This window comes from Taudactylus pleione, unplaced genomic scaffold (genome assembly GCF_031769625.1).
Source record: "Taudactylus pleione unplaced genomic scaffold, aTauple2 ptg000537l, whole genome shotgun sequence".
NCBI lineage: Eukaryota > Metazoa > Chordata > Amphibia > Anura > Myobatrachidae > Taudactylus > Taudactylus pleione.
In genome coordinates, this window is record NW_028284939.1 from 7,923,573 (window position 1) to 8,067,751 (window position 144,179).

The following is a 144,179-nucleotide window of genomic DNA, read 5'->3' on the forward strand; positions in this document are numbered from 1 at the left end:
ACTGGTTTGCGCATGCGTATTATAAACTGTACGCATGTGCAGAAGTGCGAACATCGCTCGGAACGAGCGTACTGCCGCTTACGAGCGGCTCTGAATCAGGCCCATTGTCCTGCATTAAGTTCCGTAGTGTCCCGTGTGTGTGTTGGGAGGAATGGGTTGGGAGGCCCCCTCTCACCAGCGGTGAATAGATGATGTGCTAATGCATGCAGCGTCTATTCCCTAGAGAAAGGGCTTGGAAGCATGCCCAGCGACTCCAGGAGTGCCGGACATGCCCCAATGCGTACCAAAAATGGGGGTGTGGCTTGTGTGGCCAGCATTTGTGGGACCATATTCCCTGGTCATGAGGCTACGCCCCTTTTCCGGACACAGGCAGGGTCCCAATTGCCACTTGGGAGTTATGAGATATGTGTTAGGCGTTGTAGCTAGCATTAATATGATAGAAGTTTCACTTGAAGTGCATTATTTGACTGGCTGTATACCAGTGTAACCTATAGCTCTCCAGCTATTTTGGAACTACAAGTTCCAGCTTGCCCTCTAGCAGGACATGCTGGGATGTGTAATTCCACAAAACATAAGAGCTATAATCACTGATAAAACAGCATATCTGTAGCTTCAGAGGAGCAGCGCTGGGGAGCGGAGCCCATCTACCTGAGAAGCTTTGCCTGACTATGTAAAGTAAATATGTATATACGGAACTGCAGTCTGATCATTTTCAATGGCTCTTATAATATTAACAAAAGGCCTGATTCAGAGACTGTCTCAATGCCGATATTTTCACAGAAGAAAGCGATTGTTTGCTATTGCGCACGTGCAGCGATTGTTTTGCAAATATGTTCGTACAGAGGAACCATTCTCAAAGTGAGTGACAAGTAGTTAGCGTTTGGGGGTGGTTAGAAGAGCGCAGGAGTGTCTGACCATTTAAATACCGATATATATGCGTGCATAAATTAGTCATTACGATCGCCTTCGCAGCATGAGAGCTCACTTTGTTCCGGAGAGCCACAGTGTTTGTGGCTGGTCAGACTCGACTTACAAGCTGCACGACTGCCCGATGTGCAACTTATGCTGTTGCAAGTCCTCATATCCGTATGACAAGGCAGCAGTGGTCGGCTGTATAAAGCATTCGCGCACAGCGATGCACACGCATGCGCAGTACGCAACAATCGGCCGACTGCGTTCGCTTTTGCACTAGCGATCCTTGCTGAGTCCGGCCCACAGTAGAAAACATGGCACTCACCCAGCTGCTTTCTTTCTTTTATAGAGAGTAATGCTGGTGATCTAGCGAAGAATCCCGCCATGAAGACTACTTGGACACTCATTGGGCTTTGGACACTTGTGCTGGTGCTGACGGCCCCCAGTGTGCACAGCACAGGAGAAAATGAAGAGGGTAAGGTCCATACATTTGTGCTGGGGTAGAAACAAAGGGTATACAATCGGGAAGCCGGCTGCCCTAATACCGGCAGCCGGCTTCCCGACTGCCATATCCCGGCGAGGGTGAAATGCCGGGCGTCTAGATGTAGACGCCTGACATTTCCCCGATGCCGGGAGACCGGCGCCCAGCATCCCGACCGAAGGGATGCCGGGCGCCGCGAGCGGGCAGCCGCGAGGGGGAGGGTTAGGTTTAAGGCACCTGGGCCTTAGGCACCCCACCGGGAGGGTTAGGCTAGGGGGAGGGAGGGTTAGGCACCCCCCCGGAGGACTTAGGTTTAGGCAGCGGGGAAGGGGGGGTTAGGCACTTAGAGGGGGGATTAGGGTTAGGCACTTGGGGGGGAGGTTAGGGTTAGGCACCCCTAAGGAGGGTTAGGGGGTTAGGTTAGTATATACTTACCTATCGACGATCTGGATTTCCAGCGCTGTCGGGCTTCCGCTGCTAGGAACTCTGCTTTGGTCGGCCAGGCGCTGCCGGGAATCGAACCATGCGGTCGGCGGTATTTCATACCGATTACTAACAAAGCTGTATTTTACAAATAGGTGAAGTATTGAGGTACCAACATGAACTGACCTGAGTGGCACATTGTAAATAGATAAACAACAATTACTGTACATTATATAAATATAAGGAAACAATCAGAATATACCAGGGTTAGAAAATACAGATAACCAAATAACCTGTTTTTTAAATTGGGTTATTTGCATTAATCTTTTAACGGAAAAAAAAATGAATCCTGCTCAAATTAATACTATGAAACATTGCTATGTATTAATGAGCCATTATCAACCATGTTTGAATGCTTTCTAACATTAACAATCCAAAATGATTAAGATGTTTTATCTCATCAAAAGAGAGCCAGATTAAGGGCCTGATTCAGATTGGGGAATAGAGTAAGACAGAGCAAGTAACTCTGTACCTGAACAAACCATGGGCCCAGTAACTATATCGCCAGTCGAGCCTGCATGCATGTCAGCGACATAGTGGGTACACACTAGGCGTGTCCGATATGTCGCTCCGGTCCGCCGGATTGGACGACATATGGTCTAGTGTGTACCCGGTTTTAGTTGTAGTTTTCTCCTGTCCTATAAGATTATTAGGGGAGGAGTTTGTGGAGTCTTAGCTGATGTTAGGCAGATTTAGTAACTCTCTGATCTGGTTCAAGCACTCTATTTCTCTGTTGGGTGTGTTGTATTGGTATTGCATACTCAAATGAAGACCAGAAGCAACAAGAATGTGGGTTAATACCAGGAGGATTCCCTAATAATAGGCTTAAAAAATCATGGCACTGTGCATAATAAAAAGTGTTTAAAAAATTGGTTTAAACTGGCCAACGCTGGAATAAACTAACTAGGAAGTCACATATTTCAATAACTCACACTGGAATACTCATGCCATAATGTTTCATATTTTAATCTCCATAGTGAATTCCTTCCTAGCCTTGGTCCATATGATTCCTGAAGTCAGGGGCTCAGTACACTGGGAATGGGCAGATTTCCAGCATTTCATGTGAGTTTAGAACTAGTAACCCTAACATGCAAGTGTCCTAATGGGAAAGAAGTAGTTGTACTATGGCCCTGATTCAGAGCCGCTCGCTAGATGCGATCGCTCGCATCCAGCGTATGCAAATTGTGACGACATGGTAAGCGATCGCTCGCCAAGGCATAAGCACGCCCACTTTGGCTTTGTGAGCGATCGCTCTGTGTATGCAGACACACATAAGCGTTTGTTGAGACGCCCACTAGCGCACGTCATCTCCAGGAAGTGTATTAAAACATTGTATTGATTCCTATTAGTCGCTATTTAACGCTGCAAGTCGCTTAAGAAAGAATTGCTTTCCAGCCCGATCTTGTGGTTCCAAAGCACAAAAAGTTATTTAGGTAAACAGGGAAAGATTTAACAATTAGAATAAAAAGCAATGAAAATAGTAACAGCCGATACATACGCATGCGCTACTGGTCCCAGTATGCAGTCCTTCAATCCTGAATCCTGCGGTCACCCAAAATGGAGAATGACTGAACACTGAGACCAGCACACAGCATATATATGGTACAGGTTACAAGGATAACAAAGGGACAAGTTGGCATGTTTTCATTGGTTCTTGCATCTGGTCAATCTGGTCATTGGTCAGGTCATACGGTGTCATCAGAGGTATGGCTCAGCTTTCCAACAGCTTCTTTGTGTAGCTTCCCGCCGAAGAACTAGTTAAACTGGCTACAGACACTGCATACAAGTAATAGCATTCTGACCAATAAACTCCCTATAATCCATAACTAGCGAACGCAAGATGCGAATCCTTCACCGATAGAAACGGATGTCTGCAAATAAACAGGGATTTAGTATGATACCAAACATGACATGTCCACTTATATCTGAACCTTAGATCTCTTTTAAGTACATATTACATTATAATTATTAGCTAACAAATACCTTTAATAACTCTGGTTATTAACTATAATTTGTGGGAACCATCTTATATGTATGCGTTCGCATATGTGCATCTGTGTGTTGAAATAGCAAATAGTATGTGACTATATACATGTGTAAGTATGTGAATACGCATATGAGCGTTTCTATGTTATGTATATATGTATATATACATTTATATGTGTGTGCGTTATGTGCATCAGCGTATGTGTGTTGTGTATACGCATTTTAGCGCATCGGGTTGCACCGACGCAAAGTAGCGTCCTAGTAATACATCATCAGACCATAAATGACTATATTGTCAGATAATTGTACAATGATCATAACCAATTATTTGACTTTGACAATTGGTACATCGAGCACCATCGGTAGCGAACGCAGCGCTTGTGGTTGCCTTACCCTGCCGCAAGCACTGCGAGGACTTCAGTGTAAAAAACAGGCATGTGACGTGTACTATGACGCTACCTGTAATTTATGCACACCTTAAAAACGTTGTTGAAACACTCAGGCACGCCTGCGTTCGCACCTCCACACCCCCGTTATTAGTGTCCTGCCCGTTACCACCCACAAACGGCCTCTCCTGTCACTCATTTCACTGGGCTGTCTTTGCTGGGCCAGCGAGCGGGCTGCGATCGTACAGAGTAGTTTGCAAATGCACAGAACGAAGCGTGCGCATGCACATATGCGCAAACCATCGGGCCGCTTGCGAGTGCACAGCGCTAGCGAGTGGGTCTGAATGAAGTCCTATGTGTTTATACTGGATGTTACAGTAAGGTGTAGAACTAGAGATGATCCAGAGAGGATGGTAAAACGCGTACCACCAGTTTTCAGGAACAGCTGCAAGTTTTAAAGGCGTTTCAAAATTCATCATCAGGAAAGTATGATTTATTTACCTTGTATATAAGATTCAGGGCCTGATTCAGACCCGTTCACTAGGTGTGATTGCTCGCATCCAGCGTATGCATTTACCGTATGCCATACGCCATGGGAAGCGAGCGCTCACTAAGGCATAAGCACACCCACTTTAGCTGTGCGAGCGATCGCTCTGTGTATGCAGACACCCACTAGCGCATGTAGAGATGCCCACTAGCGCACGTCATCTCCAGGAAGTGTATGAAAACATTGGTACATCGAGGACCATCGGTAGCGAACGCAGCACTTGTGGTTGCCTTACCCTTCCGCAAGCACTGCAAGGACTTCAGTGTAAAAAACAGGCATGTGACGTGTACTATGACGCTGCCTGTTAATTATGCACGATGAAACACTCAGGCACGCTGGCGTTCGCACCTCCACTCCCCCGTTATTAGTGTCCTGCCCCTGTTATCACCCACAAACGGGCTCCCCTGTCACTCATTGCACTGGGCTGTCTTTGCTAAGCAAGCGAGCGGCCTGCGATCGCACAGAGTAGTTCGCGCACGTGCAGAACGAAGCATGAATATGCGAATTCACAAAGCATCGGGCCGCTCGCGAGCACACAGCGATAGCGAACGGGTCTGAATCAGGCCCTCAGTTCTCTGTTTTCTTCCCCTCTAAGGGGCATATTTATCAATTTACGCAATTTCAAGTCTTTAAAAGTCATCTCTTAGATTATAGATGAAGCTTCATGGCAAATTACCAAGAACTCCCGGCTGAGACATTACGTCTGAAAAGATGCTGCCCTGGCGAAGGCATAAAAGTATAGTGATGGCTTCCACGCTCACTATGATGCCATATTTGGACCCGGCTGTCGGTATATTGATGGCTTTCACATTCACTACAATGGCGTATTTGGACGCGGTCGGGTGTATAGTGATGGCTTCCACGTTCACTATAATGCCATATTTGGACCCAGTCAGGTGTATAGTGATAGCTTCCACGTTCACTATAATGCCATATTTGGACCCGGTCGGGTGTATAGTGATGGCTTCCACGTTCACTATGATGCCATATTTGAACTAGGGATGTGCGCCGGACCATTTTTGCCGGATTTGGATTTGGATTTGGTTCTAATTCGTCGTCCGGCTTTGGATTTGGATTTGGATTTGCCAAACTGCGGTGACTGGATTTGGATTTGGATTTGGATTTGGATTTTTTTACAATAATTGACAAAAAAAGCTAAAATCACATAAATTGGTCTTTTTTTTCTTCCTAGAGTATTATTAACCTCAATAACATTAATTTCCAGTCAATTTAGACCATATCACAGCTTATAATATTGTTTTCAACATTATTGGCCAAAGGTTGCAGTGAGCCGACTGGTTACACTAAGCGACAAAGCAGCGGCACAACGACACAGACACCACAGTATAAAGCACATCTATGACACATTGCCACACAGCAGTGGCAGAAATGAAAAGTAGTGCACCCACCCAGTGGGGTACGGCCAGCAGAGTCACAGTACTTGTTTACAAAGTGGGCTACGGCCCTAGGAGTCACAGTGCACAATCTTATTCGCATTACACCGCACATAGGGCCTGATTCACATTACACCATAAAGTAGTGTCTCTTATTTATGTTACGACACACAGTAGTGCCCCTTTTACACAATGCCCACAGTAGTGACCCTTTTACACAATGCCCACAGTAGCGGTGTCCCTTACACAATGTCCCCCAGCAGTGGTGCCCCCTATGCAGTCCCTTTAGTAGTAGGGTCCACTATGCAGTGCCCCCAGTAGAATGCCCCCCAGTAGTATGCCCCCCAGTAGCAGGCCCCCCCAGTAGTATGCCCCCCATTAGCATGCCACCCAGTAGTATGCCCCCCATTAGCAGGCCCCCCCAGTAGTATGCCCCCCATTATCATGCCACCCAGTAGTATGCCCCCCAGTAGTATGGCCCCCCCAGTAGTATGGCCCCCCCAGTAGTAGGCTGCCCCAGTAGCAGGCCCCCCCCAGTAGTAGGCTGCCCCTGTAGTAGCCCCCCCTGTAGTATGGGCCCCCCCTGTATTATGGCCCCCCCTGTAGTAGGCTGCCCCAGTAGCAGGCCCCCCCCAGTAGTATGGCCCCCGCCAGTAGCAGGCCCCTCAGTAGTATGGCCCCCCCAGTAGCAGACCCCCCAGTAGTATAGCCCCCCCCAGTAGCAGGCCCCTCCAGTAGTATAGCCCCCCCCAGTAGCAGACCCCCCCCCAGTAGCGCCCCCGGCCCTTGCACAAATTAAAAAATAAAAACTTACCTGTATCCCCGCTCCCGCGCCGTCCGCTCTGTCACACGCTGAGGAGGGAGCCGGAAGATGGAGCTCATGTGTGAGCTCCAGCCGGCTCCCTCCGTGCAGCAGCCAATGAGAGTCTGTGTGACTCTCATTGGCTGCTGTAACAAACACACAGCTGCCGCTGGCGGCTGTGTGTCTGTGTCTGTGTAGGGCAGAGCGCTATCACTGCGCTCTGCCCTACACGCGAGGAGACCTGATGTCGGATTCTCTAGTGAGAATCCGACATCAGGCGGCCGCCGTTCGGCCCCGAACGGGGATCCGAGTCAGGCGGTGAACACCCGAACAGGGTTCGGGTGGACTCGGATCCCCAATGTTCGGAGCGGTTCGGATTCCACAGAATCCGAACCGCTCATCTCTAATTTGAACCCGGCTGCGCGTATAATGATGGTTTCCACATTCACTGTAATGCAGTATTAGGACCAAGCTGCTCGTATAGTGATAGCTTCCAGGTTCACTATAATTTTGTAATTGGATCCAGTCGGGTGTATAGTGATGGCTTGTCACGACTCTAGGGAAATTGGCCTCCTGTGATGGAACAGGTTTTGCTGTCTGTGATACCAGCAGCACAAACTGAGGAGGTCTGAGGTATGTTTTCATCATAGGACGGCACAGAGCTAGAACTGGTTATAGGAACAATAGGCGAAGGCAGACTGTATAGAAGCTGGAACTTTATACGAGAATGATTACAATGAAGTACAGAACTTTAATAATGACAAAATGATTGGAGATACTAGAGGTTAGTGGTATTAGCAGAGTACTTAGTCCTGGTGTTAGAACTGAACTCAGGGGAGAACAGCAGGGATCCATAGTCAGAGGTACTGAGAGTATTCCACTAGATAGATGCAGGAGACCTTGATCTGTGAATGATACCAGAGCCTGAAGACTGTACGCTGGAACACTGGGTTGAGCCCAGGTAAAAGGCAGAGTCCTTATTGAGTCAAACGTGGATCCGGCAGGAGCCAAAAGGAAACCTTTAGGAGACGTTGAACAGACACTGGCTGAGTGTTCAGAAAGAGCTTATATACCCAGTGCCTGCTGCTGGTTGGGCAATTACTCTCAGCTGACCCAAGAGCTGAATAAGATTGGTAGATGTGGAACCAGGTGATCAATCCAAGATGGCTGCGCCCATGGTCAGGAGAATTCAGCGTGGATACCTTGGAGAAGCAGGTAAGTGGAATGGGAACCAATGCTGGTAGCAGAGCTAAGCTCTAACCTTCCTGGCAGCGCTAGAATGTTCCATGCGGTAGACGCCGCTTACAGCTGCAGGGAGAGCGGGCATGTAGGGCGGTGCGCCAGAACCTGGTCAGGTGGAGCTCGGCTGTCCAGGGACTCTGCTCCAATCCGGCAGCCCGGGTCCTGACATGGCTTCCACGTTCACTATAGTGCCACATTTGGACCCGGCCAGTTGTATAGTGATAGCTTCCACGTTCACTATAGTGCCATATTTGGACTTAGCCAATTGTATAGTTATGGCCTCCCCGTTCACTATAATGCCGTATTTGGACACAGTCAGGGGTATAGTGATGGCTTCCACGTTCACTATAATGTCATATTTGGTCCCGGCTGCGTGTAAAGTGATAGCTTCCATGTTCACTATAATGTCATTGGGATCCGGGCAGGTGTATAGTGATAGTTTCCACGTTTGCACTATAATGTCGTATTTGGACCCGGCCAAGCCATCCAAAGATCCCTCTCTGGTCGGGTTTTTTCCACAGGGGTAAGCGAACTATGGGGTCAGCTGCTTGTACTTCATAGATCATCACCTGCCTACAATGGGAGGTGGGCGACATTGGGGGCATAGGCACATGGGCATATCTATAACAGGTGAAAGGGGTGCCCACGTTGCATGACCTGCACCCATAAAGTATACTCAGTGTCGGACTGGAGCATGAAGGGCCCACCAGGGGAATGTAGTGGTAGAGGCCCATGCTTTGGGGTATGGTCAGTTACCACAGGGGATGAGGCCAGTCTCCACAGAAGCTTGGGCAGACATTAGAGACCATGCAACTGACCCCTCTAATAGTGTAACAATGTATAATTTGAGTGCACAGTCTGGAATCTGACATTAGAGCAAGTGGTGGGGCCCTCAGCCACTGAAGCCCACCGGGGATTTCCCCTGTACCCATGTGGGACAGTCCAACCCTGACTATATTTACCTCTCTGCCAGAGGGTGTGAAAATCACAGGGAAAAAGGCGCCAACACCATTTTCCCGGTGGTCTGCACATGTGCAGTAGAGAAATCACTGGGGAAATGGTGCCGGCGCCATTTTTCCGTGATCTGCGCAGACTCTACTTGGAGCATGTGTCTGCAAGAGAAGGGGATATACACGTGCCGCTGCCCCTGCTTAAGCACACATAATATTTGGGGGAATGGGATTTTTTTCAAAGAGTTAAAGGGGCGGGGAGGGTGCACTTGGAGCGGTGCTCTGTAGGAGGGTACACTACTTTTTCTCTACGCAATAAGGACTTTATTTCTAGGGCGCCTTTGTGATGATTATGGCTCGTCCTATGTTAGTGCTTTATAAATAGAACTACTTATGTCTCCAGACCCCCATAGTAAAATTTGGGCAATGCCCCCCCGGGCCCTCTGCTCTGCGCTCAATATAGTAGATTTGGGGGCTTCCATACTTGCTCACACAAGACCTCTGCTCAGGGGTCTCCGATGTGGGCTCAGAGTGGCGGTCTATCCTTAAAGGCAGGGTTCCATAGAAGTCACACCCACCACCATAGTAACAAAACATCTGCTCTCTACCATTTTCCAATGATGTGCTCTTTCCTTCATCTTCTCTTTCATCATGTTTCCAGTACCCGAGATATTCAAGCATTTGGAAAAGCTACAGAGATCTGGTGCTGACTGGAGCCAGAATCAGAATGATCTAAGGTTGGTGTACAGCCATGTACTATGGGTTTGGGATAGGACTTTTGGCCTTTATGAGTTCTCATTTAAAGAGGGGAGTTCAATCAACCATGTTAACCGGCTGTTTTAAGCATACACACTCCCACAACCCTTGCCATCCACTTAGTAAAAGCAAATCCTGCAAACCTGAGTGAAGACCTCATTTTCATCGGCTCCCTTTTTATTATAATAGATTATTTTGTAGGAGCCTGTTAATGAAGACGTCCCTAAAAATACCTATAGCCGTGCATTTTCGGGGAAATTTAACAATGATCAGACTCAGAAAACCCTTTGTCCTATGCCCCCCTGTGTGTTTTTGTTTATTTATATGCTTGCAGTCCAACTGTCTCTGGGTATTCACTGAGTTGAGCAGCCATAAAAAAAGACATTCAATTTATATGTATACTAACATTTTAATTTTAGTTGAATGTTGACTGAGTATTTTGTATTTCTGTATATATGATTCATACTTGCCCCCATGCTCTTGAGACTTCTACACAGGCCATCAGACCTCCTCACATGCCATCAGATCACCCCACATGCCCCTTAAATGAATATCACATCCCCCACATGCCATTAGACAACCCCAATGCACCTGATTTAAATAGCTAGTTTTATTGGGGCAGCACGTACAGTGGCAAACGTAGGATTTCTAGAGGAAGGGGGGGGGGGTTTCCAAATACTTGATTTTAGACCGAGTATGGCGAGTCCATGAAGAGGATATAATTAGCACCAGCTGTAATATGCGTCATACAAAGTGTATTCTGTGTCATAATTCCAGCATATACAGGACCAGTGATCACAGTAAGCCATTAGATGCAGACTAGGCCATCCTGCCCGAGCTGGATGTTTTTATTTTAGATGTGGGCACCATTCCAGACTATTGGAGCAAGTCCAGGAGCCTGGAGGAACAGCAGAAGAACCTAGCACTGCCCTGGACATATATGTACATATTGGTTTCTCTAGCAGGGCATCCCTAACAGTGCATGTTTTAAAGATCTCCTAGTTGGTGCACAGGTTATTTATCACTGGCTGATACATGTTAAAAGATCCACAGATGGTGCTAATTATTTCATTTGTGATACTGAGAAGAACATGCAGCACTAGTAACATTCTATTATAATACTAATTCTGGTCATGGTGTGGGCTGGGGAGGGGAGTCTCCAGGCAGCCGGAAACCCCCCATGCATTTGCCTTTGATGTATGGTGTAATGGTTAGCATTACTGCCTCACAGCACTGAGGTCCTGGGTTCAATTCCCACCTCAGCCCTAAATGTGTGGAGTTTGTATATTTTCCCCAGCAGTAGCGCACACAGGGATGGTTTCTGAGTACCCAGAACCCCCCCCCCTCTTTAAACTGAGCTGTCTGCAGCAGTCCACAATTAAGCCCCTCCCTTTGTGGCATTGTACTTCCTGATCTCTGCTACTGTTGCTGCCTCTGACACCAGGATATACAAGACAAGTAACGTGTATGTGTATCTGTGTGTGTGTGTATATATATATATGTGTATGTGTATATATATTGTAATATGATCTGGGCAGGAGGTCCCTCTCCTGCGGCAGATGGACACCTCCAAACACACAGCAGCCAGGACACAGCACACCTGTCCAGGGTTTTCGTGCAAGCTAGCCGTAGCTAGTTTTATTGTGCAGTATAAAATAGAAAACATAAAAATAAATCCTAGCCTGTCTGGGCACTAACTAAACAATAGATTCCCCTCTCTCAAAGTGGTAGTCCCTGATGCTCCCACCATAAACATAGGCATATGCACAGCACTTAATTAGTACATCACAGTGTCTCTGAACAAGCCTGTTGCCTGTTCTCCCCAGGTAGTGAGACCCTGAGCCAAACCCTGAAACAGCTTTTATCAGCCTCTTACAGGTGCAGGCACTAATTAGCCTGCTATCAGCCTGAAGGACTGTAGACCCGAAATGGGCCTTGTGGATGGAGCCCTCCCTTCTCTCTCACCCCCACACCTCCCAGGACCCATTATGTGGCTTTTACTAAAAGCCCAAACACCAATCAAGTCTTTTTAGCAGAAACAGATATTTCCTGGGGGTTTAAAATACATGGGCCAGAAATCTGGGACAAACATATCTCCTATTTATCACATTACCAGTGATTCAGTGATTCTCTCACAATATATAAAGGTGGGATCTGTCTATTCTGAGGCAGCTATATAGCTTGCTCTGACTATACATAATGTAATGGCTACAACACTTACTACTATGACAAGAATTACTATATCCAAGGGTGAAATATTTCCTCAACACTTTCACATAGAAGAAGAGCAGTTATAGGGGGAGATGTATCAAACTGTTGAGAGAGATAAAGTGGAGAAGTTGCCCAAATGAACCAATCAGCTTCTAGCTATCATTTATCTAGCACTGTCTATCAAATAACAGAAGCTGAATGGCTGCTTTGAGTAACTTCTCCACTTTCTTTCCAATCCTTGAAACATCTCCCCCATAGTGGGGACCCTCCCTCCATGTCTCACGCTACCTCTCCTGTGCAGGGGCTGTAGTCTCATCCAGCCTCTCTCTCTCCCGTCATAACCATCTGTTTCTCCCTTGCTCTGCACTATGCTGGGATACGTGAAAAGCAGTTATTGTACTAACTATGGGGGCGATTCAATTTGGTACACAATTAATAGCAACAGAAGGGAGCTCCCGGAGCTATTCAATTCAGCGCGCTGTTAGGACAACTAAAGGATTTCTCGCATCCTCAGGGGACTAAAGTGCCAGCCGCGTGGTTGTTTTCCGGCTTAGCGCGGTGCTAGCCTCGCAGCCGGCACTTTAGTCAGAGAATGCCAGTTCTTGCGACTAAACACACTGCTTAATTCGCGAAAACCGGCATTCTGCGACTTAGGCCCATATTCAATTAGACGAGAAAAGCCGAGATCCGAGCCAAGAAGCCAAGAGGGCTTTTCGCATGGAGGAAACTTATCGTCTAATCCAATTCCAGCCGGTTTTCGCCTACGAAATGTACTTTATTTTGGGGTGCAAAGGTGGGAAAACACTCAGAACCCTTGGAACAGCCCCCCAAAAGACAACTGCGTAAAAAAAAACAAGGAAAACTTAAGAACACCCCAAAAAGTACTTTTATTTTGGGGGCAAAAAAGTACAACGTGGGGGGACTATCCTGCTTTATACCATTCTTCACCACTTTTACAAAGACGCTAATAGCAGCCAATTTATTTGTTCTCATCTATATTGATTCCCTATGTTAGTGCATCTTTTTGGGGGGCTCAGGCTGATTTCCATAATTTTGACAGCATTTTCAGCCTGTTCCGCATTCGCTGTGTGCCGTTTTTCGTCTGGTTTGGAATTGAATATGGCGAATAGTGTGGGCGCACCCGATACGTTTTCACATGTAAAACATGTGATGTCGGCGGAAAGTCTGATAGGCGAAACTATTTTTGCGGCGGTGAAACTAATTGCATACCACCCTTAGATGCTTCTAGTCGGACTTCACATCACGGTGAATCTCTCCCAGTGCTATTCAACTGCTGCAGAATTGAATCGTCCCTAGTGAAACAGTCCGCAGTGCCATTGTATCCCCATATGCTCTACCCTTTTCTGCTGTCCCATCAGATCGTTAATCGAATTTTTGCGCTGGTCGGATCCTGTGCGGAGTACTAGGGGCGGGCGGGAGAGCACACTCTCCATAGCGTACCCCTCGTCCTCTGCTGTGGAGCATAAGATTGATTGACTGTGCAGGACAACGCTGCTGATTGTCCAGAGTGCGTCCTGCGAGACACGTTTTTTGAGTCCCCGCCATCACTTCTCGCTTAAGACGCACTATAGCATTCTCCGCGCTTTGCTTCTTTCTTTTCTGGTGAGCAGTATTTTTAAATTTGACAAGTGGCCATCAGAGCTTGTAGCCGCATTGGGGCTTCCGGTAAATGTTTTGGCGAGTGTACATTGTGTCAAATAAGAAGGTGATCTAATTAGGTGCCAGTTGGCTTGTGCAAGCCATTTTAAGGGCCTCCATGTCGGTCGTTAGAGCTGTGGGTGTTAACCCACAGCCTAACGACCGCTAAGGGTGATGGTCGCGATGGTCAAGACCATCGCGACCATCGGGGCTTATGACGAGACCCTAAGGTAGGGTCTCGTCAACCTTAAGCCCCAGGGAGCTTCCTGCTCTGTTTGAGCAGGAAGCTCCCCACTGACATCACTGCTGATGTCAGTGGGGCCGCCCCCAAACGGCAAGCGTTCCGACAGGAACGCCTCCGTTTGCCCCGGCACGCCCCCGGCCCGCCCAGCAAACGGAGTGAGCTGTCACTCAACATCGACAGGTCGCCCTGTCTGCTACGAGACCCCTAACGACAGATCACCCGTCATTAGCCGGGTCTCGTGCATGCGCACTGGAGCAACATCGACCCGGTTGCGAGCTCGTAGAGCTAACGACCGGGTCTGAATAAGCTCCACAGTGCATAACCCCTTAGACAGCCCCCCTAATGACTAATTAGGTATTTAGAAGTTTTCAGTTAGCCTAATTGGCCTAATAATTACATGTAATTTTTGAGTGTTTAAAAAAATGGGCTCAAATTACCACAAATCAATTTTTTTTCGTTAATTTAGTCACCCCAACATTTAATTTCAGTATTTTTTTATTGAAAAATTATTGCAATTTATCATTTAAAAATACAAACAAAAAAAACAAACATTTAAGTGGCCTCCAATTACCACAAAATCACTTTTTCCTTTTTTTTTCATTTTTCATTTAATTCGTTTAAGATTAAATGAAGTTTGCTTTTAGAATTTTGTTTTTTGTTTTTTTTAAAAAAAGCCCAAATCAGCCACCTGACACCTTCTAAAAACCTTCATATGCCAACTGACAGCCTTCTATATGGTCCTGCTAATGAAATTATCAATTTTTTGGGGTCCAGGATGGTCTCCCCACTTTTTCAAACACTTCTCCCAAGTCGCATGATATAGGGAAAATCCTCACTGTGAGTAGTGCACATTGGCACTTCTAATTGGTGATTATCGGCAGTGAACATTCGTGCCAAGTGAGTTCCATGAGACACACTTGCAATCTTGCTCCCAATTGGATTGCCCCCTAATAATTAAGCACGTACTTAGGGACAATGAAACAATAAAATTGAATAGTGTAAAAGAATAAAACAATCTATCAATATTAAGAAAAATAATAATAATAACAACAACGTTGTTTCTTTAAAGATTTGGAAACCAGAACTTACAATCATGGAATGAAGCGTCACAGCAAAGAAATAATGCGAGAATAAAACAGGTTGGTCCAGAACTGTATTAATATCTTGTCTGCTGCAAATCACATACTGCACGATCCCCTCGCCGTGCAAGCTGGCCCAGCCTGCTCCTGCCAAGCGTAACCTGGAGGTGACTGTGGAAGTGATTGAGCCCAGTGGCGGATCTAGACTTTACATTTGGGGGGGGGGGGGGGGCGGTTTAAGAACTAATACCGACTCCTCCCCTCTCTATACATTACAAATGCTCCTCCCAGCCCATCATGTGCACCCGACCCTCCCCCCCAACCCCACTGATATACCTCACAAAGTCAGACTGACATCACTCTTCTGAAAAAGTGACAGGCAGGACCAGACCCCCCCCCCCAAATAATAATTTACCACACAAAGGCTCACCCCAGCCCCACATGTGCACCCGACCCCCCCCCCACTGATATGCTCCACAAAGACATACTCATACTGGATCCACCGGTGATTGAGACGTATACTTTCTCCTCCCCACTTCTCGCAACTATTTCCTACCTCACCTGCCATGACTGTGCTGTCTCACACTACAGAAACAAGACTACAATGCACTAGGCATCACTACTAGCCTCCGCAGATCCACTCCTCAATCCTGGCATTCCAAATACACCAGATACCTGCAAAAGTGTTTTTGAACCACTGCGTGGCCAGGGCCGGATTAAGGGTGGGGGGCGACAGGGGCGGACATCCCTGGGGCCCCACACACAGAGGGCACCCACACAGGGTCGATGTGACCCTGCCGAGAATAGGTGCCGACCTGTTCCCGGGAGGAGGGCGCTCTGCAGCTGCATGCAGCAGCACAGTCAGTGCTGCTGCATCAGCTTGGGGCAGGGCGGTAGTGCGGACGGCAAATAAGTGCCCGGCCGCACTACACAGCACAAACACACAGCCGCCGGCGCCCTTTGTCTCCCGTTCCAATAAGCTCCTGAACTTATATACACGGGGCCTGATTCAGCAGATGCAATCGCTGATGGATCGCAGTTGCTAAAATGGGTTGGGTACAGGATGCCAGCGCTCGGGATCCCGACAGTCAATATCCAGATGATGACATCCTGGCAGGGTTAAGATACCGACACCTGCCGGTAGGTATGCTAACCCTCCCCCTCTCCCTCCCTCCCCAATGCCTACCCTTGCACCACATAACCGTCACCAAGTCTCTGTCCCTCCTGCCTCATGTCATCTGTCTGTTTCTCCTCTCCCCTAGATTGTAAGCTCCTAGGAGCAGGGTCCTCCTCTCCACTGTATCACAGCCTTCTTCTCTAGCACTTCTATGACAGCCTTCACCTTCCCAGCTGTATTGTGTATGGAGAATTGTGTTGCTAATTGTTACTTGTGCTGTTTATAAGTTGGTTACTGTATTGTAATATAATGTTCTGTGTACCCTTTACTGTATGTACGGTGCTGCGGACCTCTTGTGGCACCTTATAAATAAAATGTAATAATAATAAACCTAAGCCACCCTCCCTGCACCCTAAACCTATCCTCCCCTTCCCCGTACCCTAAACTTAACCCTCCCCCTTAGTGCCTATCCCTCCCCCTAACCCCGCTAACTACCTTCGGGATGCCGGTGGTTGGGATGCCAGCACCGGGAATCTGGCAGGTGTTGTGATTCCGGCACCGGTATTCTAAGCGCCAGCGTCCTCTTTGCCGGGATATTGACTGGATCCCACTAAAATATTCTGTCTGCCGAAGCACAGCCGGCATAAAGACTCTCACAGCTGCCTTCTCATATCCAGCCAATGTCGCACTCCTGCATAAACATTGGTACAATGGACACACAGCTACCAGTCATGCATCATGTATGGCAGGTCTGACCAGCCGCAAACACTGCAGCTCTCCTCACGTGCAGAGAGGTCTCATGCTGCAAATGCAATCACTGTGGCTAATTTATGCACGCCCCTTAGGCGTTGAAACGGTCAGACATGCCTGCGTTTCCTTAACCACCCCCGTTACCTCCACAAACACTGACCTCGACACTCACTTTGCGAATGGATCCTCTGTGTATAGGTAATCGCAATGCAATCGGGATGCATACACAGCGTGACTTACACGCATGCGCAATGATAAATAAACGCTCAATCTGCGTAAAAATCGGTATTGCGTCCGCTGTTGAATAAGGCCCATAGATTTATACCAACTCATATGTTAAGGGGCACACCCACTAGCAGACTGTGAAACGACTGCACGATTACGACGAGTCTGTGCTGTGCCTACACTGAACGATATGATCGGTCAGTGTAGGCACCCTGCATCATCTGCTAACATGGGCAATCAGTCGTTATCGGCAGATTGACCAGCATGTTCAAAAGATGATTGATGTCAGCGGGAGCGCGCATCGCTGGTCGTTTCCGACATTTTCTTGCACGATTTGCGGCCGATTTACTGAACGATTGCGATGACGTAATTGTGCAATCGCACGGTGTAATCGGCTAGTGGATACGCGGCATAAGGTTTATGAGTCCTTTAATGACTTATGCAGACACATTAGGTCTTCCACAAACTTTTGTCACACGAGGATTGAGTTCTTGAGGAGACGAACCCGGGTTGGATTCAGGAGAGTTTATAGGAGCAGACGTCTGATATTGAAAGGACGCTGGTCTGAGATGTGTGTTGCTCATGGATGTCCCACTGATGAATAGGTGCTGGTGACGAGATACACCCAGAGCGGACTGCGGATACACACAACAGGTAACTGGGACGTCCAGGAGGGTCACAGACAGTCAGGATAGCTAAAGCAGGGCTCCCTCTGGGGGTGGTAGTAAGGAGTAGCACCGCTGGGAGGCTGGAACCTGGAGCAATATATATGTGAGTCTCAGCAGGAATAAGGAATAGCAAGGAGCTCAGAGAACTAACACCCAGCTAGGCTGGGAACAACGTTGCACTGCCAATGACAGGACTGCAGATCTGCCCTTAAATACCCGGAGGAAGTGCAGGATTGGTTGCTAGGGGCTCCCAGGAATGCTTTGACTGGTTTTTCTGAAAGGAGTCACCTGACCACATCCAAGATGGTGGCGCCCATGTCGTGCTGCAGTGCTACCAAGGTGTGCAATACTCACCCTAGCAGTCAGGACACTATGCCTCCAGACCTCTGTAGCATGCATCGCGGACCTCCATGTGCCTGCACCCCCGCCAGAAGGACCCCGCCAGAGCGTCCGGACAGGTAACTGCCACTGACCCCGACCCTCACAGCCCTGGTCGTGACAGTACCCCCTCCTTTACGAATGACCTCTGGGCACTTCTTGGGTTTTTCTGGGTTTTCGGAATGAAACTTAGCCACTATACGGGACGCATTGACATCCTCACTCTTCACCCATTATCTCTCTTCTGGACCTTAACCCTTCCAATCCAGGAGATACTGGAGTTGACCATAACGGACTCGAGAATCCAGAATTTGTTTTATCTCGAATTCTTCCACTCTTTCAGTATGGACTTCCGGAGGTGATGGCAAAACTTGAAGGAATTGGTTAAGGATCAACGGTTTGAGCAAGGAGATATGGAAGGAATTTGGGATCTTAAGGTAAGTGGGTAGCTTAAATTTTTAGGCCACTGGTTTGATTATCTCTGTAATGGCAAAAGGCCCGATGAAGCGAGGAGCAAACTTCATCGAGGGTACCCAAAGTTGTAAGTTACGAGTAGAGAGCCAAACTTGATCCCCTATTTTCATGCTGGGAACAGACCTTCTTTTCTTGTCTGCCCCTAACTTGTAGTGACTGGATGTCTTCATTAAAGAGGAGTGGACTTGGGACCAGATTCGGGAAAATTGTCGTAACAAAAAATTGACTGCTGGGACATCGAAGACTGGAAGACTTTGGAATCCAGGGACTCTGGGATGACGTCCATAGACCACGAGAAATGGGGTTTGTGCGCTGGAGGAATGATATGAACTGTTATGTGCGAATTCCACCCAGGGTAAAGAATCTGCACAATTATCCAGGGAAGAGGACATATAAATTCTTAAGAATGTCACTAAGTCCTGGTTCACTCTGTCCGTGCACCCGTTGGTTTGGGGGTGATAGGCCGTGGAGAACTTTAGGTTGACCTGTATTGCTGAACACAAGGCTCTCCAGAATTTTGGTTGGTAACCCATGCAGACGGAATATGTGAGAAATGAAGAGTTGAGCCAGGTCAGGAGCGGAGGGTAGTTTTTTGAGTGGTATACAGTGCACCATCTTGGAAAAGCGGTCGATCACCACCCAGATGGTAGTGCACCCATTAGAGACAGGGAGGTCGGTTACGAAATCCATGGATAGATGAGTCCAGGGACGGGTTGGTATGGGTAGCGGTTGAAGTTCACAGGAGGAGCTTGACGGAATGTCTTGTGCTGTGCACATTGGGTGCAAGAGGAAATAAATTCAGATATCTCGGACTTCATGGCAGGCCACCAATAGGACCTTTGGAGAAATTCTAAGGTTTTGCAAACCCCCGTGTGACCGGAAAAGCGAGATTTATGGGCCCATGTTAACAGCTGCTTTCTGAGTTCGGGAACCATGAAGACTTTCCCCGGGGGAGGTTGAACGTTGATGGTGGCAAAAACTTTAGGTTCCAGAACTGGAGACACTGCAGATTCCTCTATAGTGTTCTCGGAGGAGAGGGATCGGCATTGGCTTTCAGGTTTTGTGATCCTGGGCGGAATGTTAGAGAGAAATTAAACCGGGAGAAAAAGATTGCCCACTGAGCCAATCGAGGACTGATGCAGTGGATGTTCTTTAAGAAGAGTAGGTTTCGATTGTTTGTGAAAACTGAGATGGGATGTTTAGCCCCTTCGAGGAAATATCGCCACTCCTCAAAAGCGAGTCTGAGTGCTAGCAGTTCTTGATGTCCTATGGGGTAATTTCTTTCTGCCGGTAGGAATTTTTTGAGAAGTATCCACAAGGATGGATTCGTTTGTCCTCGAACCTCTGGGACAGTACTGCTCCAACCGCCTTGGAGGAAGCGTCCACCTCCAAGAAGAAGGGTCTCTCAACGTCAGGTTGTCTCAGGATGGGAGCGGAGATAAATGCTTGTTTCAGCAACTGGAATGCTGACTCAGCTTCGGGGGGCCATCGAGCGGGAATTGCTCCTTTCCGAGTCAGAGCGGATATGGGTGCCACTAGGGTAGAGAATCCCTTAATGAAACGTCTGTAATAACAGGCGAATCCTAGGAACCTCTGGACTGCTTTCAAGGAAGTGGGACAGGACCAGTCAAGAGCGGCTTGCACCTTCTTAGGATCCATTTCCAGCCTGGATCCGGATATTATATATCCCAAAAAGGAAATGGAAGGAACCTCAAAAACACATTTCTCAATTTTGCAAAACAAATGGTTTTAATGGTTCTAATGAGGGAGAGAAAACCAGGATGCCATCGAGGTATACTACCACTGATGAATAGAGCAAGTCTCTGAAAATCTCATTTATGAAGCTTTGAAAAACCGCTAGAGCATTGCATAAACTGAAAGGCATTACTAAATAAAATGAAATGTCCGTCCTGAGTATTAAAAGCGGTATTCCACTCATCAGCAGGTCGTATTCGAATGAGGTTGTATGCTCCTCATAGGTCTAATTTTGAAAAAATTGTAGATACCTTGACCCTATCAAATAACTCAGTGATGAGAGGTAAAGGGTAACGATTTTTCACTGTAATATCGTTCAATCCGCGATAGTCGATACAAGGACGGAGGCCCCCGTCTTTCTTGGATACGAAGAAGCCTGCACCGGCTGGGGAGGTAGAAGGTCTGATGAAGCCCTTTTGCAGGTTCTCCTGAATGTACTCAGACATGGCCTTGGTCTCTGGCAGGGACAAAGGGTAGGTGCGGCCACGTGGTGGGGTTTTCCCTGGTAACAACTCAATGGGGCAGTTCCAGTCTCGGTGCGGCGGTAAGGAATCCGCCCCGGCTTTAAGAATGATACAGACATGGAAGTTGTGAATATTCTGACAACTGAATCTTTTTGACAGGTCTGATACAAGGTAGACAAGACTCATGACACGCCTCCCCCCAGGACAGAATTTGCATAGTGTTCCAGTCGATCTTGGGATTGTGTTTACTCAACCAAAGATAGCCTAGGATAACCCCGTGAGAGGCCATAAAACGAATAATCTCAGTATGGAGAGCCCTATCCGGACTCGTACTGGTTGAGTCAATGAAGACACAGGGCCTGATTCAGAGCCGGACGCTCTTTCAGAGCGCTCGTTCTGAATCAGGGTGGCATTCTTTTTTTCAGAGCCGGCCTCCTGGCCGTTCGCTAAGCTGTGGGTGACCACCCACAGCTTTTGCGAGTGGCCAGGTGGTCACGATGGTTGCGACCATCAGGCTTGCGACGAGACCCTTGTGGTAGGGTCTCGTCCATCGCAAGCCCCAGTGAGCTTCCGGCTCTAATAGAGCCGGAAGCTCACTACTGAGGCCGCCCCCAAACGGCAGGCGTTTCTTCGGGAACGCCTCCGTTTGGCCAGCCACCCACTCTGCCCGCCTCCAAAACGGGGCGAGCTGTCAATCACAATCAATAGCCGCCCCTTTTTAGGTGCGAGACCCGTCGCGACGGAGCGCCTGTCGCTGGCCGGGTCTAGCGCATGCGCACCCCAGAGCCGGCTCCGGGGTGCACATGCGCAGTTGGGTACCATCGACCCGCTTGCGAGCGCTGTGCACTCACGAGCAGGTCTGAATCAAGCCCACAGTCCCGTTAAGGATACGGCTGCCATCCACTGCATATAAGGTGATGTTGCGTTCAAGTGTAGTGCCAGGATTTGAGAGCTCCTGGAGAAGTTCGGTGGTGATAAAGCTCTCTGCTGCTCCTGAATCAAGGAGAGAAAGCACTAATTTAGAATTTTGCTCAAATTCCAGAGAAAGAGACAAGGTAGACTTTTTTTTAGACAGAGACTGACACAACTCCTAACCTGGTGTACCCGATGCCAGTTTCCCAGACGAATAGGGCAGGATGCCTCCAGGTGGCCAGACCCTCTGCAATAAAGGCAGAAATTGTTTTGGCTGCGTCTTTGCCATTCTTCAGTAGATAAGCGAGCTCTATTGAGTTGCATCGGCTCCTCATTGGATGGCTCAGGAACTGGAGTATTAGGAAGAATGGCCAGGCGGAACCAATAACGGTCTCCCTTAGTCTTCTCAGCTTGGCGTTCTCGTTGTCTAAGGTCCACTTGTTGCAAAGCGAGATGACCTCATTCAGTGAGGAAGGAAGATCCCTAGTGGCAAGATCGTCCTTTACTCGGTCAGAAAGGCCACTCCAGAATGCAGTGATCAAGGCTTTCTCATTCCACTTCAGCTCTGAAGCCAATGTCTGGAACTGGACTACATACTGACTCACGAGGCGGTTGCCTTGGTGTAGTCGCAGAATCTCAGTGGCAGCTGACGTCGTTCTTCCTGGCTCATCAAAGATTCTCCTAAAGGAGGCCAGAAAGTCAGGATAATTGTCCAGCAGAGGATCGGATCTTTCCCACAGTGACTAAACCCAGTCCTGGGCGGATCCAGAAAGGAGGGACACGATGCAAGCCACTTTAGCTTTGGGAGAGGGAAAGTTTGCTGGCTGAAGTGTGAAATGTACTTCACACTGGTTGGGAAAACCCCAACATTACTTGGGGTTCCCGTCGAACTTATTATGCGTCAAACTTATTAGGTGTCGGCAGATGCAGATTGGATGGAGCAGTAGGAGCAGGGACAACTGGTACGCGCTGTGGATTAGGAACATTCGGTAAATTCCCAGTGACCAGAGAAGCCTGAAGGTTATCCTGGCAACGAGACATCTCCAGAAGAAACTGGACCAGTTGTTGCTGCGTCACTTCCAAACCCTCCAGGCAGTGGGCAATGCCTTGGAGAAGGTCTGTCCTAGGGTCCTGACTACCGGACGAATCCATTTGGCCTGTGCAAACTGTCACACGAGGATTGAGTTCTTGAGGAGACGAACCCGGGGTGGATTCAGGAGAGTTTATAGGGGCAGAGGTCTGATATTGAAAGAACGCTGGTCTGAGATGTGTGTTGCTCATGGATGGCCCACTGATGAGGAATAGGTACTGGTGACGAGATACAGCCGGAGCGGACTGCGGATACACACAACAGGTAACTGGGACATCCGGGAGGGTCATAGACAGTCAGGATAGCTAAAGCAGGGCTCCCTCTGGGGGTGGTAGTAGGGAGTAGCACCACTGGTATGCAGAGTGTCTGGGAGCCTGGAGCAATATATATATATATATATATATATATATGTGAGACTCAACAGGAACAAGGAATAACAAGGAGCTCAGAGAACTAACACCCAGCTAGGCTGGGAACAACGTTGCACTGGCAGTGTAGGCACCCTGCATCATCTGCTAATATGGGCAATCAGTTGTTATCGGCAGATTGACCAGCATGTTCAAAAGATGATTGATGTCAGCGGGAGCGCGCATCGCTGGTCATTTCCGGCATTTTCTTGCACGATTTGCGGACGATTTACTGAACGATTGCGATGTCGTAATTGTGCAATCGCACAGTGTAATCGGCTAGTGGATATACTGCATAAGGTTTATGAGTCATTTAATGACTTATGCAGACACATTAGGTCTTCCTCAAACTTTTGTCACACAAGGATTGAGTTCTTGAGGAGACGAACCCGGGTTGGATTCAGGAGAGTTTATAGGAGCAGACGTCTGATATTGAAAGGACGCTGGTCTGAGATGTGTGTTGCTCATGGATGTCCCACTGATGAAGAATAGGTGCTGGTTACGAGATACACCCGGAGCGGATTGCGGATACACACAACAGGTAACTGGGACATCCGGGAGGGTCACAGACAGTCAGGATAGCTAAAGCAGGGCTCCCTCTGGGGGTGGTAGTAGGGAGTATGCAGAGTGTCTGGGAGCCTGGAGCAATATATATATATGTGAGACTCAACAGGAACAAGGAATAACAAGGAGCTCAGAGAACTAACACCCAGCTAGGCTGGGAACAACGTTGCACTGGCAGTTTAGGCACCCTGCATCATCTGCTAACATGGGCAATCAGTCGTTATCGCAGATTGACCAGCATGTTCAAAAGATGATTGATGTCAGCAGGAGCGCGCATCGCTGGTCATTTCCGGCATTTTCTTGCACAATTTGCGGACGATTTACTGAACGATTGCGATGTCGTAATTGTGCAATCGCACAGTGTAATCGGCTAGTGGATATACTGCATAAGGTTTATGAGTCATTTAATGACTTATGCAGACACATTAGGTCTTCCACAAACTTTTGTCACACGAGGATTGAGTTCTTGAGGAGACGAACCCGGGTTGGATTCAGGAGAGTTTATAGGAGCAGACGTCTGATATTGAAAGGACGCTGGTCTGAGATGTGTGTTGCTCATGGATGTCCCACTGATGAAGAATAGGTGCTGGTTACGGGATACACCCGGAGCGGATTGCGGATACACACAACAGGTAACTGGGACATCCAGGAGGGTCACAGACAGTCAGGATAGCTAAAGCAGGGCTCCCTCTGGGGGTGGTAGTAGGGAGTAGCACCGCTGGGAGGCTGGAACCTGGAGTAATATATATATATTAGTCTCAGCAGGAACAAGGAATAGCAAGGAGCTCAGAGAACTAACACCCAACTAGGCTGGGAACAACGTTGCACTGACAATTAAAGAACTGCAGATCAGCCCTTAAATACCTGTAGGAAGTGCAGGATTGGTTGCTAGGGGCTCCCAGGAATGCTCTGACTGGATTGGCGAAAAGGAGCCACCTGACCACATCCAAGATGGCGGCACCCATGTCGTGCTGCAGTGCTGCCAAGGTGTGCAATACTCACACTAGCAGCCAGGACACTATGCCTCCAGACCCCTGTAGAATGCAGCGTGGACCTCCATGTGCCTGCACCCCCGCCAGAAGGACCCCGCCAGAGTGTCCGGACAGGTAAGTGCCACTGACCCAACCCCTCACAGTCCTGGTCGTGACAACTTTATTTTGCTAGTGAAGATTAAATATATTTTTCTTTTATATGAGAAATGTGTAGGAAGAGTTAAATACTCAAACTGCATTTGGGAACTTATTGACATTCTGCTTAATCATAAAATAAGTTTTAAAAAAACAAAACAACTGCTCCTGCTTTACCAGGCTAACCCTAACAATAAATGTTATTCACAGGTAGCTTTCAATGTCGTGGAAAGAGCGAATGAGGAGACAAGGGAGATGGCAGAAATGGATGCTATAGACCACGAAATGATACTCCAGATTGGTTCAGACGGGACGGTCCAAAACGCTGCGGATTCCTTGATCAACAAGAGAACAACCTGGGATCGGTCAAAAAGTTTGCTGCAGTGGGATGAGCAATTGGGACAGTTCAAAATATTAAAATGGAAAGGGAACAATGCCATTGAGATAACAAAAAATACCAAGCTCACTGTGGTAGGACATGGAGGGCAGAGAGAAGGCAAAGTGTCAGTGGGTGGAAAAACAGCTGCTCAATTGTCCGAAGTCCTATTAAAGCTACAGGGAAGCTCCTCCCCCCTTCACTGGTCATCGGATGTACATAGGCTTGAAGAGATTAGTATTGTTTCTTGCGATATTGGAGCGGGAAAACAAGGTGAAACATTTGCCAAGGAACTTTTGTTGGGGCTGAGAGATGGACAACTCACTGTCGGATCAGTCGCCGTTCGCACAACAAAGACCATAGTGCAGGAAGATGGAGGCAAAGAAACAGTTGATTTAGATGATCCTGAGCTGTGGAGCAAACATAACGCGGCTCACAAGCGGAAATTCTACTTGGGCGAGGACAGCAATCTCAGAGAGGTGAGCGATTCCAGAGGCAGAAGCCCAGAGTGGATAGAGAACCAGAGAATTAACATGGAGTATAACCCACTAGCCCCATGGATGTACTATGAGCCTCTATATTACAAAGAAAATGGGGTCATCTACAAAATTCCAGGAGATCACATGGCACAGCTTATGAAGGAGAGGATGACAGAAATGTTTAATCGAGAAATTAATACAGAGCTGAACATACATATGCAGAAATTGAATGTATACTATGAAAGAGGTAACACAGAACCTATAGAACTTGACGTTCGAACTGTAAGAGGTCTAAATGATTTACTGGACAATATTAAGGATATCATACAAACTTCTAATAATATCAGACGAGAAGGTCTAGAAATAGAGAGGGAGACGTTACAGAAAAACGGAATAACAATAGACCAGAACACTGATTTGGTAGAAACATGGAAAGAAATCATAGATAAAAAGAATGCAGATGGTCGCAATTATGATCTGAGAAAGAGTTATAAAGAGATTGAGGTGAAGCTGATGAATTCAGTGAAGTATTACCGCTTCAAAGATTACATCTACAGCCTAAACATGAAGGACTTTTACGTGAGGCCACATGGCGCAACGGATATACGTCTATTAGATGATGTTTTTGCAAACCTTCAAATGGAAGAGAATAGTCATATTGCATATAGTGAGATGAAAAAAATGAACAATGGGGACTCTTTTGTGGAAATGGCAAACAAGTGGGTCAGTGGTGAGCATGGGGAGATAGGTGAGATTAATCCTTATGACGGGTTGGCTGTTATTGCCACTCATATTTCTGAGGCTGTTAGAAACCCAGAAATGTTCATCACAAACCGCCTGATGTGGGATCTTGTCTCTTCATGGCATTCATTTCTTAAAATGCACCCGATGACAAGAGGTAAAACGTGGACGGGGAACAATGCGGCCATGGGGATGCGCTATGAGACTGTTAATGAGCAACAGATGACAAAAGTTCCACAAATGACAGTCTCCGTGATGAAGAAGTGGATAACTCGAAAATTCAGGGATTACTATTATGACACCGAACCTTTAGCTTCAGAGCAATCAAACATAATGTTAGAAAATGAGGCTAGAGAAAGAATGAAATCCATAAGTGAAAATCTTCCCCTTAAAGATCTGAACATTGATATACACTGCAAATTGCCAGGGATGTTATCTGAAGATGTTCAAGATGAACTTCAAACTCTGGAAGAGATAGGTAGGGGAAAGAGTCTAGAGACAGCGCTTCAGTTAAAGATGATGGAAGACCGACGAGAATTTGTGGAAAAAGTAAACAATAAATTAAAAGAACAATCTCCTGACGACCTCGCCAAATATCAGAAAGTAAAGTCACTAGAGAGATCTGAAGGTGGTGCCAAGATAATATTAGAGAATAAACTGAATCCCGCTGAGACTAAGGAGATTTTACTGCCGGATGAAAAAAGTTCACTGAAGTCGGAGGAGCTCTTACATTCCTATTTTAATGATGCCCCCGCAGTTTCCAGCAAGATCAACCAGGGTCTGGGAATCTATGGGACTCTAATGGGTTTTCAGGCTGCAAATCACATGTTTGCTGAAGGGAGAAACTGGGAGGGAGGGGTCATGCTGGCTCAGGGGGTTCACGGTGTAACCGAGCTGACTGGTGTTAATGCAGCAGTTAATAATTTTGTTAGCGTGACTGCTAGGAATGTCATCTCCGAGATCTCTGTACACGGGTTTGAGGAAGCTGCAAAGAAGCAATTCACTGGCACTCTGGCTAAAATTGGTGAAGTAGCTGAGATGATCCCTCTGATTTCAGCAGGATTCACTATATTTAACATCTACGAAGATCTGCATCAAAACACCCCTATTGGAATAGCAGATGCAGCTCTCGATGGACTAATATTTCTCACAGCTCTGGGGGGTCCTGAATTGCTTCCAGTCACTGTAGCTTTGAGTATAGTCCGTCTATTACTTGATCCCCTGTATAGTGAAATCAAACATGAGCTGGACACTCTACCTCCTGATGCCAACACAGGGGATAGATTTTTGGCTGTCATTAAAGGGATTGGCTTAGCCCTGAGAGATGTCTTCAACAGCTTTGTAGAAATATATTATCAGATAAATGTATTTGAAATTTTTAATAATATAAACAGACTTGAGGAGGAACACAGGCAGAGCATGGACACATTACACCAATTGCAAACAGCTGAGAACTACTTCAAGATCAAGGATGAGCAGCATGACGGTAAATGCCACAAACTAATAGACTTCACTAAAGGGGAAGATTCCGCCTATGGAGGAAACTTGCGTATTGAGCTGACAGATCACGGTTCAATGCTCATCACACTGAGTGATCCCATCACATCCAACAGAAACACAAAAGAAATATACTTTGAAAAGGACTGTGAATGGGTGGATCTAGTTATGGGGATTGGAGAAGCAGTGAATATTCATATGGAGCAGAAATCAGCCACCATCCTCTTCTTAATTCCTATAAGAAAGGAGAGCGTCATTTCTTCCATCACTCAGAATGACACAACATTGCATGGCACTTACGTGGGCAATGCCAAACCCAACCGCTTCTACGCTGTGCAACAAAACATAATCAAAGGTCTTTCATACACCCTGGATAAATATCATTACGAGCTGTATGGTAAAGACGGCAATGACATTTTTTTCTTAGGGCCACAGAACACTTTTGTCCATGGTGGGAATGGCCAAGATGTCTATTATATCCCACAAGATGGGGGGATAACGGAAATCTGCAATCAAGCGGCTGATAAAGCCGTGGACCTTTTATTATATAACATTACCTTTCAACAATTACAGGCACGTAAAATTGGCAACAACCTTAAGCTTTTCAACAATAACTTGCATCAAGTCCTGATTAAAAGCTGGTTCCTTGGAGAAGAATACAGGCATATGAAATTTAAGACCTCGGAAGGGATTTTGTTTGATGTTGGACAAGTTACGGGGAAAGGAAATGTTGATTTATGTCCTATTGTTTTGGATTTCTCAAATAAAGATACTAAGATAGAAGTAAACCTGCAAAATCCAACATGGAAGACAGTAGTCACAGTGGTAGGATCGGACTATGATGACATTATAAATGGAAACCAGCTGAATAATGTCATTCAGGGTCGGGGTGGTATCAACAGCCTCTCTGGACATGAAGGCAAAGACATGTATGTAATGCAGGAGAAAGGGGGCTGTGACACCATCGATAACTTTGCAGATGATGGCCTAATTGACATGGTAGAGCTGCCTGTGGAGTACGACACTCTGAAGGTTGATTTTGCTCCACCACAGTCTCTAAAAATATGGGATTCCAATGAGAAAACATGTGTTATCATCAAGGACTGGAAGAGAGGGTGGCAATGGCAGCACATTGTATTCAAAACCAAAGACTTTGTGATGTTCCAGGTCTCCAACACATCAGCAGAGCCACAAATCAGCCCACTGATATTAGACTACAGTGACTCAAAGAAAGGTATAAGTATTGATTTACGGTCCATTCCAGGAAATGAGCATATAATGACTGTGATCGGCTCCCCATATTATGATCGAATAATAGGAAATAAGAAATCAAACTTCATTCAAGTAGGAAGAGGTGGAGGCAGGGTAACAGGAGGAGATGGAAGTGACACATATGTTATAGAGTGTCACAGAAGTACCTTTTTCGACATAAATAACTTTGCAGAAGATGGTGCCATGGATGTACTTTATGTTAAAATTAAATACAGCGCTTTGCGTTTTATCATGTTTCATGCAGTTTTACCTGACCTCCTTATCATAAGTAAATCATTTTGTCATATTCATCTATCCAATTGGTTCACCTCAGAAAGTTTCAGACATTTACAAATACAAACAGAGGATGGAATAACCTTCAGTTTTCCCAACGGAGCGGAGCCTGTTATATATGCTGTAGACAACTCCAGAGACACGCTACCTATAAATGTAATTGAAACTAGGTCCGGTATCTATGCCGGGGCAACCAACATAATGGGTCCTCCGAGAATGATTGAACTAATTGGGAATGCAAAAGACAATTACATTGACCCAGGAACAAACGGAGCATCAATGACTGGTGGAGAGGGCAGGGACACCTACATATTGAGGAAACATTATGAAGGTAGCTATGAAATTAACAATTTTGCAACTGACCTCAAAGTGGATTATCTCAAACTTGAGGTCGACTTTAAAGCTATACAATACAAAAAAATATATGAAATATATTGGGATATAGATAGAGATGTTCAGCATTTTCTGCTGACTGCTCCATCAGTTGCCAAATGGCGTTGCCAACTTTCAAATTACGGAAAAAATACCAATTATAGACATTTGATAGTGCAGACCAACGACGTGTTCTTCACTTTCTCAGAGGACAAGTTTGAGATCCAACCATTGTTTATAGACATGAGATTTTTCGCAAATGAATTACATCTTGATTTAACATCTCCGATTTTCCGTTCTTTACCCATAGTGTATGGGTCTCTCCATAAAAGAAACTTTGTCACTGGGAATACGCTGAATAACACAATTATAGGTGGTAAGAACACTGATGTTTTGATTGGCCTAGAAGGAAATGATATTCTCCAAGGGTCTGATGGCAAAGATTACCTTTCAGGAGGACCTGGAGATGATCAAATCCACGGAGGTAAAGGAAATGACCTAATCTTGGGTGAAGAAGGGGATGACGTTATTTATGCAGGCCAGGGAGCTGACACAATTTATGGGGGAACAGGATCAGATACCTTACTGTTTGTTGGAGACTTCAGCAATAAAACTGGAGTATTCATAAATTTGGATATTGGCTACGGAGCTGGTGGGGATGCTGAAGGCGACCTCTACTTTGGAATGGAAAATGTACTGGGTACCAGTTATGATGACATCATGATAGGCAATGATGACAACAACTACTTAAGTGGTGGGGGAGGCAATGATCTTATTCAGCCAATGGGTGGTTATGATGTTCTTCATGGAGGAGAGGGAGAAGATTTGTATAATCTTATAGGCGCTACCGGTATGAAAAGGATTGATAATTTTGCTAATGACGGAAAAAATGATCAGATTTATATTGAATATTGTAGTGACATATTGGAAATGAACCAAAAGAAATCAAATAATGACCTTGAAATAAGCTTGAAGTACACAACTGAATCTGATGAAGGGCTTGAAATTATTGTGAAAAACTGGTTCATCTCAGAAAAACACAGACATCTTGATTTTAAAATTCATAAGAAGCTTATAAAATGATTAGTTCGTAATGAAATATTATGAACTAAAACCAGGAAGAGAGAAACTTGATGATTACATACTAGTAAAACAAGATTAAAGGGACCTTACACTGGATCTTCAATGGATGAGCAACTGAGACATTTGAGGAAGACATCGCAGAGCCATCCCGGAGAATGAGCATAGCACATTTTTCAACATGGCATTTGAGAATTTAATGACTGCTTCCATTTAAGAACTAATTTTCAATTCTATCAATAAATAACATGAAAGTTTCCTATATTTGCGGTTACAGGTCCAAGGTCTTATCATCTCAATATGCTAAATTTTGCTTTGAATTAAAGAATAAAATATTAGCACTCAATAATACTTTGTCTAAACTTGACACAGAACTACAATTTTTATCTATACATTCAGTGTAGAATGTACTGGGATACCCAGTATAACTGATACCCCTTTCACACGTGAGCACGCAGCAACCCGGGTTACTGTGCAGTGTGAAAGGGCCAGGTTGAAATAAGCCGAGGTCGAACGACCCAGCATTTCAACCCTGGTAACGAGCAGGGTTGAACACGTTGCGGTGCAGTGTGAACGGGTAACCCAGGTTGATGCGCCCTGGATCCCGTTCACTGTATAAGAGCCGGCACTTGGAGATGATCTCATCTCCAATCGCCGGCTCGGCATGTAATGGTGGTGACGCCATCGACCCGGCAATAAGCCGGGTTCCGGTCACCAGTTTGAAATGGGTCTCAGCCAAGTTGCACCCGGGATGGATGCATGAACAAAATCCTGGGTGTGACTCTGAATAGCGATATGAAAGGGGTATCAGATGGAGTGCTGTTTCAATATACTGTAATAATAATATTTAATAATATATTTAATAATATTCACATTTTATACTAAGGGTAATGATGCCATTTACTAACTTATTGAGTTATGATTGCTTTATGATGTCTTTCTATATAAGATGGCATTAGGAACGGATTTTTTTCTTTTTAACACTGTTAAAGGCGGGTATCCACTACCAGATTACACTGAGCGATTGCACGATTAGGACATCATAATCGTGCAATCGCTCAGTAATCGTGCAGAAATCGGGCACACATTGGGGATGAAAATGTCGGACACGACCAACGATGCGCGCTCCCGCTGGTCGTTTCCGACATCAATCATCGCCCGAACATGCTGGTCAATCTGCCAATAATGACAGATTGGCCATGTTCGGGGATGATTGATGTGCCTACACTGAACGATCAATCGTTCAGTGTAGGCACTGCACCCCCTAGGGGAACGACGGTACGATTACAATGTTGTAATCGTACCGTCTTTCCCTGATCTTCTAGTGGATGGGCACCTTTAGCTATATTGTAATCTCAATAATCACAGTAAACGTCTCTCCATTCATTATAACTTTTGCGGCCGTTGTTAATCCTTCTTTTGTTCCAATACTCATTAAAGCATTCATCTGAAACAGTTACCAAAGAGTGACCCACATTTGCTATAAGGAGCCACTCTATCTTGGGCTGTGCATAAACTTCTTAGATGATTCTTTTTCATGGCGCTTTATGGAGACGCCCCTGCAAAAAAGGAAACGCGTCTAGGTTTGCGTAGGGCTGGAAAAATCTTCAGAGGTGCACCGCGCAATACGACAAAGACTGCATCAAAGACCAATCTCAATCTCATACAACTTTATAGCCACCTCTATCGTTCAATAAAATGTTCCCGAGCATCCTACATAACATCTCCCTATATTATCCTGGAAGCAGTTTGGATAATTGCGCACACATTTGCCGTGGACAAGCGATGTCCCCCTGCCAAAAGCTTCAGAACCAGTGGCTAGCGCACACAACACCCACTTACCATTTTGATATCTCCACTCACCATAGAGACGTACATACTACCTGGAATCAGAACAAACATGCCCAGTACCGGGACAGTCCCTTCAAGCTAGTCCTATTGGGAGGTATTATGTAGCTACAGTATTTGCATGCTTAAAAATGGATACATCTTTTACATCACATCAACAAAAATTGCTTTCGGTGATACTAGCATTATACATGGAAAAGGCTTGTTGAGAAAATCAAAATTTAGATTTTAAAAAATGTCACATTTTTTATTTTTATTGAAACATACTGCTATGTTATATATCACATGAAAGCCCATAAAAAGAGATTCAAAAATGAAACCTTGCCCAACTCTCTAGCTCAATTAGGTGAGCTGCAAAAGCAATATAAAAAACTGTTAAAAGCTATTTTTTCGTTAAAAAAATGGCAGCTTTAAAGGCATATAACTTCAAAACCAGCGTACATATCAGCCTAAGAATTTGAATTTATCTTCACACCCAAGGCATCAATTAATACACCAAATTTCATTACAATCTGAGATGGTCATTTTGAAACCGTTGATTTGGTGTGGAATGGCCCTTTATAGAATGCGTTGCCATCAATGCACACTCAAGGCCCTATCCCTTGGGCAAAAGATACGTTTGAAAACAGGTATAATTACGCATACGCCCAAGTCTGCCTAGTCTGCAACTCCGTCCACACACCCTCAATGAGTCTACACTACGTGAGAACACCCCGTTGCCACAGAGTTAAGTAACAAATGGAGATAGGACTGAGGTGTGTAGGACTCTACAAAGGCTGTACTAGGGTACGGCCCACTTCTGTAACATGAGCATTGCGAAAGCGCGCAAAATAAATTGTGCTCAACTACGTATTAGGGACGGACATTGGAAAACGATGGCTAGCAAATTGCGGGTATTTGATGGTTGTCTGCCATTGGATGCTGCTTTCCGATGCCCCTCCGATGGCTGACAGCTTGTAAGCAGCTCCCGACTCCCGGAAGTGGTGTCTGCAGCTCAGCTTATGTGCCCAAAGCTCCGACTGCTTCTGCGCATGTGCACATAGTAACCATCAATTGGTTTTGATGCGGTGACTAGAAGCCATCGCACCACTTGATTTGATGTCGGAAGCCCAGCTTCCCATGTCCATCCCTATTATGTATCGGCCCCTTTGAGAGTATAAGTAAGATCCCACCATGACTAAATGCATTGTCATTCAGAGATACTATATTAATAAACCTTACATACAGAGAAATGGACTACTGGGTGCCATATAGAGTAGGTATATGGAAACATCCTGGTTATAAGTAAAATAAATTCAGATGATATCAACTGACAAAGGTACAAATATCCAAGAATCCATAAGAATCACTCCCAATCATAATACAGACAGCCATACAAAACTCCATTGCTACCATGGTGACATTCAATGTGGTGAGTAGAGAGAAGGCAGGAGGCGTCCTATAGTAAACATAAAACAAGAGACACAAACCACGTATCAAATTATATCAAGCAGTTAAAAAAAATGGAGAAGTGGACCAGTGGAGAAGTTGCCCATAGCAACCAATCAGCTTTGAGGTAGCATTTATCAAGTACATTCTATAAAATGATAGGTAATAGATGATTGGCTGCTATGGGCAATGTCTCCACTCTTTTCACTGCTTGATACATCTCCCCCCAAGATACTCAATACCTGCTTATCAAATAACCTGATGTAAATCGATCTTCCCAAACAAATTATTCCCTAGGTCTCCGTCCCTAATTTGTTCCATGAACTTGGCCTGCAGGTCAATCTCTGGGTATAAAATAACCAGTTCCAAATGCTGGAGTACCTACCGTTGCCTGGGTTTACATTTTCTAGTTATTACATTTTAATACGTGATGTCGTCTAAATCTATCCAGTGGATGGCCCAGAACAGGCGCCCTTGGTCAAAGTCCTATCCGGCACACTCTGCCGTGAGGCCCGATCGTGACCTCAACCACTCCTATGGGCATCCCAGACCAATTGCCACCCCTCTGAAGTTTTCATCCAAATCCATCCAGTGAAAGGCCCAGAAGAGGCTTCCCAGGTCAAAGTTCTGCCCAGAGTACACCAACGGGATGTCCGACTGTGACCCTAACCCCCCTAAAACCTGGTCAGGATCCAACTGGACCACCCTACGTTGGTTTCATCCCAATCAGTGCAGGGGTGAATCTTCAAGTTATTAAGTTTTATTATGTGATGTTGTCCAAATCCATCCATTTCAAGGCCCAAAACAGGCTCCTCAGGTCAAGGTTCTGCCCAACATACACCAACGGGAGGTCCGACTGGATCATTATAAATGGCAAAGGCCCTTTACACATGGCACAAGCCCATTACACATGGCACAGGATCATTACATATGGCACAGAATCATTACACATGGCACAGGCCCATTACACAGGATCATTACACATGGCACAGGCCCATTACACATGGCACAGGCACATTACACATGGCACAAGCCCATTACACATGGCACAGGCTCATTATACATGGCAGAAGCCCATTACACATGGCACAGGCCCATTACACATGTTCCAGGTGCTGGAATAGGGTGCTGACCACCTTAGATAACTATTTTGGGTGCCAGAATGGGGCACAGACCTCCTTAGATATCGATTCTGGGTGCTAGAACGGGGTGCAGGCCACCTTAGATAACCATTATGTGTGCCAAATAGCTGTTTCAGGTACCAGCCCAGGGAGCAGGCCACCTGAGATTGTTGCAATGGGGCGCAGACAACCTTAAATAGCCATTCTGGGTGAAAGAACAGGGAGCTGGTCAACTAAGCTTGCTGTTCAGGAAGGGGAAGCTGACCATCTTAAATTGCTGGAATAGGGCACTGATTACCTTAACTAGCTGATCCGGGTGCCAAAACGGGGCGCAGGCCACCTAAGATAGCCTTTCCAGGTGCCAGAACAGGACACAGGCCACCTAAGAAAGTTGCAACAGAGCGCAGACCACCTTAAACATTCTGGGTGCCAGAACGGGGACCACCATAGATAGCCATTTCGGGTACCGGAACGGGGCACAGGCCACCTTAGATAACTGTTCCAGGTGCCAGAATAGGGAGCTGACCACCTTAGATAGCCATTTTGGGTGCTGGAACGAGGAGCTGACCACCTTAGATAGCCATTCCGGATATTTGAATGGGGCGCTAACCACCTTAGATAGTCGTTCCGGTGCCAGAACAGGGAGATGACCACCTAAAATAGCTATTCTGGGTGCCAGAACATGGCGCTAGCCACCTTAGATAGCCATTCCAGGTGCTGTAATGGGTAGATTACCAAGTAAAATAGCCTGCTGAAATGGGGATCTGACCACCTGAGATAGCTATTCCCTGTCCCAGACGGGGTGCAGACCACCTTAGATAGCGATTTGGGTGCCGGAATGGGGCACTGACCACCTAAGATAACTGTTCCAGGTGTTGGAATAGGGCGCAGACCACCTTAGATAGCCTCTCCGGGTGCCAGAATGGGGAGCAGGCTACCTTAGATAGCTGTTCTAGGTGCCGGAACTAAGAGTAGGCAACCTTAAAAAGCCGATCCGGGTGCCAGTACGGGCACAGACCACCTAAGATAGCCATTCTGGGTACTGGAAAAGGGGTGCAGTCCACCCATTTCGGGTGCCAGAGCGGGTCGCAGGCCACCTTAGATAGGTGATCCGGGTGCCGGTACAGGGCGAAGGCCACCTAAGATAGCAGTTCCGGGTTCCGTAACAGGGAGCTGACCACCTTAGAAAGCTGTTCCGGGTTCTGGAACGAGAAGTAGGCTACCTTAGATAGCCGATCCAGGTGTCAGAACGGGGTACAGATCACCTTAGATAGCCGTTCTGGATTCTGGAATGGGGCGCAGACCACCTTACAAAACCGTTCTCGGTGCTGGAATGGGGCGCTGACCACCTTAGATAGCCTTTCCGAGTGCCAGAACGGGGCGCTGAACATCTTAGATAGCCTTTCCGGGTGCTGGAATGGAGCGCAGACTAATTTAGATAGCCATTCTGGCTGCCGACACAGAGAGATAACCACCTTAGACAGGCGATCCGCGTGCCGAATGGGTCACAGACAGCCTTAGATAGCCGTTCCGGGTGCAGGAATAGAGCGCAGGCCACCTAAGATAGCCTTTCCAGGTGAAGGTCTCCTTAGATAGCCAGAACGTGTGCCGGAACGGGGCACATGCCACCTTAGATAGCCAAAACGGGCCACAAACCACCTTAGATGGCCGCTATGCAGGGCTGGCTCTAGGGTTGTTCGACCTGAGCGGTCGCACAGGGGCGCCACCCACAGAGGGCGCACCCTTCCCCAGCATCCCGATTTCAGCGGGACAGTAGTGTCCCGCTGTTCCACCCGTGGGCCGAAGTGGCCTGCGGGTGGTCAAATCAGGGGGGTTGGAGACCCCCACCACCGCAGCTGTGCGGCGGTGCCAGGATCCCGGTGTCTAAATGGATGCTGCGCTCATGCGCGCGGCATCCATTCTGTGCCGTGAGTGGCTGGGGGAAGCCCAGCTAGTGAGTCTCCCCCCAGCCTGACGTTATTTGGAGGCGTGCCATGCGGGCACGCCCCTCAGATAACGTCATGAAAGGAGTCGTGGCCTATGGTAATTAGGCCACGCCCCCAATTTTGATAAGGAACGCATAGCACTCGGCCGGCACAGGGAGTTATTAGCCCTGAAGCCGGCTCTGCCGCTATGGAAACCGGAATGGGGAGCTGACCATGTTTTAAAGCAATTCTGGGTACCGGAACGGGGCGCAGATCACCTAAGATAGCCGTTCTGTGTGCCATGATGGGTTACAGACCAACTCAACCGTTCAGGGTGCCTGAACAGGGTGCAGACTACCATAGCCAGCCGTTCTCTGAATCAGGCACTAAATAAACAAATACAGCCTCTCATATATTAAACCACTTTGTTTATGTGTAATAATAATGTAATCTGCTATACAGCATTTAAATATCTAAAACCTCTTTAATACAAAAGAAACACATCCTGTCTTGTGGGCCTGATTCAGTGGTGGATGGAAATTGCAGAGCCACACACAAGCGGATTTGCAGATGGAGGGCTGTGCATACGCAGTCCTCTAACAATCGGAGATGTGCACTAACCATGACATACTCAGTCAGAGGCACAATCGGAGATGTGCACTAACCATGATATACTCAGACAGAGGCACAATCGGAGATGTTCACTAACCATGACATACGCAGACAGAGGCACAATAGGAGATGTGCACTAACCATGATATACTCAGACAGAGGCACAATCGGAGATGTGCACTAACCATGACATACTCAGACAGATGCACAATCGGAGATGTGCACTAACCATGACATACTCAGTCAGAGGCACAATCGGAGATGTGCACTAACCATGATATACTCAGACAGAGGCACAATCGGAGATGTTCACTAACCATGACATACGCAGACAGAGGCACAATAGGAGATGTGCACTAACCATGATATACTCAGACAGAGGCACAATCGGAGATGTGCACTAACCATGACATACTCAGACAGATGCACAATCGGAGATGTGCACTAACCATGACATACTCAGAAAGAGACACAATAGGAGATATGCATTAACCATGACATACTCAGACAGAGACAGAATAGGAGATATGCACTAACCATGACATACTCAGACAGAGGCACAATCAGAGATGTGCACTAACCATGACATACTCAGACAGATGCACAATCGGAGATGTGCACTAACCATGACATACTCAGAAAGAGGCACAATCGGAAATGTGCACTAACCATGACATACTCAGACAGACGCACAATCGGAAATGTGCACTAACCATGATATACTCAGACAGAAGCACAATCGGAGATGTGCACTAACCAAGATATACTCAGACAGAGGCACAATCGGAGATGTGCACTAACCATGACATACTCAGACAGAGGCACAATCGGAGATGTGCACTAACCATGACATACTCAGACAGAGGGGGTCATTCAGACCCATTCGCGAGCAAAGGATGCTCGCAAACAGGTCAATATTCCCCCACTGCGCATGCGCATGACGGAGGGAGCTCCGTCGTTGTGCGCATGCGCGAGACCCGGACTGCGACAGCCAAGCTGCCGCTCCGGGTCTCGCACCAAAGGGGGCATGCTGTCGATGTTGATTGACAGCACGCCCCCTTTCGTGGGAGTGCCGGGGGCGTGCCTGCCAGACGGAGGTGTTCCCATGGGAACGCCTACCGTCTGGAGCCGGCCCCACTGACATCACTAGTGATGTCAGTGGGAGTGATTTTGGTTCTGATAGAGTCAAAATCACTCCAGGGCTTGCGGCAGCGAGACGCTACCGCGGGGTCTCCATCGCAAGCCCGATGGTCGCGATGGTCAAGACCATCGCGACCATCATCATGGACGATCGCATATGCTGTGGGTGGTCACCCACAGCTATGCGAGCGTCCAAGAGGACGCTCCATTTTCATGGAGGAGGGCCCGGATTCAGAGCAAGCGCTCTGGTCAGAGCGTTCGGCTCTGAATCAGGCCCAGAGGCCCAATCGGAGATGTGCACTAACCATGACATACACAGATAGAGGCACAATCGGAGATGTGCACTAACCATCAGGTTAGTGTACATTTCTGAATCAGGCCCTGTGTACATTAAGAAAACCCTGAAAATGTAATTGCTTAAATACGCTCTCAAAAGCATACTTTGTGCCCAAACAGTGAACAAATCATCAATTGCTGTCAGTTGAGCGTTTGCAACAGCCAATCACAGTAGTGTTCACGCTAGGTCCGGCAACGGGCAAGGCGTCAGACCTAGAAAGGGGCACACCTGTGAGCACCCGAAAAGGCGGTGTGGTCACAAGAAAATGGTGTGTCTTTAAGACGCACCCCTTTTCCCCTTTTTCATCACTCTTGGGGGCGTGCCTGGCACTCACGGACATGCCGGGCTGCCCCAAGCTCTCCTATCTCTGGGTCCGATTCAGACCCAGTCACAGGCTGCGTTCGCACGCAGCCGTCTGCATTCAAAGTATGCAAATCCCGCGATCACAAGCAAGACATTAGCACGCCCACTATATATTGCCGTGCGATCGCTGTATGAAATTAGACACCCACCAGTCTGATACAAGACGCCCACTTTCCCTTAGTGACATACGTCATCTCCAGGAAGCGAATTAAACAATCGGTAACATCGACTGACATCGGCCCCATACGCACCACTTGTGGTTTACCATACCCTACCGCGAGTGCTGCTGTTTATTTTAGCCATGTGACGTGTACGCTGACGATGCATCTTAATTATGTACGCCCCTGAAATGGTGTTCGCACCACCACACCCCCGTTATCATCGGCCTCCCCCTGTCACTACCCACAAACGGCACATTTTGTCACTCATGCTAGCATCTGTGTACTGGCTGCGACCACTTCTCGATCGCAGCGACTGGTTCGTGCATGCGCACTGCTTCTTATACATATGCGTAGATTGCGAACATCGGCCGGCTGCGTGCGAACGCAACCTTGCGACCGGGTCTGAATCGGGCCCTCTGTAAATAGATGCTGGGTGCATCTATTCACAGAGACACCTGCAGTGATCGCTGCACTGCAATTTTTCCCACCTGCGGGACACTGCAGCCCACGGGTGGGGACGGCACCCACCATGTTGTTTTAGCAGGGCGCCGCCAAAAAGCGAAGGGGGCATTCTGCCCTTTTGAAATCGGGCAGGACACAGTGCCCCTCTAAAACAGCCTAGCGGTAACGCTAAGTAGTTTAAGCCCTGTCTCCATAATGGAGTATTTGCAATTATCATGAATGCCCACAAATGATACAGCTTTTCCAAGTCTACTGCGCTGCCTAAGAGGAGGGCGTACGCACACGAGCGCTCTTCTCTTTTAAACCGATGGTCGCAATGGTTGATTCTTTTTTCAGGCTGCAGGAGCTTCCCACAGCCTGACCAGGTGCTGATCACGTAAGAGGCCAAGAATCTGCGTCTGCCGATTCCTGGTCTGCTGAAAATGGGGACGACACCCCCGCGCAGTCTCTGGCCTCATCCCTCCCGGAAAACAGGGGCACACGCTCCCGTTTACGTGAACGCTGCCAGGGAATGCTCCGCCTCCCAAACGCCGCAGCTTGTCAATCAGGCTGCGTCTTGGAGACACTGCAAGAGGACTCACATATGGAGGGCTGCACATGCGCAGTCCTCCCACCATCGGAGATGTGCGCTAACCATTGGGTTAGCGTACTGTACATCTCTGAACTAGGCCCTAATGCCTTTCCTCCAGCCTGGGGCGACCAGTTTGGGGCTGGTTGCTGTTCTGGCAGGGGGACCCCATGCTGTGTGTCCTCCTACTACAGCATCAGCCCCTCGGCTGGTACAGCCTGGTGCTGGTTATTGGAAAATAGGGGATTTTGATCAGAAAGGTCAAAACCGCAGCACAAACCGACCAGAAATTGACATCGGGTTTCAATTGAAAGTGAAACCTGACGGGCAGTAAATACACATTTTTTACACACAAACACGCTGTCTATACCTGTTCATTTGCATCTGTTTTGGAAACAATCGAAAACCGATGGTTAGTAAATTAGCCCTTTATCTTGAGACAGAGGCGGTTTAAAAGAGGAGAGGGCCCACGTGTGTACCGCCGCCTCCTTGGCAGCGCAGTAGCCTGGCTTTGTGCAGGCTTAATGTACACACGGCCTGATTCAGAGATGTACACTAACCTGATGGTTAATGCACATCTCCGATTGTGACTCCGTCTGAGCATGTTATGGTTGGTGCACATCTCGTTGTCATTGTTAGAAGACTGCACATGCACAGGATGTGTACAGCGCATGTGCAGCCCTCCATCTGCGAGTCTGCTCACAGTGCCCCCCAGCCTTGATTGGCAGGCTGCGGCATTTGGGAGGTGGAGCTTGTGCAGTGTTCCCGGAAAAGGGGGGCGTGTCGCCCATGTTTTTCTAGAGGGATGAGGCCATGGTCTGCATTAGTGTTTACAGAATTCCTGGCCTCGCAAGCTGCAAGAACCCAGCTAGGCTGCAGTTAGCTTCCGCTACTGCAGTCTGGCCAAAGGGGCAACCATCGCAACCGGTGATCCCAGGCTGCGACCTAGGATCACAGATACAGCAAGGAGGTGTCTGTTTCCTACAGAGGGATATAGTTTAAATCCCGGTGCCAGCACCTAGAAGGTCAGTATTGGGGTTAGGCAGAAGGTTACGCACTAGGGGAAAGATTAGGGTTAGGCTGTGGGGGGGAAGGGTTAGGGTTAGGCTGCAGGGTGAGAGGTAGGTTTAGGCTACGGGGGAGTTAGGATTAGGCAGTGGTAATAGAGGGTTAGAGTTAGGATACTTACCGTCAGGTGTCAGTATCCTAACCCTGTCGGGATGCCTGCTTTGGGATTCTGACTGCCTGTATCCCGAGCGCCAGCATCCTGTACCCAGCCCCCCACTGACAACTCCTGCTGCGTTAGCGTTTTAATTGGACGGAATTGCACAGACGCTTGTGTGCGGATCTGCAATTTCCATCCACCACTGAATCAGGCCCACAAGACGGGGTGTTTCTGTGGTATTACCGAGGTTTAGATATTGAAATGCTGTATAGCAAATGCAATTATTATTACACATAAAGAAAGTGGTTTAATATACGTGAAGCTGTATTTGTTTATTTAGGGCCTGAATCAGAGATGGGGCCATATTCAATTAGAGGCGAAAAGTCAGAGGTCGGACTTTTCGCCATCATCGCCGGTTTTCCTGGGGATAAAGTATAGGGCGCGTGCCCGCGTATCCCCGTATTCAATTAGGAATCGTCGAAAACGGGACCCAGTGGAAAGGTAAGTATCGAAAAGTCCTGTCACTCTTGGGGAAATCAGCCTGTCACCCCCCAAAAGATGGTCTGACATGGGGGATCACTATGGGTACCCCTGAATTGGCCTGCAAAAGGTATTTGGGGTTTTTAAACAGCCGCGGCAAGTGTTTTTATGCATCTGTAAAGAAATGGTGTAGGATAGCATTTAGTTTCTTTTTTTGGAAAACAACAAGTCCCATCTGGGACACGGCATGGCTATCTCAAGTGGTCAGCTCCCCATTTCAACAGCCAGAATGGCTATTTTAGGTGGCCATCTCCCCTTTCCGACACCCGGAACGGCTATCTAAGTTGGTCATCTCCCTGTTCTGGCATCCAGAATGGCTAAGGTGGACAGCACCCCATTCCAGCATCCGGAATGGCTATCTAAGGTGGTCAGCTGCTTGTTCCGGCACCCGGAACGGCTATTTAAGGTGGTCAGTTCCTGGTTACAGCACACAAAATGGCGAAGGTAGTCAGCACTCTATTCTGGCATCTGGAACAGCTATTTAAGGTGCCTGCGCCCCATTCCGGCATCGGCTATCTACGGTGGTCCCCATTCTGGCACCGAGAATGACTAATGTGGTCTGCGCCCCATTTATTTGTATGTTTCACTTATAGTGAATTGTGAAGTACAAATAACACGTCATCCTATTGAAGAAATTACTTCCTAAACGGTTTATAATCACACTAATTGGAAAGGCGTTTTTTCCGTGAGGATAAATAGAGCGCTCACAAATCTGTTGTCAGTCTTGAAAAAGTCTCTGTGATTCAGAGACGAAACGCGTTGACGTCATCAGCTGTTAAATCCTCCTGCACCGCCGGCCACGGTACCGGCCCGCCCTAGTTAGCCACTGTAGCGCCGACCGCAATGAGGGCGGTCAGCGCTACACATTTACACAGGACCGGCGCTAGACTTCCAGCGCCGGTCCTGTGCTGCACGCCTGAGCCCGTTCCCTCCCCCTGAGCGCTTGCCCAATAGCGCCAGGAGGCGGGCTCAGGCTGTGCATAACACACGGATCGCCGCCAGCGCTGGCGGCGATGCGTGTGTTAAACAGCAGCCAATGAGAGTCAGATAGACTCTCATTGACTGCTGCAGCACCCACTGCAAGAGCCGGACTTCCGTCATGACGTCTGTCCCATAATGCTGAGCGCGCCAGCCCGGGCGGGAGCGGCGTCGCGAGCAGGACCAGGACTAGGAGCAGAGATTCAGGTAAGTATATTTATATATATATATATATATATTTTTTAAACCTATCTGCACAACGGGGGAGGGGGGTGGCTACTACTGGGGGCGCCATTGGGAGGACCTACTCTACTGGGGACTACTACTTGGGGGGAACTACCACTGGGGGCATTATAAAAGGGGCCTACTACAAGAGGCACTGCACTCGGGGGACCACTACTGGGGGCAATAATAGGAAGGGCCACTACAGGGGGCACTGGATAGGGGGGATCACTACAGGGTGCCTGCATAAGGGGACCACTACTGGGAAAACTGCATGGGGGGGCTACTGCTGGGGGCACTATATAAAGGGCACTGCATAGGGGGGGAGACTACTACTGGGGGCACCATATAAAGGGCACTGCATAAGGGGATACCGCTACTGGGCGCACTGCACTGTGGGGACTGCTACTGGGGGCACTGCATAAGGGGGAACACTACGTGGGGCACTGCATTTGGGGGGGCCACTACTGGGGGTACTGAGTAAGGGGAACTAATTGGGGGCTGTATAAGGGGGACCACTACTGGGGATACTGTATAAGGGGCACTACTATGGGCCTGCATAAGAGGGACCACAACTGCATACTGGGGGTACTGTATAAGGGGCACTACTGGGGTTAAGGTGCACATGGATAGGAATGTTCAGCGTGAAAATAAAGGGGTGTGTCATGTTGACACGCCCCATTTTTAAGTGACCATGCCCATTTTTTTTTCATGTGCGCCTTCGGCACGCGCACATCTCGGGATGTTTGGGGGGGGGAGGGGGCTCCCTTTTCAAATTTGCCCTGGGCTCCAAATACCCTAGTTACGCCACTGGGTGTAATGCTTTGGACCTGGAGCCCCGCTGACTGGGTCTCCGGGCTGTGGCATTACACCCCGGTCGGTTGGGTCTGGTGCTGGTCTTAAATATAGGGGGTACCCCATGTCGTTTTTGCCCCCTATATTTAAAACCAGCACTAGTCCCTGCAGCCTGGTGTTGGTTTCTAAAATACGGTGGAACCCTACACATTTTGTTCCCCGTATTTTTAGAAACCACCACTGGCTGCAAGCCTGGGGCTGGTTTGGCTTTTGGGGGGGGGGCCTTATGTCATTTTTTTTCCTTATTTTTACAAATTTTTTTTACAGGATAACAAAAACGGGAATTTTCGGGAAATATTCTAGGGACCCACCTAATGATGTCTAGACATGGGGGATCACTATGGGTACCCCTATTTTTAACTCCAGAAGGAAGTCGGGGTTTCTAATAGCCGCGGCAAGTGCATAAATGCGACTTTGAAGAAAGTGGTGCAGAAGAGTATTTAGATTTTTTTTGGGGGAAAAATAACTATGCCCAGCAAATTTGGGGTACTTGAAAATGGGGGTCAGCATATTTTAAAGTTGCTAAAGAGACTTGAAAAAATCGTGAAAAACCCACTTGCGCAAGGAGCTGCAATGAAAAAAACGCCTGGGGCATACTTGGGGACCCCCCCAAAGTCAAGTTCGCTATTTTTTAACTTTGTTCCCCAACATTTTTTTTTTTGGCCCCCAAATTCAAAGTGCTTTTTTTGGGGTGTCCCGATTTTTTTTTTTTTTTTTGACACAGATCGTTTCAAGGGGTCATTCTGAAGGGTGCAGGCTATTTTTTTTAAACCTGCACCCCTAAACTCCAATTCTGCACTTTTTTTCGCCACCTATTCAGTGGTGAAAAGTTATCCCCGTTTTTTTTCAAAGACTTTTTGAACCTGCGAAAAGTCTATGAAATTGAATACGGTGTAAAAGCAAAACCTGCGATAATGACGTCATAGGTGCGAAAACATCGCAAAAACTATGTTTTCGCTCCCATATTGAATACCCCTGTTGGTATTTTATACTAAGAACTAAATACACCCAGCTACATTTAATATAAACAGCAACAGTGTATTCATATTTTATGCCAGAACTGAATACATCCAGCTATTTTTTCCAAATAGTAATATTGTATTCTCAATTTTACTGCTCAGATGTTTCAACTGTGAATCCCTGTGACGTAAATTTGATTGTTTTCTATGTACAATTTGTCTGTTTATTTTTAAAGTCAAATTATTTATTCATACCAAACTAGCAGTGTATGGACACATTTTTTCTACATATGGATTTATTGGTTAGCCATGACTATAGCGCACTATACATTTTGCATTTTCTGCGCCCCATGGCAACTATCTCAGGTGGCCTGCAACCTGTTCTGGCACCTGGAACAAGGTGGTCTAAGGTGATCAGCTCTCCATTCTGACACGTGTAATGGCTCTCTAAGGTGGTCAGTGTCCTATTGTCGCAACTGGATCAGCTATCTAAGGTGGTCAGTGCCCTATTTCGGCACCTAGAACAGCTATCTCAGGTGGTCAGCTCCCTGTTCCAGCACCCAGAATGGCTATTTTAGTTGGTAATCTACCCGTTACGTCACCTGGAATGGTTATTCACGGTGGCTAGCACCCCATTCTGGCACCCAGAATGGCTATTTTAGGTGGTCATCTCCCTGTTCCGGCACCCAGAACGGCTATCTAAGGTGGTTATCTCCTTGTTTTGGCACCCGGAACGGCTATCTAACTTGGTCTGCGCTCCATTCCGGCACTCCAAGGTTGTCAGTGCCCCATTCTGGCATCTGGAACTGCCATCTAAGGAGATCTGCTTGTCGTTCCGACATCCAGAATGCTATTTTACAGAGCTAGATATCTATGGTGGTCAGTGCCCCATTCCAGCACCCAGAATGACTATCTAACTTGGTCTGCGTCCCACTCCGCCAGCTAGCATTCCCGCTAGGCTGTTTTAGCGGGGTACCGTGTCCTGCCCTATTGCTAAAGGGCAAAAAGCACCATGCCCTCCAGCGCGGCTGAAACACCCTGCGGGTGGGGAAAACTGCGGTGTAACTGTCACCGCATCCATTCACACTGACAGCAGCGACTGGGGGCAGCCTGGCATGTCCGTCAGTGCCGGGCACACCCCCAAGGGCGACTAAAAGGGGATGCATCTTAAAAACATGCCCCCTTTTCAGGTGCGCTTATGTGCCCTTTCTCTAGGCCCGGCGCCAGACCTAGAGTGAACACTAGCCACCCGAACCGGCTATCTTAGGTGGTCTGCCTCCTGTTCCAGCACCTTGAATAGCTATCTATGTTGGCCTGCGCCCCATTCCGCAGAGCCTGAACAACTATGGTGTTCTATGCCCCCTTTTCGGGCAGGCTGTATAAGGTGGTCTGTGCCACACTCCGTCTACCAGAATTTTTTATTTTAAACATTAGACTGGCATTGGCATTCCTAATCACTCATCTTAGCGCTACACCCTTTAACCTCAGTCCCACCATTAACATTTATTAATTATATCTAATACAGTCCGGGGGCAGCAGAAGCCATAACCGTGCCCTCTCCTCTATCTGGTGGTAGGTAGGATGAGGCTGTACGGTGTCCCCCCGGGTGACAGAGCAGCGCACAGACACCGCTGACAGTCCGGGATCAGCAGCAGCTGGGTGCGGGGAGCCGGCTGTAATCTCTCCCTCCCTGGCTCCCCGGTAACAGGCTGTCACTGGCACACCCCCCCGGACCGGCAGCGCGTTACACCGCTCCTAAGCAGCAGAGATCGCTGCGGGGAGCTGGTCCGGTCCGGCGTTCCGGCATCTGGTTCGGCTGGGAGCCACTGGGTGACAGCCATATGGTGTAACATAACATACATGAGAGATAGGTGACCGGAGACTGTGAGAGCCAGTGATCGCCCGGCGCGGTCAGTCCCAGGATCCTCCGCGGCGCAGAACGAGTAATTATGCATTATGGTGCCGCCCGGCCCCCGTAGCCGGTCTCTATGGAGACGCGGACTCCGGAAATACAGGGCAGCAACAGCCAGTGTGAGGGTCGGTTACCGGCTCTAATGATGGAGTCCAGTGAGGAAATAGTGTGGGAGAGTGAGAGACTATCTCAGGTCATCAGGATTTACACACATACAGAATACATATATTTCTACATCCAGTGCTTAACCCAGTGTCATGTACTCCCAGTGCCTTTCTCGGCATCATGTATTGCCAGTGCCATTTACAGTATGTTGTGTGTATTCAAAGTACTTTCCCAGTATTATGTGTACTCCCAGTGCCTTTCCCAGTATTATGTGTACTTCCAGTGCCTTTCCCAGTATCATGTGTACTCCCAGTGCCTTTCCCAGTATCATGTGTAGTACCAGTGCCTTTCCCAGTATCGTGTACTCCCGGTGCCTTTCCCAGTATTATGTGTACTCCCGGTGCCTTTCCCAGTATCATGTGTACTCCCGGTGCCTTTCCCAGTATTATGTGTACTCCCGGTGCTTTTCCCAGTATTGTGTATTCCCAGTGCCTTTCCCAGTATCATGTGTACTCCCGGTGCCTTTCCCAGTATCATGTGTATTCCCAGTGCCTTTCCCAGTATCATGTGTATTCCCAGTGCCTTTCCCAGTATCATGTGTACTCCCAGTGCCTTTCCCAGTATTATGTGTACTCCCAGTGCCTTTCCCAGTATCATGTGTGTACTCCTGGTGCCTTTCCCAGTATCATTGTACTCCCGGTGTCTTTCCCAGTATTGTGTATTCTCAGTATTATGTGTAGTCCCAGTGCCTTTCCTAGTATTATGTGTACTCCCAGTGCCTTTCCCAGTATTATGTGCACTCTCAGTGCCTTTCCCATTATTATGTGCACTCCCAGTGCCTTTCCCAGTATCATGTGTATTCCCAGTGCCTTTCCCAGTATCATGTGTATTCCCAGTGCCTTTCCCAGTATCATGTGTACTCCCAGTGCCTTTCCCAGTATTATGTGTACTCCCAGTGCCTTTCCCAGTATCATGTGTGTACTCCCGGTGCCTTTCCCAGTATCATTGTACTCCCGGTGTCTTTCCCAGTATTGTGTATTCTCAGTATTATGTGTAGTCCCAGTGCCTTTCCTAGTATTATGTGTACTCCCAGTGCCTTTCCCAGTATTATGTGCACTCTCAGTGCCTTTCCCATTATTATGTGCACTCCCAGTGCCTTTCCCAGTATTATGTGTATTCCCAGTGCCTTTCCCAGTATCATGTGTATTCCCAGTTCCTTTTCCAGTATTATGTGTATTCCCAGTTCCTTTTCCAGTATTATGTGTACTCCCAGTGCCTTTCCCAGTATCATGTGTGTACTCCCGGTGCCTTTCCCAGTATCATGTGTACTCCCAGTGCCTTTCCCAGTATTGTGTACTCCCAGTGCCTTTCCCAGGATCATGTGTACTCCCAGTGCCTTTCCCAGGATCATGTGTACTCCCAGTGCTTTTCCCAGTATCATGTGTACTCCCAGTGCCTTTCCCAGTATTGTGTATTCCCAGTGCCTTTCCCAGGATCATGTGTACTCCCAGTGCCTTTCCCAGTATCATGTGTACTCCCAGTGCTTTTCCCAGGATCATGTGTATTCCCAGTGCCTTTCCCAGTATTATGTGTACTCCCAGTGCCTTTCTCAGTATTGTGTGTACTCCCAGTGCCTTTCCCAGGATCATGTGTACTCCCAGTGCCTTTCCCAGGATCGTGTGTATTCCCAGTGCCTTTCCCAGGATCGTGTGTATTCCCAGTGCCTTTCCCAGTATTATGTGTACTCCCAGTGCCTTTCCCAGTATCATGTGTACTCCCAGTGCCTTTCCCAGTATTGTGTATTCCCAGTGCCTTTCCCAGGATCATGTGTACTCCCAGTGCCTTTCCCACGATCATGTGTACTCCCAGTGCCTTTCCCAGTATCATGTGTACTCCCAGTGCCTTTCCCAGTATTGTGTATTCCCAGTGCCTTTCCCAGGATCATGTGTACTCCCAGTGCCTTTCCCAGTATCATGTGTACTCCCGGTGCCTTTCCCAGTATCATGTGTATTCCCGGTGCCTTTCCCAGTATCATGTGTATTCCCAGTGCCTTTCCCAGTATCATGTGTACTCCCAGTGCCTTTCCCAGTATTATGTGTACTCCCAGTGCCTTTCCCAGTATCATGTGTGTACTCCCGGTGCCTTTCCCAGTATCATTGTACTCCCGGTGTCTTTCCCAGTATTGTGTATTCTCAGTATTATGTGTAGTCCCAGTGCCTTTCCTAGTATTATGTGTACTCCCAGTGCCTTTCCCAGTATTATGTGCACTCTCAGTGCCTTTCCCAGTATTATGTGTACTTCCAGTGCCTTTCCCAGTATCATGTGTACTCCCAGTGCCTTTCCCAGTATCATGTGTAGTACCAGTGCCTTTCCCAGTATCGTGTACTCCCGGTGCCTTTCCCAGTATTATGTGTACTCCCGGTGCCTTTCCCAGTATCATGTGTACTCCCGGTGCCTTTCCCAGTATTATGTGTACTCCCGGTGCTTTTCCCAGTATTGTGTATTCCCGGTGCCTTTCCCAGTATCATGTGTACTCCCGGTGCCTTTCCCAGTATCATGTGTATTCCCAGTGCCTTTCCCAGTATCATGTGTATTCCCAGTGCCTTTCCCAGTATCATGTGTACTCCCAGTGCCTTTCCCAGTATTATGTGTACTCCCAGTGCCTTTCCCAGTATCATGTGTGTACTCCCGGTGCCTTTCCCAGTATCATTGTACTCCCGGTGTCTTTCCCAGTATTGTGTATTCTCAGTATTATGTGTAGTCCCAGTGCCTTTCCTAGTATTATGTGTACTCCCAGTGCCTTTCCCAGTATTATGTGCACTCTCAGTGCCTTTCCCATTATTATGTGCACTCCCAGTGCCTTTCCCAGTATTATGTGTATTCCCAGTGCCTTTCCCAGTATCATGTGTATTCCCAGTTCCTTTTCCAGTATTATGTGTATTCCCAGTTCCTTTTCCAGTATTATGTGTACTCCCAGTGCCTTTCCCAGTATCATGTGTGTACTCCCGGTGCCTTTCCCAGTATCATGTGTACTCCCAGTGCCTTTCCCAGTATTGTGTACTCCCAGTGCCTTTCCCAGGATCATGTGTACTCCCAGTGCCTTTCCCAGGATCATGTGTACTCCCAGTGCTTTTCCCAGTATCATGTGTACTCCCAGTGCCTTTCCCAGTATTGTGTATTCCCAGTGCCTTTCCCAGGATCATGTGTACTCCCAGTGCCTTTCCCAGTATCATGTGTACTCCCAGTGCTTTTCCCAGGATCATGTGTATTCCCAGTGCCTTTCCCAGTATTATGTGTACTCCCAGTGCCTTTCTCAGTATTGTGTGTACTCCCAGTGCCTTTCCCAGGATCATGTGTACTCCCAGTGCCTTTCCCAGGATCGTGTGTATTCCCAGTGCCTTTCCCAGGATCGTGTGTATTCCCAGTGCCTTTCCCAGTATTATGTGTACTCCCAGTGCCTTTCCCAGTATCATGTGTACTCCCAGTGCCTTTCCCAGTATTGTGTATTCCCAGTGCCTTTCCCAGGATCATGTGTACTCCCAGTGCCTTTCCCACGATCATGTGTACTCCCAGTGCCTTTCCCAGTATCATGTGTACTCCCAGTGCCTTTCCCAGTATTGTGTATTCCCAGTGCCTTTCCCAGGATCATGTGTACTCCCAGTGCCTTTCCCAGTATCATGTGTACTCCCGGTGCCTTTCCCAGTATCATGTGTATTCCCAGTGCCTTTCCCAGTATCATGTGTATTCCCAGTGCCTTTCCCAGTATCATGTGTACTCCCAGTGCCTTTCCCAGTATTATGTGTACTCCCAGTGCCTTTCCCAGTATCATGTGTGTACTCCCGGTGCCTTTCCCAGTATCATTGTACTCCCGGTGTCTTTCCCAGTATTGTGTATTCTCAGTATTATGTGTAGTCCCAGTGCCTTTCCTAGTATTATGTGTACTCCCAGTGCCTTTCCCAGTATTATGTGCACTCTCAGTGCCTTTCCCATTATTATGTGCACTCCCAGTGCCTTTCCCAGTATTATGTGTATTCCCAGTGCCTTTCCCAGTATCATGTGTATTCCCAGTTCCTTTTCCAGTATTATGTGTATTCCCAGTTCCTTTTCCAGTATTATGTGTACTCCCAGTGCCTTTCCCAGTATCATGTGTGTACTCCCGGTGCCTTTCCCAGTATCATGTGTACTCCCAGTGCCTTTCCCAGTATTGTGTACTCCCAGTGCCTTTCCCAGGATCATGTGTACTCCCAGTGCCTTTCCCAGGATCATGTGTACTCCCAGTGCTTTTCCCAGTATCATGTGTACTCCCAGTGCCTTTCCCAGTATTGTGTATTCCCAGTGCCTTTCCCAGGATCATGTGTACTCCCAGTGCCTTTCCCAGTATCATGTGTACTCCCAGTGCTTTTCCCAGGATCATGTGTATTCCCAGTGCCTTTCCCAGTATTATGTGTACTCCCAGTGCCTTTCTCAGTATTGTGTGTACTCCCAGTGCCTTTCCCAGGATCATGTGTACTCCCAGTGCCTTTCCCAGGATCGTGTGTATTCCCAGTGCCTTTCCCAGGATCGTGTGTATTCCCAGTGCCTTTCCCAGTATTATGTGTACTCCCAGTGCCTTTCCCAGTATCATGTGTACTCCCAGTGCCTTTCCCAGTATTGTGTATTCCCAGTGCCTTTCCCAGGATCATGTGTACTCCCAGTGCCTTTCCCACGATCATGTGTACTCCCAGTGCCTTTCCCAGTATCATGTGTACTCCCAGTGCCTTTCCCAGTATTGTGTATTCCCAGTGCCTTTCCCAGGATCATGTGTACTCCCAGTGCCTTTCCCACGATCATGTGTACTCCCAGTGCCTTTCCCAGTATCATGTGTACTCCCAGTGCCTTTCCCAGTATTGTGTATTCCCAATGCCTTTCCCAGGATCATGTGTACTCCCAGTGCCTTTCCCAGGATCATGTGTACTCCCAGTGCTTTCCCAGTGTCATGTGTACTCCCAGTATCACGTGTACCCCTAGCGCGTTTACCGGTATCATGTCATGTGTGTACTCCCAGTACATTTAAAGTATCACGTGTACTCCCAGTGCAACTCCCAGTATATTGTGTATATCTTAGTTTAATTTCCAGTGTGTTGTGTAATCTCCCAGTATCATATGTGTACACACAGTGCTATCCACAGTATATTATTTGTACCTTCAGTACAGTAGTGTTACAGGATGTATGATCTCCAGAACTTTATTATTATTATCTTTGCTGTAACTTGTCTGTCTTCCATTCCACAGGTCCCATTTAGAGTTTTAAAGGGTCACAGAAGTCCTGTGACTTCCTGCCATCTCTGCTTTGATGATACAAAACTTCTAACCTGCTCACACGACCGAACGGCCAAACTCTGGGTAGGTGCTTGCAGGTTCCTCTTATCTCAGTGATGTCACATAACGCTGCATTCTTGTGATTATGGGCTGCTACCCTGAGTGCTACTGTACTGATTCTAGTCACTTGTAAATTGATGGGCTGCACTCTAATAAGCATTGTTCCTCGCACAAAATGGCTGCCCCACTCCATATAGGCGAAGGGAGCATTTTAAGGTTAAACTTTTTTTCTCTTCTAATTTTATCCATTTCAGGATGTGTTTGCAATAAGTGTTATTGGCGATAGAGTTTTATAGTTGTACTGCGCCCAGCACCTAGACGAATTATCGGGTAACAGTGGCACAGAGTGGCATTATGAGAACTGACATAACAAAAATAAACACTTAAATGAATCTGTATGTTATATATCCAGTGTTCTGCTTTATTTTCCCTTTATCTAACAGTACAGTGTCTTTTATAGGATTTTCCTACGTTTGCCCTAATCCGCGAGTTCGGAGATGAGCACACGGCCCCTGTTTCTGAGTGCAATCCAACATCGGATAACACAAGGTGATATCATTATTTCTCAACAACTGTGACTAGATGAGCAGGACAGTAAGAACATGTATCTGTCTTATTGGTGCAGCAACAGCTATAGGCTAAGTATGACTTGAGAAGGTAAACTGGTGGGACAGTAGGGGGCGCTGTGACTTTAGCTATCAATGTGCGGTCATTGGACAATAGAAGGGTTGGCATAGATGCATGTATGATACCTGCGTATCCATGACATGCTGTCATCATCAGAATTGCATCAATATTTTGGAACATGCACAGGGGAGATCCACTTCTATCTTTGCAAAATGCAGCAGAAGTAGTAATGTGAGCCCGCCACTGAGGTACTTCTGCGGTGGGGTTACCAGCCTCCGATTAGTCAGCCTGTGTGGCTCTACGGCATGCCGGAGTGGGACCTTATATTATTACGCCGTTACTAGCTTGGCTCAGCTTGGGTAACTGTCTAATCACTGCTTTAATGCACAGCGCCGAATGGGTTATCCACAGGGATTATTAAACCTCTCACCACGTGCCTGGAACATGTATTTACACTTGTAAGTAACCCAAAAGAGCGATTCCAGACCCCATACTTCTGCATCTAGAAAGGATTAAAGATAAAATGACAGGTAAAACCTTTAAAAAAAAAATGTTATATATATATTTTTCGTTAATTTAATAAACCATTAAAATCTGCTTCTTCGTAAGGTGCCACATTATAACCACGCACCTGTCCTTCAGAATAACATACGAAAACTCTCCGCACCCATTAATATTGTGCCATTAATATGCCAGGAGATTATGAGCAAAATAGAGGGATTACAGATTAGGAAATTGTACTCTATGAACTACGAAAAGTAACGACTGCTATGTTTGGTTTGTATATTGATTGTCTGTTGTAAAATAGGGATCACTGGTCCCTATACTTTGCCTACTGTCTCATATTCCAGTGTAACTATATTTATCTCCTGGCTTTGTAACTCTGTCTTCAGAATGGTGACATCATCGTATGACAAAACCGTCAAGCTTTGGGACTTGGAGACCGGAAAAGTTCTTGTACGTAGTATTATTTTAGAATTGTGTTCACATCTTATTATTCCTTGCAAAATATAGATTTATATCCAGCGCCGTATCTTCAAGCTACGGCGCCCAGTGCAGGCCACGCCCCCCTCTGCGCATGACAATATGACGTCATACCATGGGGAGGGGCCCAAACGACTGGAACAACAGTGCTGTGCTCTGTGTCGGCATCGGTCGCCCAGAGCTAGTTAGGGCACTGTTCGTATTTACTACTGATAGCTAGATTTAAAGGGAAATACAACCTTGGTTGTGAGTAGGTTCTTCCTTTTTACTAAATTATATTGCCCACATGCTGTATATATGGGGGCATGCACTCACTCTCGTCATTCTCAACGTCGTCAGCAAACGGTCGACATGGTTAAATGTCTATATTATTAATGCTGACATCAGAATTGTCGACAATTTCATAGGGTTGGGGTTACCGTTAGAGTTGGCATTAAAGTTACCGTTAGGGACAGAAGGAGAAGAAAACCTGCATGTCGGCATTGTAGCAATGTCCACATGTTGAATTTCAAGATGGTCACTTTCGACGTGTACCTTATGACTGTCTAACTAATATACCGATCCCTATGTGGGATAATGGGGGTGATTCAGCTTCAGATGGAATTGCAAAGATGCACACAAGCTTTGCAATTCCGTCCTTGCTAATATGTGAATTCAGCAGGAGGTGTATGACCCCCCCCTGCTGTGTATGACTCCCCCTGCTGTGTATGACCCCCCCTGCTGTGTATGATCCCCCCCTGCTGTGTATGACCCCCCCCTGCTGTGTATGACCCCCCCCTGCTGTGTATGCTCCCCCCTGCTGTGTATGCCCCCCCTTGCTGTGTGTGACGCCCCCCCCTGCTGTGTGTGACGCCCCCCCCTGCTGTGTGTGACGCCCCCCCTGCTGTGTGTGATGCCCCCCCCTGCTGTGTGTGACGCCCCCCCCTGCTGTGTGTGACGCCCCCCCCTGCTGTGTGTGACGCCCCCCCCTGCTGTGTGTGACGCCCCCCCTGCTGTGTGTGACGCCCCCCCCTGCTGTGTGTGACGCCCCCCCCTGCTGTGTGTGACGCCCCCCCCTGCTGTGTGTGACGCCCCCCCCTGCTGTGTGTGACGCCCCCCCCTGCTGTGTGTGACGCCCCCCCCTGCTGTGTGGGACGCCCCCTCCCCCTGCTGTGTGGGACTCCCCCTGCTGTGTGTGACGCCCCCTGCTGTGTGTGACGCCCCCTCCCCCTGCTGTGTGGGACGCCCCCTCCCCCTGCATTTGTGATCCCAGCACTGCAACCGAGGCTTACGGCTTGCGAGGCCAGGAAACTGCGTCCGTAGACACAGTCCCTGGTCTTGCCACTCCCGGGAAACTGGGCCGACATGTCAATCAGGCAGAGGCTTAGAAGGGTCGGCGTGCAATCACGGAGAACCCGTTCTACACATTCGCAGAACGGGTCCTACGCACGCGCAGATTCTCGATAATCGGGAATCTGCATTCAGCATTGCACTTACGTGCGCTGCTGTATCAGTATTGTACATCATGGCGATCTTCAAAGTCACAGGGGATTTCACTGACAATATAAAAGCTTTTATAGAGCACATGGAATTGTTAGGTGATGGCAAATATTTATAATAATTTACATTAAGGGATACGTCTCAATTGTGTATAATATATACAGTTTTATGTGTGTGTGTTGTTTTATGGGAGATCAGATATGATGAATGCACAGACTGAGGGCTTCATTCAGAGCCGCTCGTAAGCGGCCGCTCGTTCGTTCCGAGCGATGTTCGCACATCTGCGCATGCGTACAGATTGTAATACGCATGCGCGAACCAGTCAGTGCGGCCGAAAATCGTGTGCTCGCTAAATAGCGAATGCCTGCTATTTTGAGTGACAGGAGGAGGCGTATGTGGGTGGTAACAGGGGAAGGTGCTTGAAAACGGGGAGTGGAGATCAGAACGCAGGCGTGCTTAAAGGTCAAAACGGGCGTTTTATGGGTGTGCATAATTAATACAGCAGCATCATTGACCACGTCACTTGGTTGTTTTATAGTCAGAACTGCTCGCAAGATTGCGATAGGAAAAACCAACCACAAGAATAGCGAGCAGTTCATACGCCGTTCGATGTACTCGATTAATCTAATAAATAGCGGACATGACATATGATGCGAGCGGCCAGGGGGCGTTTTTTTCAAAATTACGACCTCAAGTTTTGTTCGCTCGTTCAGACATAAAGGCGTCAACAGACCGCAAAGAGCGAACGGTTAATTTGAATAGCCACCCCCTTTTTCAGAACGAGCGAGCATAAATAGCGTCCGGCTCTGAATCAGACCCTGACTCCCCCCCCCACCCCCCCACATGCACCATACTAAGGTACTGGGGGTTGGGCCCAAATTAAGGAGGTGTGGCCACACCCCCTCCAAAATAAAATACAATGGAAATAATACTTTTGACATTTGCCCCGCTCAGAAGCTGACCAGTAGCCCTCCAACAAGCCCAGCCCGGGTAATCCGTACCCATCCCTCCCCCCTCTCGGACACTCAAAACATATAATAGTCACATTCTGATGTCAGACAGCGCCAATTATTCAATAGAAGGTATCCCTTATAATATTCATCAATGGAAAGTGTCCAGTGACGCGTATTATAAGGGATACCTCTCATACACTGGCCATAGGAATATAGGAATTTGATGTAGGGGTTCTACGGCTTATAATAAAACATACGAGAAAATCTAAAGGAAGATAGTTTTACACTACTAGCCCCACAGTTACATTTGGTCATAACTGACTGGTGCTAAAGACACTCAACGCAATCAAATATCTTTTCTCTGATAAATCAGTGTGTAATCTGTACCTCTGGTGAAAATACATCTATTTATCTATCTGCAAATCTTCTCCATCAGTGGTCAGTAAGCCTGGACGGTCTTGTGACGTCGTGTAACGTGTCTGGCGATGGGAAGCAAGTGGTGTGTGGCGTGGATGTGGAGAACGCAGTCTGTATCATTGATAGCGCAACCGCCTCCAAAGTGGTAAATATTAAAGGTTAGCATTCCTATTTACAGTATATCCCATAATTGTGTACAGAAGTACATTCCTCTCATTTTACCTCTTTACTAGAGCTTACCCTACTCCCTTCTGTACTGCCCACACTAATACACCCTTATGCCACTTTACTCCAACCTACACTACCCACACTAATACAGTCACACCTACCCTACTCACACCTATACTACCCACACTAATACATACACAGCTCCCCTACACCTGTACTACTCACACTAATGCACCCTTATGCCACTTAACTCCAACCTACACTACCCACACCTACCCTACTCACACCTATACTACCCACACTAATACATACACAGCTCCCCTACATCTGTACTATTCACACTAATGCACCCTTATGCCACTTTACTCCAACCTACACTACCCACACTAATACAGTCATACCTATACTACCTACACTAATACATGCACAGCTCCCCTACACCTGTACTACTCACACTAATGCACCCTTATGCCACTTTACTCCAACCTACACTACCCACACTAATAGTCACACCTACCCTACTCACACCTATACTACCTACACTAATACATGCACAGCTCCCCTACACCTGTACTACTCACACTAATACACCCTTATGCCACTTTACTCCAACCTACACTACCCACACTAATAGTCATACCTACCCTACTCACACTATACTACCCACACTAATACACACACAGCTCCCCTACACCTGTACTACTCACTCTAATGCACCCTTATGCCATTATACTCCAACCTAAAGTACCCACACTAATACAGTCATACCTACCCTACTCACACTATACTACCCACACTAATACACACACAGCTCCCCTACACCTGTACTACTCACACTAATGCACCCTTATGCCACTTTACTCCAACCTACACTACCCACACTAATAGTCACACCTACCCTACTCACACCTATACTACCCACACTAATACATACACAGCTCCCCTACACCTGTACTACTCACACTAATGCACCCTTATGCCACTTTACTCCAACCTACACTACCCACACTAATACAGTCACACCTACCCTACTCACACCTATACTACACACACTAGCACACACACAGCTCCCCTACACCTGTACTACTCACACTAATGCACCCTTATGCCACTTTACTCCAACCTACACTACCCACACTAATAAAGTCACACCTACCCTACTCACACCTATACTACCCACACTAAAACACACACAGCTCCCCTACACCTGTACTACTCACACTAATGCACCCTCACACCTACACTACCCACACTAATACATACACAGCTCCCCTAAACCTGTACTACTCACACTAAGGCACCCTTATGCCACTTTACTCCAACCTACACTACCCACACTAATACACCCTCATGCCACTCTACTCCCACCTACATTACCCACACTAATACACTCACAGCTCCCCTACTCCCACCTATACTACCCACACTAATGCACCCTCACACCTACCCTACTCCCACCTATACTACTTACACTAATGCATCCTCATACCTACCCTACTCCCACTTCTACTACTCACACTAATGAACCCTCACACCTTCCCTACTCCCACCTATACTACTCACACTAATGCACCCTCACACCTATACTACCCACACTAATGCACCCTTACACCTACCCTACTCCCACCTATACTACCCACACTAATGCACCCTCACACCTACCCTACTCCCACCTATACTACTCAAACTAATGCACCCTCACACCTTCCCTACTCCCACCTATACTACCCACACTAATGCACCCTCACACCTACCCTACTCCCACCTATACTACCCACACTAATGCACCCTCACACCTACCCTACTCCCACCTATACTGCACACAATAATGCACCCTCACACCTACCCTACTCCCACCTATACTACCCACACTAATGCACCCTCACACCTACCCTACTCCCACCTAAACTACCCACACTAATGCACCCTCACACCTACCCTACTCCCACCTAAACTACCCACACTAATGCACCCTCACACCTACCCTACTCCCACCTATACTACCCACACTAATGCACCCTCACACCTACCCTACTCCCACCTATACTACCCACACTAATGCACCCTCACACCTACCCTACTCCCACCTATACTACCCACACTAATGCACCCTCACACCTACCCTACTCACACTAATACACCCTCAAACCTACCCTACTCCCACCTATACTACTCCCACTAATACACCGTCACATCTACCCTACTCCCACCTATACTACCCACACTAATGCACCGTCACATCTACCCTACTCCCACCTATACTACCCACACTAATGCACCCTCACACCTACCCTACTTCCACCTATACTACCCAAACTAATGCACCCTCACACCTACCCTACTCCCACCTATAAAACTCACACTAATGCACCCTCACACCTACCCTACTCCAACCTATACTACTCACACTAATGCACCCTCACACCTTCCCTACTCCCACCTATACTACTCACACTAATACACCCTCACACCTACCCTACTCCTACCTGTACTACTCACACTAATACACCCTCACACCTACCCTACTCCCACCTATACTACTCACACTAATGCACCCTCACACCTTCCCTACTCCCACCTATACTACTCACACTAATACACCTATACTACTCCCACCCTACTCCCACCTATACTACCCACACTAATACACCCTCACACCTACCCTACTCCCACCTATACTACCCACACTAATGCACCCTCACACCTACCCTACTCCCACCTATACTACTCACACTAATACACCTATACTACTCCCACCCTACTCCCACCTATACTACTCACACTAATACACCCTCACACCTACCCTACTCCCACCTATACTACCCACACTAATGCACCCTCACACCTACCCTACTCCCACCTATACTACTCGCACTAATACACCCTCCCACCTATACTACTCGCACTAATACACCCTCCCACCTACCCTATTCCCACCTATACTACTCACACTAGTACACCCTCACACCTTCCCTACTCCCACCTATACTACCCACACTAATGCACCCTCACACCTACCCTAGTCCCACCTATACTACTCACACTAATACACCTTCACACCTACCATACTCCTACCTATACTACCCACACTAATATACCCTCCCACCTATACTACTCGCACTAATACACCCTCCCACCTACCCTATTCCCACCTATACTACTCACACTAGTACACCCTCACACCTTCCCTACTCCCACCTATACTACCCACACTAATGCGCCCTCACACCTACCCTAGTCCCACCTATACTACTCACACTAATACACCTTCACACCTACCATACTCCTACCTATACTACCCACACTAATACACCCTCCCACCTATACTACTCGCACTAATACACCCTCCCACCTATACTACCCACACTAATACACCCTCACACCTTCCTTACTCCCAACTATTCTACCCACACTAATACACCCTCACACCTCCCCTACTCTCACCTATACTACTCACACTAATGCACCCTCACACCTATACTACTCCCACACATACTACTCACACTAATACACCCTCACACCTTCCCTACTCTCACCTATACTACCCACATTAATACACCCTCACACCTACCCTACTCCCACCTATACTACCCACACTAATACACCCTCACACCTACCCTACTCCCACCTATACTACCCACACTAATACATCCTCACACCTACCATACTCCTACCTATACTACCCACACTAATACACCCTCACACCTTCCCTACTCTCACCTATACTACCCACACTAATGCACCTTCACACCTACCATACTCCCACCTATACTACCCACACTAATACACCCTCACACCTACCCTACTCCCACCTATACTACCCACACTAATACATCCTCACACCTACCCTACTCTCACCTATACTACCCACACTAATACATCCTCACACCTACCCTACTCTCACCTATACTACCCACACTAATACATCCTCACACCTACCATACTCCTACCTATAATACCCACACTAATACACCCTCACACCTACCCTACTCTCACCTATACTACCCACACTAATACATCCTCACACCTACCCTACTCTCACCTATACTACCCACACTAATACACCCTCACACCTACCCTACTCCTACCTATACTACCCACACTAATACATCCTCACACCTACCCTACTCTCACCTATACTACCCACACTAATACATCCTCACACCTACCCTACTCTCACCTATACTACTCACACTAATACACCCTCACACCTACCCTACTCTCACCTATACAACTCACACTAATACACCCTCACACCTACCCTACTCTCACCTATACTACCCACACTAATACATCCTCACACCTACCCTACTCTCACCTGTACTACTCCCACCTATCCTGCTGTCTGAGCTGTGAGGAGGTTGTGTGGAGGAGAGCTCTAGCTGCTGCAGGTGTGTCCCGTGTCTGCAGGGAGACTCCCTGCTGGCTTCCCCAGGGGGATGGATCCTCCTGGGGGAGAGTGCTCCCGACGTTCTGCCCGTGGCTCGGGCTCTAAAGCAAAAGCCAAAGCAAAGACTCCTGGTGTCCGGATAACTAGTGCGGCAGGCCAGTCCGGATCATCAGGAAGCAGCATGAGTGACAGTGGAGGCAATATCATCAGCCCGGCTTCTGTGCAGTTGGAACCACAGCTTGTTCCCCCTATATCTGAGGGTGCTCCCCTATGTGATGGAACAAAGGGTCGAGCAGTGCTGGAAGCTACCTACCCTGTCGGTGTGGGCCCAGTGAAGAAACTGGAGCCACAGTCGGATTCCCACAAACTCTCCCTGGGTGCTCCCCTGTGTGATGTAACACAGGGTGGAGTGACAGCAGCTACTGTCTGCCCAGGGGGTAGTGAAGTATGTGGGGAGGTGAAGCCCCTTGATGCCTTGGAGAATGTTCCTGGATCCCCTGGTGATACTGGGGATGAAGAGGAAGATGAGGAGGAGGAGGAATCATTTGATAGCTTCTCTATTGAGGAATTACAAAGAGAGCCAAAGCGTATACAGACCAGAATTAATGATAAGAAGAAAAAAAGAAATACCTGCTATAAATGGGAGAAACCAGTGTTAAAAGAAGTGATTGAAACCCTTTCTGTAACTCTGGGAAGGGTTAAAAGTAAATTGCAAGAAAAGCGCTTGGAAAAAAAGGAAAAGCAGATGCAAGCAGCAGTGAAAGGGTTACCAGTTCATGCAAAGGTCCAATCAAGGCCGACACCCATGGAGACAGGTGTTATCAGTGTACCTGTTGATTGCAGCAGCACCCCACAGCCTGTTTCTGCAACTGAAAGTGAAACAAACCTACCAGCTGATGTCCAGGCAGAGTGTATGCAGCTGGAGGCAGCAGCAGTAACGGAGTCTAATACAGCTGAAGATGCAGTAAATATGGAGGATAAAGTTATGTCAGAGGTGTCTGGTGCTGTGATTGCTGATTCCCAGGAGAAGTTCGTTGCAGGGGACACAGTGGAGATGTCTTGCGAGGTGGAGGATGTTGCGGAAAAGGGCGCTTTTGGTGAGCCGGCTGTCCTGCAGGTGAGTAACAGTGTGCCGGGTGCTGGGGGTAAGGCAGGTAAGAAGTGGCCGGTGACGGCTGAGCCTGACAGTGCCCGGCATGAACTATTTCCACCTGTAGTGATGGCAGATGGCGGAGCCAGGAACACAGAGGGCGCGGTGTTCCAGGCTCAAATGGAGGTTATGTCGGAATTAAGGCTTGAGGAAGCTTTACAGAAAAGTGGCACTGAGGAGGGATCTCCAGGTGAATCTGCAGTGGCAGGTGAATTACCTGTTGCTGGGGAGGCTCTGGGCATTGTACCCGGAGACGTGCAGGGCGAGAAGGTTATAGGTACAAGGAGGTTGCCGCATGGTACTGGTTTAGGAGGGCGCATAAAGGAAAGACAATTTGCACAAGGAATGCTTGCATTAGAAAAGACTGGGCTGCCGGAGGAGCAGATTAAAGTAATAGAAACTGTTTATGGAGATAAGATGCTTGTACCAGCCAGGGCTGCAGAGGCTGCCAAAATTATTTGTGATGATGTAAGAAGGAGAGAGGGTGGGGGGAGTGTGGTAACAAACGTATCGGACAAACAGACTGTTCCTGGAAGTATATCGTATGCTAAAATGGTGACAAGATCTAATGCTTTCAATATGAATGTGAATAATGCTGGTCCACAAATGCCGGGTGCAGCATGCCAGGTTGGAAAAAGGAGAAATTTAATCCAGTTCCGATGGGCAGGAGAGGGGGAAGTTCCAACAAAGGAGACTTTCTTAAAGATGATTTTTGGTCTGGGGTTTAAACCCTCAGATTTATATGCTTGCATACACCTGGTCAAATCTGCAGAATTTGATTTGAGTTTTTTATCCGACCAGGGACTACAAGTGTTCTGGACAAAATGGCAGGCATGTCAAATGTCAAAACCATATGATATGTACAGAGTAAATTTGGTTACAAAGCATGATAAAGTGAAGGTGCATATTCTAGTGAGGAATGAGTCCATTCCTGTCCAAGATATTGCGTACTGGTTGTCCAGATATTGTGATATACAGTCTGACCTAAGCAAATCTGGATATACAATGGGGGTATGTGGGGGAGCTTGGGAGGCCCTGGTAAAGCTGCGTCATTCTGACAGAGGATTCATCCATGTACCATCCGCTGCATACATTGGCAGGGATCGAGTACAATGTACTATGTAAGGCGCTGCGGAACACTTGTGGCGCCATATAAATAAAGGATAATAATAATAATAATAATAATAATGCTTCTACCAGGGTCAACCAAGAACCTGCTTTAAGTGCGGGGATTTCAGGCATCTGAGCAGCGAATGTAATGTGATAAAATGTTCATTGTGTAATAAGATTGGTCATGTATCCAGAGAATGTGGGTTGGTCAAATGTAATTTATGCGGGGAAGAAGGCCACCCGTATAGCAGGTGTCCTCGGGCCAGCCATAATAGTGGGCAGGAGGTTAGGCCAGAACCAAGAAGGGAGGAGGAGGTGGTGAGACAAAAAGAACCACTAGGTGTAGATGAACATGTAAAGCAGGTGCAAGGGAAACAGGTAGAGGAGGCACCTTTTCAGGAGGTAAGGAGAGGAAATAAGAAAAAGAGGAAAGGTGAAGATGTGCAAGTTGTGCTAAGCAACAAATTTGATGTATTTTCCTCTGATGAGGAGGAAGTAATGAGGAGTGGGGGTGAATTGATTTTGGTAACAGGGAAGGATAAGAAGCAAGCAAGGACAGTGACAAAGAAAGTTAATAAAATTAAAGGGGGGGAGGAAAGGAATAAAAGGAGGAGAAAGAGATCAGATCAGGAGGAAGGTGATGGGGAGGGATTAGAGTGTGACCCTTCTGAAACTCAGCTGGAAGAGGAAAATATGTGCAGTTTATGGAGTGTGGTGGAGGAAGTGACTGTGATAGAGGAGACCCAGGGTATGGAGGAGGATAGGGTGGCTCAAGGTGTGTCCCAAGGCTCCTGTGTAGGGCCGAGTCAGGTACAGGTACCTGGTACTGAGCATCAGGTTATCAAGTTTGTACCCAAACCTCCTGATCCTGGGCCTCATCGTACGGGGGAGAAGGTCCCTGTAGATTGTCAGGGAGTAAGGGAGGAACGGGTAGTGACAGTTGTCGCTATGGAAGAGAAGGCTGGCCCAAGTAGGGTTAGCTTGTAGTTTTGTGGTGGATTTGGTGCTGGGAATTGTGCAAGGTAAAAGTAAGCAAGGTCTTGCATTTAATAATCTATACATCATGGATCCCCAACCCATACGATGTGCCACGATTAATGTGGCTTCCGTAGTTTCTGAACGTGCTCGTATAATGGCCTTTGATTTTTTCAACACGGTTGAGGTTGATTTTTTGTTTTTGCAGGAGACTAGGATTAGTAAGTTGGATCTCCTCCACAAAGCGAAGCGTGAGTGGAGGAGGGGTCCTTCTTACTGGTCTCTTGCGGCCGAGCCGTACGGTGGGGTGGCAGTGCTTTTTACTGACATGGTAACTGTGTACCAGGTTATAGAGTTGCAAGCAGGTAGATGTATGATTTTGGATATCAACATGAAGGGACAGGACCTTAGGTTAATTAATATTTATGGTCCTCAATCACAGTGGGATAGGAAATGTCTCTTCATGGAGATAAAACCTTTTCTTTTTACGGCCCAGCAAGTTATCTTTGGTGGTGATTTTAATACCATAATTAGGCCAAAAGATAGGGGAGGCTCAAAGAAAACTCTGGGCTATGACTCCAATTTTTTAGTTAGCATGATTAGACAGGCGGGTCTGGTAGATGTGCATATTCGGCATTTCCCAGACCTCACAGGTTTCACCTTTTTTAGTGGTAGTCATAGATCTAGAATAGATAGGTTTTTTGTTAAGGAATCTTCAAAGACCTCATCTTTAGGGGTGAGGTTAGTGGAGTTTTCCGATCACGCTTTTCTCTCAGTGACTTTGAATGCCTCAGAAACCCCTCAGAAAGGGCGGGGCCTGTGGCGATTGAACTCAGAGCTTCTAAAAGAAGAGAGCGTTAGACAATCCTTTAGGGTCTTCTTTCAATCTCAGGAGACACTTTTGGAGGCGGGTTGGAGTAGATCTGAGTGGTGGGAGGTGATTAAAAAGAGAATCCGGAAGTTTTTCCGTGGGTCTATTGCTAAAAAAAACTTGTTAAGACGTAACATCTACCATAGGCTGAGAAAGAAATTGGATCTCTTGATCTCTGAGGAGGGAGATAGTGGGGAAATCTCCCGGGTGAAGGCTCGGATGAAGGAGTTTCAGTACAACCGACTGGCATCCTTAGTTCTGGAGAGGGATTATGGAACATACCACTCGCCAGATCCCTACCAGAGCTGTAGGAGGTCAGTTGATGCCAAAGAGATCAGGGGACTGAAGGATGGACAGGGTGTTCTTCATATTGATAAGAAGGGCATTCTGGAAGTGATTGAGTCCTATTATTCAGATCTTTTATCTGAGCATTCACTCATCAGGGAGAGGATGGAGGAATTTCTGAGGAGGACACCAGGTTTGGGTTCTCAGGTTGTTTCTTCTGAATCTTTGGAGAGTGATATAATGGCAGAGGAAGTTAAGATAGCGATAGAGGGGTTAAACTCCCAAAAATCTCCAGGACCGGATGGTTTAACATCTGAATTCTATAAGACCTTTTCAGACCTCTTAATTCCTCGCCTTGTGGAAGTATTTAATGAGAGCCTGGATGAGGGAGTCCTCCCTCCTTCCATGAGGTTATCTGCCCTTATACTACTGTCTAAAGGAAAGGATCCGTCCCTTATTGAGAACTGGCGCCCCATAGCCCTTCTTAATACAGACAGGAAGATTTTGGCAAAGGTACTGTTCAATAGGCTATCGGAATTTTCTGAGCTGTTGCTTTCCCCCTCTCAGCACTGTACGGTGAAGGGCCGTAGCACCTTTAGTGCTGTCCTAGGTGTCCGGGAGGTCATTGAGCGGTGCAGGGCTGAGAAGTGTGGAAAGTATTTACTGGCATTGGATCAATCTAAGGCTTTTGATCGGGTAAACCATGAGTACCTTTGGGCCCTACTGAAAAGGTATGGTCTTCCAGAGCGGGTGGTGAATTGGCTGCAGGCTATTTATCGTCAGGCCGAGAGCTTCCCACTTGTAAATGGTTGGGTGGGTCCCACTTTTGGGGTAGGCTCTGGTGTTCGTCAGGGATGCCCCCTGAGCCCCCTCCTATATGTTTTTGCGATTGACCCCTTCGTCAGAAGGGTAGAGAGCGGAACTGTGGGTGGGGTGCAGCTGAGCCCAGAGTTTCCGCTAAAGGTGGTGGCCTACGCCGATGATGTCACGGTGGTTCTCTCCTCACGGATAGAGGCCCGTGATGTGGAACATCTTATCTGTGAATACTCTGAAGCCTCGTGCTCCAGGGTAAACCGTGAAAAGTGTGAAGTTTTCTGGATGGGGGAGGAGGGTGATGAATTTTGCCTTCCGGACAGCTTCCCTCAGGCCAGTCAGCAGATTAAAATTCTAGGCATAACATTTGACCATGGTGACTATGCCTCCCTAAATTGGGATAAGAAGCTGGAAGATGCTACCAAGAAGGTAGAGAGCTGGAAGAGATGGAAGTTTTCTCTGAGGGAAAGGGTTGACTTGTGTAAGACTTACTTGATTCCGATTTTATTATATGTCAGTTATGTGTGTTTTTTGCCTCAATCTATGTGGTCCAGATTGAATTCCTTGTTTTTCCTTCTTTTGTGGGGAAACGGGGTCAATATTGTCAGGAGAAACATCACCTACAGACCGAGGAAAGACGGGGGTTTAAATATGGTAAATCCCGTTGTTTTTTTTTGTAACAGCCTTTTTAAAATTTAATCTTGGGAGTTTGATTTTAGATGCTCCCCCTCGGTGGGTAGAGGGATTTAGATTCTGGATGTTCCCCTTCCTCAGGTTGTGGCTAGAGGATGGCCAGGTGAAAAGCTTTCGGATTCGGTGTGGTTACCTCCCGATCTACGTCATCCAGAGTTTGAAGGTGATGAGGCGTTTTGGCATGGTGGTGAGTGAAGTCAAAAACTTCTCTAGAAGGGAGTTGGAGAGAAGAATTTTGCAGACTCACTTCCATGACCAGCTGTGCCTGAGGGACTGTCCGAGTGATGTCGCTTCGGCCGGGTTAGCTCTGTTAAATTCACAGAGGATACCGCAGAAGTTTAGAGACATTGCTTGGCTCTCTTTTCACGGAAGACTTTATGTTGGGGAGAATCTCAGGTGGAAGAGTGTCAATGATCGTGGTTGCCCACGGGAGGAGTGTCCAGGGGTGGTGGAGACGATGGACCACTTTCTGCTTGAGTGTCCCTTTAATGTAAAGGTTTATGAGGAGGTGTCAAAAGCCATTGGCATTCCGTGCCTTTCGGGGCTTAGTTACCCTGAGTGGGTTTATGGGGTAGTCAGAAGATACGGTGGATTTAATTTAGTCACGATTTATTTAGTTAGTTTAGCAGTTAGATTTCACACGTGGAGCGCACGGTGTCAGGTGTCCATAAGGAAAAAGGTCCTCCCCTATAGAAATGTGGTGGGTTTGATTCTTCAAGAGGTGAGAAGGATGATGGATCTGGATAGGGAGGGGTTGGATGCTGTCAGCTGGTCTCATCGGTGGGGCCAGTTGAAACCCCCTTGAGTGGGTGGCAAACAGTCTCTCTGAATTCCAGCTTTGGGTTTTCTTTTCTCTTTTTTCACTCCCTTGTAGATGGTTTTTTGAAGTATTTTGTTTTATTTATGGAAAGGTTTGCATACATCTGCATGTAGGTGTTGGTGATGGGTAATATAGTTTAGGGTTTGATGTATGATTTAGATAGTTTCCTTTTACTTGAGGTGGTTTCTAAATCCTTGCTTAGTTTTCCCTTGCAGGTGGTGGATTGTATATAGGTAGTAGGGTAGATAAGTGTTTGTATTAGTATAGGAAAGTATAATATGAAGTAATATTATGTATTTTTTTTGCCTTTTTTATTAAGTTTTTGATTTTATGTAATTATTTATTTACATTTTATGTATTTATTATTATTATACTTGTTGCAAGTTTTAATAAAACAAAGCATGACCTATACTACCCACACTAATACACCTATACTACTCCCACCCTACTCCCACCTATACTACCCACACTAATACATCCTCACACCTACCCTACTCCCACCTATACTACCCACACTAATACATCCTCACACCTACCCTACTCCCACCTATACTACCCACACTAATACATCCTCACACCTACCCTACTCCCACCAATACTACCCTCACTAATGCACCCTCACACCTACCCTACTCTCACCTATACTACCCACACTAATACACCTATACTACTCCCACCCTACTCCCACCTATACTACCCACACTAATGCACCCTCACACCTACCCTACTCTCACCTATACTACCCACACTAATACACCCTCACACCTACCCTACTCTCACCTATACTACCCACACTAATACATCCTCACACCTACCATACTCCTACCTATACTACCCACACTAATACACCCTCACACCTACCCTACTTCCACCTATACTACTCACACTAATACACCCTCACACCTTCCCTACTCTCACCTATACTACTCACACTAATACACCCTCACACCTACCCTACTCTCACCTATACTACCCACACTAATACACCTATACTACTCCCACCCTACTCCCACCTATACTACCCACACTAATACATCCTCACACCTACCCTACTTCCACCTATACTACCCACACTAATACATCCTCACACCTACCCTACTCCCACCTATACTACCCACACTAATGCACCCTCACACCTACCCTACTTTCACCTATACTACCCACACTAATACACCTATACTACTCCCACCTATACTACCCACACTAATGCACCCTCACACCTACCCTACTCTCACCTATACTACCCACACTAATACATCCTCACACCTACCATACTCCTACCTATACTACCCACACTAATACACCCTCACACCTACCCTACTTCCACCTATACTACTCACACTAATACACCCTCACACCTTCCCTACTCTCACCTATACTACTCACACTAATACACCCTCACACCTACCCTACTGTCACCCATACTACCCACACTAATACACCTCTACTACTCCCACCCTACTCCCACCTATACTACCCACACTAATGCACCCTCACACCTACCCTACTCTCACCTATACTACCCACACTAATACATCCTCACACCTACCATACTCCTACCTATACTACCCACACTAATACACCCTCACACCTACCCTACCACCTATACTACTCACACTAATACACCCTCACACCTACCCTACTCTCACCTATACTACCCACACTAATACACCTATACTACTCCCACCCTACTCCCACCTATACTACCCACACTAATGCACCCTCACACCTACCCTACTCTCACCTATACTTCCCACACTAATACACCCTCACACCTACCCTACTCTCACCTATACTACCCACACTAATACACCTATACTACTCCCACCCTACTCCCACCTATACTACCCACACTAATGCACCCTCACACCTACCCTACTCTCACCTATACTTCCCACACTAATACACCCTCACACCTACCCTACTCTCACCTATACTACCCACACTAATACACCTATACTACTCCCACCCTACTCCCACCTATACTACCCACACTAATGCACCCTCACACCTACCCTACTCTCGCCTATACTACCCACACTAATACACCCTCACACCTACCCTACTCTCACCTATACTACCCACACTAATACACCTATACTACTCCCACCCTACTCCCACCTATACTACCCACACTAATACATCCTCACACCTACCCTACTCCCACCTATACTACCCACACTAATACATCCTCACACCTACCCTACTCCCACCTATACTACCCACACTAATGCACCCTCACACCTACCCTACTCTCACCTATACTACCCACACTAATACATCTATACTACTCCCACCTATACTACCCACACTAATGCACCCTCACACCTACCCTACTCTCACCTATACTACCCACACTAATACATCCTCACACCTACCATACTCCTACCTATACTACCCACACTAATACACCCTCACACCTACCCTACTTCCACCTATACTACTCACACTAATACACCCTCACACCTTCCCTACTCTCACCTATACTACTCACACTAATACACCCTCACACCTACCCTACTCTCACCTATACTACCCACACTAATACACCTATACTACTCCCACCTATACTACCCACACTAATGCACCCTCTCACCTATACTACCCACACTAATACATCCTCACACCTACCATACTCCTACCTATACTACCCACACTAATACACCCTCACACCTACCCTACTTCCACCTATACTACTCACACTAATACACCCTCACACCTTCCCTACTCTCACCTATACTACTCACACTAATACACCCTCACACCTACCCTACTCTCACCTATACTACCCACACTAATACACCTATACTACTCCCACCCTACTCCCACCTATACTACCCACACTAGTGCACCCTCACACCTACCCTACTCTCACCTATACTACCCACACTAATACACCCTCACACCTACCCTACTCTCACCTATACTACCCACACTAATACACCTATACTACTCCCACCCTACTCCCACCTATACTACCCACACTAATGCACCCTCACACCTACCCTACTCTCACCTATACTACCCACACTAATACACCCTCACACCTACCCTACTCTCACCTATACTACCCACACTAATACACCTATACTACTCCCACCCTACTCCCACCTATACTACCCACACTAATACACCCTCACACCTACCCTACTCCCACCTATCCTGGGGGCGGAGACTCTGCATTGTGTGCTGTCTGAGCTGTGAGGAGGTTGTGTGGAGGAGAGCTCTAGCTGCTGCAGGTGTGTCCCGTGTCTGCAGGGAGACTCCCTGCTGGCTTCCCCAGGGGGATGGATCCTCCTGGGGGAGAGTGCTCCCGACGTTCAGCCCGTGGCTCGGGCTCTAAAGCAAAAGCCAAAGCAAAGACTCCTGGTGTCCGGATAACTAGTGCGGCAGGCCAGTCCGGATCATCAGGAAGCAGCATGAGTGACAGTGGAGGCAATATCATCAGCCCGGCTTCTGTGCAGTTGGAACCACAGCTTGTTCCCCCTATATCTGAGGGTGCTCCCCTATGTGATGGAACAAAGGGTCGAGCAGTGCTGGAAGCTACCTACCCTGTCGGTGTGGGCCCAGTGAAGAAACTGGAGCCACAGTCGGATTCCCACAAACTCTCCCTGGGTGCTCCCCTGTGTGATGTAACACAGGGTGGAGTGACAGCAGCTACTGTCTGCCCAGGGGGTAGTGAAGTATGTGGGGAGGTGAAGCCCCTTGATGCCTTGGAGAATGTTCCTGGATCCCCTGGTGATACTGGGGATGAAGAGGAAGATGAGGAGGAGGAGGAATCATTTGATAGCTTCTCTATTGAGGAATTAAAAAGAGAGGCAAAGCGTATACAGACCAGAATTAATGATAAGAATAAAAAAAGAAATACCTGCTATAAATGGGAGAAACCAGTGTTAAAAGAAGTGATTGAAACCCTTTCTGTAACTCTGGGAAGGGTTAAAAGTAAATTGCAAGAAAAGCGCTTGGAAAAAAAGGAAAAGCAGATGCAAGCAGCAGTGAAAGGGTTACCAGTTCATGCAAAGGTCCAATCAAGGCCGACACCCATGGAGACAGGTGTTATCAGTGTACCTGTTGATTGCAGCAGCACCCCACAGCCTGTTTCTGCAACTGAAAGTGAAACAAACCTACCAGCTGATGTCCAGGCAGAGTGTATGCAGCTGGAGGCAGCAGCAGTAACGGAGTCTAATACAGCTGAAGATGCAGTAAATATGGAGGATAAAGTTATGTCAGAGGTGTCTGGTGCTGTGATTGCTGATTCCCAGGAGAAGTTCGTTGCAGGGGACACAGTGGAGATGTCTTGCGAGGTGGAGGATGTTGCGGAAAAGGGCGCTTTTGGTGAGCCGGCTGTCCTGCAGGTGAGTAACAGTGTGCCGGGTGCTGGGGGTAAGGCAGGTAAGAAGTGGCCGGTGACGGCTGAGCCTGACAGTGCCCGGCATGAACTATTTCCACCTGTAGTGATGGCAGATGGCGGAGCCAGGAACACAGAGGGCGCGGTGTTCCAGGCTCAAATGGAGGTTATGTCGGAATTAAGGCTTGAGGAAGCTTTACAGAAAAGTGGCACTGAGGAGGGATCTCCAGGTGAATCTGCAGTGGCAGGTGAATTACCTGTTGCTGGGGAGGCTCTGGGCATTGTACCCGGAGACGTGCAGGGCGAGAAGGTTATAGGTACAAGGAGGTTGCCGCATGGTACTGGTTTAGGAGGGCGCATAAAGGAAAGACAATTTGCACAAGGAATGCTTGCATTAGAAAAGACTGGGCTGCCGGAGGAGCAGATTAAAGTAATAGAAACTGTTTATGGAGATAAGATGCTTGTACCAGCCAGGGCTGCAGAGGCTGCCAAAATTATTTGTGATGATGTAAGAAGGAGAGAGGGTGGGGGGAGTGTGGTAACAAACGTATCGGACAAACAGACTGTTCCTGGAAGTATATCGTATGCTAAAATGGTGACAAGATCTAATGCTTTCAATATGAATGTGAATAATGCTGGTCCACAAATGCCGGGTGCAGCATGCCAGGTTGGAAAAAGGAGAAATTTAATCCAGTTCCGATGGGCAGGAGAGGGGGAAGTTCCTACAAAGGAGACTTTCTTAAAGATGATTTTTGGTCTGGGGTTTAAACCCTCAGATTTATATGCTTGCATACACCTGGTCAAATCTGCAGAATTTGATTTGAGTTTTTTATCCTACCAGGGACTACAAGTGTTCTGGACAAAATGGCAGGCATGTAAAATGTCAAAATCATATGATATGTACAGAGTAAATTTGGTTACAAAGCATGATAAAGTGAAGGTGCATATTCTAGTGAGGAATGAGTCCATTCCTGTCCAAGATATTGCGTACTGGTTGTCCAGATATTGTGATATACAGTCTGACCTAAGCAAATCTGGATATACAATGGGGGTATGTGGGGGAGCTTGGGAGGCCCTGGTAAAGCTGCGTCATTCTGACAGAGGATTCATCCATGTACCATCCGCTGCATACATTGGCAGGGATCGAGTACAATGCTTCTACCAGGGTCAACCAAGAACCTGCTTTAAGTGCGGGGATTTCAGGCATCTGAGCAGCGAATGTAATGTGATAAAATGTTCATTGTGTAATAAGATTGGTCATGTATCCAGAGAATGTGGGTTGGTCAAATGTAATTTATGCGGGGAAGAAGGCCACCCGTATAGCAGGTGTCCTCGGGCCAGCCATAATAGTGGGCAGGAGGTTAGGCCAGAACCAAGAAGGGAGGAGGAGGTGGTGAGACAAAAAGAACCACTAGGTGTAGATGAACATGTAAAGCAGGTGCAAGGGAAACAGGTAGAGGAGGCACCTTTTCAGGAGGTAAGGAGAGGAAATAAGAAAAAGAGGAAAGGTGAAGATGTGCAAGTTGTGCTAAGCAACAAATTTGATGTATTTTCCTCTGGTGAGGAGGAAGTAATGAGGAGTGGGGGTGAATTGAGTTTGGTAACAGGGAAGGATAAGAAGCAAGCAAGGAAAGTGACAAAGAAAGTTAAAATTGAAGGGGGGGAGGAAAGGAATAAAAGGAGGAGAAAGAGATCAGATCAGGAGGAAGGTGATGGTGAGGGATTAGAGTGTGACCCTGCTGGAACTCAGCTGGAAGAGGAAAATATGTGCAGTTTAGGGAGTGTGGTGGAGGAAGTGACGGTGATAGAGGAGACCCAGGGTATGGAGGAGGATAGGGTGGCTCAAGGTGTGTCCCAAGGCTCCTGTGTAGGGCCGAGTCAGGTACAGGTACCTGGTACTGAGCATCAGGTTATCAAGTTTGTACCCAAACCTCCTGATCCTGGGCCTTCTCGTGCGGGGGAGAAGGTCCCTGTAGATTGTCAGGGAGTAAGGGAGGAACGGGTAGTGACAGTTGTCGCTATGGAAGAGAAGGCTGGCCCGAGTAGGGTTAGCTTGTAGTTTTGTGGTGGATTTGGTGCTGGGAATTGTGCAAGGTAAAAGTAAGCAAGGTCTTGCATTTAATAATCTATACATCATGGATCCCCAACCTATACGATGTGCCACGATTAATGTGGCTTCCGTAGTTTCTGAACGTGCTCGTGTTATGGCCTTCGATTTTTTCAACACGGTTGAGGTTGATTTTTTTTTTTGCAGGAGACTAGGATTAGTAAGTTGGATCTCCTCCACAAAGCGAAGCGTGAGTGGAGGAGGGGTCCTTCTTACTGGTCTCTTGCGGCCGAGCCGTACGGTGGGGTGGCAGTGCTTTTTACTGACATGGTAACTGTGTACCAGGTTATAGAGTTGCAAGCAGGTAGATGTATGATTTTGGATATCAACATGAAGGGACAGGACCTTAGGTTAATCAATATTTATGGTCCTCAGTCACAGTGGGATAGGAAATGTCTCTTCATGGAGATAAAACCTTTTCTTTTTACGGCCCAGCAAGTTATCTTTGGTGGTGATTTTAATACCATAATTAGGCCAAAAGATAGGGGAGGCTCAAAGAAAACTCTGGGCTATGACTCCAATTTTTTAGTTAGCATGATTAGACAGGCGGGTCTGGTAGATGTGCATATTCGGCATTTCCCAGACCTCACAGGTTTCACCTTTTTTAGTGGTAGTCATAGATCTAGAATAGATAGGTTTTTTGTTAAGGAATCTTCAAAGACCTCATCTTTAGGGGTGAGGTTAGTGAAGTTTTCCGATCACGCTTTTCTCTCAGTGACTTTGAATGCCTCAGAAACCCCTCAGAAAGGGCGGGGCCTGTGGCGATTGAACTCAGAGCTTCTGGAAGAAGAGAGCGTTAGACAATCCTTTAGGCTCTTCTTTCAATCTCAGGAGACACTTTTGGAGGCGGGTTGGAGTAGATCTGAGTGGTGGGAGGTGATTAAAAAGAGAATCCGGAAGTTTTTCCGTGGGTCTATTGCCAAAAAACTTGTTAAGACGTAACATCTACCATAGCCTGAGAAAGAAATTGGATCTCTTGATCTCTGAGGAGGGAGATAGTGGGGAAATCTCCCGGGTGAAGGCTCGGATGAAGGAGTTTCAGTACAACCGACTGGCATCCTTAGTTCTGGAGAGGGATTATGGAACATACCACTCGCCAGATCCCTACCAGAGCTGTAGGAGGTCAGTTGATGCCAAAGAGATCAGGGGACTGAAGGATGGACAGGGTGTTCTTCATATTGATAAGAAGGGCATTCTGGAAGTGATTGAGTCCTATTATTCAGATCTTTTATCTGAGCATTCACTCATCAGGGAGAGGATGGAGGAATTTGTGAGGAGGACACCAGGTTTGGGTTCTCAGGTTGTTTTTTCTGAATCTTTGGAGAGTGATATAACGGCAGAGGAAGTTAAGATAGCGATAGAGGGGTTAAACTCCCAAAAATCTCCAGGACCGGATGGTTTAACATCTGAATTCTATAAGACCTTTTCAGACCTCTTAATTCCTCGCCTTGTGGAAGTATTTAATGAGAGCCTGGATGAGGGAGTCCTCCCTCCTTCCATGAGGTTATCTGCCCTTATACTACTGTCTAAAGGAAAGGATCCATCCCGTATTGAGAACTGGCGCCCCATAGCCCTTCTTAATACAGACAGGAAGATTTTGGCAAAGGTACTGTTCAATAGGCTATCGGAATTTTCTGAGCTGTTGCTTTCCCTCTCTCAGCACTGTACGGTGAAGGGCCGTAGCACCTTTAGTGCTGTCCTAGGTGTCCGGGAGGTCATTGAGCGGTGCAGGGCTGAGAAGTGTGGAAAGTATTTACTGGCATTGGATCAATCTAAGGCTTTTGATCGGGTAAACCATGAGTACCTTTGGGCCCTACTGAAAAGGTATGGTCTTCCAGAGCGGGTGGTGAATTGGCTGCAGGCTATTTATCGTCAGGCCGAGAGCTTCCCACTTGTAAATGGTTGGGTGGGTCCCACTTTTGGGGTAGGCTCTGGTGTTCGTCAGGGATGCCCCCTGAGCCCCCTCCTATATGTTTTTGCGATTGACCCCTTCGTCAGAAGGGTAGAGAGCGGAACTGTGGGTGGGGTGCAGCTGAGCCCAGAGTTTCCGCTAAAGGTGGTGGCCTACACAGATGATGTCACGGTGGTTCTCTCCTCACGGATAGAGGCCCGTGATGTGGAACATCTTATCTGTGAATACTCTGAAGCGATGGACCACTTTCTGCTTGAGTGTCCCTTTAATGTAAAGGTTTATGAGGAGGTGTCAAAAGCCATTGGTATTCCATGCCCTTCGGGGCTTAGTTACCCTGAGTGGGTTTATGGGATAGTCAGAAGATACGGTGGATTTAATTTAGTCACGATTTATTTAGTTAGTTTAGCAGTTAGATTTCACACGTGGAGCGCACGGTGTCAGGTGTCCATAAGGAAAAAGGTCCTCCCCTATAGGAATGTGGTGGGTTTGATTCTTCAAGAGGTGAGAAGGATGATGGATCTGGATAGGGAGGGGTTGGATGCTGTCGGCTGGTCTCGTCGGTGGGGCCAGTTGAAAACCCCTTGAGTGGGTGGCAAACAGTCTCTCTGAATTCCAGCTTTGGGTTTTCTTTTCTCTTTTTTCACTCCCTTGTAGATGTTTTTTTGAAGTATTTTGTTTTATTTATGGAAAGGTTTGCATACATCTGCCTGTAGGTGTTGGTGATGGGTAATATAGTTTAGGGTTTGATGTATGATTTAGATAGTTTCCTTTTACTTGAGGTGGTTTCTAAATCCTTGCTTAGTTTTCCCTTGCAGGTGGTGGATTGTATATAGGTAGTAGGGTAGATAAGTGTTTGTATTAGTATAGGAAAAGTATAATATGAAGTAATATTATGTATTTTTTTTGCTTTTTTTATTAAGTTTTTGATTTTATGTAATTATTTATTTACATTTTATGTATTTATTATTATTATACTTGTTGCAAGTTTTAATAAAACGAAGCATGACCTATACTACCCACACTAATACACCTATACTACTCCCACCCTACTCCCACCTATACTACCCACACTAATGCACCCTCACACCTACCCTACTCTCACCTATACTACCCACACTAATACACCTACCCTACTCCCACCCATACTTCTCACACTTGTACATCCACATATGTCTACATCAAAACTCTGAACTCTTATGAGCAGGTCCCACCTTACACTTTGTTTTCATGTCTATATTTTTTCTATGTATGTCCTCTTTCATGTATTGTATTGTATTGTATTGTATTGTATTGTAAGGCAGAGCACTTTGGTGCTTATTGGTGTTCTTCAGTTTCCTATTATACATATACAATATACCGATGCATTTGACAAATTGACACATTTGTGCAGAATGTAATGCAGCGCAGGGGAGTGTGAGATTAATTAAATGATCCAGTATCCAAATAAGCTTTGCGGCAGAGAAGTGCGATAGTAGTGATCATGTGTGAAAATACATAGATGGAGGAAGTCCCATCACTGGAGTACCGCCAAGTGCTAATGACCGTCCTAAACGCTAGTTTATAGGACATAACGTCATAATGAGATTGCAGCCTTGTTTCTGAGGAAAGTGTCTCCCAATGATGGCTTTACCCTTATTATACCATACACTACTTTTCTCTGTTTCAGCCCATCACACATCCACCGTAATGAGATGCTGCTTCGACCCTGAGAGCCAGAGAATTTGTTCCGTATCATCTGACAGATCGGTGAAATTGTGGGACATAATTGCTCAACGTACAACTATCAAAATAGATCGGTAAGGCGGAACGCATGAAGCGTGCAGGAACCCGCCATCATAGCCAGGGTGGTTTGTCCTGTTGGAAAAAGGAATTGAATTAATGACCATTTGAAATGCACTTTATTTATAATATTTTGTAGTTATATTTTCCTATATACAGTAAATTTAGTGATAGTGACATCACTCAATATTAGACATAAAAATGACTTCATCCGCTGTAGTTAAAGAAGCGCAGAAATGCCCCCAAAATGGTTTGCCCCAATCCCTTTTGAAGACAAAATGTATTCATGAAAGTCCTTGCCTCCCCAATGTATGCCTCACAGTGCCTTGGTGAGGTATCTGGTTTCTAGTGAATAGATAGTGACATCACTGACAGTGCAGCCTATCTTCTAGTGACTGGAGAGTCTGCTTTCTCAGTGATGTCACTGGCTCCTAGTGAATGGATAGGCTGTAGTCTCAGTGATGTCACTGGCTCCTAGTGAATGGGTAGGCTGCATTCTCAGTGATGTCACTGTTTCCTAGTGAATGGATAGGCTGCATTCTCAGTGATGTCACTGGTTCCTAATGGATAGGCTGCATTCTCAGTGATGTCACTGTTTCCTAGTGAATGGTTAGGCTGTAGTCTCAGTGATGTCACTGGCTCCTAGTGAGTGGATAGGCTGCATTCTCAGTGATGTCACTGTTTCCTAGTGAATGGATAGGATGCATTTTCAGTGATGTCACTGGTTCCTAGTGAATGGACAGGCTGCATTCTCAGTGATGTCACTGGTTCCTAGTGAATGGACAGGCTGCATTCTCAGTGATGTCACTGGTTCCTAGTGAATGGACAGGCTGCATTCTCATTGATGTCACTGGTTCCTAGTGAATGGATAGGCTGCATTCTAAGTGATGTCACTGGTTCCTAGTGAATGGACAGGCTGCATTCTCAGTGATGTCACTGTTAACAAATGAACATATTCCCATAAACACTGTTGTAATCCACAATATGGATGCCTCCTTTGTGTTTAAGTGACATATTCACTTTAATAAATTCATATTTTTGATTGACACAGTTGAATACGTTTCTTTGCAGAGCACACAGCAATGTCATTTCAGACTGTGGCTTCAGTTCTAATGGCCGCTTATTGTGCACGGCATCATGGGATAAGAGTATTAAACTTTGGGACATAAACACTGGAGCGTTCCACCATCGGGGACCAGATAGTCTCCTCCATGCACACAGCGGATCGGTCAGCTCCTGCACATTTTCCAAGGATGGTGAGCTAATCACTAACGTTATGTTTTCTGAACCTGGATATATCATTTGAGCCACTATTTAAGGGCATCTGGAGTAATGCAGAAACTTTTATATAATTTTCCCCATCATCCAAAAAAAGCTTATGAGGCCCCAAAATGCATCTAATTCTAATTTTGTCATGCACATAAAGTAACCGTACACGCCCCATGCAACATGTTACTTAATCTTATTAAATGTAGAGTAAGCCAGGACACATTATCCAGGAAATACTGTACCCCACAGTCTCCCGGGAAACTCCACCAGTTGTTATTCCGGTATGCAGCCGGGAAGCCGGCGGACCTAATCCCGACAGCTGGCTTTCCTACTGTCATATCCCAGCAAGGGTCTAAAGACAGGCGTCGATATGCCGACACCTGTCATTAGACGTACGCCGGGTGTCCGACGCCCGGCATCCCGATCGAAGGGGTGCCAAACGGGGATGGCCGCGCGGGGAGAGGGGGGGGGGGGGGTTAGGTTTAGGGTTCCCGGGGGGGACTTAGGGATAGGCACCCCCCCAGGAGGTTAGGTTTAGGCTATGGGAAGGGGAGGTTAGCGTTAGGCACCCCCGGGGGGGAATTAGGGTTAGGAACCCAGCAGGGGACTTAGGTTTAGGCGGCGGGGAAAGGGGGGGTTAGGTTTAGGCACTTGGAGGGGGGATTAGGGCTAGGTACTGGGGGGGTTAGGGTTAGGCACCCCTAAGGGAGGGTTAGGGGGTAAATTAGGTTAGAGAATACTTACCTTGGACGATCGGGATTTCCTCCTCTGCCGGGATGCCGCTGTCGGGCATCAAATTTAATAAAAGGCTCTTAATAATATTGTGTAAATCTTCTGTTCTTGGCCAGCGTCCGTCCTTGTATCCGGAGGATATGACCGAACAATCGTCCTCTGGGATGTCAGCTCTGCGTGCAAGAAGCTTGTGTTAAAGGTATTGTGCCCAACTATTGAACTTTTAAACCCCTCAAGAATGGTAAGACTGATCTCTATGAAACCTTACATAGGGCTCTGGCTAAAGCTGGGTACACACTAGAACAATTTTCCTATCGATCTGATGAACGGCTGGATCTTTCTGTCATTGAAAGCTCCCGATATCGGCACTACACACTAAGCAAAGGAAGTAGGGTCAGATGTTATAAATACCCACACACTACACAACGATCAGATAATCGGAGCAAGGCATTTCTGTGATGTTTTATCAGATTTCGGAAAAACTATCATGCATACACTCCTCAGAAAAATCGGCCTGATATTCCGATAATTGGCTGATGGGCCTGATAATTGTATAGGGTGCACCTAGCTTTAGTAACGCTGCTTACAATCCTATTTCTGTTACGCTACCTTTGAAAGGCTAATTCTCTTATGAAACTACTGATCTGCTGCTCAGTCTGTCCCCATTTGTAGCATGTGGCTGGAATTACTGAGATCCTACTATACAGTAACAAACAATCAAGATGAAATAAAAACTTAGAGAAATCAGGAACGATATATAATACAGTTGAATGGGTAACACATCAGGCTAGGGGCCCCTGTTCTGAATAACTTATATACAGATAACTAATGGAGGGTAATAATGTGCTTTTGTGCTGTAATCTATAGTTCACAATCAGCAATTTGCTTTCATTGACTCAGTGGAAATTCAGGCCATGAAAGGATAACAGATTGGTTGCTGTAGTTTGTTGTACGTTCATACATTGCTAGTAAATAAAGCTGGGTACACACTAACGCTGGGTACACACTGAGACGATGTCAGCATGGTATGTAGTTTCCGGCCAAATCGGGCCGACATAGCCGCATCGCACAGTGTGCATGGCCGATATGCGCGCTGCGGCGGACGTTTGCTATGTCGTCCAGTCGGCTGAGTTGCACGTCCAACTGGACAATATCACAAGCGGCCCTGTTGCAGGTAATGAACTACGGAACAAGGTGTCATTTCAACGTTCATTACCTCGTACCGATATGTACCCAGGGCCGAAATATCAGCCGGGTACACATCGCTCAGTGTGTACCCTGCTTAACACTTACTTAAGATGTGAGGAGACATCAGATATAATGTGTACAAACTATACAATTGTTACTTCTTATCCTTAATGTGTTTATCTGTCCTAATGATTGGAAGTATTGGAGATTTACATATGCATACCCACAAATATCGGAAGGTCTGTTGGCAAGTCGGCCGCCAGACTATGCACACTGTAAAATATGCACAATACCGAGAACCAAATTTATCACATCTTTTAATCATCCTTGAGGATCCCATGAAACGATGAGACCCGATTTATCTGTGGAGATGGTAAGTGCTTACACATTATACAATTCTATGGCCGATCATACAATCCTCAGCTGATCGGCCAGATAATTGTATAGTGTGTACCCAACTTATCCCATACTGGTAGATGTAATCCATTTCTGACCATTGCCAGCAACATTGCAGGTTTCAAGGCGATCCCTGTTTGTGCATCTATTCAGTTCCCATTATGAGACAAACATCTGCTGTAAGCCCTGATGATGACACATGTAATTTATTCCTGGCTTGCCAGTGACCAAGCTGTATCTGTTTCTGGTCACTCCGTAGGGTCATGCGGATTGGGTGCTGGATGTCGCACTGAGTGCCAGTAAGAAGTGGCTTATTTCTTCTTCAAAGGTGAATAAACTCCATTAATTTCTCCAGCCAGTCATTACAGCACTTATGATTTGTGGTGTATAGCGATAACTGTGCAGCTGCTTCCGATATATTATTCACTTATGATGCGACTGGTAACTAGCTGCAGAAACGGTACACACAGCGTTTATAGCGAGTGCATTATCCCAGTGTCACGGCCAGGGTTTCTCGGCATGGTAGTCACCGGATATTACCTGTGAGGACGTTATGGTGGGGGGTCTCTGGCAGCGGTGCTGGTGTTTGGCGAGGGGCATTGGCTGCGCGTGGTTCTGTGTGGGCACATTGTCACTAGGCCCGGGGAGCTCTGGCGGTGTTCCCGTTCCGTTGGCATGGGTGCCGCCATCTTGCCTGCAGCCATGTGATTCTGGCTGTCCAATCCCGGTAGGTCATGTGCTCATTCCAGCCAGTCACAGCACGGCACTGAGTATTTAATAAGGTCCAGAGCCTTCCTTCTTTGCCAGTGCAACGTGTTTCCCAGCTGCGGCTGAGAGAGAGTACCTGTGCCTTACCTGTCTGCTTGTATACGCTCCTAGCCTGAACCTTGACTACTCCAACCTGCTGGACTTACCCTGCACCCTCCATATACCTTCTTACCTGCCTGAGTACCTGAACCTGCTGTTTCCCTGCACCTTGCTTCATTTCACTCCCAGCTGGACTTCACTACTACTGCCTGCATCAGTTACAGCTCATCAATCCTGCATTCAGTTACAGCTCATCATACCTGCATTCAGTTACAGCTCATCATACCTGTATTCACTTACAGCTCATCATACCTGCATTCTGTTTCAGCTCACCATACTTGTATACTGGACTGTTCCTGCCTGTCACTATCTGGACATTTTCTCATTAATCCCCACTACAGTTATCAAGTGCACTTTAGTGCTATACCTGGACTTTTCATTTGCCATTCCCATGTCTTCTAAGTCACCTATTAAAAACCCCACAGTCTGCTTCTGTGTCTGCTCCTATCACCACCCCGGGTCCACAACAAACTCAGAATCTCACACCCAGCTTTCCATGGTTAGTGCTGGTCTAGTCCCATTTCAGGAATGTGAGCAGATACCGACCAGCAGTCTGTAGACTCTGTATCCATAATTACCTTATATATGGCTCCTATGTTACACATATAACCTAGAAGCGACTCTGATTTGGCCCTATCCTGATCAGCAGCGCTAATAATTATTTGGGGCTGATTTTCCTCCTATTTATCATGTTTTTATTTGGGGTAAAAAAAGCAAAGCACCCCCTGTGCAGGGCAAAGTCAGCGTTGGTTCCTCTGACCTCTAGATTTCTGCCAAAGTGCATAGCAAGGTGCCAGCGTGGAGGAGGATTACCCAGGCCAAGAGGAGGACCCTGGTGGGGTTGGAGGGTTCCTTGCCTAATACAGACTGTGATTAATGATGTGAGATAAAGGTGTAACCTTTCCGATATTTTGTCCCTGCAAAATGACATATTTTGCACCAGCGCAGAGCTGTCCGTGTTACATTCTCTTCCTACACTGTACTGGAATCCATTATGAGCCCCTAAAGATGCACTTCTGTGGATAAGCACATTCCCTCTAACATTGTAATAAAAAGCTTCACACAGACAAAAGTGCCACGGTATTTAGAAGTGCTTTGTGCGGCTATTACTTTTGGTGTAGTTGTAGCGGCGGTAATATGCAAATATATGCAAATGATAGTTTCAGCCTGCCCCTTGTGTTTTAGCGTACACTGAAGTGCAAGCCCTGAGATGCCTACTTTCCAGCCTGTGGACATTAAGGGCCTGATTCAGAGCCGTTCGCTATTTGTGGTCGTTCGTTCAAAAACAAGGGGTGGCTATTCAAATGATCCGTTCGCAAATTGCAGTCTGTTCCCACCTCTAAGTCTGAACGAGCGAGCAAAACATACGCTCGTTTATTTGATAAAAACGCCCCCTGGCTGCACGCACCATACGTCATGTCCGCTATTTATTAGATTAATCGAGTACATCGTACAGCGTATGAACTGCTCGCTATTCTTGTGGTTGGTGTTTTCAACCGCTATTTTGCGAGCAGTTCTGAGTTAAAAAAAACCAAGTGACGTGGTCAATGACGCTGCTGTATTAATTATGCACTCCCTTAAAACGCCCGTTTTGACCTTTAAGCACGCCTGCGTTCGGATCTCCACTCCCCGTTTTCAAGCACCTTCCCCTGTTACCACCCACATACGCCTCATTCTGTCACTCAAAATAGCAGGCCCTCGCTATATTGCGTACCAACGATTTTCGGCCGCACTGACTGGTTCGCGCATGCGTACTAAAAACCGTACGCATGCGCAGATGTGCGAACATCGCTCGGAACGAGCGTACTGCCGCTAGCGAGTGGCTCTGAATGAGGGCCTAAGTCTGCTGGTGGATCTGAGCGCTCTATAATCGGTGCCCTATTGAGTTCATCATCGCCATTTGCACCAGCCCATGGCAGACGCAGTTTCTTCTTCTGAACTCCGGCTAAACATGGCGTCTGCTGCTCCGCGTCTGAGAACATAGCCCCATGCACTGACACGCCCCCAAGTGATGTTATTTGCAGGCACGCCTCCAAATAACGTCAGGTTGGGGGTAAGCCCGGCACTCTGTCACTAGCTGGGCTTCCCCCAGCCCTCTCCCGGCACTGAATGGATGCCGCGTGCATGCGCGCAGCATCCATTCAGCTACTCTGGGGTCCGGCACCGATTTGACCACCCGCTGGCCCCGGGTAGAACAGCGGGACAGTACTGAAACCGGGATGTTGGGGAGGGGTGCGCCCTCTATGGGGTGGTGCCCCTGTTCAACCGCACTGGTCGAACACCCCAAGAGCCGTCCCTGATTTTACCAGTTCTAATGCCAGCGATCCTGTACGCAACTGCGGATCTCTGCGTCCACTCAGTGGTAGACATGCGCTGTCTGGTTTTTCATGATGCATGCGCAATATGATCGCTCAACTACGCAAATACCAGCATTGCGTCCACCTCTCAGTCAGGCTGCACCTAGCATGGGACAGGTGCAAGTTGCAATAGTGCAACTGATGATGCTTCTAAAGATGCACCAAGCTGTATTACAGCGTCTATAGATGCTCAAAGTGGGCGCTGAAGCCCTTGCGCAGTCAGACGCGCGGCTGTACACCAGGGAAGGGCTTGTAGCGCCATTTGCATAAAGTCACAGAAGCGATACCGGTAAAAGATGTAGACACGAATGCTGCAGCTTCCAAATCAAAATCAGGGCCAAAGACTCTCCTGATCCCACCAATGTAAACCATTCGTGAGGCTAAACTGAGCAGTATGGTTGTCCTTTAATCTAAGGGGCGGTTGTAAATTGATGGGAGACTGGACTTTGATGCGGCACTTACACTTTTGCGCAGTGCATTCATCTCCTGAGATTTTTTTCTCCTCTCCACAAACCAGGGCAGATATGGGCAAAGCCACCCATAGGCACCAGCTTAAACCTGAAACATTTTGCAAAGCTCCATTGAGTGTGCTTTATATATGAGGCCTATTAACTAAACCTATTTAGTAGCAGGTAAATGAAGACTGACATTCTTTCTAATGAAACCAAGGCTTCGTGCTCAAAGTCATAGCCCCGTAGCACTCATATCTAAGGGTATTACCGCAATCACATATTTAGCAAACACTGGTCAGCTTGGCTTACTGCTGCTGTATCTGTAGATGGCGTAGGCGGTACAGTCACCATTGCCGGCAGTAAGGAGCCAGCACAGCCTTTCCCGCGGCCCGTAATATGGCGGCTGTTGTGCATGCACATTTGTCAGTTACTCATTGGCGGGAGTGATAAGCTGCCAGCAGCACATCAGGAGACGCCGCGAATGAGGGGGACACAGATCGACCTCGCCGGACAGCTAAGTGGTATTATATACCGGCAGCTTATTCATAAATAGCAGTGATTGTAAACGAAGTATGCCGCTGGCTATTAGTACTGGCCTTAAATGGAGCCCTTAAGGTGCGAACACACTGTACGATATCTACGAACGATAACGAGTTTGTTCATATCGTTCATTTTATGCAGTGAACGACCAACGATGGGCGTTCCCGCATGAACGATAACGATATTTATGATCGTCCATACATGCAGGCCAACTTGGACGATATCGTCAACTCTGCCTGGGCAGAGATGTGGCAGGATGACTCCACTGAAAGATATCTTTCAAGTCGTTGGTCGTACAGATTGTACCGTGGCTGTGATTCAGAGCCGGTCGCTCTGACAGAGCGCTCGCTCTGAATCAGGGCCGGTCTTTTTTTTTTTTTAGAACAACCTCCTGGCCGCTCGCATAGCTGTGGGTGACCACCCACAGCTATAGCGAGCGGCCATGATGATGGCCGCGATGGTCAAGACCATCGCGACCATCAGCTTTGCGACTAGACCCTTGTGGTAGGGTCTCGTTGCCGCAAGCCCCAGAGAGATTTTGGCTCTAACAGAGCCGGAATCTCTCCACTGACATCACATGTGATGTCAGTGGGGCCGGCCCCAAACGGTAGGCGTTCTCATGGGAACACCTCCATTTGGGCAGCCACCTCCCCCCCATCCCGCCCACCAACATCGACAGCACGCCCCCTTCTGTGTGAGACCCAGATTGCCTGTCGCTATCCGGGTCTCACGCATGCACACAACGGAGCCGGCTCCGTCGTGCGCATGTGCTCTGGGCCACCATCGACCCGGTTGCGAGTGCTCAGCGCTTTCGACTGGGTCTGAATCAGGCCCTGTGTGTATGCAGCTTAAGTCATTTTGTCTAATTTTGCCCACATTTGTACAACAAAATAAAATGTACGTAAATGTAAGTATTTTTTTTTTTAAATAACTTTTCAGTAGTATATTGCAAAAGTGTAATATAAGTCTGACATCATTTCCCTTTTTTAACAAATGGGGTCCTGAAGGGCGCACAGATGGTGTTTATGGCAAATGAGGTGTTTGTTTCTTAAGATATATAGGAAATGGCAAACTATTAAATTTGAACTTATTTAATATGTAAATATTGTGTATATATATATATATATAAAAATGATAGCATGAATGAACAAATAATCTTTAGACGTACATGGGTATAGAATAAAATTGGCAGCAATTTAACAGATGTGAATGTATCACAATAAAGAAAAAGAAAACATTGTTGAAACACTGATAAATTGGTTTGCAAAAATGAAATAAAGTGAAATAAGATAAAATAAAATAAAATTCAATAGGTGCACACAGGTTAATGTAAAATCCTTAAAGTAAGGAAAGTTCCTTTAGAATGAACTCTGTATACCAGGAAAAAAGCATGTGAGTAAATCCGTAAAAAAATTGTCCTGGGGTGCGCGCATCTCCTACCTTACTCAATGCTGCTATACCAGTTGGTGAGGGTGGTTAATTCTGATTGTGGTACCGTTGCTGCAGTAAACTATATTACTCAGTCCTTGTCGGTTCCTGTGTTCAGTGGCTGTAAACCTTGCGGATGAATAAGAACAGCGGGGTGATGGTTGCGGCGCTATTGCCGTCAGAGCGGTCCCGTTCGGCAGAGCTCTTGCCTCGCGGTCGGCCTTTCTGCTCCCGTGCTTCCTGTGTAGTCTCAGCTTCAATAATGAATTGTGAACTGATGCTGATTAGATGTGGAGTAGGTGTGACCAACGCGTTTCTCCCGGTCGGGCTTCGTCAGGGACAGTGATCCATGCTGTGGGTGTCTTCTTGTTCGTTTAAGTAGTTGCTTCTAATTGTGTCCAGCTGGCAATAATTAGCTCCTAAATGAGAGTGACTGAGCTTGATACTGCTGAAATCCCTGGCAATAAATGTTTGTTAAGGGAATTAAGTCCCAGCAAATGAAATAAAGATTTTCATTCAGGGGTGCTGATATGAAGACATTTAGAAGTAGATATTCTAGGTAAATCACTTGCTAAAATAAAGACATTTACAGACAAAATAGGACAGGAAAGTGCATACAATGATCTGATCGCAATTTGATAGATATACATTTCTATTAGTCTGGAAAGGTTAGAATGAAGAAGGAAAGAACAGAAATGTAGTGTTGCTAGAGTTCTTATATATTCATTGTTTATTCATTTAGGTTCTCCTTCTTTCTTTTCCTTTTTCTCTCCAGGGATTATCCTTTAAATGTGATATGTATATGTTCCAAAATAAATGAATAAATAAGTGAAAATTATGAAGCGAAATAATGAATGCTTATAAACATTGTGCAATTCCTAAGTTTGGATCTAAAAAGAAGTATTTCAATATGTATTAGGCAGGTTCTTCGGTGAATGGTCTGTAGTTTGGAGAGAGGGGCTCTTCTTATATTGCAAAAAAAATTAGCTCATTAAAGTTTCACATTGCCTAATGGGTTATTATGACCTGAGGTCAGGATCCCAAAGTGCCATCCCGGGGGTGGGATCAGGGGGGCAAGTCCTATTCCGCCCGCTCCGGGCTATAGAGAGATAGTGTCCCTTACAGTACCTGTGTTTCCTGGGGGGTCTCCCAACCCAGTACTATCCAGGCCCAACCCTCCTTTGCTTCCAAGTTCTGATGGTATTTATTGGGCGTATCTAGGGTGGTATGACTGTAAAAATCTCTCCATCCGTTGCGACCAAGGACAGACTTAGCCCCCCAGGCCCCCCGAAGCGTCACTCAGCAATCCTCGTTTAAAAATTGAGAAAGTTCAAAATCTATGTTAAGGCCGTTTGGTATTAAGGTCTTCATTTCAAATATCCACTTGCTTTCTTCCCTTGACATGGATTTAATATAATTACCTCCTCTCCAGGATGGTTTAACTAGAGAGATAGCTTGAAATGAGAGTAGGGAGGAGTCTTTGTTGTGATGTAGAAAAAAATGTTCGGACACACTGTGCGTCCTTAATCCATTTTCAATATTCCTCATATGTTCTCTGAGGCGTGTGCTAAGTTTCCTAATGGTGCGACCGATATACTGAAGTCCACAGGGGCAGGAGAGTAGGTAGATGGTCCCCTTTGAATCGCAGCTTAATTTGTCTCTCATCCTGTATTCCTTTTTGGTCGTAAAGGAAATAAAGTGAGTGATGGGAGTGGTTGTTTTCTTAGTAGTGGTTCTACATGCTCTACAGTGGTTGCAATAAAAGAAGCCTTTTCTCTTATCATTAAGCCAGTTTAGATTATTGACTTCAAGATTCTTCTTTGGTGACAGATGGCTCTTAACCTCTCGGATAGAGAAACTTACGAACATCTCCCCTCGAACCCCACAGAAAAATATAAAAAGGAATTGGATGCACTTTTGCTTGAGGGGAAGAAGGAAGGTATACTCAATAAACAGGAATTTAATTATTTAACCCAATCTCATCCAAGAATACCGGTTTTTTACTTTCTTCCAAAGATCCATAAGGATCCTCAGAATCCACCTGGACGACCAATAGTATCAGGCATTGCCTCACTTACAACAAAATTATCTGAATATATTGACCAGATTTTGCAACCACTAGTATTAACACAACCCAGCCATCTGAAAGATACAACACAAATACTACATGTATTGAATGAAATTAAATGGGAAGAAGGCTTTCTACTGGCAACATTTGATGTTAAAGCACTCTATACATGTATAGAGCACAGTAAAGGCTGTAAAGCGGTAGAAGAAATCCTTACATCCAATGGAAAAATACCAGAAAAGCAAATAGATTTCATCATCAAAGGAATACAATTCATCCTACAGCATAACTATTTTTGGTATGGGGGCTCCCACCATAGACAGGTTCGCGGAACAGCCATGGGGACAAAATTTGCCCCTAGTTATGCAAACCTGTTTATGGGACACTGGGAGTCCCAGGCCATTTGGAACAACAACCCTTATATAGAAAAAATTGTGATATGGAGAAGGTATATAGACGATATCATCCTCATCTGGAAAGGCACTCTTGTGGAATTGGAAGAATTCAAAATCTACATCAACAACAATAATAGAAATCTGGAATTCACTGCTACACTTAGCAATCAATCCATCGATTTTCTGGACCTCACCATCTTCATAGAAGACAATAGGATTCATACCAAAACCTTCACCAAACAGGTCGACTGTCATAATTTCATCCCACCCTCCAGTAACCACCACCAAAATTGGATTAAAAGCATACCAAAAGGTCAATTCAAAAGGATTCGAAGGAACTGTTCCAAAACAACATCCTTTGAGGACCAGGCCACTACTCTTAAAAATAAGTTTTTGGAACAAAAATATGAAAAAACCCTGATTGAAACAGCCTTGCAAGAAGCAAGAGATACTGAGAGAGACACACTTCTTATGTACAAAAACAAAAAGGGCTCGGATCAGCAACAACCTTTATTCATTACTCAATACAATAATCAACATAGAGATCTAGAACGGATTATAAACAAAAATTGGCACATTCTATTGAAAGATGACGTTCTAAAGGGAATACTTAAGGACAAACCAACATTTGTCTACAGGAGAGCACCCAGTATTAAACAAAAATTGGTTAAGAGCCATCTGTCACCAAAGAAGAATCTTGAAGTCAATAATCTAAACTGGCTTAATGATAAGAGAAAAGGCTTCTTTTATTGCAACCACTGTAGAGCATGTAGAACCACTACTAAGAAAACAACCACTCCCATCACTCACTTTATTTCCTTTACGACCAAAAAGGAATACAGGATGAGAGACAAATTAAGCTGCGATTCAAAGGGGACCATCTACCTACTCTCCTGCCCCTGTGGACAGTATATCAGTCGCACCATTAGGAAACTTAGCACACGCCTCGGAGAACATATGAGGAATATTGAAAATGGATTAAGGACGCACAGTGTGTCCGAACATTTTTTTCTACATCACAACAAAGACTTCTCCCTACTCTCATTTCAAGCTATCTCTCTAGTTAAACCATCCTGGAGAGGAGGTAATTATATTAAATCCATGTCAAGGGAAGAAAGCAAGTGGATATTTGAAATGAAGACCTTAATACCAAACGGCCTTAACATAGATTTTGAACTTTCCCAATTTTTAAACGAGGATTGCTGAGTGACGCTTCGGGGGGCCGGGGGGGCTAAGTCTGTCCTTGGTCGCAACGGATGGAGAGATTTTTACAGTCATACCACCCTAGATACGCCTAATAAATACCATCAGAACTTGGAAGCAAAGGAGGGTTGGGCCTGGATAGTACTGGGTTGGGAGACCCCCCAGGAAACACAGGTACTGTAAGGGACACCATCTCTCTATAGCCCGGAGCGGGCGGAATAGGACTTGCCCCCCTGATCCCACCCCCGGGATGGCACTTTGGGATCCTGACCTCAGGTCATAATAACCCATTAGGCAATGTGAAACTTTAATGAGCTAATTTTTTTTGCAATATAAGAAGAGCCCCTCTCTCCAAACTACAGACCATTCACCGAAGAACCTGCCTAATACATATTGAAATACTTCTTTTTAGATCCAAACTTAGGAATTGCACAATGTTTATAAGCATTCATTATTTCGCTTCATAATTTTCACTTATTTATTCATTTATTTTGGAACATATACATATCACATTTAAAGGATAATCCCTGGAGAGAAAAAGGAGAAGAAAGAAGGAGAACCTAAATGAATAAACAATGAATATATAAGAACTCTAGCAACACTACATTTCTGTTCTTTCCTTCTTCATTCTAACCTTTCCAGACTAATAGAAATGTATATCTATCAAATTGCTATCAGATCATTGGCCCTCATTCAGAGCCGTACGCTCTGAGCAGAGCGCACGCTCTGAATGAGGGCCGGGCTCCATTTTCATGGAGCGTCCTCCTGGACGCTCGTATAGCTGTGGGTCACCACCCACAGGCTATACGAGCGTGCTTTGTGATGGCCGCGATGGTCGAGACCATCGCGACCATCGAAATTGCGAGCCGGAGCCTGCGGTTGAGGTTTTCAACCGCAAGCTCCGGAGTGATTTTGGCTCTATCAGAGCCAAAATCACTCCCACTGACATCACTAGTGATGTCAGTGGGCCGGCTTCTGACGGGAGGCGTTCCCGTGGGAACGCCCCCGTCAGGGAGGCACGCCCCCGGCACGCCTACCAAAGGGGGCGTGCTGTCAATCAACATTGACAGCACGCCCCCTTTGATCGGACACAACGAGCGAAGGACTTTCCTTCGCTCGTCGCGTCTGGCGCATGCGCACGACAGAGCTCCCTCCGTCGTGCGCATGCTCAGTGCATAACATCGACCCACTTGCGAGCGGACAGCCGCTCGCGAGTGGGTCTGAATCAGGCCCATTGTATGCACTTTCCCTGTCCTATTTTGTCTGTAAATGTCTTTATTTTAGCAAGTGATTTACCTAGAACATCTACTTCTAAATGTCTTCATATCAGCACCCCTGAATGAAAATCTTTATTTCATTTGCTGGGACTTAATTCCCTTAACAAACATTTATTGCCAGGGATTTCAGCAGTATCAAGCTCAGTCACTCTCATTTAGGAGCTAATTATTGCCAGCTGGACACAATTAGAAGCAACTACTTAAACGAACAAGAAGACACCCACAGCATGGATCACTGTCCCTGACGAAGCCCGACCGGGAGAAACGCGTTGGACACACCTACTCCACATCTAATCAGCATCAGTTCACAATTCATTATTGAAGCTGAGACTACACAGGAAGCACGGGAGCAGAAAGGCCGACCGCGAGGCAAGAGCTCTGCCGAACGGGACCGCTCTGACGGCAATAGCCGCCGCAACCATCACCCCGCTGTTCTTATTCATCCGCAAGGTTTACAGCCACTGAACACAGGAACCGACAAGGACTGAGTAATATAGTTTACTGCAGCAACGGTACCACAATCAGAATTAACCACCCTCACCAACTGGTATAGCAGCATTGAGTAAGGTAGGAGATGCGCGCACCCCAGGACAATTTTTTTACGGATTTACTCACATGCTTTTTTCCTGGTATACAGAGTTCATTCTAAAGGAACTTTCCTTACTTTAAGGATTTTACATTAACCTGTGTACACCTATTGAATTTTATTTTATTTTATCTTATTTCACTTTATTTCATTTTTGCAAACCAATTTATCAGTGTTTCAACAATGTTTTCTTTTTCTTTATTGTGATACATTCACATCTGTTAAATTGCTGCCAATTTTATTCTATACCCATGTACGTCTAAAGATTATTTGTTCATTCATGCTATCATTTTTATATATATATATATATATACACAATATTTACATATTAAATAAGTTCAAATTTAATAGTTTGCCATTTCCTATATATCTTAAGAAACAAACACCTCATTTGCCATAAACACCATCTGTGCGCCCTTCAAGACCCCATTTGTTAATTATGTTTATATCCTAGTGATTCAGGAAGGGATCACTAAGGTCTGTGGCAGCCAAAGAGTTACACCAAACCTAATATTGTTTTCCATCTACTTTGCCACTTTCTAACCCCCCCCCCTTTTTTTTCTTTCCCCCCTCCCCGTTTCCCATTACAACTAAGGAGATAGCGCAGGTACACCTGCATTTTTCCTATCATTTCCCTTTTGTATTTATATAGGACTCTACTGTAAGAGTGTGGAATATAGAGAATTATGAAGAAATCCCAGCTGTTATTGAAAATAAGAAAGCGATTGGCTCCAGGTTATCGCAGGTTAGTATTTTTTGAAGCTTTATTTCAATAGCCAACAAAGGCTGGTGTCCCGATGAGATCAAGCTGACGCGTCACGCTGGGTAATCGCATACCGCAACATAACGCAAGCGCTCCCCACAAAATACCGGCAGCGATAATTGCCTATGAGTTGATATTTAAGGTTTAGTTGAATTTTTTTTTTTTTTTTTTCTGAAATCACGGTCATCCAATGTCTTTTATAGTAAGGAGGGAAGAACACACACAAGGGATCTCCCAAAGTGTTTTAATGCAAAGTTTTGTTTTTACTTCCAGTGCGAAAAGTGTGAGAGGCCTTTTCCTATCATGCACTGGGACAATTCAAGGGCGATCACCCGTTGTGTCTTCTGCCGCCTGTCCACCCCTCCCAGAAGCCCTCTGACTCTACCTACTGCGCCATCGACCGACTTTACTACCCCATAATATACTCTTATGTTAAGAAGCTGTATAATTGCGGCCGGGAGTGAGGCCTCCGTGTGAGAACCAGCGTGTTACATCTCTCATGATGTGGAGACGTGTCCTTGCTGTCTATGAATGGAGGAGATGAATGAAATACTCCATCACACTTTTTAACAATAACATAGTTGGAAGAAAGAATCGGACTGAATAGGACATTTTATCCCATAACAGATTTATATGTTTAACATGAAACATACTTTTTGTATTGTAAGTAAAATACACCACTTAGCCTATGTACTTATAAACATTGCTTGAACCACGTATGTGTTATTATTTCCTCGTCATTGCCGTGCATGTGGCAGCTCGGTGTGTTATTACTATGTGGTGGTATAGTGAGACAGCACAGGGATATATATATTTCTTCAGGGTCCACAGGGATACCTTGGGTGTAGGTGGTGGTTAAGGACCGGACACCAAACAGTGAATCTTTTTGGACTCCCAGAATGCTCCAGTCCTTCTCCTCTATACCCCGCCCCCGAGCCTGAGGCAATCAGTTTGCTTGGTATCTGGCAAGACTTCGGATCACCTTTTATACAGTGGGCTGCCTTATGCAGCTCAAAGCTTTTATTTTATGAATTTCATATTTTATTTATTTTTACAACTCAGCCCGCAGCGTCAGACTTAGGACGTCTGTGCTGCCACTCCATCACCCCTCCGGGTGCCGCAAATCCAGCTCCGCTTGGTACTTTCGGCGAGCTTCCAGGGACCTTGCTAGCCGTTCGGCTGGAGGACCCAAGGGACAGGTAAGGCGGGTTACCACTTGCTGTAGCCCGCGGCTGGGCAGTCTTACCTCTGGTCTCAGGGGACAGACCGGAGGTGCTGAGAGAGAACACCGGCCCCGACCGCGTGATCCCACTAAACTACCAGGGTACATATGGAGCGGGAATCCAGCACCCGGTGGTCAATAATCAGGGCAGGTCAGCTTTCCCTGTTACAGCGGCCCCCAGCTCCGAGCGCCATTCCACCACGGTCTAGCCGCTCTGAGCTTCTCTCCTCCTCCGACCCCACCCCCTCAGAGGTCTCCGGCGGCCATTTTCTGTAGGCTCAGCCACAGCTATCTCTGGGAAACGCTGGGTCCGGTCTCCTTACATACCTCTCCCAGGAGTCAGGTTATGTTGCGCTATAGCGTACCAGCCAGTAGTGTCTGAGTAGTTGAATGTAGTGCCCTTTTGCAGTAAGTGTTTTCTGCATAGTATGTGACTTATGTTAGCACTGTCTATATGATTTTTCTATTCTGTCAGCCTATGCCTCTCCCTTTTCTCTCACTATAACCCTAGCATACTGGTGTATTAAGGGTCTACTATACTTCACTTTTACTGGTAATTGTGAAGACTGTCACATACTGTTTTAGTTGCACTCTACACAATGCCATATTCTGTGCTGTGCTCTCCTGCAGCTTATTTAAGCATAAACAGGATCACTACACTGCATTCCCACTTGTATTTAGCAAATACTGTCACATACCTAATGGTTGCATTTCATAAGTGTCAAAGGTTTTATTGACAATTACATTGTCAATATTTGCAGTGTTGACCCTTCTTTTTCAAGACCTCTGCAATTCGCCCTGGCATGCTGTCAATCAACTTCTGGGCCACATACTGACTGATGGCCACCCATTCTTGCCTAATCAATGCTTGGAGTTTGTCAGAATTTGGGGGTTTTTGTTTGTCCAACCGCCTCTTGAGGATTGACCACAAATTCTCAATGGGAATAATGAGATCATTCTCACATGGGCCGAAGGTCACCTCCCGGCCGTTTCCGCAGTGTTCATTCCGGGAGTTCTCAACTGGGAAGCGGACTTCCTCAGCTGTCACGAGATGCATGCCGGGGAATGGTCTCTCCACCAAGAAGTCTTTCAACTCTTAGTGGACAAGTGGGGCTTACCAGAGGTGGACCTCATGGCCTCCAGACACAATCGCAAAATGCCAGTGTTCGGGTCCAGAACAAGGGACACCGAAGCAGCCTTCATAGACTCCTTATCAGTGAAGTGGACTTTCCATCTGGCGTACCTATACCCTCCAGTTTCCCTTCTTCCTGGGGTCCTTAGGAAGTTCAAGCAAGGCGGAAGCACTGTCCTACTAGTGGCTCCGGCTGGCCCAGACACCATTGGTACTCCGATCTTCACAGCCTCTCCATAGATGCTTCTCTCCTACTTTCTCAACGTCCGGACCTGTTGTCTCGGGCCAGGTCCAGATGTAGACATGGACCCTGTCTGTCTTCGATGGCGTGGCTCTTGAAACATCTCTCCTATGGTCCAAAGGGTTTTCTAGCTCGGCAGTCCAGACTATGCTCCAGAGTGTGTAAACTGGCCTCTGTCCGGATCTATCACCGAGTGTAACACACATACTTCCAGTGGTGCGATACCAGAAATGACTACCCTCAGGTTTTTAGGGTCTCTAGAATCCTGGCCTTCCTTCCAGCAGGATTGGACCTTGGATTCTGCCTGGCCTCACTGAAAGTGCACGTATGTGCCCTGTGTATCTTGTTCCAGTGCAGAATTGCTGCACTGCCGGAAGTTTACACTTTACTTCAAGGTGCCCGGCATATTCAACCTCCCTTTGTCCCTCCAGTAGATCCGTGGGATTTGTCAGTGGTTCTCCAGGCCCTTCAGGGCCGTCCTTTTGAACCCTTGGAATCAATGGAACTCAAGTGGCTCATAGCGAAGACTTTTTCTTCTGGCTCTTGCGTCCGCCCGTAGGGTGTCAGAGTTAGGGGCGCTTTCCTGTCCCTCCCCATTTCTGATCTTACATCAGGACAGGGCTGTTCTTCTAACTCGTCCTGATTTCCTTCCCAAAGTTAATACTCGTTTCCATGTTAACGAGGAAATTGTAGTCCTGGTCTTCCAATCACCAGACCTCTGGGCAGATGAGGCCTCCTTGGATGTGGTCCGTGCTCTCAGGATCTACGTGGACCGTGCCAGTTCTGTGAGGAAAACCGATATCCTATTTCTACCTCAGGGTCCTTAGGGATCCACAGGGATACCTTGGGGGTATAGGGCTTGGCTCCAGCCATGGGCACCACAGAGTTAAAAGATTTCTCCCAGGATGCATCGGGCCCCCTCCTATACCCCGCCCCCAGGCCAAGGCACCTCAGTTTCAGTAGGTGCCCGGCCGGGAAGCAAGGGTCATCGCAGAGGGGGGCTGTATTACAGCCCCTGAAGATCTTCAAGAGCGGTAGCATAGGACTGTCCAGTGGACGTCCATGCTACCGCTCCGTCACCCCCGCCGGCGCCGACCACCGGAAGCGATCCGGGGAGCTCGGTGGGCTCTTGGGGGTTCCAGCTAGCGGAACCCCCGGGGGCCTTGGACTGTGGCCGGATGTACGGGGGGCCACTTAAGGTAAGCAGCGGGCGTCTGCGGTAGGCGCCCGCTGAATCACAGTCCAGCGTCTCCAGGGCTGGGGGCTCCCTGGGGACGGCAGTATAGTGGAGCCAGGCGGATGCCTGCGCTCTCCACTAGACCACCAGGGATACGGGGCTGGAGCGTTGCGGAACACGCTCCAGCATCCCGGGGGGTTAATGGCCTGCCAGGGGAGGACGCCTTCCCTGTAGCGCACAGGAGGCTCCTCCCCCATCACTGCTGTCGGCGCCTTACAGTAAGGTTTTGGCGGGCTGAGGCAGTGATCCTCCCCAGGCCCGCCTCTCTTCATCCTCCGGCGGCCATCTTATGTGCAGACGCTGTAGTGCAGGGTTCGGAGCCTGGGTGCCCCTTACATACCTCTCCTCCAGTAAAGGTCAGCGTATGTAGCGCTATCACTGCCAGGCTGTAGGTCTGTGTATGTGATAGTACACTTAGTGCAGGATTTCTGCATTGTATGTGACTTTATGCTAGCGCTGTGTGCCTGATCTTTCTCCTGTCAGCCATTTTAGCTATCCCTATTTCTTTCTCCTGACCAGCCCACTCAGTGCCAGTACTGTCAGGGTGGGAATTTACCTCACAGTTTATGATTTATTTCTGTGAGAGGAGTGTCACATACCACTATGTCCAGTGAGGACTCTGTTAGAGGAGCGCCTCTCCTAATTTCCTGCTCCAGATGTAAAGCAGGTGTGGGGGAGGGGGCGGTACTCCAGGATGGGTTATGTGCTACATGTTTGGCCGTCCCTGGTAACTCTGCTGTACCCAGCACCTCTCAGGAACCACCTTGGGCTTGTTTTGCACAAGCCCTGACTGTTCTTGTAAATAGGCTTGCAGCCCCTCCTACGTTTCCACAATTGGAGTTCGCACAGCAGGCGGTAGTCCCGCCGCCTATCCTGGGAGTTCCGGGACCGATAGTAATGCAGTGCCCCCCGCAACAGGTCCTGAATCAGGCTGACCCAGGTTCGTCTGATTCTGGGGTGCGGGGCTCTCAGCAGGATCAACCTAGACCTGCTAAAACACCGTTATTGTCATATCCATCCGCTCAGGATGATGAAGATGACGGCTCGTCTGATGAGGGCGAAATTGTACATTTTTCGGACACTGACACTCCTCGTGCAGGGGCAGAGGCTAAGTCTAGTATTTACATTCCAGGCCTCATACGGGCAGTCCGTGCGGCCATGGTAATTACTGACAACAACTTACCTGCAGCGCCTACTCATGCTTATTTTAAAGAGGTTAAAGTAGCTGCAGCAGTATTCCCTCTATCTGGTCAGCTAGTTGATCACATGGAGGAGGCTTGGAAATCTCCAGGAAAAAGATTTCAACTGCACAAGCGTCTGGCACGTACATATCCATTTGCGGAAGATTACTTCACTAAATGGGAGTCTCCTCAGGTGGATTCTCACGTGACGCGCTTAGTAAAGAGCGCAACTTTGCCTATGCCGTCTATGTCTTCTCTGACGTATGCTACAGACCGTAAAGTGGAGGTGTGCCTAAAGTCTATCTATTCCCTTGCTGGAGGAGCATCTAGACCAGCTATGGCTGTCTGCTGGGTGGCCCAGGCTATGGAAAGGTGGGCGGACGCTTTGGAAGCATCATTTGCTTCTGAGGGTACCAGTGAACAGGTTATGTTAGTGGGTAACCTTCGAGATTCCGCTACGTACATTAACGAAGCAGCTTTGGATTTGAGCCTGCTTACTTCTAGGATTTCTGCAGCGGCTGTGGCCGCTCGACGCTCCTTGTGGTTACGTTCGTGGAGGGCGGACGCTGAATCCAAGAAAGGCTTGGAATGCTTACCCTACAATGGACAGGTCCTGTTTGGACCAGCCTTGGACAAAATAGTGGACACATTGGCGGCTGCCAAATCTGCATGTCTACCCTCGGCCCCGACTCCGTCTGGGTCTAAAAATCCATCCTTTCGCCCCTATCGCCCTCCGGGAAAACCTAGGGTTCAGTCTTTTCCAAGACCTTCAGGTCCCAAAAAGGCAGCTAAGACCAAGAAGCAGGTTTGGAGTACCAGACGTTCAGCTGCCAAGCCGGACGACAAGCCCTCAGCCTGACGGGTTGGGCATCCCCTTGGGGGATCCCAGGGTGGGAGGCCGACTTCTGCAATACGCCCAGTGTTGGTTCAAAACCACCACAGACACTTGGGTAAGGGAGGTGGTATCTCAGGGATATGCCCTCTCCTTCCGCAGAAGGCCTCCTCATCAGTTCTTTGTAACAGCATGTCCTTCGGATCCAACGAAGGCTCTAGCGATCCAAGAGTCGGTGCGTTCTATGCTTCAGATGGGAGTAATAGAACCTGTTCCATTATCCCTGAGAGGGACCGGATATTACTCCAACCTTTTTCTGGTTCAAAAACCAAATGGATCATACCGACCTATACTCAACCTCAAGTCCCTGAACAAGTTTTTAAGGGTCCCTCGGTTCCGAATGGAGACTCTGCGTTCTATTGTTTTAGCTATGCAGCCTGGGGATTTTATGGTGTCCCTGGATATTCAGGATGCTTACCTGCATATCCCCATTGCCAGGGTTCATCAGCGTTACCTCAGATTTACAGTGTCGGACCTCCATTACCAGTTTCAGGCTCTACCGTTTGGCCTTTCCACGGCTCCTCGGGTGTTCACAAAGGTAATGGCGGTCATGGCGGCACACCTGTGGTTGCAGGGAGTTCGCCTGTTACCTTACTTGGACGACCTTCTGTTGTTGGCAGGGTCGCCACAACGCCTTTGCAGCCATCTACAGCTGACAATATTTGTATTGCAGGCTCACGGCTGGATAGTGAATTGGAAGAAGTCCTCTCTAATTCCTTCTCAGAGAATGGTCCATCTCGGGGCATTGTGAGACACTCAGCAACAGAGGATCTTCTTGACGGAGGAAAAGATAGCCCTGTTGCAGTCCAAGATATGCAATGTTCTAAGCAGTCGCAGAGTGTCTCTTCTCTCTGCAATGAAGTTACTGGGATCCATGGTGTCAACGTTCGACATGGTGGAGAATGCCCAGTTCCATTCCAGGCCTCTTCAAATGTTGATCCTGTCCAGATGGGACAGAAATCCCCGTCGAATAAAGACGCAGTTGATCAGGCTCACTCCGGAAGTGCGCCTGTCTTTGACGTGGTGGTTACACAGAGCGTATGTTCCACTCGCTCTGTGGGACCCTAGTGGGCAGCACAATGTGGCGCCTCAGCTGAACAGCTTTGTAAGGCGGCCACGTGGTCTTCTGTCCACACCTTTCTTAGGCTCTATGTCTTTGATACCTTTGCCTCTCAGGATGCTTCTTTTGGACGCCGGATTCTCCTCTCAGCTAAGGAGCGTCCCCACCCTTAAATACTGCTTTGGGACATCCCCATGGTATCCCTGTGGATCCCTATGGACCCTGAAGAAAATGAGTTCTGGTAAAACTTACCTTTGTTAACTCTCTTTCTTCAAAGTCCATAGGCCCCACAGGGCACCCGCCATGACGCACCTGGCTTCTATATGGGCTATGTTTTCTGGTCACTGGTTTCCCTTCTCTTTGATGTGAGAGTGTTTCTTCTGTGCACCAGTCTTCCTTCTCTCCTCTCCTCCTCCTGCCTTGGGTTTGTTAACAAACTGATTGCCTCAGGCTCGGGGGTGGGGTATAGGGGGGAAGGACCGGAGCATTCTGGAAGTCCAAAAAGCTTAACTGTTTGGTGTCTTGTCCTTAACCACCGCTATAGGGTAGGTCCCTAACATACTAGTGTTCAAATCCAGAGCGCAGGACACCCCCCTCCCAGCCCAGCAGAGCCACCCCAGGGCATCGCTCTAATGAGAAAGGTGAAGTGTAAAGTAAGATCGGTAAGAGAAGCTGCGGCTGCCTATATATTATGATGTGTCCTGTAACACACAAGAGTCCTCTATATTATTATTATGCATCCTGTAATACACAGAAGAGGCCTCTATATTATGATGTGTCCTGTAATACACAGATGAGTTCTTTATTATGATGCATTCTGTAATACACAGAAGAGTCATTTGTATTATTATGGTACATCCTGTAATAGACAGACGATACCTCTGTATTATGATGTGTCCTGTAATACACAGAGGAGTCCTATGTATTATTATGATGTGTCCTGTAATATGCGGAAGAGACCTCTGTATTATTATGATGTGTCCTGTAATACACGGAAGAGACCTCTGTATTATGATGTGTCCTGTAATACACGGAATAGACCTCTGTATTATGATGTGTCCTGTAATACACGGAAGAGACCTCTGTATTATTATGATGTGTCCTGTAATATGCGGAAGAGACCTCTGTATTATGATGTGTCCTGTAATACGCGGAAGATACCCCTGTATTATGATCTGTCCTGTAATACATGGAAGAGACCTCTGTATTATGATGTGTCCTGTAATACACGGAAGAGACCTATGTATTATGATGTGTCCTGTAATACACGGAAGAGACCTCTGTATTATTACGATGTGTCCTGTAATATGCGGAAGAGACCTCTGTATTATGATGTGTCCTGTAATACACGGAAAAGACCTCTGTATTATTATGATGTGTTCTGTAATACGCGGAAGAGACCCCTGTATTATGATGTGTCCTGTAATACACGGAAAAGACCTATGTATTATGATGTGTCCTGTAATACACGGAAGAGACCTCTGTATTATTATGATGTGTCCTATAATATGCGGAAGAGACCTCTGTATTATGATGTGTCCTGTAATACGCGGAAGATACCCCTGTATTATGATGTGTCCTGTAATACATGGAAGAGACCTCTGTATTATGATGTGTCCTGTAATACACGGAGACCTATGTATTATGATGTGTCCTGTAATACACGGAAGAGACCTCTGTATTATTATGATGTGTCCTGTAATATGCGGAAGAGACCTCTGTATTATGATGTGTCCTGTAATACGCGGAAGATACCCCTGTATTATGATGTGTCCTGTAATACGCGGAAGATACCCCTGTATTATGATGTGTCCTGTAATACGCGGAAGAGACCTCTATTATTATGATGTGTCCTGTAATACACGGAAGAGACCTATGTATTATTATGATGTGTCCTGTAATACACGGAAGAGACCTCTGTATTATTAATATGATGTGTCCTATAATACATGGAAGAGACCTCTGTATTATTAATATGATGTGTCCTATAATACATGGAAGAGACCTCTGTATTATTAATATGATGTGTCCTGTAATACATGGAAGAGGTTTATTTAGGGACTGCAGTCACAATGTTATGATGTCGACATGGGAAAGGGGTCCTAGACTGCACCCCCTGAATATATATAATGGGAGGTGCTACCTGTTGAGACTGTTAATGCAGACACAAAAAAAAAAGACAAATCACAGATGCACAACTCCAATTGCTAATTATATACAGTATATGATTTAGACATGTCACCATCCTCAGTATGGGGTGTTAGGCGCTAGGGGGTTAGGCTGTGCAGGGGGGTTAGTGCTAGGGATTGGGGAAGAATACCAGAGGTCTGCTCCGAAACTTCTCCACATGTGACCGCATGGACCAGGAAGCCGCAGCCGCCATCGGCACCAGGTAAGCCGCCGCTAGACCACGAGGGACGGTTTGTTGCCATTCTATGATGTCGACATTTTGCCATGATAAATATCTACATGATGAATATTGGTCTTATATAGCACAGCTCTCTTTATTGTGTAGTGTCTTGTAAAATACAGGAGAGTTCTCTGGTTTTTGTTTATGTCCTGTCACTTTATACAGGAGCTCATTGGACCTCATTCAGAGTCGGTCGCCAGCGCCGATGCGCTCCTAACCGACTCGATGGTTGGCCTGCGCACGCGCAGCGGCCGCACTGCGCGTGCGCAAGCCCCGGAGCGACAGATAAACTCTGTCGCTCCGGACCTCGTTACCAAAGGGGCGGCTGTTGATGTTGATCGACAGCTGCCCCCGTTTGGTAGGCGGGCCGGGGGGGTGGTTTACAAAACGGAGGCTTTCCTTTACGAACGCCTACCGTTTTGTGGGCGGCCGCACTGACATCATCAGTGATGTCAGTGGGGAGCTTCCTGCTGAAACACAACAGGAAGCTCCCTGGGGCTTAAGGTTGACGAGACCCTACCCTAGGGTCTCGTCGTAAGCCCCAATGGTCTTGACCATCGAGACCATCTCCCTTAGCGGTCGTTAGAGCTGTGGGTGTTAACCCACAGCCTAACGACCGACATGGAGGCGGCCGTTCAGGATGCAAGCGGCCGCCCTGTTTCTGAGCGACCGCTTGCATCCTACGACCGTCTCTGAATGAGGCCCATAGTGTGGAGAGGCAGACATTAAAATCTGCTCCATATTACAGTTAAATGTATTATTTTATATATTACTCTAACTGGCGGTCCACATTATTTCAATATGTTAATAGATTTCCATAACAAATGTAACTTTTTTGTAATAAAATTACGTTTCTACGGTAAAATATGAGCTAAATATAACTTAAAAAAATAAATACTAGAGGACATTTGAAAATAATGCATCTCACCCTGTAATATCCGAGCCTGAAACCTGCTCCCAAGGATGGAGCTTCCATGATCTCTAGGCTGAATGAGGGTCTCTCTTTTCAGGCAGGAACACCGTATGGCGCCGTGGCTTAGTTGGTTAAAGCGCCTGTCTAGTAAACAGGAGATCCTGGGTTCGAATCCCAGCGGTGCCTTGTGGGGATCTTAATCTGTTTTTACTTCAGTTTCTATTTAATCTCGAGCTTTTATTCTGTGGATGTTTATAGTGATGTGAATGGGTCTTGTAGTCTTTCTGATAATTATACTGAGCACACACGTATGTAAGTACATTTAAAGTCATTCCACATCATTGAATTTTGTGAGCATTTGCAAAGAGCACCGTTCCCCTGATTTAAGTTATTATATCTGCTTATTAGATAGCACGTTATGCCTGCTGCAGCTGTGCACAATATTATAATATACATGTTAAACCAAATCGGCATTGACATTGATGTTAGAAGAGAGACACCTAGTGGCCAATTTATTAACATTATTTTTACAAAAAAATTGTGAAAACAGGTGTTTTCACATCCTTTTCCCAATATGTAATTATCACATATACGTACAAAAGGGCAATTAGAGGAGAAATCACACATTTCTCCTCCAAGCCCTTGTTACCGCTGCTCTGTGCTCCTTCTGTGGGTTTGCTAAGCGTAGCAGCAGCAGGAAGAAGAGGAGGACTCGTCTCACAGCTGTTTGCTTGACCCCACGGCCAGAGGAGTTTAACCCCATCCTAGCTGGAGTGAACTGGAAGTAAGGGGCAGAGGGCCCTATTTACTACAATCCGCATTTAAAATGCAGATTGTAGTGTGATAATTCCGACATTGCAAATTCAGGAAATATCACAGGGGTTTATTAAAAATCCCTTGCAGGGACAGAGCTTGCGATAAAGCTCTGTCCCTGCGATTCCCCTCCACGGCCATATCACTGTATTTTTCGTAAAAAAAAGATACTGTGCCGCGCATGCACCGACCGGCCGTTGCTACCCATCCAGCTGGTCTCCTGGCTCCTGCATTATGATCCTGGTCAGCCCGGGGAGGGCATCACCAGAGCCGAGATGACCTGACCAAAGGTAAGTAAAACTAAGGGGAGCGAGTCGCGGGGGGAGATTGGCCGTGAGAGGGGGGGGGGCGTGGGTGCGAAGAGATTATAGCGGGGGCTGATGGCGCATGTGCGGCAGCTTGTCACTGTATTTTTTTTCTCCGAAAAATACAGTGATAAGGCTGCGGAGGGGATTCACAGGGACAGAGCTTTATTGCAAGCACAGTCCCTGCAAGGGATTTTTTTGCCTGAATTCGCAATGTGAATTCAGTCGGTAATATCACACTACAATCTGCCTTTTAAATGCGGATTGTAGTAAATGGGGCCCTGTTAGTGAAAAGAAGCAGCAGGTGGTAACATCTATAATGGGCAGCTACTGCTTTACTGTCCTATATTGCCACAATTCTCCGATGACCCCCTAGTAAGTGGTCTAGTTCTAGTCCTAGCTCCTTACCCATACATGCCTACCCTACCGGTTTTCGCAGGAGGCTCCCGATTTTTCAGGTAATTTCTCCCGCATTCTGCCCACTTCCTAGTGAAGTGGGCAGAGTTTCCACGGCGATCGCGGGTCGCCGTGTAGGGGGTGGGGCTTAATGACGCGATTCTTCATGAATCGGGTCATTTCGCCCCGCCCTATTTAAATGTAAGCCAATCACGGCAATTTGCTGTGAAGGGGGAGGGGCTTAATGATGTGGCCCGTCAGGCCCTGCCCCCTTGACAGCCCACCTGCTTGTCCTCCCCAGGCTTCTCCCGGGGAGGACAAGCTAAAGGTAGACAAAGATATCCTTACCCAAGACACAGGGTGATGGAGCGTCACATCATTGTATTCTGTTGATAACCTTTGTATAGTGCACCTTTCTGATTTTCTTCCCTAATTGCCAGGCAGAACCTGCCATGCATGGCTGCCATGAGATCCCTCAGGCCCAGTACTAGGATGGGCATGGCCAATCATGTGGGGTATGCCCAAGCTTTGTTGTGAATACTGGGCACTTTATGGTGGCCCATTGCTAAAGACCGGTATGCAGTCGGGAAGCCGGCGGACCTAGGGGGTCATTCAGACCCGGTCGTTAGCGCCGATGCGCTCGGACCGGGTTGATGGCCCCCCACAGAGCATGCGCACGACGGCGCCGTCGTGCGCATGCGTGAGACCTGCTACGACCGACAGCGCCGGTCGTAGCGGGTCTCGATCCAAAGGGGGCGAGCTGTCGATGTTGATTGACAGCTCGCCCCGTTTGGAAGGCGGGCCGGGGGGGGTGGCAGCCCAAACGGAGGCGTTCCTATGGGAACGCCTGCCATTTGGGGGAGGCCCCACTGACATCACTAGTGATGTCAGTGGAGAGCTTCCGGCTCAGACAGAGCCAGAAGCTCTCCGGGGCTTACGACAAGTGAGACCCTACCCTAGGATCTCGTCGTAAGCCCCGATGGTCGAGATGGTCTCTGACCATCGTGACCATCACCTGAGCGGTCGTTAGAGCTGTGGGTGTTAACCCACAGCCTAACGACCGCAACAGAGGCGGGCAGACAGGATGCAAGTGGCCGCCCAGTTTCTGAGCGACCGCTTGCATCCTCCGTCCGCCTCTGAATGAGGTCCCTAATCCCGACAGCCGGCTTCCCGACTGTCATATCCCGGCAAGGGTCTAAAGACAGGCGTCGATATGCCATCGCCTGTCATTAGACATACGCCGGGAGCCCGACACCCAGCATCCCGATCGAAGGGGCGCTGAGCACGGACAGCCTCGGGGGGAGGGTTAGGTTTAGGGTTCCCCCCCGGGAGTTAGGTTCAGGTACTTAGAGGGGGGACTAGGGTTAGGTACTGGGGGTGGAGGTTAGGGTTAGGCACCCCTAAGGGAGGTTAGGGTTAGGGGAGGGAATTAGGTTAGCTAATACTTACGCCGTTCCTAGGGCGTGCATAATTAAAAGGCTGCGTAATTGTACACGTCACCTGACTGTTGAAAACACTTCAGCACTCAAAGTGCTTGCGGTAGGGTAGATTCAATCACAAGCACTGCGTATGCCTCCGATGGTACTCTATGTTACCGATTGTTATACACACTTCCCGGAGATGACGTGTGTAACGAAGGGCAAGTGGGCGTGTTTAGACTGGCTTGCGTTCACACGTTAAGACATAGTGGGCGTACTGATGCCTGGCCGTGCGATAGCGGGATTTGCATACTTGGCCTGCTGACGGCTGAGGGCGAACACAGCTTAGCGACTGGGTCTGAATCGGGCCCATAATTCCAGGGACTGACCATGCTTTTTACCAGGGTCGGATACCTGGGAATGACATCCCGGGAAGACCCTTTCACACAGGCAAATTACCGGGTAAAAGTGCATCACCCGGTAATTTACCTTTCTGTGTGAGAGGGGTATAAATAGGGTAACTGGGTAGTAACACTGCATGAGCACGGCTTTTCCTATTTATCTTATAGTGATCATTTTTAACATGATTAAAGTAGATCTGCAGAAACAACATACAGTAGAAATGTATGCGCTCATTTCCAGTATTTGAACATGCATAAAATGCACAGTTTGAAGCTAATCTTGGGGGTCTTATGGTGGGGACACACTAGACAGATATATCTGCAGATGATGGTCATTCATGCACACTGAACGACATCATCTGGAAGGCAGGTCCCGCTGGCCGGGGTCATCCCCCTTCCCGCGGCTGCCGCTGTGTGTGTATAGGCGATCGGTTGATCTCCCGTACACACTTGCCGATGGACAGATACGTCTGCAGACATACAGTATCTGTCCATAGGTTGTGCAGCACAGGCAATGCGATATGTCTGTAACCAACGTCGTTCACAGACATAACGTCTATACACGCTGGCCGACGGGGGAACAATATATCGGCCAGTGTGTACCCAGCAGGATTAATAGTTCATCTGCAGAAACAACATAAAAACGTATGGGCTCGTTATTTCCAGCATTTGAACATACATAAAACGTATTAAGGAAATAATCTTTTTGTACATGTCTGACAATTTGTTTTCATGGGTTTGGAGAACTGGTGAATTATTGGTCTATTTCCCTAATAGATGAATAGATTTGGATATTCAAATAATTGAAAAATAGCTATTTTAATCCCTTTTTATTTTACTAGCTTTTTTTTTTTTTTAGTTAAAAAAAACAAACCACTCCATAATGTCCCACTGACCCCTATTTACTCCCCACTCTAACTGTCCATAGGCCTCTGACTGTATTAGTGTCCCTCTGCAGCAGGTGATAATGGCTGTTGGTGATGTCACAGGCAGTCAGACTGCACATTATGACAACACACCTGTGGAATCCTCACTTCTCAATACGAGTTGCATAATGGAGGAGTTTATGGAAAAAGTGAGTGCAAGTAAGCGACAGATGCGGAGGAGGAAGAGGAGAAAGATAAGAGGGAGGAAGGGGAAACCACTTCAAATTCTGGAGACCATACCAGAGGTTTCACCAGAGGAATATTCGTCACCAGAGGAGGAAATCCCCAAGACTCATATGCCACCAGTGGATGAGATCCCCAAACCTCGGGTAGCATGGGTAGAACCAAGTCTACTATTCATGATCCCAGAGGAAGATCTTATGGATTATGATGCAGTCTGGTCAGATCCAGTTTTACCATTCACGACAACTGAAGAGGATGGCCAGGTCCAGAAGAAAAAGCCCAAGGAGAAAAACTGGCTAAGCAAGTTAGTGATAACATCTAGTTATACTCTGTCATCAGACCATGTAGCATTCACGACAACTGACGAGAATGGCCAGGTCCAGAAGAAAAAGCCCAAGAACAAAAACTGGCTATGCAGACTTGGAATAACATTTAGTTATGCTCGGTCATCAAACCAGGCGGTACCATTTACACCCACAGAGGAAGAGGTCCCAGATTCTGATGCTGTGTGGTCGGACCCAGTTTTACCATTCACGACCCCAGAGGAAGAGGTCCAGGATTCTGAGACAACTAAAGAGGATGGACGGGGCCACAAGAAAAAAAACAAGAATAAATTCCTGAGATGGCTGCGCGCAAAATTTGGAAAAATATCTAATTAGAGTCCTTAGGCAGTGGCGCAGGTTCCATCTACCATCTTCAGGCCATATGTCCATTTCCATCATGGACACCTCTGCTGCAGACTTTCATTCTTGCCTCCGGAAAGTATCCAGTGCCCTCCCTGCCTCCACCTAATCCTCCCCGCATCGGCTGATATCTTCACCTGACACCTGGAGGTAGAGTTTGGTGACTTTATTAATTTATTATTCATGACTGAATTTCAGCAGGCTTGGGATCCTGAGGTAAAGAAACCCAATTTCAGGCTTGGGATCCTGTGTCAAAGAGACCCACCCGTGGCTGTTGTTGCATCATCGCCAGTGTGTACGCACCTTTATAGTGAGAGACAATGTAAACATGCCTCGTTGTCCATAATATAAAGTACTGTGTAAGCCGAAAGTGACCTAACTTTATAGCCTGTTTTCTCCCTTCTAAGGCAAAACGCCTATCCAGACAATATATATGTTGTAGTTTAAAGTCTGCTCTTTTTAATAAATGTTAATTCAAGAAAATCGGTTATGCTTTTTTTGCTATTGGGCTTCAAAGATGGTGGAAAATGTAACGCCCGATTTGTGAAAAGCAGTTTTATATGACATTATCACAGGAACTAAGTAACTATAAAGTCGGTTATTTTATGATTGTGATGGTGACCACTTGGATAGAGATATGGGCAGATGAATTCCAGAAAATATGTTACACAATGGATTTCTTGGCCTACTTTGGCCTCATACTGTCAACATAATACTTTTCTGTAAGCCTTGAGGCAGCGATGTTTGACATCAGCATGAAAAGTGGCAGTGTCATAACTACCGTACGTGCAGGGGGTATGGCTGCTATGGGGCCCGGATCAACCCATTGCCTGGCCCTCCCCCTGCACCCTCCTCACACCCCCATCCCACAGGACTCTCCTCACTCCCCTCTACTCCACTTACCTGCTCCGTGGTCGCGCCCCCCCCCCGCTCCTTGGTCGCGTCTTCTCAGTCAGCTCCGCCTCTGGCTCTCCCCATTGACTGATACTGGGAGAAGGCATGGTCGCATCCTCCCAGCATCAGTCAGTGAGATTGAGCCGACCGGGAGAGAAAGTGCGCCTGCCCTGCGCAGTGCAACCATGGATCAAGTAAGTCGTGGAGTGAGGAGGGTGCGGGGGGCCTCAGGCCAAGGGGGGTCCACGGGACGAGAGAGGGAGCGGTAGGCTGAGAAGGGGGGCTGTAAATTCTTTTGCTATGGGGCCCCCGTAGGTATAGTTACGCCCCTGAAAAGTGGTATTAGCCTGTGTATAAGCCTGTGTATAAGCGTGTGTATAAGCCTGTGTATAAGCGTGTGTATAAGCCTGTGTATAAGCGTGTGTATCAGCCTGTGTATAAGCCTGTGTATAAGCATGTGTATAAGCGTGTGTATAAGCCTGTGTATAAGCCTGTGTATAAGCGTGTGTATAAGCCTGTGTACCTGTGTATAAGAGTGTGTATAAGCCTGTGTATAAGAGTGTGTATAAGCGTGTGTATAAGCCTGTGTATAAGCCTGTGTATAAGAGTGTGTATAAGCTAGGGGTGTGCACCGGCCACTTTTCGTGTTTTGTGTTTTGGTTTTGGTTTTGGATCTGGATCTTTCTTCGTGTTTTGGATCTGGATTGGTTTTGCCAAAACCACCCTTCCGTGTTTTGGGTTCTGGGTTTTGTGTTTTGGATCTGTATTTTTTTGAAAAAAAGCATAAAAACAGCTAAAATCACAGAATTTGTAGGTTTTTCTGCTCCTATGCTATTGTTAACCTCAATAACCTTAATTTCCACTCATTTCCAGTCTATTCTGAATACCTCACACCTCACAATAGTGTTTTTATGTCCAAAAGGTTGCACCGAGGTAGCTGGATGACTATGCTAAGCGACACGAGTGGGCGGCACAAACACGTGACCCATCTAGGCGTGAAACTGCAGTGGCAGACAGGATGGCATTGAAAAACTAGGCCCCAAACTGTACATAATGCAAAGAAAAAAAAGAGGTGCAAGATGGAATTGTCCTTGGGCCCTCCCACCCACCCTTATGTTGTATAAACAGGACATGCACACTTTAACAAACCAATCATTTCAGCGCCAGGGTCTGCCACACAACTGTGGCTGAAATGATTGGTTCGTTTGGGCCCCCACAAAACAAGCTGGCAATTAATCTGTCCCTGCACAAACTGGCTCTACGGAGGCAAGAAGTCGTCCTCATCCTCCTCATCCACAGATTCCTCACCCTCTTCAGTGTTATGTACATCCTCATCCTCACAGAGTATTAATTCGTCCCTGCTGGAACCACAGGTCCCTCTGTACGTTCTGGAGGCTGGTCTCCCTGGAAGAGTTGATCATTCATTTTATGAACATCATCTTCTCCACATTTTGTGGAAGCAACCTCCTACGCCTTTCGCTAACAAGGTTCCCGGCTGCACTAAACACTCTTTCGGAGTACACACTGGAGGGGGGGCAACTCAGGTAAAATAGAGCCAGTTTGTACAGGGACCTCCAAATTGCTTCTTTTTCCTGCCAGTACAGGTACGGACTGTCTGACATGCCTACTTGGATGCTGTCACCGATGTAATCCTTTAACAGACAGACGCACGCTTGTCGCTGCTGCTTTGAGGATTCAAGTGCGGCTACAGCCCACACAATTCACAAAGACAGAAAAAAAAAAAGAATATTTTTATTGTTTGTGGAGCACACTTTGAGGGTTACACCACCCTTTAACAGACAGACGCACGCTTGTCGCAGCTGCTTTAAGGATGCAGGTGCGGCTACAGCCCACACGATTCACAAAGACAGAAAAAAGAACAATATTTTTATTCTTTGTGTAGCACACTTTGAGGGTGTCACCACCCTTTAACAGACAGATGCACGCTTGTCGCTGCTGCTTTAAGGATGCAGGTGCGGCTACAGCCCACACAATTCACAAAGACAGAAAAAAGAAGAATATTTTTATTGTTTGTGTAGCACACTTTGAGGGTGTCACCACCCTTTAACAGACAGACGCACGCTTGTCGCTGCTGCTTTGAGGATGCAAGTGTGGCTACATCGCACACAAGTCACAAACACATTAAAAATTTTTTTTTGATTTTTTGGAGCACTTTGAGAGTTACAACACCCTTTAACAGACAGACGCACGCTTGTCGCTGCTGCTTTGAGGATGCAAGTGCGGCTACAGCCCACACAATTCACAAAGACAGAAAAAAAAAGAACAATATTTTAATTGTTTGTGTAGCACACTTTGAGGGTGTCACCACCCTTTAACAGACAGACGCACGCTTGTCGCTGCTGCTTTAAGGATGCAGGTGCGGCTACAGCCCACACATTTCACAAAGACAGAAAAAAAAAGAACAATATTTTAATTGTTTGTGTAGCACATTTTGAGGGTGTCACCACCCTTTAACAGACAGACGCACGCTTGTCGCTGCTGCTTTGAGGATGCAGGTGGAATCTAGACGGGATTTGGAACCGAGGACACACTACCTCCATCAATTGTCTAAATCCCACTGCACTAATGTCGGATACCGGACGCACATCTAACACCAACATAGCAGTCAAGGCCTCAGTTATACGTTTTGCTTCAGGATGACTGCTGTCGTACTTCATCCTCATCGCTAGGGACTGTTGGAGGGTCAATTGTTTAGTAAAAGTAGTGATGTTCCTACTTCCTCTCTGGGATGATGAACAACTCCCAGCAGCAGCAACAGCACTAGTAGGAAGTGGTTCTTGATCTTTCCCTATTTTATTTTTATCAGAGAAAGTTTGGTCCTCCATTTATGTTATATTGATATATATACGTGCGGCTAAAGCGCACACAAACACAGAAAATATTTTTTTATTTTTGCTGGAGAGTAGTGCACTTTGTGGGTTACACCACCCTTTAAGAAATGAGCCAGCCGGCTCTTTACTTATGGGACACAGGCGCACACTTGGCGCTGCTCCTTTGTTGATGCACGTGCAGCCACAGTGCACACAAGTCACAAACACAGAAAATATATATATATTTTTTTGGTTTGGAGTGTACTTTGGGGGTTACAGAACCCTTTAACGGTCAAGCCAGCCGGCCCTTTACTTATGACACAGGCGCACGCTTGGCACTACTTTGTTGATGCACGTGCGGCTACTGCGCACAGAATTCACAAACACAGAAAATAATTTTTTTTTTTGGTTTGGACTGGAGTGTACTTTCGGGGGTTACAGCACCCTTTAACGGTCAAGCCAGCCGGCCCTTTACTTATGACACAGGCGCACACTTGGCACTACTTTGTTGATGCACGTGCGGCGACTGCGCACACAATTCACAAACACAGAAAATAATTTTTTTTTTGGTTTGGACTGGAGTGTACTTTCGGGGGTTACAGCACCCTTTAACGGTCAAGCCAGCCGGCCCTTTACTTATGACACAGGCGCACGCTTGGCACTACTTTGTTGATGCACGTGCGGCTACTGCGCACACAATTCACAAACACAGAAAATAAATTTTTTTTTGGTTTGGACTGGAGTGTACTTTGGGGGTTACAGCACCCTTTAATGGTCAAGCCAGCCGGCCCTTTACTTATGACACAGGCGCACGCTTGGCACTACTTTGTTGATGCACGTGCGGCTACTGCGCACACAATTCACAAACACAGAAAATAAATTTTTTTTTGGTTTGGACTGGAGTGTACTTTGGGGGTTACAGCACCCTTTAACGGTCAAGCCAGCTGGCCCTTTACTTATGACACAGGCGCACACTTGGCACTACTTTGTTGATGCACGTGCGGCTACTGCGCACACAATTCACAAACACAGAAAATAATTTTTTTTCGGTTTGGACTGGAGTGTACTTTGGGGGTTACAGCACCCTTTAACGGTCAAGCCAGCCGGCCCTTTACTTATGACACAGGCGCACGCTTGGCACTACTTTGTTGATGCACGTGCGGCTACTGCGCACACAATTCACAAACACAGAAAATAATTTTTTTTTTGGTTTGGACTGGAGTGTACTTTCGGGGGTTACAGCACCCTTTAACGGTCAAGCCAGCCGGCCCTTTACTTATGACACAGGCGCACGCTTGGCACTACTTTGTTGATGCACGTGCGGCTACTGCGCACACAATTCACAAACACAGAAAAGAAATTTTTTTTTGGTTTGGACTGGAGTGTACTTTGGGGGTTACAGCACCCTTTAATGGTCAAGCCAGCTGGCCCTTTACTTATGACACAGGCGCACGCTTGGCACTACTTTGTTGATGTACGTGCGGCTACTGCGCACACAATTCACAAACACAGAAAATAATTTTTTTTTTGGTTTGGACTGGAGTGTACTTTGGGGGTTACAGCACCCTTTAACGGTCAAGCCAGCCGGCCCTTTACTTATGACACAGGCGCACGCTTGGCACTACTTTGTTGATGCACGTGCGGCTACTGCGCACACAATTCACAAACACAGAAAATAAATTTTTTTTTGGTTTGGACTGGAGTGTACTTTGGGGGTTACAGCACCCTTTAACGGTCAAGCCAGCTGGCCCTTTACTTATGACACAGGCGCACACTTGGCACTACTTTGTTGATGCACGTGCGGCTACTGCGCACACAATTCACAAACACAGAAAATAATTTTTTTTCGGTTTGGACTGGAGTGTACTTTGGGGGTTACAGCACCCTTTAACGGTCAAGCCAGCCGGCCCTTTACTTATGACACAGGCGCACGCTTGGCACTACTTTGTTGATGCACGTGCGGCTACTGCGCACACAATTCACAAACACAGAAAATAATTTTTTTTTTGGTTTGGACTGGAGTGTACTTTCGGGGGTTACAGCACCCTTTAACGGTCAAGCCAGCCGGCCCTTTACTTATGACACAGGCGCACGCTTGGCACTACTTTGTTGATGCACGTGCGGCTACTGCGCACACAATTCACAAACACAGAAAATAAAAATTTTTTTGGTTTGGACTGGAGTGTACTTTGGGGGTTACAGCACCCTTTAACGGTCAAGCCAGCTGGCCCTTTACTTATGACACAGGCGCACGCTTGGCACTACTTTGTTGATGTACGTGCGGCTACTGCGCACACAATTCACAAACACAGAAAATAATTTTTTTTTTGGTTTGGACTGGAGTGTACTTTGGGGGTTACAGCACCCTTTAACGGTCAAGCCAGCCGGCCCTTTACTTATGACACAGGCGCACGCTTGGCACTACTTTGTTGATGCACGTGCGGCTACTGCGCACACAATTCACAAACACAGAAAATAATTTTTTTTTTGGTTTGGACTGGAGTGTACTTTCGGGGCTTACAGCACCCTTAACGGTCAAGCCAGCCGGCCCTTTACTTATGACACAGGCGCACGCTTGGCACTACTTTGTTGATGCACGTGCGGCTACTGCGCACACAATTCACAAACACAGAAAATAATTTTTTTTTTGCTTTGGACTGGAGTGTACTTTCGGGGGTTACAGCACCCTTAACGGTCAAGCCAGCCGGCCCTTTACTTATGACACAGGCGCACGCTTGGCACTACTTTGTTGATGCACGTGCGGCTACTGCGCACACAATTCACAAACACAGAAAATAATTTTTTTTTGGTTTGGACTGGAGTGTACTTTCGGGGGTTACAGCACCCTTTAACGGTCAAGCCAGCCGGCCCTTTACTTATGACACAGGCGCACGCTTGGCACTACTTTGTTGATGCACGTGCGGCTACTGCGCACACAATTCACAAACACAGAAAATATATTATTTTTTTAGCACTTGGGGGGAGCACCCCTGATGGACAGAGCACCCCCTGGACAACACTACAGCACCTCTTTAGGACTGGGACACTGCACAGGACTTTGGAGTGGACACAGCCCCTATGGAGAACTGACTGCACAACACAGTCCAGCCAGCCCCTATGGACTTTGAAGTAGTGGACACAGCCCCTATTAACAACAGCAGCACAGCACAACACAGCCAGCCCCTATGGACTTTGAAGTAGTGGACAACAGCAGCACTACACTACACTACACTACACAGCCCTAACTCCCACCCTCCCTCTTCACTGTCCACAGCCGAGTGAGAAAATGGCGCCGACGTGGGTACCTTATATAGGATCCAAAACCCGCGAGACTCGGAAGGCGGGATGATGACGTTTTGCCTCGATTTCAGATCCGAGTCAGGCGGGAAAAGTCGAGCCTGATTCGGATCGGACTCGGATCGGGGGGGCTCGGGGGGGTTCGGATTTCAGAAATCCGAACCCGCTCACCCCTAGTATAAGCCTGTGTATAAGCCTGTGTACCTGTGTATAAGCATGTATAAGAGTGTGTATAAGCCTGTGTACCTGTGTATATAAGCATGTGTATAAGCCTGTGTATAAGCCTGTGTATAAGCCTGTGTACCTGTGTATAAGAGTGTGTATAAGCCTGTGTATAAGCGTGTGTATAAACCTGTGTATAAGCCTGTGTATAAGCGTGTGTATAAGCCTGTGTATAAGCCTGTGTATAAGCGTGTGCACTGTCACAGTTATTGCTCTCATAGATCTGCCCCAGCAATTACTTCAACATTGCTGATTGTGCACCGTGGAGCCCACAACTCCACTACTATTGTACACTGTGACCTGAGACTTTACCAAAGTTGCTCCTACATATATACCAACCTTCATGCTACATTTCATTGAAATCGGAGACAGTCAGGTGATGACGATTTTCAAACTTGGTCTACTCAACACGGAATGACCCAAATGCCTCAAAGGTTAGAGGCCACCAATAATTTTGTTTCCAATGTATTTCATGCCCTATGTCAGAGGTTCCCAAGCTTCGCCATTACAGGACACATTTTAAGGATATCCAGACTTGAGCACAAGTGACTTAATTAGTACCTCAGTCAATTTGATTTAATCATCTGGACAAAAGCATGGATATCCTTAAAACCTGGACTGTAATGGTGGTGTTTGGGAACTTCTGCCCCATGTGCCAAACATAATTACCCTTATGTCTAGTATATACAATTAGAAGTAATGGTAATAAATATAATAAGTAATCTCCCACAAGTTTAGCCTCCTTACAAATCTATGAATGCATCTTTCATCTAGTAATCAACTGTGGAAGTGACATATTGATTGCTTAGAGCGCCAAATGTTCCCAATCCCATTGTCTCATCTGCGCTACCAGCTTCAGTTTTAAAAATGATTGTGTGGATAACAGTACTAACACACGGACGTCAGACAGATTTATGTATATGGTGTACTGTAATGGGAACCTTGTGGCGCCTTATAAAAAAAAAATATATAATTTAGCTTGAGACATATCTCATGCCACCATGACAAATAGTATTTTTCCCTGTACTTACACAAATGATTATCACGGTACGGTAGGCTATAAGCAGCGCTGTTAGACAAATATGTCTCCAGTCACTGCCAGGCTACAGGCATGTAATAAGGTGTGCATAGTACAGGTGTAGTCAGTCTTGTAGAACCTAAACGCCAGTAAAACTAATTTATATTATTAGACTTTATGAAGCCGTTGAAGAGATGAATACACAGAAATCTATTAAATATACCCCCTAAAATGTAGCAGAATCATTTTTAGCTCCCCAACTATGGTATATTGTAGTATACATGCATTAGCCAATGATTATAAGATAGACAGCACACTCTTACAGGAGAGGGGGAAAATGATGGGGGCACCGACATTTCAGCAGTGGTGGAGCTGAGCCATCGAGGCCAAATACTGTAACAAATGTTAAATGACCAAACTAGGGCCCCCATTTATTAACGAGTTTTATCACCAAAACGAGTGATAAATGTCACTGTGTATGATAAATGGTGCTCCAGCCAATCAGCTCCTAAGTGTCGCTGTGTATGATAAATGGTGCTCCAGCCAATCAGCTGCTAAGTATCATTTTTCTAACAGATGACAGCTGGGAGCTGATTGGTGGAGCACCATTTATCATACACAGTGACAGTTGGGAACTGATTGGCTGGAGCACCATTTATCATACACAGTGACAGTTGGGAGCTGATTGGCTGGAGCACCATTTATCATACACAGTGACAGTTGGGAGCTGATTGGCTGGAGCACCATTATCATACACAGTGACAGTTGGGAGCTGATTGGCTGGAGCACCATTTATCAAACACAGTGACAGTTGGGAGCTGATTGGCTGGAGCACCATTATCATACACAGTGACAGTTGGGAGCTGATTGGCTGGAGCACCGTTATCATACACAGTGACAGTTGGGAGCTGATTGGCTGGAGCACCATTATCATACACAGTGACAGTTGGGAGCTGATTGGCTGGAGCACCATTATCATACACAGTGACAGTTGGGAGCTGATTGGCTGGAGCACCATTATCATACACAGTGACAGATGGGAGCTGATTGGCTGGAGCACCATTATCATACACAGTGACAGATGGGAGCTGATTGGCTGGAGCACCATTATCATACACAGTGACAGATGGGAGCTGATTGGCTGGAGCACCATTATCATACACAGTGACATTTATCACTCATTTTGGTGATAAAACTCATTAATAAATGAGACCTAGAGACGTTAAAAAAAAACTATTTTGGGGTCATTTATGCTGAATTAGCACAAGGCCCTTATGAAACACAATGAACGAGGTTGAGAATAGAAAGGGACAGGGAAGGAGAGAGGACAAAATGGCGTAGTATATAGAACAAGGGGACCGGTCCCGGAGAAGAGGCGAGGCACCAAAATTACTGCAATGGCTACGAAGAGGATGCTGAGTGGGGGCACATTACACCGTCCTAGCTACAGCCCCTCTTAGGAATATTATTAGGACTGTTACTAACCTATGGGATGAGGGCATACTTTGTCTAATTTGGAGGCGGGCCTAAACAGATAGGCCGGTATACAGTCGGGAAGCCGGCTGCCTTAATACCGGCAGCCGGCTTCCCGACATATACGTGATTTGCCGCAAACCATATACCTTCATTCTGAAATCTTCACCCCTTTTCAGCACAGGAACCTGATCAATATCCTGGCTAAACGGGGACATGGTTTATCTCTACATAGCATATTTATGTACATTTGCAGTGTTTTGTATCTTTTACTATAATTGTCCCACTTGGGAGCCACACACCAATTTGTGCCATAATACACAAAGGCCCTGATTAGCAGGGCCGGGAAGCAATCGGGAAGCCGACTGCCTAAATACCGGCAGCCGGCTTCCCGACTGTCGTATCCCGGCGAGGGATGAAATGCCGGGCGTCTAGATGTAGACGTCTGACATTTCCCCGACGCCGGGAGATAGGCACCCGGCATCCCGATCGAAGGGATGCCAGGCGCCGCGAGCGGGGGGAGGAGGGTAAGGTTTAGGACACCCGCGGGGGACTTAGGGTTAGGCACCCCCCTGGGAGGATTAGGGTTAGGCTAGGGGGAGGGAGGGTTAGGGTTAGGCACCCCCAGGGGACTTAGGTTTAGGCAGCGGGGAAGGGGGGGGTTAGGCACTTGGGGGGGAGGATAGGGTTAGGCACCCCTAAGGAGGGTTAAGGGTTTAGGTTAGTAGATACTTACCTTAGGACGACCGGGATTTCCAGCGCTGCAGGGAACTCTGCATCTGTCGGCCAGGCGCTGCCGGGAATCGAACCAGCGGTATTTCATACCGATTCCGGCAGGCCGTAACTCGTCAGTGTTTGTTTTTCATATAGACTAAAACTGGACATATTATATTGTGGCTATTATATAAGCGGAGCCTGACATTATGTGAGACTTGGGCAGTACCGCCACAGCTGGCATATATAGGACCACCCATAAATATCGCCCAAAGTGGATTTCTGTCCTCAGGAGAAATTAACGCAACATCGACAAATTTCCAGATCATTATTTTATTGTTACACAGTATCAGTGAATAGCTGCAGTGACGATGACGTGTTTAGCTCCACACGTGTCACCATGATATAAGATGTGATCTCTAGCAAAGACGCAATGGTTCTCTTATACAAGTAATTCCGGTACCCGGAGTAAAGTCTTTGTATAGTAAAGTGCCAAATCTGCTCTTTCTGCCGCAGCAGCAATAACAGGATATAATCACACAGGTAACCGAGATATTATTATTATGTTTTATCTTTGTTTTCATTGTAACATTTTTGGTTAAAAAAAAAAAGAGCAAAACAGTTAAACAGGGGATCTCGGGATTTGCTTCAGTACTGACCGGTCCAACTCTAGGTACAAGGAGGGGAAGCTTGGTTATTGCTGCAGATAGGCATCTGGGACCAGCTGATCGAGGTGAGCCTTTCTGCGCGGTTCGTGTACTGAACCTTCCCTCATCTCCCTTATCCCCTCATCGCCCACACCCCCAGAGGAAGGCCAACCTGGCCGAAACGCGTTGGGACACACCCACAATCTTCGATCACACAAGCAGGATACGACAAGTACCATCCAGCAGCCCCAGCCCCCGGCGTCACATGACCGGGATTTCCGGGCGCCTACCCGGAAGCGAAGGAGGAACGCAGGCAAGCGGTCCCAACACCACCAGCTAGAAGGAAGGAACGGTCCCCCCCGCGACTAACCCACAAAATGAAAGCCGTGGCCAGACTGAACCGACCAGCCGACACCCAGGCAGCCCAGTGTGCCCAACGATCCGGCCACATCAGACAGGTCGTTCGCAGCCCACACTGCAGGGAAGCCGGCATACCACCCCAGCTGACAACAATCCAGCGCCCCATCCGAGTAAGGCAAACCGGAACTGAGGCAATCTGCAAAGGTACTTGATCCACTTCTGCCGAGACTGATTCACACTCTGTCCTCCCCCCTGTTCTGTTTCTACCTCACTCTCCAAGCTATCCACAGAATTGTGCATTAACAGCCACTACCATCATTTACAGTAACTATTCCTGGTAACTTTTCTTCAACCTTTTTAACATTTTTCTATATCCCACCTGTGCACTCTATTGGATCGTGCATATTCCCTGTTTTTCACCACTAACTACTGACTTCATCATTCTATACGCATGCCAACTATCTATAACAGCACTGCGGGACGCCGCACTCTGCCGTCTACTGCCGGTCAGGCATTTATGTTCCTTTGTTAATACTTTGCTCTGACCTACTGAACCTGTACCATTCAGAATGTATTCACTTTTGTGTTTGTATATTTGTGTGTAACACTGTGACTTTATTCTTGACACGTAAAGTTCATATTGTATTGTATTAATAAATTGCATTATAACCTATACACCAGTCTGATCTATAGACACACAAGCATTAAATACACCATCCAGGGGTTGAGTGCGGTAACCACTCCCTTCTATTTGCAAACCTTAGAGGACGAGGCACCTCTGTTCTACTCGCGGCACACCCCGCAACAACTAGTATCATTATCCAGTGTGCAAGGGACCCATTACTCGTTACCAGTTACAGCTGTAATAATCATATACCACCGACGTGGGGAATAGCCCTCCTGTATACCCCTACTCAATCTAAACAGGACTAAGAGGTCGCTGGATGCGCTGCCCCAACAGATCACTCTTCAATCGATTTTACATATTTCTCATAGGCGTCCTCGCTCATTAGTTCATCCAGCTCAGACGGAACGTCCACCGTTACCTTTATTAGCCACCCTGTAACATAGGAAAGGGAGGACGTGGATGAAGGTTTGGTAAAACTACGGTACAGGTCACTATTGCACAGTTACATTTATTTAGTTATTGGACTTATTAAGAGCCCATTGTTTACCTTCGTCGTAGCAGGATTTGCTCACCAAGCCTGGATTATCGGTGAGGGCATCATTTATTTCTGCAACTTCTCCGGTCAGAGGAGAAAATAGTTCCATAGCTGCTTTTACGCATCTGCACCCGGAACTTTGGAGTAACTCCACCGCGTCCTACCTGGGACACTGTACGGAGACTTGCTGAAATCCCCTGGCCTGACTGGATCATCGGGTGTTTGCCGTGTTCCGAGTGGCGACCTGCTGTTACTGCTGCGGATAGGCATCTTGGACCAACTGATCGAGGTGAGCCTTTCTGCGCGGTTCGTGTACTGAACCTTTCCTCATCTCCCTTATCCCATGGAGAGCCTGTGCGAGTCCCGCTGGGCAGCGCTGCTATTGCGCAGGACAGTATTGTGTCTAAGACAATACGGGAGCTGACTCATCCTCTAAGTACCCTGCCTATCATCACCCTTAGCCATGTGATTAACAGTGAATGGGCTGGAAGAAATATTGTTACTGCACCCCCCCAGATTGCTGTATAATTGTGTGGCAACTGAAGTTTGCTGCGCTGACGTTCCCCCGGGACTTATCACTGCGGTGACTCTGGACTCTGTTGCCTGTCTCCCCTGCCATACAAAAAGACAGGGAGCTTTACCAGCCGAGGATTCGGCTACTAACACTCATATTGGGACACTTCTATCTGCTCCAGGACCTACTAACCCTCCTGTTTGGAGATTAATTATTAGGTTGTGAACCTGAGAAACACTCCAGAATCCAGTACCTTGGTGGAGGAACACATTGTGATAAGGGGCAACACTGCTGGTCTACTACAGTAGTGGCTGAGCCCTGGATGTTTATTGTTCTTTTCACTCCTTAACCTGCTAGAGTGAAATTATAGAATTAAATTGTCTGTTCAAATAGGCATGTATCAAGGAAGCTGTGTGAGTATGCTCAATATGTGCATGTAATCATTATTATAGGCTAATAGAAGAGTGATTGTTATGTCATTTCACACTATCACTTGTTGCAACACATAGTAGACTTTTCTATTGTCATTCTATTCTGTTGAAGAGAAGGGTTTTGTCTGGTGCATAGTTACTGCCACCTGCTGGTTATACTGCAAAACACACTTGTTTTCCTGTGAAGTACACTAATTTCAATTCCACATTGTATGATCTTTTGTTGTGTCTTTACGAATGCGCATTGTGTATGGAGAAATATCTCTTTAAATCTCAACCTTCACTAACTTAGAGAAACCCCTCTCGTAAAATGGGTAAACTGAATAAAAAACACCTGCGAAAGCAGGTACTTCGCCACCCTCTCCCATAGAGTCTCCTCCCACCGAACAGTCTGGCACAAGTGGAGCTGAATCTATAACCCCAACCCCAGATATAGCCATTACTGTATTGAGTGCCATCATGCCCAAAATAGATGACAAATTTGAATCACTCAAACCTCTAATTGACAAGAAATTCCATCAATACAAAACAAACGTAACAATTTAACATTTATCGGTGTACCAGAACAGATTAAAGGCTCTGCTTTGTTTGACTATTTAAGCAAGACCCTGATCACAAATCTAGAACTCCAAGATGAAGTAGGGCTACCTCAAATAGAGGGGGCTCATAGGTTGGGCCCGGAAAGAGATGGTCCAGGAAATAGGCCGAGACCTGTGATTGCAAAATTCCTGGACTTTAGAGCTAGGGAAAAAATTCTATCAGCTTTTAAAAGACAGAGAAATTTAGTGATTAATGACCAACATATTTTGATTTTCCGAGACTTATCTGTCGCAGTTGCACAGAAACGCAAAGAGTTTTCCTCAGTTTGTAAATTCTTAGGCCCGTATTCAATTTGAGCTCAGCCGCGATACTTTTTCGCGGCCCGTATTCAATATGGAAGTACGCAAAAACGGGACCTGGCGAAACTGAAACAGGCGGAATGTATGTCATTTTTGGGAAATCAGCCTGACACCCCCCAAAAAATGCACTGACATGGGGGTTCCCTATGGTACCCCTGATTTCTCTTGCTGAAGGTATTTGGTGATTTTAAACGTGCTGAATAGCTGTTAAATAGCGTTTTTCTATACGTGATGTAGAATGGTATTTAGGAGCTTTTTTCCAGAAAATAACTTATCCCAGCAAATTTGGGGTACTTGAAAATGGGGGTCAGCATATTTAAAAGTTGCTAAAGTGAAGTTGAAAAAATCACGAAAAATCCACCTGCCGCAAGCACCTGCAATCCAAAAAACACCTGGGGCGTACTTGGGGACCCCCCCAGAGTCAAGTTCGCTAGTTTTTAAGTTTGTACCCCAACACTTTTTTTCACCCCCTTTTTCAAACTAATTTTTTGGGGTGTCCTTAAGTATTTTTTACATTTTTTTTACACAGGTTACCTTTGGGGGACTGTCTGAAGGCTGCACGGGGGTTCCCACAACGTTGCACCCCAAAACCCCAATTCTGCACTTTTTTCCGCCTCCCATTCATAGGCGAAACTTTTTGGCCTATTACAATGCATAGTCTTTCCGCCTAGGCGGAAAGTCTTCCAAATTGAATACGGGGTAGAAGTCAAACAGGCGAAATTGACGTCATCGGCGAAAAGTTTCCGCCAAAAACACGCGGAAACGGACTTTCCGCCTCAAATTGAATGCGGCCCATAGTGGAAAAACAACAAGAGATTCGCATTACTATATTCTGCTATATTCTCGGACAAAGGCCAGACACTCTTGTTCAACAACCCTGAGACAGCACGCTGACACTTCCTCACAAATTCCTCTTCTGGGAAATTCACCTGGCCATTCCCGTTCAGATTTCTCTGCTAAAACTTAAATACTGTAATAAAGTAACATATCTATAATATGTACAAGATAAAAACATGGGAAATAACACCATATGGTAATGAGAATGAAAGATCTCATGTTACACTATTTTCTATGTTATTCTTTTATTTGTTAATTTTATTTGAATTATTTTTTATTGGTATGTATTTACCATTGTCTTAAAATCACATTCAGACTTGGTATAATAAGATATTGGATAGGAAAAGATACGAAAAAAGTATTGAAACATGTTTTATATTTAAAATGCTGCATAGATAGGTTTATATTATGTGAGATGAGTTCCCGTTTTTCCACTGTATACACAGTTACTTCTCCCTGATGGCTGGGACCGGGGGTATTTGGTTATTTTTTGAATCACATCTTTTATGTTTACTCTTTGGTAAAGAATTTGGATGACAAACCCCACACTGAACACAATGCCTCCTAACTCTCAACCGTCTCAAAAATGTTAATTTATTTCTTGGAATGTAGGGGGTCTCAATGCGCCAATTAAGCATAAAAAAAATCATTGAGTCGCTAAAGAAATTGAACCCTGATATAACTTACATTCAAGGACCTCATTGGAAACAGGGTAGTGATTTCACTTTAAAAGCTCGTTGGATTAATGAACGTATATCATCCTCCTATCAGACGAAAACAAGAGGAGTAGCCATTGTCTTCGTTACCCACCTACCATATCGCATACGAAATCCGTCTTAGACCCAGAAGGACGATACATATTGATGCTCAAATTTATGAAGTTAAATATACATTATTAAACCTATATGCACCTAATACTGACCAACAGGTTTTCTTTCAATCCATCACACAGCTTTTACATCGTAGAGTCAACCATAACTTAATAATTGGAGGTGACTTGAATAATGTTGCTGATCCTAACATGGATAAATTGTCAACTCCAACAATTCCTGTAGCTGTACATTGGACACATATTCCGCAATTTTTAACTGACCATAACTTAACTGACGTCTGGAGATTACACAACTCTACGGATAGGACATATACTTTTTATTCTGAAGTTCATGGGTCTTTTTCACGAATAGATTATTTGTTAACTTCCACATCACTCCTTTCGGACATACTGTCTACTTCAATAGGAGATATAGCAATATCTGACCATGCACCAGTTTCGGTAACTTTAACTGCAAAATCAATCCAACCACGCCCCTTCATATAGCGCTTTTCCATCGTACTTATATAACTCTGAACAATTTCGAAAATATTTGGTGTCCAAATGGACAGAATACATGGACGATAATCTACTTCATCGGGACACACCCATTGTATTCTGGGAAACATCCAAAGCAGTCCTACGTGGACATATTCTCTCCTATATAGCAAGGAGAAATAAAGATAATAAGGTACATTATGCAGAATTACAACGGTCCTTACAATTAGCATTAGCAGATTATATCGCCCAACCTACAACAGAAAACCGATCAACATATCTAGAAGCTAAGCAACTATTAGATAGTTTTATGCTAACCCAGGCACAAATACAATTAGATCACACAAAACAAAAATACTAACAGGCACATTATTGGCGAACATGACAAAAAGCTTTAAAAGACGACACTATATAACTACTATAAGAGATATCCGCACACAGATACTAGACACTAAAACCACAGAAATAACTACAAAATTTCAGGAATACTTTACAAAGCTATACACGACAGATACCCACGATTCTGTTCTGTTGAACAAGATACTAGATGAAGCAGCACTACCATGTTTAACACCCTTACAACAAGAAGAATTAGAAAGTGACATCACTGAAATGGAAATATCCACTGCAATATCGTCCTTACATCTTACTAAGTCTCCGGGACCTGATGGTTACTCGGCAGAATATTACAAAATCTTACAACATGAGATTGTCCCATCGTTATGTGCTCTTTATGGCAAAATCAGAGAAAATACCTCTTACTACCCAAATTTTAATCGAGTATACACATCTTTAATACCAAAACCCAATAAAGACTCGACTTTAATGTCATCATACCATCCAATTACACTACTAAATATTGACTTTAAATTATTATCCAGAATATTGGTGGATTGTCATCAAAAAATTTTTGCCACTTACATCACACCGATTAGGTTTCACAAAAGGAAGACATTCCGTAAAAGGTATACGTACTGCCATAGCAGCAGTAATGGCAGCCAATTTACAACCTGAGACTCCGTCTATGCTTCTAAGTTTTGATGCCACCAAGGCTTTTGATATGGTTTCATGGCCCTATCTATATGCAATCCTAGACAGAAGGGGTTTTGGACCGATATTCTAATCACTCATTAAATTCTTTTGCACACAACCAACCACTTCATTGTTCATTAATGGAACCAATGGGAGAAGGAATAACAATGACCAGGGGCACTAGACAGGGTTGTCCACTTCCCCCCATGCTTTTCAATCTGGCGTTAGATTCTATGTTGAGAATCTTGCAAAACTGAACACAATTTCAGAGACTTGCTATTGGCACAGAGACTGTTAAAATGTCGGCGTTTGCAGACGATGTCCTTTTATTTATTTCAGAACCCCGGAGAATACTTAATCAGTTGATGGGGCAAATAGTGGAATTAGGATCAGTCTCTGGTTTCGAGGTAAATTTTGAAAAATCAAAGGCGCTTTATCTAAAGAGGGGATGTGTGAAACCGGCTTGGTTTAGAGAAATACCTATTGATACCTAAATACCTATATTCTACGCCATAAATACATATTAAACCCATATTTCTCTCTACATCTTCCATTGATACACAACCCCAATTTTCATTACGGGAATGCTGGACATCCCTTTACTTTATGGCATAGGCAAGGACTCACCTCAATCCGACATTTTATAGATGAAGTCTCAAGAAAGCCCTTAACATTGACCCAAGCAGGAAATATATATCCAATAGTTGGTACATCGCCATTATCATACCTCCAAGCCCAACATTACATAGCTAAGCTCTCTAAAACACTTGCACCAAATGATTATAACAATAGATTAGATGATCTTCTTATAACAGAGAATCCCCAAAACAAAGCAATATGGCAACACTACTCGTCTTTACACAATCCATTAAATTGCTATACTCAAAGAACAGGTTTGGCACAGTGGAAAGAATATTTTCCATCTTTGTCCATAGATCAGTTTTTACGCTCATTTGAGCAATCAATTAAGCTGGTGCCAGCAACATCTTACACAGAACTCTTCTTAAATGTGTTACACAGAACCTACCTCACCCCTAGTCGTAGACATGCAATGGGATTGCTAGAAACTTCTAATTGTCTTCGGTGTGGAACACAAGGTGAAGAACTGATGCATTGCTTATGGAGCTGCCCAATAATATGCGGATTTTGAGTTATGGTGGGAAATTATATCAATAGATATTTGGTGAATTGCCTACCATTAATGCCTGAGTGGGCAAAATTTGGTATTACACCCAAAGAAACCAAAGTACCAAGAGGAGTTAAAAAATGATTAGTTATTGTATCAGCAGTATCAAAGAAATGCATCTTGCAAGTGTGGCTACAGACTACGACACCTACATGTTTCAGGGAAAACTTTTCCAAATATTCCGAATGGAGTGGTTGGAGGTCTCGCTGCAAAAAGAAAAGTTTACAGAAAACTTTTTTGCCACTTGGGAAAGTTAGATTGAAACATTGTCCCAATCATTAAAATAACAATTAGGGAAATGTTTTAGAAACACACTCTGGTATGAAACACGTATATGTGTGCAGGAGACCCTCCGATTGTACTTTCAAATATTTGGTCAAGTTATTGAGAAATTTTGGGGCGATGTTGAGGACCCGGGTTCACACAATGTACACATGCTCACATTATTTATACTTACATTGTTTTGTGTATAATTTTGCAGTGATATGTTGATGATGAAACTTGTAGACTATATAGGTCATATTTTTGTCATTGTTATTGTATAACCTAAATGTATTTGTGCACTCTTTGTACTATTGTAGCTACAATTACGATTATTATGCTTCAATAAAGAAACAATTATGAAAAAAAATAAAAGAAATGTATGCGCTCATTTCCAGCATTTGAATATACGTAAAAATCACTGTTTTGAGCTAATCTTGGGGGTCTTATGGTGGGGACACACTAGACAGATATATTTGCAGATGATGGTCCTTCATGCACACTGAATGACCACCATCTGGAAGGCAGGTCCCGCTGGCAGGGGTCGTCCCCCTCCCCGCGGCTGCCGCTGTGTGTGTATAGGCGATCGGCTGATCTCCCGTACACACTTGCCGATGGACAGATATGTCTGCAGACATACAGTATCTGTCCATAGGTTGTGCAGCACAGCCAATGCGATATGTCTGTAAACGACGTCGTTCACAGACATAACGTCTATACACGCCGGCCGACGGGGGAACAATATATTGGCCGATTAATTGATAGGTCAATATTTCGGCCAGTGTGTACCCAGCAGGATTAAAAGTACATCTGCAGAAACAACATAAAAACGTATGGGCTCGTTATTTCCAGCATTTGAACATACGTAAAACTCACCATTTTGAGCTAATCTTGAGGGTCTAAGAACAGTGATAACATTATTACTAATTTCCAAATTGCATTAAAGGAATTAATATTTTTGTACATGACTGACAATTTGTTTTCATGGGTTTGGAGAACTGGAGAATTATTGGTCTATTTCCCTAATAGATGAATAGATTTGGAAATTCAAATCATTGAAAAATAGCAATTTTAAGCCCTTTTTCTTTACAAGCTTTTTTTTTTTTTAGTTAAAAAAAACAAACCACTCCATAATGTCCCACTGACCCCTATTTACTCCCCACTCTAACTGTCCATAGGCCTCTGACTGTAATAATGTCCCTCTGCAGCAGGTGATAATGGCTGTTGGTGATGTCACAGGCAGTCAGACTGCACATTATGACAACACACCTGTGGAATCCTCACTTCTCAATACGAGTTGCATAATGGAGGAGTTTGTGGAAAAAGTGCGTGCGAGTAAGCGACAGATGCGGAAGAGGAAGAGGAGAAAGATAAGAGGGAGGAAGGGGAAACCACTTCAAATTCTGGAGACCATACCAGAGGTTTCACCAGAGGAATATTCATCACCAGAGGAGGAAATCCCCAAACCTCATATGCCACCAGTGGATGAGATCCCCAAACCTCGGGTAGCATGGGTAGAACCAAGTCTACTATACACGATCCCAGAGGAAGATCTTATGGATTATGATGCAGTCTGGTCAGATCCAGTCTTACTATTCATGGCAACTGAAGAGGATGGCCAGGTCCAGAAGAAAAAGTCCAAGGAGAAAAACTGGCTAAGCAAGTTAGCAATAACATCTAGTTATACTCTGTCATCAGACCATGTACCATTCACGACAACTGAAGAGAATGGCCAGGTCCAGAAGAAAAAGCCCAAGAACAAAAACTGGCTATGCAGACTTGGAATAACATCTAGTTATGCTCGGTCATCGAACCAGGCGGTACCATTTACGCCCACAGAGGAAGAGGTCCCAGATTCTGATGCTGTGTGGTCGGACCCAGTTTTACCATTCATGACCCCAGAGGAAGAGGTTCAGGACTCTGAGACAACTAAAGAGGGTGGACAGGGCCACAAGAAAAAGAACAAGAATAAATTCCTAAGATGGCTGCGCTCAAAATTTGGAAAAACATCTAATTAGAGTCCTTAGGCAGCGGCGCAGGTTCCATCTACCATCTTCAGGCCATATGTCCATTTCCATCACGGACACCTCTGCTGCACACTTTCATTCTTGCCTCCAGAAAGTATCCAGTGCCCTCCCTGCCTCCACCTAATACTCCCCACATCGGATGATATCTTCACCTGACACCTGGAGGTAGAGTTTGGTGACTTTATTCATTTATTATTCATGACTGAATTTCAGCAGGCTTGGGATCCTGAGGTAAAGAAACCCAATTTCAGGCTTGGGATCCTGTGTCAAAGAGACCCACCCGTGGCTGTTGTTGCATCATCGCCCATGTGTGTACACACCTTTATAGTGAGAGACAATGTAAACATGCCTCGTTATCCATAATATAAAGTACTGTGTAAGCCGAAAGTGACCTAAATTTATAGCCTGTTTTCTCCCTTCTAAGGCAAAATGCCTATCCAGATAATATATATGTTGTAGTTTAAAGTCTGTTCTTTTTATTAAATGTTAATTCAAGATAATCGGTTATGCTTTTTTTTGCTATTGGACTTCAAAGATGGTGGAAAATGTAACGCCCGATTTGTGAAAAGCTATTTTAGATGACATTATCACAGGAACTAAGTAACTATAAAGTCGGTTATTTTATGATTGTGATGGTGACCACTTGGATAGAGATATGGGCAGCTGAATTCCAGAAAATAGTTTACACAATGGATTTCTTGGCCTACTTTGGCCTCATACTGTCAACATAGTACTTTTCTGTAAGCCTTGAGGCAGCGATGTTTGACATCAGCATGAAAAGTGGCAGTGTCATAACTACCGTAGGTGCAGGGGGTGCGGCTGCTATGGGGCCCGGACCAACCCGGGTCACAGCCCTCCCCCTGCACCTAAGGTGCCAGGCCTCTGTCTGCGGCCCTCCCCTCCGCACTCCCCCATCCCTCAGCACTCTCCTCACTCCCCTCTACTCCACTTACCTGCTCCGATATCGCAGCCCGCGCGCTCCGTGGTCGCATCTTTCCAGTCAGCTCCGCCTCCAGCTCTCCCCATTGACTGATGCAGGGAGAAGACGTGGTCGCATCCTCCCAGCATCAGTCAGAGAGATGGAGCCGACCGGGAGAGAAGGTGCGCCTGCCCTGCGCACTGCAACCATGGATCAGTTTAGTCGGGGAGTGAGGCCTCAGGCCAAGGGGGTTCCACGGGACGAGAGAGGGGGCGGTAGGCTGAGAAAGGGGGCTGTACATTTTTATGCTATGGGGCCCCCGTAGGTATAGTTTCAACCCTGAAAAGAGGTATAAGCCTGTGTATAAGAGTGTGTATAAGCCTGTGTATAAGCTTGTGTATAAGCCTGTGTATAAGCCTGTGTATAAGCCTGTGTATAAGCGTGTGCACTTTCACAGCTATTGCTCTCATAGATCTGCCCCAGCAATTACTTCAACATTGCTGATTGTGCACCGTGGAGCCCACAACTCCACTACTATTGCACACTGTGACCTGAGACTTTACCAAAGTTGCTCCTACATATATACCAACCTTCATGCTACATTTCATCGAAATTGGAGACAGTCAGGTGATGACGATTTTCAAACTTGGTCTACTCAACACGGAATGACCCAAATGCCTCAAAGGTTAGAGGCCACCAATCATTTTGTTTGTAATGTATTTCATGCCCTATGTCAGAGGTTACCAAGCTTTGCCATTACAGTGCACATTTTAAGGATATCCAGACTTGAGCACAAGTGACTTAATTAGTACCTCAGTCAATTTGATTTAATCATCTGGACACAAGCATGGATAGCCTTAAAACCTGGACTGTAATGGTGGTGTTTGGGAACTTCTGCCCCATGTGCCAAACATAATTACCTTTATGTCCAGTATATACAATTAGAAGTAATGGTAATAAATAGGTATGTGCACCGGACCATTTTTCCGGATTTGGATTTGGTTCTTATTCGTTGTCCAGCTTTGGATTTGGATTTGCCAAGCTATGGTGACTGGATTTGGATTTGGTTTTGGATTTTTTTACAAAAATTTACAAAAAAAAAAAGCTAAAATCATATACATTGGGCTTTTATTTCTTCCTAGAGTATTATTAACCTCAATAACATTAATTTCCAGCCATTTACAGTCAATTTAGACCATCTCACAGTTTAAATTATAGTTCTCACCATTACTGGCCAAAGGTTGCAGTGAGCTGACTGGTTACTAAGCGACAGAGCAGCGGCACAGACACCACAGTATAAAGCACATCTATGACACATTGCCACACAGCAGTGGCAGAAATGAAAAGTAGTGCACCCACCCAGTAGGGTACGGCCAGCAGAATCACAGTAACTGGTTTACAAAGTGGGCTATGGCCCAAGGAGTCACAGTGCACAATCTTATTCACATTACACCGCACATAGGCCCTCATTCAGAGCCGTACGCTCTGAGCAGAGCGCACGCTCTGAATGAGGGCCGCGCTCCATGAAAATGGAGCGTCCTCCTGGACGCTCGTATAGCTGTGGGTCACCACCCACAGGCTATACGAGCGTGCATTGTGATGGCCGCGATGGTCGTGACCATCGCGACCATCGAAATTGCGAGCCGGAGCCTGCGGTTGAGGTTTTCAACCGCAAGCTCCGGAGTGATTTTGGCTCTATCAGAGCCAAAATCACTCCCACTGACATCACTAGTGATGTCAGTGGGCCGGCTTCTGACGGGAGGCGTTCCCGTGGGAACGCCCCCGTCAGGGAGGCACGCCCCCGGCACGCCCACCAAAGGGGGAGTGCTGTCAATCAACATTGACAACACGCCCCCTTTGATCGGACACAACGAGCGAAGGACTTTCCTTCACTCGTCGCGTCTGGCGAATGCGCACGACGGAGCTCCCTCCGTCGTGCGCATGCTCAGTCCATAACATTGACCCACTTGCGAGCGGAAAGCCGCTCGCGAGTGGGTCTGAATCAGGCCCATAGGCTCTCATTCAGAGGCGCTCGCAAGAAGCGAGCGCTCGTTCTGAATGTGGGCGGCCACTTCTATTTTTAAGTGCGGCATCCTGGTCGCTATCTAAGCACCCACAGCTTTAGCGACCGACCAGGTTGATGGTCGCGATGGTCAAGACCATCGCAACCATCGGGGCTTGCGACGAGACCCTAAGGTTGGGTCTCAGCAACCGCAAGCCCCAGGGAGCTTCCTGCTCTGATCGAGCAGGAAGCTCCCCACTGACATCACTGCTGATGTCAGTGCAGCCGCCCACAAAACGGCAGGCGTTCCTTAAGGAATGCCTCCGTTTGCGAAACCACTCCCCTTTTGTAATGAGCTCCAGAGCGAGAGAATTTCTCTCTCGCTCCGGGGCTTGCGTATGCGCAGTGCGGCCGCTGTGCGTGCGCAGTGCCTTAACATCGACCCGGTTGCGAGCACTCAGCGCTTGCGACCGGGTCTGAATGAGGGCCATAGTGTCCCTGATTCACATTACACCATAAAGTAGTGTCTCTTATTTATGTTCCGACACACTGTAGTACCCCTTTTACACAATGCCCATAGTAGTGACCCTTTTGCACAATGCCCACAGTAGTGACCCTTTTACACAATGCCAAAAGTAGTGACCCTTATACTTAAAGCCCACAGTAGTAATGCCCCTTAAACAATGCCCACAGTAGTAGTGCCACATATACAATGCCCCCAGCAGTGGTGTCCCTTACACAATGCCCCCAGTAGTGGTGCCCCCTATGCAGTCCCCCCAGTAGCAGTGCCCCCATTAGCAGACCCCCAGTAGTAGTGACCCCAGTAGCATGCCCCCAGTAGTAGTATGCCCCCCAGTGGTAGTGCATCCATTAGCAGGCCCCCAGTAGTAGTGCCCCCATTATCAGGCCCCCAGTAGTATGCCCCCAGTAGCATGCCCCCAGTAGTAGTATGCCCCCCAGTAGTAGTGCCCCCATTAGCAGGCCCCCAGTAGTAGTATGCTCCCCACTAGCAGTGCCCCCATTAGCATGCCCCCAGTAGTATGCCCCCCATAGCAGGCCCCCAGTAGTAGTGCCCCATTAGCATGCCCCAGTAGTAGTATGCCCCCCAGTAGCAGTGCCCCCAGTAGTATGCCCCCCAGTAGCAGTGCCCCCATTAGCAGGCCCCCAGTAGTTGTACCCCATTAGAAGGCCCCCAGTAATATGCCCCCAGTAGCATGCCCCCAGTAGTAGTATGCCCCCCAGTAGCAGTGCCCCCATTAGCATGCCCCCAGTAGTAGTATGCCCCCCAGTAGTAGTGCCCCCATTAGCAGGCCCCCAGTAGTAGTGTCCCCATTAGCAGGCCCTCAGTAGTATGCCCCCAGTAGCATTCCCCCAGTAGTAGTATGCCCCCAAGTAGTAGTGCCCCCATTAGCAGGCCCCCAGTAGTAGTACCCCATTAGCAGGCCCCCAGTAGTAGTATGCCCTCCAGTAGTAGTGCCCCCCATTAGCAAGCCCCCAGTAGTAGTGCCCCCAATAGTAGTATACCCTCAATAGCAGTGCCCCCATTAGCATGCCCCAGTAGTATGCCCCCCAGTAGTATGCCCCCATAGCAGGCCCCCATTAGTAGTGCCCCCATTAGCAGGCCCCCAGTAGTAGTGCCCCTATTATCAGGCCCCCAGTAGTATGCCCCCAGTAGTAGTATGCCCCCCAGTAGTAGTGCCCCCATTAGCAGGCCTCCAGTAGTAGTATGCTCCCCACTAGCAGTGCCCCCATTAGCATGCCCCCCAGTAGTATGCCCCCCAGTAGTATGCCCCCCATAGCAGGCCCCCAGTAGTAGTGCCCCATTAGCATGCCCCAGTAGTAGTATTCCCCCCAGTAGCAGTGCCCCCATTAGCATGCCCCCAGTAGTATGTCCCCCAGTAGTTACCTGACTTACCTGAATTCCCGCTCCTGTCGCCATCTGCTCTGCTCTATTACGTGCGGAGGGAGCCGGAAGATGGAGCTCATGAGTGAGCTCCAACCGGCTCCCTCCGTGCAGCAGCCAATGAGAGTCTGCCTGACTCTCATTGGCTGCTGTAACAAACACACAGCTGCCTCTGGCAGCTGTGTGTTTGTTCTGTGTAGGGCAGACCGCTATCACAGCCATCTGCCCTACACAATACGAGCCCTGATGTCGGATTCTCTAGCGAGAATCCGACATCAGGCGGCCGCCGTTCGGCCCCGAACGGGGATCCAAGTCAGGTGAGGAACACCCGAACAGCGTTCGGGTGGACTCGGATCCCCAATGTTCGGAGCGGTTCGGACTCCACAGAATCCGAACCGCTCATCTCTAATAAATGGTGCTCCAGCCAATCAGCTCCTGAGTGTCATTTTTCTAACAGATGGCAGTTGGGAGCTGATTGGCTGGAGCACCATTATCATACACAATGACAGTTGGGAGCTGATTGGCTGGAGCACCATTATCATACACAGTGACAGTTGGGAGCTGATTGGCTAGAGCACCATTATCATACACAGTGACAGATGGGAGCTGATTGGCTGGAGCACCATTTATCATACACAGTGACATTTATCACTCGTTTTGGTGATAAAACTCATTAATAAATGAGGCCCTAGAGACGTTAAAAAAAAACAAAACTATTTTGGGGTCATTTATGCTGAAGTAGCACAAGGCCCTTAGGAAACACAATGAATGAGGATGAGAAGAGAAAGGGACAGGGAAGGAGAGAGGACAAAATGGCGTAGTATATAGAACAAGGGGACCGGTCCCGGAGAAGAGGCGAGGCACCAAAGTTACTGCAATGGCTACGAAGAGGGTGCTGAGTGGGGGCACGTCACACCGTCCTAGCTACAGCCCCTCTTAGGAATATTATTAGGCCTGTTAGTAACCTATGGGATGAGGGCATACTTTGTCTAATTTGGAGGCGGCCCAAAACAGATAGGCCGTAACTCGTCAGTGTTTGTTTTTCATATAGAACTGTTCAGAATATAAATGGACATATTATATAGTGGCTGTTATATAAATGGACATATTATATAGTGGCTGTTATATAAATGGACATTATATAGTGGCTGTTATATAAATGGACATAGTATATAGTGGCTGTTATATAAACGGAGCCTGACATTATGTGAGACTTGGGCAGTACCGCCACAGCTGGCATATATAGGACCGCCCATAAATATCGCCCGTGGATTTCTGTCCTCAGGAGAAATTAATCGGCAAATTTCCAGATAATTTTGTTATTGTTACACAGAATTGGTGAATAGCTGCAGTGACAATGACGTGTTTAGCTCCACACGTGTCACCATGATATAAGATGCCATCTCTAGCAAAGACGCAATGGTTCTCTTATACAAATAATTCTGGTACCCGGAGTAAAGTCTTTCATGGGTATTCAATATGGGAGCGAAAAGTCCGTGCTGGACTTTTCGCTCCACATCGGAGATTTTCCTGGGATAAAGTATCGGGCGCGCCCGCTTTATCCCCGTATTCAATATACAACCTACGAAAACGGGAACCTGCGATAAAAAACGAAATTTATCTGGAATAAACTGTAGGACCCCTCTAAAACTGTAAAAACATGGGGGATCATTATGGGTACCCCCGTTTTAGCCTGCAAATGAAAGTCGGGGATTTAAATAGCCGCAGCAGGTGTTTTTTTACCCGACATTGAAGAAGTGATGCAGAAGAGCACTTAGGTTGTTTTTATCGTTTTTTTTAAGTGGTCCCATTAAATTTGGGGTACATGAAAATGGGTGCTAGCATATTCTTATGTCCCTAAAGTAAGTTTTAAAAAATTCTGCAACTATGCACCTGCCGCTAATAATCTATTCTAGAAAACACCTGCCGCTAATAATATATTCTAGAAAACACCTGCCGCATACATGCAGAATAGCCCTGAACCTATTTCCCTATTGCTAAACATTTTTTTCCTTTATTTTTTTTTCCACCCCAATTTTTTTATTTATTTTTTGGGGTGTCCCTATTTTTTTTAAAAAACCTTTTTTGACACAGTTATTTTTAAAATGTCATTCCCAGGGGTGCAGGCTATTTTTTTAAAGCCTGCACCCCTAAACCCCAATTCTGCACTTTTCTTCGCCACTTATTCAGTGGTGAAAAGTTATCCCCGTTTTTTTTCAAAGACTTTTCGAACCTGCGAAAAGTCTTTGAAATTGAATACGGTGTAAACCAAAACCTGCGAAAGTGACGTCATTGGTGCAAAAACATCGCAAAAACGGACTTTTCGCTCCATATTGAATACCCCTGTGCGTATAGTAAAGTGCCAAATCTGGTCTTTCTGCCGCAGCAGCAATAACAGGACATAATCACACAGGTAACTGAGATGTTATCATTATATTTTATCCTTGTTTTCATTGTAACATTTTAGGTTAAAAAAAAAAAAAAAAAGGGCAAAACAGTTAAACAGGGGATCTCGGGATTTGCTTCAGTACTGACCAGTCCAACTCTAGGTATAAGGAGGGGAAGCTTGGTTATCAGTTATAGCTGTAGTAATCATATACCACTGACGTGGGGAGAAACCCTCCTGTATACCCCTACTCAATCTAAACAGGACTAAGAGGTCGCTGGATGCGCTGCCCCAACAGATCACTCTTCAATCGATTTTACATAATTCTCATAGGCGTCCTCGCTCATTAGTTCATCCAGCTCAGAAGGAACGTCCACCGTTACCTTTATTAACCCCCCTGTAACATAGGAAAGGGAGGACGTGGATGAGGGTTTGGTAAAACTACGGTACAGGTCACTATTGCACAGTTACATTTATTTAGTTATTGGACTTATTAAGAGCCCATTGTTTACCTTCATCATAGCAGGATTTGCTCACCAAGCCTGGATTATCGGTTAGGGCTTCATTTATTTCTGCAACTTCTCCGGTCAGAGGGGAAAATAGTTCCGTAGCTGCTTTTACGCAAATTACCGGGTAAAAGTGCTTCATCCGGTAATTTACCTTTCTGTGTGAGAGGGGTATAAATAGGGTAACTGGCTAGTAACACTGCATGAACACGGCTTTTCCTATTTATCTTATAGTACTCATTTGTAACAGGATTAAAGCACATCTGCAGAAACAACATACAGTAGAAATGTATGACCTCATTTCCAGTATTTGAACATGCATAAAAATCACTGTTTTGAGCTAATCTTGGGGGTCTTAAGGTGGGGACACACTAGACAGATATATCTGCAGATGATGGTCCTTCATACACACTGAACAACCATCATCTGGAAGGCAGGTCCCGCTGGCCATGGTCGTCCCCCTCCCCGCGGCTGCCGCTGTGTGTGTATAGGCGATCGGCTGATCTCCCGTACACACTTGCCGATGGACAGATATGTCTGCAGACATACAGTATCTGACCATAGGCTGTGCAGCACAGCCAATGCGATATGTCTGTAAACGACGTCGTTCACAGACATAACGTCTATACGCGCTGGCCGACGGGGGAACAATATATTGGCCGATCAATTGATCGGTCAATATATCGGCCAGTGTGTACCCAGCAGGATTAAAAGTACATCTGCAGAAACAACATAAAAACGTATGGGCTCGTTATTTCCAGCGTTTGAAAATACGTAAAACTCACCATTTTGAGCTAATCTTGAGGGTCTAAGAACAGTGATAACATTATTACTAATTTCCAAATTGCATTAAAGGAATTAATCTTTTTGTACATGAATGAAAACTTGTTTTCATGGGTTTGGAGAACTGGTGAATTATTGGTCTATTTCCCTAATAGATTTTGAAATTCAAATAATTGAAAAATAGCAATTTTAATCCCTTTTTTCTTTACAAGCTTTTTTTTTTTTAGGGAAAAAAAACAAACCACTCCATAATGTCCCACTGACCCCTATTTACTCCCCACTCTAACTGTCCATAGGCCTCTGACTGTAATAATGTCCCTCTGCAGCAGGTGATAATGGCTGTTGGTGATGTCACAGGCAGTCAGACTGCACATTATGACAACACACCTGTGGAATCCTCACTTCTCAATACGAGTTGCATAATGGAGGAGTTTGTGAAAAAAGTGCGTGCGAGTAAGCGACACATGCGGAAGAGGAAGAGGAGAAAGATAAGAGGGAAGAAAGGGAAACCACTTCAAATTCTGGAGGCCATACCAGAGGTTTCACCAGAGGAATATTCGTCACCAGAGGAGGAAATCCCCAAGCCTCATATTCCACCAGTGGATGAGATTCCCAAACCTCGGGTAGCATGGGTAGAACCAAGTCTACTATTCATGATCCCAGAGGAAGATCTTATGATGCAGTCTGGTCAGATCCAGTTTTACCATTCACGACAACTGAAGAGGATGGCCAGGTCCAGAAGAAAAAGTCCAAGGAGAGAAACTGGCTAAGCAAGTTAGCGATAACATCTAGTTATACTCTGTCATCAGACCATGTACCATTCAGGGTAACTGAAGAGAATGGCCAGGTCCAGAAGAAAAAGCCCAAGAACAAAAACTGGCTATGCAGACTTGGAATAACATTTAGTTATGCTCAGTCATCGAACCAGATGGTACCATTTACACCCACAGAGGAAGAGGTCCCAGATTCTGATGCTGTGTGGTCGGACCCAGTTTTACCATTCACAACCCCAGATGAAGAGGTCCAGGATTCTGAGACAACTAAAGAGGATGGACAGGGCCACAAGAAAAATAACAAGAATAAATTCCTAAGATGGCTGCGCTCAAAATTTGGAAAAACATCTAATTAGAGTCCTTAGGCAGCAGCGCAGGTTCCATCTACCATCTTCAGGCCATATGTCCATTTCCATCATGGACACCTCTGCTGCACACTTTCATTCTTGCCTCCGGAAAGTATCCAGTGCCCTCCCTGCCTTCACCTAATCCTCCCCGCATCGGCTGATATCTTCACTTGACACCTGGAGGTAGAGTTTAGTGACTTTATTCATTTATTATTCATGACTGAATTTCAGCAGGCTTGGGATCCTGAGGTAAAGAAACCCAATTTCAGGCTTGGGATCCTGTGTCAAAGAGACCCACCCGTGGCTGTTGTTGCATCATCGCCAGTGTGTACGCACCTTTATAGTGAGAGACAATGTAAACATGCCTCGTTGTCCATAATATAAAGTACTGTGTAAGCCAAAAGTGACCTAACTTTATAGCCTATTTTCTCCCTTCTAAGGCAAAGCACCTATCCAGACAATATATATGTTGTAGTTTAAAGTCTGCTCTTTTTAATAAATGTTAATTCAAGAAAATCGGTTATGCTTTTTTTTGCTATTGGACTTCAAAGATGGTGGAAAATGTAACGCCCGATTTGTGAAAAGCAGTTTTAGATGACATTATCACAGGAACTAAGTAACTATAAAGTCGGTTATTTTATGATTGTGATGGTGACCACTTGGATAGAGATATGGGCAGCTGAATTCCAGAAAATATTTTACACAATGGATTTCTTGGCCTACTTTGGCCTCATACTGTCAACATAGTACTTTTCTGTAAGCCTTGAGGCAGCGATGTTTGACATCAGCATGAAAAGTGGCAGTGGCGTAACTACCGTAGGTGCTGGGGGTGCGGCTGCTATGGGGCCCGGACCAACCCGGGGCCCAACCCTCCCCCTGCACCTACGGTGCCAGGCCTCTGTCCGCGGCCCTCCCCTCCGCACCCTCCTCACTCCCCCATCCCCCAGCACTCTCCTCACTCCCCTTACCTGCTCCGTGGTCATGGCCATCCCGCTCCATGGTCGCGTCCTCCTAGCATCAGTCAGTGAGATGGAGCCGACTGGGAGAGAAGGTGCGCCTTCCCTGCGCAGTGCCACCATGGATCAGGTAAGTCGGGGAGTGAGGAGGATGCGGGGGGCCTCAGGACAAGGGACGAGAGAGGGGGCTGTAAATGTTTTTGCTATGGGGCCCCCATAGGTATAGTTACGCCCCTGAAAACTGGTTTAAGCCTGTGTATAAGCCTGTGTATAAGCGTGTGTATAAGCCCGTGTATAAGAGTGCGTATAAGCCTGTGTATAAGCCTGTGTATAAGCGGGTGTATAAGCCTGTGTATAAACCTGTGTATAAGCGTATAAGCGTGTGTATAAGCCTGTGTATAAGCCTGTGTATAAGCATATAAGCGTGTGTATAAGCCTATGTATAAGCGTATGGATAAGCCTGTGTATAAGCCTGTGTATAAGTGTGTCTATAAGCCTGTGTATAAGCCTGAGTATAAGCATGTGTATAAGCCTGTGTATAAGCGCGTGCATAAGCCTGTGTATAAGCCTGTGTATATGTGTATAAGAGTGCGTATAAGCCTGTGCATAAGCCTGTGTATAAGAGTGTGTATAAGCGTGTGTATAAGCCTGTGTATAAGCCTATGTATAAGCATGTGTATAAGCCTGTGTATAAACCTGTGTATAAGCGTGTGTATAAACATGTGTATAAGCCTGTGTATAAGAGTGTGTATAAGCCTGTGTATAAGCCTATGTATAAGCGTGTGTATAAGCCTGTGTATAAGCGTGTGTATAAGCCTGTGTATAAGCGGGTGTATAAGCCTGTGTATAAGCGTATAAGCCTGTGTATAAGCCTGTGTATAAGCCTGTGTATAAGCATATAAGCGTGTGTATAAGCCTATGTATAAGCGTATGGATAAGCCTGTGTATAAGCCTGTGTATAAGTGTGTCTATAAGCCTGTGTATAAGCCTGAGTATAAGCATGTGTATAAGCCTGTGTATAAGCGCGTGCATAAGCCTGTGTATAAGCGTGTGTATAAGCCTGTGTATAAGCCTGTGTATAAGCCTGTGTATATGTGTATAAGAGTGCGTATAAGCCTGTGCATAAGCCTGTGTATAAGAGTGTGTATAAGCGTGTGTATAAGCCTGTGTATAAGCCTATGTATAAGCATGTGTATAAGCCTGTGTATAAACCTGTGTATAAGCGTGTGTATAAACATGTGTATAAGCCTGTGTATAAGAGTGTGTATAAGCGTGTGTATAAGCCTATGTATAAGCGTGTGTATAAGCCTGTGTATAAGCGTGTGTATAAGCCTGTGTATAAGCGGGTGTATAAGCCTGTGTATAAACCTGTGTATAAGCGTATAAGCCTGTGTATAAGCCTGTGTATAAGCCTGTGTATAAGCATATAAGCGTGTGTATAAGCCTATGTATAAGCGTATGGATAAGCCTGTGTATAAGCCTGTGTATAAGTGTGTCTATAAGCCTGTGTATAAGCCTGAGTATAAGCATGTGTATAAGCCTGTGTATAAGCGCGTGCATAAGCCTGTGTATAAGCGTGTGTATAAGCCTGTGTATAAGCCTGTGTATAAGCCTGTGTATATGTGTATAAGAGTGCGTATAAGCCTGTGCATAAGCCTGTGTATAAGAGTGTGTATAAGCGTGTGTATAAGCCTGTGTATAAGCCTATGTATAAGCATGTGTATAAGCCTGTGTATAAACCTGTGTATAAGCGTGTGTATAAACATGTGTATAAGCCTGTGTATAAGAGTGTGTATAAGCGTGTGTATAAGCCTATGTATAAGCGTGTGTATAAGCCTGTGTATAAGCGTGTGTATAAGCGTGTGTATAAGCCTGTGTATAAGTGTGTGTATAAGCCTGTGTATAAGCTTATGTATAAGCCTGTGTATAAGCCTGTGTATAAGCCTGTGTCTAAGCCTGTGTATAAGCCTGTGTATAAGCGTGTGTATAAGCCTGTGTATAAGCGTGTGCACTGTCACAGTTATTGCTCTCATAGATCTGCCCCAGCAATTACTTCAACATTGCTGATTGTGCACCGCGGAGCCCACAACTCCACTACTATTACACACTGTGACCTGAGACTTTACCAAAGTTGCTCCTACATATATACCAACCTTCATCCTAAATTTCATCGAAATCGGAGACAGTCAGGTGATGACGATTTTCAAACTTGGTCTACTCAACACGGAATGACCCAAATGCCTCAAAGGTTAGAGGCCACCAATCATTTTGTTTGCAATGTATTTCATGCCCTATGTCAGAGGTTCCCAAGCTTCGCCATTACAGTGCACATTTTAAGGATATCCAGACTTGAGCACAAGTGACTTAATTAGTACCTCAGTCAATTTGATTTAATCATCTGGACACAAGCATGGATAGCCTTAAAACCTGGACTGTAATGGTGGTGTTTGGGAACTTCTGCC

The 144,179-nt window shown here is 46.6% G+C and overlaps 2 protein-coding genes, 1 non-coding gene and 1 pseudogene across 4 annotated transcripts; 3 read left to right on the top strand and 1 right to left on the bottom strand.

Moving 5' to 3' along the window:
• The first annotated feature begins 1,296 nt into the window (after positions 1–1,296).
• LOC148500988 (uncharacterized) lies at positions 1,297–31,156 on the top strand. The gene is made up of 4 exons (XM_088451106.1): positions 1,297–1,387; positions 9,845–9,920; positions 15,123–15,192; positions 25,274–31,156. The coding sequence occupies exons 1-4, from the start codon at positions 1,297–1,299 to the stop codon at positions 31,154–31,156; spliced, it is 6,120 nt and encodes a 2,039-aa protein (XP_088307232.1).
• Positions 31,157–47,830: 16,674 nt separating this feature from the next.
• Positions 47,831–95,295, top strand: WDR88 (WD repeat domain 88). 2 transcript variants are annotated; one of them, XM_088451132.1, is made up of 11 exons: positions 47,831–47,942; positions 53,126–53,236; positions 53,673–53,761; positions 54,733–54,796; positions 57,692–57,830; positions 78,981–79,110; positions 80,165–80,349; positions 81,211–81,293; positions 82,938–83,006; positions 94,504–94,596; positions 94,888–95,295. In XM_088451132.1, exons 1-11 carry the CDS (start codon positions 47,892–47,894, stop codon positions 95,032–95,034), a joined length of 1,161 nt encoding a protein of 386 aa, XP_088307258.1. In that variant the 5' UTR covers positions 47,831–47,891; the 3' UTR covers positions 95,035–95,295. The 2 variants fall into 2 exon arrangements, with proteins under 2 accessions (XP_088307258.1, XP_088307259.1); XM_088451133.1 differs by lacking the exon at positions 47,831–47,942 and adding an exon at positions 47,992–48,057.
• On the bottom strand, positions 89,439–89,561 carry LOC148500990 (5S ribosomal RNA; annotated as a pseudogene).
• A 9,719-nt stretch (positions 95,296–105,014) lies between the features above and the next one.
• On the top strand, positions 105,015–105,088 carry TRNAT-AGU (transfer RNA threonine (anticodon AGU)). The gene has a single exon. It is a non-coding gene; the product is annotated as a tRNA-Thr (tRNA).
• The last annotated feature ends 39,091 nt before the right edge of the window (positions 105,089–144,179 follow it).

Excerpts from the sequence above, each read along its gene's own strand:
- LOC148500988 (XM_088451106.1), top strand. The coding sequence starts at position 1,297 with ATGAAGACTACTTGGACACTCATTGGGCTTTGGACACTTGTGCTGGTG. Across the intron at positions 1,388-9,844 it reads CACAGGAGAAAATGAAGAGG|TACCCGAGATATTCAAGCAT; the intron begins GTAAGGTCCATA and ends TCATGTTTCCAG. Across the intron at positions 15,193-25,273 it reads ATAATGCGAGAATAAAACAG|GTAGCTTTCAATGTCGTGGA; the intron begins GTTGGTCCAGAA and ends TGTTATTCACAG.
- WDR88 (XM_088451132.1), top strand. The coding sequence starts at position 47,892 with ATGATGGAGTCCAGTGAGGAAATAGTGTGGGAGAGTGAGAGACTATCT. Across the intron at positions 79,111-80,164 it reads ACAACTATCAAAATAGATCG|AGCACACAGCAATGTCATTT; the intron begins GTAAGGCGGAAC and ends GTTTCTTTGCAG. Across the intron at positions 81,294-82,937 it reads GCAAGAAGCTTGTGTTAAAG|GGTCATGCGGATTGGGTGCT; the intron begins GTATTGTGCCCA and ends GTCACTCCGTAG.